Consider the following 121,896-nt stretch of genomic DNA (forward strand, 5'->3'; position numbering starts at 1 on the left):
CATGATGAAGCACTCCTCAGGGCTTGGAACGAGAAAGAAAACACCAAATATTAGAAGATGAAGAACTTCTCAGGGACAACAAGGTGAAAAGAATACCAAGAGTTGTAGGATGAAGCTGTCCTCAGGGAAAACATGCTGAGGAGGATCCCAAAGGTTGGACAATGCAGAATCCTCAGGGTCGCAGCGAAGAAAACAACAGAAGCTGCACGCTGAAGCAATCCTCAGGGCCTGCAAGGAGAAAAGAAACACCAAATGTTGGAAGATGAAGCACTTCTCAGGGGCAACAAGATGAAAACAATACCAATGATTCTGCGATGAAACTGTCCTCACAGAAATCATGGCGAGGAGAACCCCACAAGAAGGGGACGATGCAGAATCCTTAGGGTCGCAGCGAAGAAAACACCAAAATCTGCACGCTGAAGCAATCCTCAAAACCTGCAACGAGAAAAGAAACACGAAAAGTTAGAAGATGAAGCAATTCTCAGGGGCAACAAGATGAAAACAATACCAATGGTTCTACGATGAAGCTGTCCTCAGAGAAAACATGGTGAGGAGGATCCCAAAGTTTGGACAACGCAGAATCCTCAGGGTCGCAGCGAAGAAAACACCAGAAGCTGCACGCTGAAGCAATCCTCAGGGCCTTGAATGAGAAAGAAAACAACAAATATTGGAAGATGAAGCACTTCTCAGGGGCAACAAGATGAAAACAATACCAATGGTTCTGCGATGAAGCTGTCATCGCAGAAATCATGGTGAGGAGGATCCCAAAGGTTGGACAATGCAGAATCCTCAGGGTCGTAACGAAGAAAACACCAGAAGCTGCACACTGAAGCAATCTTCAGGGCCTGCAACGAGAACAAAAACACCAAATGTTAGAAGATGAAGCACTTCTCAGGGACAACAAGGTGAAAACAATACCAAGAGTTGTACAATGAAGCTCTCCTCAGGGAAAACATGGTGAGGAGGATCCCAAAGGTTGGACAACGCAGAATCCTCTAGAGGATGAAGCAGAGTGGCCCCTAAATGGAACTACTAATTATAACACCATATTACAGTCAATGTTGTTTTTGTGGAAAGAAGGAAAACAGGATGAAATGTTGTATATTGATGTTGTTTCAGCATCTTGGAGGGAAAAGGTACGGAATTAAGTTGGCCCCTGACTGAGCCTTTGATGTCGGCGGTAGAAAAGTAAAGGCTAGAGCAAGATAAAGGAAGTGTTAAAAGGTTTGTTGAAAGTGTTAAAGTTATTCGAGGTTGAATGAGCAGGGAAAGGTGATGTAGACGTTATCTAAGTCTAGAAGTTTTGGTATATTTGCATATTTGCTGTGGTGTTTGTTCAGGTTCCCAAGCATCGGGGAGGGGGGAACAGCCTGCTCCACCAGGGGCCTCTCCAGCGGCCGCAGGGGGGCTTCGGCTCCAGCGCCTGGAGCGCCTCCTCCCCCTCCTTCTGCACTGACTTTGGTGTCTGCGGGGGGGGTTCTCGCTCTCCCAACTGCTGTTGAGCAGCAGGTTTTTGTTTGTTTCTTTGTTTGTTTGTTTTCATAGATGTGCTCTCACAGAGGCACGGACTGTGGTGCTATGGCTTGGCTCTGGGCAGCAGAGGGCCCCTTCAGGGCCAGATGAAATTGTCCCTTATCTGCCACGGGGAGGTTTCTGTTGTTTTTTTTTCACGGGGGCTGCCACTGCAGTTTCCCACCCCCGCACCCCTCACACCCCCCGAACCTTGCCATCGAACCCAATACACTGGGGCAGCTAAGTCATTACTGACTTGTAAAGTATCAGGGATTAAATTAACTAATGAAACCCTAAATGTGATGGGGGTAGAAGGGACTGGGATAACAGTGCCACTTTGGGGGGATACCAAGCTGAGACTAGGGGATAAAATGATCACTGGGCAATTATTGTATGTATCCAAGGCAGAGACTAACTTGTTGGGAAGGGATGTGATGATTAAATTGGGCATTCAACTAGTAAATTGTTAGACTGGAATAACAGTGTTATTAATGGAGTGCTCTCAGGCCCTGAGAGCAAACATACATGTATATTCACCTCTGACTGCAAAGACCCTGAAATGGGGGCGGAAGCAACAATATAGGTGGACAATTTTACCTCAGGGGCTTACAGGACCACCTATCTATTTGGGTAAATTCTAAAAAAGATTTTGGAGCAATTACAACCTCCCAAGGAGGTATTAATGTTACAAATATGTGGATCATTTTAAGGAAAATCGATACTCCCTGATGAGAGAGAAATGCTGAACAAAGTGATAATGAGGCAAATATTAACTGTTTTACATCAGAAGAGTCATTGGGAGGTGCAAGCAATGTGTGATGTTGTTCTAAGAAAGCATGTCTGTGTAGCAATATATACTTTAGGGAAGCACACATGCAGAGGATGTACTACTATATGTCAAAGGGTAAATAAAAAGGTCTTCTGTAACCTATCTAGAGGGGGACGGGAGCCAGGGCTTTGACCTTTCCAAAGTATACAGGTAGACTTTACTGAGTTACTTGTTTGTCCTAATTGACCACGTGACTGAATGGGTGTAAAGCTTTACTGCAAGGATTAAAGCAGGCCTTAGAGATTGAGTGGGATTTTCATAGCCCCTGGCACCCCTCCTCTTCTGGAAAGGTAGAGCGAATGAATGGTGAAATTAAGAAACAACTAACAAAACTTGTGCTGGAAACTAAGGCTTTTTGGGTAAAATGCTTACCCCTTGCACTGTTAAACATATGGACGCAGCCCAGAACTGAGGGAGGAATTTCTCCTTTTGAAATGCTATATGGTATGCCCTATGACTTGGAATTGCCACTTGATCACCCTCAATTCTAATTAAGATTTGGAAAGAGACTTCTTTAACACCACGACGGGGAAGGCCCCTCTGTTGTTTTGCTTACCACAGAAACGGCTATTTGAACTGCGCAGAAAGGATGGACGCATGCCAGCCGTGTGAAAGGACCAATCCGGGAAGGTAAATGGGAGGCAGCTCCAGGCCCTGACGACTTGAAGCTGACACTAAGACGGACTCGAGAAGTCTGGTATATTATCTGTGTATCGTGGGAAGGGGAGGAGGCCCTGTTTTGAAGGCTCCCTAGTAGGTTCCCCTGAAGAACACTGCTGCTGCCAAGAAGAACCGATACCTTGTAGTTCGCTGCAACCGAACTGACAAGTGAGGCAGAGAAGTGAAAACGGTGGGGGACTGAGGGGCCGACAATTTAGATGGGCTCCAACCACCTCCTACGATACATGGGAGTCAGTAGCATTGTTTTGGTCAGCTATGGGTCTGCGCATCCCCACCAGCCTTTTAAACGGAGCTTGATCAGATGGAAGGATCAATTCGCCATCCAGCAAACAATGACACCGGGTGCTCCCAGTTTCCGCATCACATTATGTGACCTGGTGTCAGTGCAGCCATGCTTTAACCGATCAGGGTTTTATTTCTGCCCAAGTTCTAACCCGGGAAAGGGGTACTGTAATTACCCGAACGCGTATTATTGTGCATACTGGGGGTGTGAAACCATTGCTACGGACTGGACACTCGGGGCTGGTCGCAATAAATTCTTACAAGTGGGATATGGGCCGCAAGGTTGTAACTGACAAGTGGATCCCCGTTACAGGTGGCAAGGGCATGGTATAGGGTACACAGGAACCTTCCACGGAAATAAAGAAATTTGCAAGGTTCTATATATAAACATGACAAACTTGGACGATACTAGCTGGGTACTAGGAAAAATGTCAGATTTTACGAAAACGGAACAGATAGGGGAGGACTCATACTAATAAAAAGGAGGATGCTGATAGGCAGTAGGATCAAATGAGGTATTGTCAGAAAGTGTCCAGGGAATCCAGCCTGCGGAAAATACTACAGTGCCAACCCTCGGCAGCCCTACGAGCTCAGGTAAAGCTGAGAATGATAACATAGCTGAGAATAACATATGGGGGGGGGGTCATGAATGCCAGCTACCAATTATTAAACAAAACAAGCCCAAATGTAACAAAACACTGTTGATTATGCTTTAGTAGAAGGTCTTCATATTATGATGCTATCGGGAATCCTGGGGAGCCCACCCGCACAAACAAGAACAGCCCTCTACATTGCAGTTGGGGAAAAGACGTAAGGGTAACACTAACACAAGGCACTGGAGGTGGTAGGTGTGTGGGCACGGTTCCTAGTGGGAAGGGTCACCTATGTAATACCATGGAGAATGGAAAACAATCAGCCGAGTGGTTCATCCCAGCCAACAACGCTAGGTGGGTTTGTTCGTCAGTGGGCGAAACTCCTTGTCTATCACTAAAACTCTTTAATGCGTCTCGTGATTTTTGTACACAGGTGATAATTATACCAAGGATTCTATACCACCCTGAGGATTATATGTACACCCAGACACAGTGGCAAGTCATCATCTGGAAAGACGGGAACCATTCACGGCTCTAGCTTTGGCCACCCGAATAATCCTGGGAGGAGCTGGAGTGGGGACCAGGGTAGCCTCATTGGTTAAACAAAATCTCTATGAAAGTTAATTAAGGGGGCAACTTATAACACGGGGCAACAAGGTGAAAACCATACCGATAGTTGTACGATGAAGCTCTCCTCAGGGAAAACATGGCGACGAGAAGCCCAAAGGTTGGACGATGCACAACTCCTCAGGGCCGTGCTGAAGAAACCACGACTAGCTTCGTGACCAACAACTGCTCCTGGCAGAGTGAAGGGACCACCACCAGCTGCCCCCAGGAGCTCTCCTCATGCCCACAGGCAGCCCCCGCCGGCCGCGCCTCGCCTGCGTGCGGCCATGGCCGTTGGGCCGCTGCCCCAGAACCCCCAGCACCGCGGCACCCAGCCCGCCCTGTGACACAGCCGGGCGCCGCCCCATTGGCCGCCTGCCTCGGCGCCTCCGGGCGCAGCCAATGGCGAGGCCGCTGGCGCTTGTTGCTAGGCGGCATGGAGCTGGGGCACCCAATGGGCGCCGGGCGGCCTGGCGCAGCGCCTCGCAGTAGTAATAAGGCCAATCTCCTTCTTCCTCCCCAGTACTCCCCAGCGACACGCAGCTTCTGGCTTCTGCCTCAGCTTCTCGCCCCATGGCACCTCCAGGGGTTGTACAGCTCCGCAGAGCTTCCGCCCTGCAACCTGCGGTGTGCGGAGACTTGCGAAGGACCAAGGCCCCACCAGGCAGCTCACCCTTGGTTGGCGTCTTCAAACCCAGGGCTTCTGAACGATCCCAACCAGAGCCAGACAGGCTGCTTCTTCCCACTGGCAGCCTTGACGGTAACCCAAATGATAGAAGACCACGCAAGCATCCTACTGACAAAGGTCTTTCTCCAACAGGCTGTTAAATAGGCAATAAAGAAAACGTAGAGCTGGGAGGCCTTTTTCGGCTTTGTTTTGTTGTTGTTTCCTTGGGAAATTCAGGGCGCACTCCGTGACAGAAAAGTTTAGGGCAGCAGCATCCCACTGGGAAGACACAAAAGGCACTCCCAAAGTCTTTCCCCTTCTCCTTAACACTGGAGGTGCCTTAAGAGGAGAGCGGTCATGGCTGAGCCCCTCCAGCGAGAGCAAATTGTATGAAAGGTTACATGACATTGAAAATTAAGCGAATGACAGGATCATTCCCTCACTGTTTGAACTAAGCAGTTACGTCTCCATTCCTGCCAAAATTGGATTTAAAGAAAGAATCCAATAGGTTACGTGGAGTTGGGCAATCCCAGCTAAAACTGAAACACAGTGCAGATGGTGAGAAACAACCAGCAAAACCATTTCCTTCCATCCGGAGCAGGGGGTCTACTCTTACATTTTCCACTGGAACTATCTCTGAGGATTGTATTTCAAGGAACACACCCGCCAAGCAGAAAGCATCCAAAGAACCCAGGCAGTCTGATGCTGCGAAGGATCCTTCTTAGGATCACACTTTGAGAAAACAGGCTCTCTAAGGAAAGATTAACCGCTCGTTGGCTTAAGGGACCAACTCTTTATCACAGAACCATAGCATATCCCGAGTTGGAAGGGCCCCATAAGGATCATTGAGTCCAGCTCCTGGCACCGCACAGGTCTGCCCAAAAGTTTCGGCCATGTGGCTAAGTGCACAGTCCAATCCCTTCTTAAATTCAGGCAGGCTTGGTGCCGTGACTGCTTCCCTGGGGAGCCTGTTCCAGGGTGCAACCACCCTCTCGGGGAAGAGCCTCTTCCTGATGTCCAGCCGAAACTTCCCCTGCCTCAGCTTGACACCGTTCCCGCGGGTCCCATCACTGGCGATTACAGAGAACAGGTCACCTGCCTCTCCCTGCCCCTCGTGAGGAAGCTGTAGGCCGCGATGAGGTCCCCCCTCAGCCTCCTCTTCTCCAGGCTGAACAGGCCCAGTGCCCTCAGCCGCTCCTCACACGGCTTCCCCTCTGGGCCCTTCACCATCCTGGTCGCCCTCCTCTGGACACTCTTGTCGTGGTTCCGCTCGAGTGGGCAGCCGAGCTCCACCACAGCCGCTCTCTCACTCCCCCTCCTCAAAGAGGAATGGGCAGAAAATATGTGAAAAGGGGCTCAAGGGTTTAGATAAGGACGAGAAAATCACACAATAATTATTGTAACGGGCAAAACAGACTCGGCATAAGGAGATAGTAAGATTTATTGCCTATTACTAACAAGCGAGAGAAGTGAGAAAACAAAGGAAAAAGCAAACCAAAAGCACCTTCCCCCCCATCCACCCTCTTCCACCTCCTCCCCCCGAGCGGCGCAGGGGAACGGGGGAATGGGGGTTATGGTCAGTCTACAGCACTTCTTCTCTGCCGCTCCTTCTCGGTCACTCTCGTCCCCTGTGCTGTGGGGTCCCACCCACGGGATGCAGTCCTTGATGAACTGATCCGGCGTGGGCTTCCCACAGGCAGCAGCTCTTCCAGAACTGCTCCAGATATGGGTCCGTACCACGGGGTCCATCCCTCAGGAGAAAACTGCTCCAACCTGGCTCCCCTACGGGCAGCAGCTCCTGCCAGGTCACCTGCTCCTGCGTGGCCTCCTCTCCACGAGCTACAGGTCCGGCCCAGAATCTGCTCCGGCAGGGGTCTTCCACAGGCGGCAGCCTCCGTCGGTGCAGGGCCACCTGCTCCACCGTGGTCTCCTCCACGGGCTGCAGCGTGGAACCCTGCTCCACCGTGGTACTCCATGGGCTGCAGGGGGACATCCTGCTTCACCATGGTCCTCACCACAGGCCGCAGGGGACTTCTGCTCCGGCATCTGGAGCACCTCTCCCCCTCCCTCTACACTGACCTTGGCACCTGCAAGGCTGTTCTCTCACTCCCGGCTGCTGTGTGGCGCAGCGTTTTTTCCCTGTCTTAAATATGCTCTCACAGAGGCGCAAAACAACATCGCTTATTGGCTCAGATCTGGAAAACAATGGGGCCCTTCCCAAACATGGGGCAGCTTCTAGATCTTTCTCACAGAAACCACCCCTATGGCTCCCTGCTACCAAAACCTTGCCACGTAAACCCACTACAACTCTCCAGCAGGTTCACGTCCTTCTGGTACTGCGGTGCCCAGAGCTGCACACAGCACTCAAGGGGAGGCTGCACCAGCACAGAGCAGAGCAGGACAATCTCTTTGTCCCATTGGATCTACACACACACAGCAACCCCCATGATTTACAGTGCACGCTCCTCCCAGAGGTGATTTATTCCTCCCTGAGGTGAGTAATAAATCTAACACCATTCAGAGTGCAGTGCTCTTTCTGCAAACTCGTTGCCCCTTTTTGTGGTGCCTGTACTGCATCCAGTGTTATGTTCCAGATTTATAGGTATCTTTATAGATTTAGGACAAGGAAGAAGGGGCTCCAGGTGCAGCAAAGGGAATTTAGTCGAGGTGTTGGGGTGTGCTGGTATGACTCGGGTGGGCAGCCGAGTTCCACCACGGCCGCTCCCTCACTCCCCCTCCCCAAGGGAACGGGGGAGAAAATGCCATGCAGAGGGCTCAAGGGCTGAGATAAGGACGGGGAGATCATCCAGCAATTCTCCTGATGGGCAAAACAGACTCCGAGGAGGGAGAGAGAAAGATTTCCCCCCCATCCACCCTCTCCCACCTCCTCCCCCCCAGCGGCGCAGGGGGACCGGGCAATGGGGGCTGCGCTCACACTGGAGCACTTTGGCTCCGCCGCTGCTTCTCGGTCTCTCTCTGCCCCTGCTCCACCGTGCTCGGTGGAGCCAAGGGCCACAAGGTAAATAAAATACGAAATGCTCCACAAGGAATGTAAGAAATGACTTAGTTCTAAATAGGATTGCAATTAAAGTTACAATTTATTAAACAAATACAGGCAAGCAAAAAGCGCTGGGTGTGTTGGAAGTCCCCGCTCAAGGGAAGAGGGAAATGTGCTGAAGAGAACCCCAAAACCAACACAATGAACCAGTCCTCAGGGCCTGGAATGAGAAAGAAACACCAAATGTTGGAAGATGAAGCACTTCTCAGGGGCAACAAGATGAAAACAATACCAATCGTTCTGCGATGAAGCTGTCCTCAGAGAAAACATGGTGAGGAGAACGCCAAGAACTGGACGAAGCAATCCTCAGGGCCTGGAACGAGAAAAGAAACGCCGAATGTTAGAAGATGAAGAATGTCTCAGGGGCAACAAGGTGAAGACAATACCAAGAGTGGTACGATGAAGCTTTCCTCAGAGGAAACGTGGTGTGGAGAACCCCAAAAGTTGGACAATGCAGAAGCGCTCCTCAAGTCGCAGTGAAGAAAAAAGCAAAGCTGCTCAATAAATCACTAATCTGAGACTGCAGTGCAGCAACACCAAAAGCTGAACAAAGAGGGTGACCTCATGGGAAACGTGCTAAAGAAAACCCCAAAACAAGCACAATGAAGCAGTCCTCAGGGCCTAAAATGAGAAAGAAACACCAAATGTTGGAAGATGAAGCACTTCTCCGGGGCAACAGGATGAAAACAATACCAATGGTTCTGCGATGAAGCTGTCCTCAGGGAAAACATGGTGAGGAGAATCCCAAAGGTTGAACAATGTAGAATTTTCAGGGTCGCAGCGAAGAAAACAGCAGAAGCTGCACGCTGAAGCAATCCTCAGGGCCTGCAAAGAGAAAAGAAACACCAAATATTGGAAGATGAAGCACTTCTCAAGGGCAACAAGATGAAAACAGTAACAATAGTTCTACGAAGAAGCTGTCCTCAGAGAAAACATGGTGAGGAGAACCCCAAGAACCGGACGAAGCAATCCTCAGGGCCTGCAACGAGAACAAAAAAAAAATGTTGGAATATGAAGCACCTCTCAGGGGAAACACCATGAAACCTGTACCAATGGTTCTACGATGAAGCTGTCCTCGCAGAAATCATGGTGAGGAGAATCCCAAGAAGTGGCCAAAGCAATCCTCAGGGCCTGGAACGAGAAAAGAAACGCCAAATGTTAGAAGATGAAGAACGTCTCAGGGGCAAAAAGGTGAAGACATTACCAATGGTTCTACGATGAAGCTGTCCTCAGGGAAAACATGCTGAGGAGGATCTCAAAGATTGGACAATGCAGAATCCTTAGGGTCGCAGCGAAGAAAACACCACAAGCTGAACACTGTATCAATCCTGAGGGCCTGCAACAAGAAAAGAAACACCAAATGTTGGAAGATGAAGCACTTCTCCGGAGCAGGAAGATGAAAACAGTACCAATGGTTCTGCGATGAAGCTGTCCTCAGAGAAAACATGGTGATGAGAACCCCAAGAAGAGACCGAAGCAATCCTAAGGGCCTGGAAAGAGTAAGAAAACACCAAATGTTAGAAGATGAAGAACGTCTCAGGGGCAAAAAGGTGAAGACATTACCAATGCTTCTACGATGAAGCTGTCCTCAGAGAAAACATGGTGATGAGAACCCCAAGAAGTGGCCGAAGCAATCCTCAGGGCCTGGAACGAGAAAAGAAACGCCAAATGTTAGAAGATGAAGAACGTCTCAGGGGCAAAAAGGTGAAGACATTACCAATGGTTCTGCGATGAAGCTGTCCACAGAGACATCATGGGGAGGAGAACCCAAAGAAGTGGCCGAAGCAATCCTCAGGACCTGGAATGAGAAAGAAAACACCAAATGTTAGAAGATGAAGCACTTCTCAGGAGCAACAAGATGAAAATTGTACCAATGGTTCTATGTTGAAGCTGTCCTCGCAGGAATCATGCTGAGGAGAATCCCAAGATGTGGCCGAAGCAATCCTCAGGGCCTGGAACGAGAAAAGAAACGCCAAATGTTAGAAGATGAAGAACGTCTCAGGGGCAAAAAGGTGAAGACATTACCAATGGTTCTGCGATGAAGCTGTCCACAGAGACATCATGGTGAGGAGAACCCCAAGAACCGGACGAAGCAATCCTCAGGGCCTGCAACGAGAAAAGAAACACCAAATGTTGGAAGATGAAGCACGTCTCAGGGGCAACAAGGTGAAGACAATACCAAGAGTTGTACGATGAAGCTCTCCTCAGGTGAAACGTGGTGTGAAGTAACCCAAAATTTGGACAATGAAGAAGCGCTCCTCATGTCGCAGTGAAGAAAAAAACAAAGTTGCTCAATAAATCACTAATCTGAGACTGCAGTGCAGCAACACCAAAAGCTGAACAAAGAGGCTGACCTCATGGGAAACGTGCTGAAGAAAACCCCAAAACCTGCACAATGAAGCACTCCACAGGGCCTGGAATGAGAAAGAAACACCAAAAGTTGGAAGATGAAGCACTTCTCAGGGACAACAAGGTGAAAACAATACCAAGAGTTGTATGATGAAGCTCTCCTCAGTGAAAACATGGCGAGGAGGATCCCAAAGGTTGGACAATGCAGAATCCTCAGGGTCGCAGCGAAGAAAACAACAGAAGCTGCACGCTGAAGCAATCCTCAGGTCCTGAAAAGAGAAAAAAAACACCAGTAGTTAGAAGATGAAGCATTTCTCAGGGGCAAAAAGATGAAGACATTACCAATGGTTCTGCGATGAAGCTGTCCTCAGAGACATCATGGGGAGGAGAACCCAAAGAAGTGGCCGAAGCAATCCTCAGGGCCTGCAACAAGAACAAAAAAAAAATGTAGGAAGATGAAGCACCTCTCAGGGGAAACACCATGAAACCTGTACCAATGGTTCTGCGATGAGGCTGTCCTCAAAGAAATCATGGTGAGGAGAATCCCAAGATGTGGCCGAAGAAATCCTCAGGGCCTAGAATGAGAAAAGAAACGCCAAATGTTAAAAGATGAAGAACGTCTCAGGGGCAAAAAGGTGAAGACATTACCAATGGTTCTGCGATGAAGCTGTCCTCAGGGAAAACATGCTGAGGAGGATCCCAAAGATTGGACAATGCAGAATCCTCAGGGTCGCAGCGAAGAAAACACCAGAAGCTGAAAGCTGTATCAATCCTGAGGGCCTGCAACAAGAAAACAAACACCAAATGTTGGAAGATGAAGCACTTCTCAGGGGCAACAACATGAAAACTGTACCAATGGTTCTGCGATGAGGCTGTCCTCAGAGAAAACATGGTGAGGAGAACCCCAAGAAGTGGCCGAAGCAATCCTCAGGACCTGGAATGAGAAAGGAAACACCAAATGTTAGAAGATGAAGCACTTCTCAGGGGCAACAAGATGAAAACAATACCAATGGTTCTGCGATGAAGCTGTCCTTAGAGAAAACATGGTGAGGAGGATCCCAAAGGTTGGACAATGCAGAATCCTCATTGTCGCAGCGAAGAAAACACCAGAAGCTGCACGCTGAAGCAATCATCAGGGCCTGGAAAGAGAAAAAAACAGCAAATGTTAGAAGATGAAGCACTTCTCAGGAGCAACAAGATGAAAACAATACCAACTGTTCTGCGATGAAGCTGTCCTCAGGGAAAACGTGGTGTGGTGAACCTAAAAAGTTGGACAATGCAGAAGTGCTCCTCAAGTCGCAGTGAAGAAAAAAACAAAGCTGCTCAATAAATCACTAATCTGTGACTGCAGTGCAGCAACCCCAAAAGCTGAATAAAGAGACTCACCTCATGGGAAACGTGCTGAAGAAAACCCCAAAACCTGCACATTGAAGCACTCTTCAGGGCCTGGAATGAGAAAAACACCAAATATTTGAAGATGAAGCACTTCTCAGGGGCAACAAGATGAAAACAGTACCAATGGTTCTGCGAAGAAGCTGTCCTTGCAGAAATCATGGTGAGGAGAACCCAAAGAAGTGGCCGAAGCAATCCTCAGGGCCTGGAATGAGAAAGAAAACACCAAATGTTAGAAGATGAAGCACTTCTCAGGAGCAACAAGATGAAAACAATACCAATGCTTCTGCGATGAAGCTGTCCTCAGGGAAAACATGGTGAGGAGGATCCCAAGGATTGGACAATGCAGAATCCTCAGGGTCGCAGCGAAGAAAACACCAGAAGCTGAACGCTGTATCAATCCTAAGGGCCTGCAACGAGAAAAGAAACAGCAAATGTTGGAAGAAGAAGCACCTCTGAGGGGCAACAACATGAAAACTGTACCAATGGTTCTGCGATGAAGTTGTCCTCAGAGAAATCATGGTGAGGAGAACCCGAAGAAGTGGCCGAAGCAATCCTCAGGGCCTGGAATGAGAAAGAAAACACCAAATGTTAGAAGATGAAGCACTTCTCAGGAGCAACAAGATGAAAACAATACCAACAGTTCTGCGATGAAGCTGTCCTCAGGGAAAACGTGGCATGGTGAACCCAAAAATTTGGACAATGCAGAAGCGCTCCTCAAGTCGCAGTGAAGAAAAAAACAAAGCTGCTCAATAAATCACTAATCTGTGACTGCAGTGCAGCAACCCCAAAAGCTGAATAAAGAGACTCACCTCATGGGAAACGTGCTGAAGAAAACCCCGAAACCTGCACATTGAAGCACTCTTCAGGGCCTGGAATGAGAAAAAACACCAAATATTGGAAGATGAAGCACTTCTCAGGGGCAACAAGATGAAAACAGTACCAATGGTTCTGCGATGAAGCTGTCCTCAGAGAAATCATGGTGAGGAGAACCCCAAGAAGTGGCCGAAGCAATCCTCAGGGCCTGGAATGAGAAAGAAACACCAAATGTTAGAAGATGAAGAACGACTCAGGGGCAAAAAAATGAAGACATTACCAATGGTTCTGCGATGAAGCTGTCCTCAGAGACATCATGGTGAGGAGAACCCAAAGAAGTGGCTGAAGCAATCCTCAGGACCTGGAATGAGAAAGAAAACACCAAATGTTAGAAGATGAAGCACTTCTCAGGAGCAACAAGATGAAAACAATACCAACAGTTCTGCGATGAAGCTGTCCTCAGGGAAAACGTGGTGTGGTGAACCCCAAAAGTTGGACAATGCAGAAGCGCTCCTCAAGTCGCAGTGAAGAAAAAAACAAAGCTGCTCAATAAATCACTAATCTGAGACTGCAGTGCAGCAACACCAAAAGGTGAATAAAGAGGCTCACCTCATGGGAAACGTGCTGAAGAAAACCCCAAAACCCGCACAATGAAGCACTCCTCAGGGCCTGGAATGAGAAAAAACACCAAATATTGGAAGATGAAGCACTTCTCAGGGGCAACAAGATTAAAACAGTACCAATGCTTCTGCGATGAAGCTGTCCTCAGGGAAAACATGCTGAGGAGGATCCCAAAGATTGGACAATGCAGAATCCTCAGGGTCGCAGCGAAGAAAACACCAGAAGCTGAACGCTGTATCAATCCTGAGGGCCTGCAACGAGAAAAGAAACACCAAATGTTGGAAGATGAAGCACCTCTCAGGGGCAACAACATGAAAACTGTACCAATGGTTCTGCGATGAGGCTGTCCTCAGAGAAAACATGGTGAGGAGAACCCCAAGAAGTGGCCGAAGCAATCCTCAGGACCTGGAATGAGAAAGAAAACACCAAATGTTAGAAGATGAAGCACTTCTCAGGGGCAACAAGATGAAAACAATACCAATTGTTCTGCGATGAAGCTGTCCTCAGAGAAATCATGGTGAGGAAGATCCCAAAGGTTGGACAATGCAAAATCCTCAGGGTCGCAGCGAAGAAAACACCAGAAGCTGCACGCTGAAGCAATCCTCAGGGCCTGGAAAGAGAAAAAAACAGCAAATGTTAGAAGATGAAGCACTTCTCAGGAGCAACAAGATGAAAACAATACCAACAGTTCTGCGATGAAGCTGTCCTCAGGGAAAACGTGGTGTGGTGAACCCCAAAAGTTGGACAATGCAGAAGCGCTCCTCAAGTCGCAGTGAAGAAAAAAACAAAGCTGCTCAATAAATCACTAGTCTGAGACTGCAGTGCAGCAACACCAAAAGCTGAATAAAGAGGCTCACCTCATGGGAAACGTGCTGAAGAAAACCCCAAAACCGGCACATTGAAGCACTCTTCAGGGCCTGGAATGAGAAAAAACACCAAATATTGGAAGATGAAGCACTTCTAAGGGGCAACAAGATGAAAACAGTACCAATGGTTCTGCGATGAGGCTGTCCTCAAAGAAATCATGCTGAGGAGAACCCCAAGAATTGGCCGAAGCAATCCTCAGGGCCTGGAATGAGAAAGAAAACACAAAATGTTAGAAGATGAAGCATTCTCAGCGGAAACAAGATGAAAACAGTACCAATGGTTCTGCGATGAGGTTGTCCTCGCAGACATCATGGTGAGGAGAACCCCAAGAAGTGGCCAAAGCAATCCTCAGGGCCTGGAATGAGAAAGAAAACACCAAATGTTAGAAGATGAAGCACTTCTCAGGGGCAACAAGATGAAAACAATACCAATGCTTCTGCGATGAAGCTGTCCTCAGGGAAAACATGCTGAGGAGGATCCCAAAGGTTGGACAATGCAGAATCCTCAGGGTCGCAGCGAAGAAAACACCAGAAGCTGAACGCTGTATCAATCCTGAGGGCCTGCAACGAGAAAAGAAACACCAAATGTTGGAAGATGAAGCACCTCTCAGGTACAACAACATGAAAACTGTACCAATGGTTCTGCGATGAGGCTGTCCTCAGAGAAAACATGGTGAGGAGAACCCCAAGAAGTGGCCGAAGCAATCCTCAGGACCTGGAATGAGAAAAGAAACGCCAAATGTTAGAAGATGAAGCACTTCTCATGGGCAACAAGATGAAAACAATACCAATTGTTCTGCGATGAAGCTGTCCTCAGAGACATCATGGTTAGGAGAACCCAAAGAAGTGGCTGAAGCAATCCTCAGGACCTGGAATCAGAAAGAAAACACCAAATGTTAGAAGATGAAGCACTTCTCAGGAGCAACAAGATGAAAACAATACCAACAGTTCTGCGATGAAGCTGTCCTCAGGGAAAACGTGGTGTGGTGAACCCCAAAAGTTGGACAATGCAGAAGCGCTCCTCAAGTCGCAGTGAAGAAAAAAACAAAGCTGCTCAATAAATCACTAATCTGAGACTGCAGTGCAGCAACACCAAAAGCTGAACAAAGAGGCTCACCTCATGGGAAACGTGCTGAAGAAAACCCCAAAACCTGCACATTGAAGCACTCTTCAGGGCCTGGAATGAGAAAAAACACCAAATATTGGAAGATGAAGCACTTCTCAGGGGCAACAAGATTAAAACAGTACCAATGGTTCTGCGATGAAGCTGTCCTCAGAGAAATCATGGTGAGGAGAACCCCAAGAAGTGGCCGAAGCAATCCTCAGGGCCTGGAATGAGAAAGAAACACCAAATGTTAGAAGATGAAGCACTTCTCAGGGGCAACAAGATGAAAACAATACCAATATTCTGCGATGAAGCTGTCCTCAGGGAAAACATGCTGAGGAGGATCCCAAAGATTGGACAATGCAGAATCCTCAGGGTCGCAGCGAAGAAAACACCAGAAGCTGAACGCTGTATCAATCCTGAGGGCCTGCAACGAGAAAAGAAACACCAAATGTTGGAAGATGAAGCACCTCTCAGGTGCAACAACATGAAAACTGTACCAATGGTTCTGCGATGAGGCTGTCCTCAGAGAAAACATGGTGAGGAGAACCCCAAGAAGTGGCTGAAGCAATCCTCAGGACCTGGAATGAGAAAAGAAACGCCAAATGTTAGAAGATGAAGAACGACTCAGGGGCAAAAAAGTGAAGACATTACCAATGGTTCTGCGATGAAGCTGTCCTCAGAGACATCATGGTTAGGAGAACCCAAAGAAGTGGCTGAAGCAATCCTCAGGACCTGGAATGAAAAAGAAAACACCAAATGTTAGAAGATGAAGCACTTCTCAGGAGCAACAAGATGAAAACAATACCAACAGTTCTGCGATGAAGCTGTCCTCAGGGAAAACGTGGTGTGGTGAACCTAAAAAGTTGGACAATGCAGAAGCGCTCCTCAAGTCGCAGTGAAGAAAAAAACAAAGCTGCTCAATAAATCACTAATCTGAGACTGCAGTGCAGCAACACCAAAAGCTGAATAAAGAGGCTCACCTCATGGGAAACGTGCTGAAGAAAACCCCAAAACCTGCACAATGAAGCACTCCTCAGGGCCTGGAATGAGAAAAAACACCAAATATTGGAAGATGAAGTACTTCTCAGGGGCAACAAGATTAAAACAGTACCAATGGTTCTGCGATGAAGCTGTCCTCAGAGAAATCATGGTGAGGAGAACCCCAAGAAGTGGCCGAAGCAATCCTCAGGGCCTGGAATGAGAAAGAAACACCAAATGTTAGAAGATGAAGCACTTCTCAGGGGCAACAAGATGAAAACAATACCAATATTCTGCGATGAAGCTGTCCTCAGGGAAAACATGCTGAGGAGGATCCCAAAGATTGGACAATGCAGAATCCTCAGGGTCGCAGCGAAGAAAACACCAGAAGCTGAACGCTGTATCAATCCTGAGGCCCTGCATCGAGAAAAGAAACACCAAATGTTGGAAGATGAAGCACCTCTCAGGTGCAACAACATGAAAACTGTACCAATGGTTCTGCGATGAGGCTGTCCTCAGAGAAAACATGGTGAGGAGAACCCCAAGAAGTGGCTGAAGCAATCCTCAGGACCTGGAATGAGAAAAGAAACGCCGAATGTTAGAAGATGAAGAAGGTCTCAGGGGCAAAAAAGTGAAGACATTACCAATGGTTCTGCGATGAAGCTGTCCTCAGGGAAAACATGGTGAGGAGAACCCCAAGAAGTGGCCGAAGCAATCCTCAGGACCTGGAATGAGAAAGAAAACACCAAATGTTAGAAGATGAAGCACTTCTCAGGGGCAACAAGATGAAAACAATACCAATTGTTCTGCGATGAAGCTGTCCTCAGAGAAATCATGGTGAGGAAGATCCCAAAGGTTGGACAATGCAAAATCCTCAGGGTCGCAGCGAAGAAAACACCAGAAGCTGCATGCTGAAGCAATCCTCAGGGCCTGGAAAGAGAAAAAAACAGCAAATGTTAGAAGATGAAGCACTTCTCAGGAGCAACAAAATGAAAACAATACCAACAGTTCTGCGATGAAGCTGTCCTCAGGGAAAACGTGGTGTGGTGAACCCCAAAAGTTGGTCTATGCAGAAGCGCTCCTCAAGTCGCAGTGAAGAAAAAAACAAAGCTGCTCAATAAATCACTAATCTGAGACTGCAGTGCAGCAACACCAAAAGCTGAATAAAGAGGCTCACCTCATGGGAAACGTGCTGAAGAAAACCCCAAAACCGGCACATTGAAGCACTCTTCAGGGCCTGGAATGAGAAAAAACACCAAATATTGGAAGATGAAGCACTTCTAAGGGGCAACAAGATGAAAACAGTACCAATGGTTCTGCGATGAGGCTGTCCTCAAAGAAATCATGCTGAGGAGAACCCCAAGAATTGGCCGAAGCAATCCTCAGGGCCTGGAATGAGAAAGAAAACACAAAATGTTAGAAGATGAAGCATTCTCAGCGGAAACAAGATGAAAACAGTACCAACGGTTCTGCGATGAGGTTGTCCTCGCAGACATCATGGTGAGGAGAACCCCAAGAAGTGGCCAAAGCAATCCTCAGGGCCTGGAATGAGAAAGAAAACACCAAATGTTAGAAGATGAAGCACTTCTCAGGAGCAACAAGATGAAAATTGTACCAATGGTTCTATGTTGAAGCTGTCCTCGCAGGAATCATGCTGAGGAGAATCCCAAGATGTGGCTGAAGAAATCCTCAGTGCCTGGAACGAGAAAAGAAACGCCAAATCTTAGAAGATGAAGCACTTCTCAGCGGAAACAAGATGAAAACAGTACCAATGGTTCTGCGATGAGGCTGTCCTCAGAGAAATCATGGTGAGGAGAACCCCAAGAAGTGGCCGAAGCAATCCTCAGGCACTGGAATGAGAAAGAAAACACCAAATGTTAGAAGATGAAGCACTTCTCAAGGGCAACAAGATGAAAACAGTAACAATGGTTCTACGAAGAAGCTGTCCTCAGAGAAAACATGGTGAGGAGAACCCCAAGAACCGGACGAAGCAATCCTCAGGGCCTGCAACGAGAAAAGAAACACCAAATGTTGGAAGATGAAGCACGTCTCAGGGGCAACAAGGTGAAGACAATACCAAGAGTTGTACGATGAAGCTCTCCTCAGGTGAAACGTGGTGTGAAGTAACCCAAAATTTGGACAATGAAGAAGCGCTCCTCATGTCGCAGTGAAGAAAAAAACAAAGTTGCTCAATAAATCACTAATCTGAGACTGCAGTGCAGCAACACCAAAAGCTGAACAAAGAGGCTGACCTCATGGGAAACGTGCTGAAGAAAACCCCAAAACCTGCACAATGAAGCACTCCACAGGGCCTGGAATGAGAAAGAAACACCAAAAGTTGGAAGATGAAGCACTTCTCAGGGACAACAAGGTGAAAACAATACCAAGAGTTGTATGATGAAGCTCTCCTCAGTGAAAACATGGCGAGGAGGATCCCAAAGGTTGGACAATGCAGAATCCTCAGGGTCGCAGCGAAGAAAACAACAGAAGCTGCACGCTGAAGCAATCCTCAGGTCCTGAAAAGAGAAAAAAAACACCAGTAGTTAGAAGATGAAGCATTTCTCAGGGGCAAAAAGATGAAGACATTACCAATGGTTCTGCGATGAAGCTGTCCTCAGAGACATCATGGGGAGGAGAACCCAAAGAAGTGGCCGAAGCAATCCTCAGGGCCTGCAACAAGAACAAAAAAAAAATGTAGGAAGATGAAGCACCTCTCAGGGGAAACACCATGAAACCTGTACCAATGGTTCTGCGATGAGGCTGTCCTCAAAGAAATCATGGTGAGGAGAATCCCAAGATGTGGCCGAAGAAATCCTCAGGGCCTAGAATGAGAAAAGAAACGCCAAATGTTAAAAGATGAAGAACGTCTCAGGGGCAAAAAGGTGAAGACATTACCAATGGTTCTGCGATGAAGCTGTCCTCAGGGAAAACATGCTGAGGAGGATCCCAAAGATTGGACAATGCAGAATCCTCAGGGTCGCAGCGAAGAAAACACCAGAAGCTGAAAGCTGTATCAATCCTGAGGGCCTGCAACAAGAAAACAAACACCAAATGTTGGAAGATGAAGCACATCTCAGGGGCAACAACATGAAAACTGTACCAATGGTTCTGCGATGAGGCTGTCCTCAGAGAAAACATGGTGAGGAGAACCCCAAGAAGTGGCCGAAGCAATCCTCAGGACCTGGAATGAGAAAGGAAACACCAAATGTTAGAAGATGAAGCACTTCTCATGGGCAACAAGATGAAAACAATACCAATGGTTCTGCGATGAAGCTGTCCTTAGAGAAAACATGGTGAGGAGGATCCCAAAGGTTGGACAATGCAGAATCCTAATTGTCGCAGCGAAGAAAACACCAGAAGCTGCACGCTGAAGCAATCATCAGGGCCTGGAAAGAGAAAAAAACACCAAATGTTAGAAGATGAAGCACTTCTCAGGAGCAACAAGATGAAAACAATACCAACTGTTCTGCGATGAAGCTGTCCTCAGGGAAAACGTGGTGTGGTGAACCTAAAAAGTTGGACAATGCAGAAGTGCTCCTCAAGTCGCAGTGAAGAAAAAAACAAAGCTGCTCAATAAATCACTAATCTGTGACTGCAGTGCAGCAACCCCAAAAGCTGAATAAAGAGACTCACCTCATGGGAAACGTGCTGAAGAAAACCCCAAAACCTGCACATTGAAGCACTCTTCAGGGCCTGGAATGAGAAAAACACCAAATATTTGAAGATGAAGCACTTCTCAGGGGCAACAAGATGAAAACAGTACCAATGGTTCTGCGAAGAAGCTGTCCTTGCAGAAATCATGGTGAGGAGAACCCAAAGAAGTGGCCGAAGCAATCCTCAGGGCCTGGAATGAGAAAGAAAACACCAAATGTTAGAAGATGAAGCACTTCTCAGGAGCAACAAGATGAAAACAATACCAATGCTTCTGCGATGAAGCTGTCCTCAGGGAAAACATGGTGAAGAGGATCCCAAGGATTGGACAATGCAGAATCCTCAGGGTCGCAGCGAAGAAAACACCAGAAGCTGAACGCTGTATCAATCCTAAGGGCCTGCAACGAGAAAAGAAACACCAAATGTTGGAAGAAGAAGCACCTCTGAGGGGCAACAACATGAAAACTGTACCAATGGTTCTGCGATGAAGTTGTCCTCAGAGAAATCATGGTGAGGAGAACCCGAAGAAGTGGCCGAAGCAATCCTCAGGGCCTGGAATGAGAAAGAAAACACCAAATGTTAGAAGATGAAGCACTTCTCAGGAGCAACAAGATGAAAACAATACCAACAGTTCTGCGATGAAGCTGTCCTCAGGGAAAACGTGGCATGGTGAACCCAAAAATTTGGACAATGCAGAAGCGCTCCTCAAGTCGCAGTGAAGAAAAAAACAAAGCTGCTCAATAAATCACTAATCTGTGACTGCAGTGCAGCAACCCCAAAAGCTGAATAAAGAGACTCACCTCATGGGAAACGTGCTGAAGAAAACCCCAAAACCTGCACATTGAAGCACTCTTCAGGGCCTGGAATGAGAAAAAACACCAAATATTGGAAGATGAAGCACTTCTCAGGGGCAACAAGATGAAAACAGTACCAATGGTTCTGCGATGAAGCTGTCCTCAGAGAAATCATGGTGAGGAGAACCCCAAGAAGTGGCCGAAGCAATCCTCAGGGCCTGGAATGAGAAAGAAACACCAAATGTTAGAAGATGAAGAACGACTCAGGGGCAAAAAAATGAAGACATTACCAATGGTTCTGCGATGAAGCTGTCCTCAGAGACATCATGGTGAGGAGAACCCAAATAAGTGGCTGAAGCAATCCTCAGGACCTGGAATGAGAAAGAAAACACCAAATGTTAGAAGATGAAGCACTTCTCAGGAGCAACAAGATGAAAACAATACCAACAGTTCTGCGATGAAGCTGTCCTCAGGGAAAACGTGGTGTGGTGAACCCCAAAAGTTGGACAATGCAGAAGCGCTCCTCAAGTCGCAGTGAAGAAAAAAACAAAGCTGCTCAATAAATCACTAATCTGAGACTGCAGTGCAGCAACACCAAAAGGTGAATAAAGAGGCTCACCTCATGGGAAACGTGCTGAAGAAAACCCCAAAACCTGCACAATGAAGCACTCCTCAGGGCCTGGAATGAGAAAAAACACCAAATATTGGAAGATGAAGCACTTCTCAGGGGCAACAAGATTAAAACAGTACCAATGCTTCTGCGATGAAGCTGTCCTCAGGGAAAACATGCTGAGGAGGATCCCAAAGATTGGACAATGCAGAATCCTCAGGGTCGCAGCGAAGAAAACACCAGAAGCTGAACGCTGTATCAATCCTGAGGGCCTGCAACGAGAAAAGAAACACCAAATGTTGGAAGATGAAGCACCTCTCAGGGGCAACAACATGAAAACTGTACCAATGGTTCTGCGATGAGGCTGTCCTCAGAGAAAACATGGTGAGGAGAACCCCAAGAAGTGGCCGAAGCAATCCTCAGGACCTGGAATGAGAAAGAAAACACCAAATGTTAGAAGATGAAGCACTTCTCAGGGGCAACAAGATGAAAACAATACCAATTGTTCTGCGATGAAGCTGTCCTCAGAGAAATCATGGTGAGGAAGATCCCAAAGGTTGGACAATGCAAAATCCTCAGGGTCGCAGCGAAGAAAACACCAGAAGCTGCACGCTGAAGCAATCCTCAGGGCCTGGAAAGAGAAAAAAACAGCAAATGTTAGAAGATGAAGCACTTCTCAGGAGCAACAAGATGAAAACAATACCAACAGTTCTGCGATGAAGCTGTCCTCAGGGAAAACGTGGTGTGGTGAACCCCAAAAGTTGGACAATGCAGAAGCGCTCCTCAAGTCGCAGTGAAGAAAAAAACAAAGCTGCTCAATAAATCACTAATCTGAGACTGCAGTGCAGCAACACCAAAAGCTGAATAAAGAGGCTCACCTCATGGGAAACGTGCTGAAGAAAACCCCAAAACCGGCACATTGAAGCACTCTTCAGGGCCTGGAATGAGAAAAAACACCAAATATTGGAAGATGATGCACTTCTAAGGGGCAACAAGATGAAAACAGTACCAATGGTTCTGCGATGAGGCTGTCCTCAAAGAAATCATGCTGAGGAGAATCCCAAGAATTGGCCGAAGCAATCCTCAGGGCCTGGAATGAGAAAGAAAACACAAAATGTTAGAAGATGAAGCATTCTCAGCGGAAACAAGATGAAAACAGTACCAATGGTTCTGCGATGAGGTTGTCCTCGCAGACATCATGGTGAGGAGAACCCCAAGAAGTGGCCAAAGCAATCCTCAGGGCCTGGAATGAGAAAGAAAACACCAAATGTTAGAAGATGAAGCACTTCTCAGGGGCAACAAGATGAAAACAATACCAATGCTTCTGCGATGAAGCTGTCCTCAGGGAAAACATGCTGAGGAGGATCCCAAAGGTTGGACAATGCAGAATCCTCAGGGTCGCAGCGAAGAAAACACCAGAAGCTGAACGCTGTATCAATCCTGAGGGCCTGCAACGAGAAAAGAAACACCAAATGTTGGAAGATGAAGCACCTCTCAGGTACAACAACATGAAAACTGTACCAATGGTTCTGCGATGAGGCTGTCCTCAGAGAAAACATGGTGAGGAGAACCCCAAGAAGTGGCCGAAGCAATCCTCAGGACCTGGAATGAGAAAAGAAACGCCAAATGTTAGAAGATGAAGCACTTCTCATGGGCAACAAGATGAAAACAATACCAATTGTTCTGCGATGAAGCTGTCCTCAGAGACATCATGGTTAGGAGAACCCAAAGAAGTGGCTGAAGCAATCCTCAGGACCTGGAATCAGAAAGAAAACACCAAATGTTAGAAGATGAAGCACTTCTCAGGAGCAACAAGATGAAAACAATACCAACAGTTCTGCGATGAAGCTGTCCTCAGGGAAAACGTGGTGTGGTGAACCTAAAAAGTTGGACAATGCAGAAGCGCTCCTCAAGTCGCAGTGAAGAAAAAAACAAAGCTGCTCAATAAATCACTAATCTGAGACTGCAGTGCAGCAACACCAAAAGCTGAACAAAGAGGCTCACCTCATGGGAAACGTGCTGAAGAAAACCCCAAAACCTGCACATTGAAGCACTCTTCAGGGCCTGGAATGAGAAAAAACACCAAATATTGGAAGATGAAGCACTTCTCAGGGGCAACAAGATGAAAACAGTACCAATGGTTCTGCGATGAAGCTGTCCTCAGAGAAATCATGGTGAGGAGAACCCCAAGAAGTGGCCGAAGCAATCCTCAGGGCCTGGAATGAGAAAGAAAACACAAAATGTTAGAAGATGAAGCACTTCTCAGGGGCAACAAGATGAAAACAATACCAATGGTTCTGCGATGAAGCTGTCCTCAGGGAAAACATGGTGAGGAAGATCCTAAAGATTGGACAATGCAGAATCCTCAGGGTCGCAGCGAAGAAAACACCAGAAGCTGAACGCTGTATCAATCCTGAGGGCCTGCAACGAGAAAAGAAACACCAAATGTTGGAAGATGAAGCACTACTCAGGGGCAATAAGATGAAAACAGTACCAATGGTTCTGCGATGAAGCTGTCCTCAGAGAAATCATTGTGAGGAGGATCCCAAAGGTTGGACAATGCAGAATCCTCAGGGTCGCAGCGAAGAAAACACCAGAAGCTGAACGCTGTATCAATCCTGAGGGCCTGCAACGAGAAAAGAAACGCCAAATGTTAGAAGATGAAGAACGACTCAGGTGCAAAAATGTGAAGACATTACCAATGGTTCTGCGATGAAGCTGTCCTCAGAGACATCATGGTTAGGAGAACCCAAAGAAGTGGCTGAAGCAATCCTCAGGACCTGGAATCAGAAAGAAAACACCAAATGTTAGAAGATGAAGCACTTCTCAGGGGAAACAAGATGAAAACAATACCAATTGTTCTGCGATGAAGCTGTTCTCAGGGAAAACGTGGTGTGGTGAACCCCAAAAGTTGGACAATGCAGAAGCGCTCCTCAAGTCGCAGTGAAGAAAAAAACAAAGCTGCTCAATAAATCACTAATCTGAGACTGCAGTGCAGCAACACCAAAAGCCCAACAAAGAGGCTCACCTCATGGGAAACGTGCTGAAGAAAACCCCAAAACCTGCACATTAAAGCACTCTTCAGGGCCTGGAATGAGAAAGAAAACACCAAATGTTAGAAGATGAAGCACTTCTCAGGGGCAACAAGATGAAAACAATACCAATGGTTCTGCGATGAAGCTGTCCTCAGGGAAAACATGCTGAGGAGGATCCTAAAGATTGGACAATGCAGAATCCTCAGGGTCGCAGTGAAGAAAACACGAGAAGCTGCACGCTGAGGCAATCCTCAGGGCCTGCAACGAGAAAAGGAACACCAAATGTTGGAACATGAAGCACTTCTCAGGGGCAACAAGATGAAAACAGTACCAATGGTTCTACAATGTAGCTGTACTCGCAGAAATCATGGTGAGGAGAATCCCAAGATGTGGCCGACGAAATCCTCAGGGCCTGGAACGAGAAAAGAAACACCAAATGTTAGAAGATGAAGCACTTCTCAGGGGCAACAAGATGAAAACAATACCAACGGTTCTGCGATGAAGCTGTCCTCAGGGAAAACGTGGTGTGGTGAACCCCAAAAGTTGGACAATGCAGAAGCGCTCCTCAAGTCGCAGTGAAGAAAAAAACAAAGCTGCTCAATAAATCACTAGTCTGAGACTGCAGTGCAGCAACACCAAAAGCTGAACAAAGAGGCTCACCTCATGGGAAACGTGCTGAAGAAAACCCCAAAACCTGCACATTGAAGCACTCTTCAGGGCCTGGAATGATAAAAAACACCAAATATTGGAAGATGAAGCACTTCTCAGGGACAACAAGATGAAAACAGTACCAATGATTCTGCGATGAAGCTGTCCTCAGAGAAATCATGGTGAGGAGAACCCCAAAAAGTGGCCGAAGCAATCCTCAGGGCCTGGAATGAGAAAGAAAACACCAAATGGTAGAAGATGAAGCACTTCTCAGCGGAAACAAGATGAAAACAGTACCAATGGTTCTGCGATGAGGCTGTCCTCAGAGAAAACATGGTGAGGAGAACCCCAAGAAGTGGCCGAAGCAATCCTCAGGGCCTGGAATGAGAAAGAAAAGACCAAATGGTAGAAGATGAAGCACTTCTCAGGAGCAACAAGATGAAAACAATACCAACAGTTCTGCGATGAAGCTGTCCTCAGGGAAAACATGGTGAGGAGGATCCCAAAGGTTGGACAATGCAGAATCCTCAGGGTCGCAGTGAAGAAAACGCCAGAAGCTGCACGCTGTATTGATCCTGGGGGCCTTCAACGAGAAACGGAACACCAAATGTTAGAAGATGAAGCATGTCTCAGGAGCAACAAGATGAAAACAATACCAATGCTTCTGCGATGAAGCTGTCCTCAGGGAAAACATGCTGAGGAGGATCCCAAGGATTGGACAATGCAGAATCCTCAGGGTCGCAGCGAAGAAAACACCAGAAGCTGAACGCTGTATCAATCCTGAGGGCCTGCAACGAGAAAAGAAACACCAAATGTTGGAAGATGAAGCACCTCTCAGGGGAAACAACATGAAAACTGTACCAATGGTTCTGCGATGAGGCTGTCCTCAGAGAAAACATGGTGAGGAAAACCCCAAGAAGTGGCCGAAGAAATTCTCAGGACCTGGAATGAGAAAAGAAACGCCAAATGTTAGAAGATGAAGAACGTCTCAGGTGCAAAAATGTGAAGACATTACCAATGGTTCTGCGATGAAGCTGTCCTCAGAGACATCATGGTGAGGAGAACCCCAAGAAGTGGCCGAAGCAATACTCAGGACGTGGAATGAGAAAGAAAACACCAAATGTTAGAAGATGAAGCACTTCTCAGGGGCAACAAGATGAAACCAATACCAATGGTACTGCGATGAAGCTGTCCTCAGAGAAATCATGGTGAGGAAGATCCCAAAGGTTGGACAATGAAGAATCCTCAGGGTCGCAGCGAAGAAAACACCAGAAGCTGCACGCTGAAGCAATCCTCAAGGCCTGGAAAGAGAGAAAAACACCAAATGTTAGAAGATGAAGCACTTCTCAGGAGCAACAAGATGAAAACAATACCAAGAGTTCTGCGATGAAGCTGTCCTCGCAGAAATCATGGTGAGGAGAATCCCAAGATGTGGCCGAAGAAATCCTCAGGGCCTGGAACGAGAAAGAAAACACCAAATCTTAGAAGATGAAGCACTTCTCAGGGGAAACAAGATGAAAACAATACCAATGGTTCTGCGATTAAGCTGTATTCAGGGAAAACATGGTGAGGAGGATCCCAAAGGTTGGACAATGCAGAATCCTCAGGGTCGCAGTGAAGAAAACACCAGATGCTGCACCCTGAAGCAATCCTTAGGGCCTGGAATGAGAAAAAAACACCAAATGTTAGAAGATGAAGCATGTCTCAGGAGCAACAAGATGAAAACAATACCAATGCTTCTGCGATGAAGCTGTCCTCAGGGAAAACATGGTGAGGAGGATCCCAAAGGTTGGACAATGAAGAATCCTCAGGGACGCAGCGAAGAAAACACCAGAAGCTGCACGCTGTATTAATCCTGAGGGCCTGCAACGAGAAAAGAAACACCAAATCTTGGAAGATGAAGCACTTCTCAGGAGCAACAAGATGAAAACAGTACCAATGCTTCTACGATGAAGCTGTCCTTGCAGAAATCATGGTGAGGAGAATCCCAAGATGTTGCCGAAGAAATCCTCAGGGCCTGGAACAATATAAGAAACGCCAAATGTTAGAAGATGAAGAACGTCTCAGGGGCAAAAAACTGAAGACGTTACCAATGGTTCTGCAATAAAGCTGTCCTCAGAGACATCATGGGGAGCAGAACCCCAAGAAGTGGTCGAAGCAATCCTCAGGACCTGGAATGAGAAAGAAAACACCAAATGTTAGAAGATGAAGCACTTCTCAGGGGAAACAAGATGAAAACAATACCAATGGTTCTGCGATGAAGCTTTCCTCAGAGAAAACATGCTGAGGAGGATCCCAAAGGTTGGACAATGCAGAATCCTCAGGGTCGCAGCGAAGAAAACACCAGAAGCTGCACGCTGAAGCAATCCTCAAGGCCTGGAAAGAGAAAAAAACACCAAATGTAAGAAGATGAAGCACTTCTCAGGAGCAACAAGATGAAAACAATACCAACAGTTCTGCGATGAAGCTGTCCTCGCAGAAATCATGGTGAGGAGAATCCCAAGATGTGGCCGAAGAAATCCTCAGGGCCTGGAACGAGAAAAGAAACGCCAAATGTTAGAAGATGAAGAACGTCTCAGGGGCAAAAAGGTGAAGACATTACCAATGGTTCTGTGATGAAGCTGTCCTCAGAGACATCATGGTGAGGAGAACCCCAAGAAGTGGCCGAAGCAATCCTCAGGGCCTGGAATGAGAAAGAAAACACCAAATGTTAGAAGATGAAGCACTTCTCAGGAGCAACAAGATGAGAACTGTACCAATGGTTCTACGATGAAGCTGTCCTCGCAGAAATCATGGTGAGGAGAATCCCAAGATGTTGCCGAAGAAATCCTCAGGGCCTGGAATGAGAAAAGAAACGCCAAATGTTAGAAGATGAAGAACGTCTCAGGGGCAAAAAGGTGAAGACATTACCAATGGTTCTGCGATGAAGCTGTCCTCAGAGAAATCATGGGGAGGAGAATCCCAAGAAGTGGCCGAAGCAATCCTCAGGACCTGGAATGAGAAAAGAAACGCCAAATGTTAGAAGATGAAGCACTTCTCAGGGGCAACAAGATGAAAACAATACCAATGGTTCTGCGATGAAGCTGTCCTCAGAGAAATCATGGTGAGGAGGATCCCAAAGGTTGGAAAATGCAGAATCCTCAGGGTCGCAGCGAAGAAAACACCAGAAGCTGCACGCTGAAGCAATCCTCAGGGCCTGGAAAGAGAAAAAAACACCAAATGTAAGAAGATGAAGCACTTCTCAGGAGCAACAAGATGAAAACAATACCAACAGTTCTGCGATGAAGCTGTCCTCGCAGAAATCATGGTGAGGAGAATCCCAAGATGTGGCCGAAGAAATCCTCAGGGCCTGGAATGAGAAAAGAAACGCCAAATGTTAGAAGATGAAGAAAGTCTCGGGGGCAAAAAGGAGAAGACATTACCAATGGTTCTGCGATGAAGCTCTCCTCAGAGACATCATGGTGAGGAGAACCCCAAGAATTGGCCGAAGCAATTCTCAGGACCTGGAATGAGAAAGAAAACACCAAATGTTAGAAGATGAAGCACTTCTCAGGAGCAACAAGATGAAAACAGTACCAATGGTTCTGCGATGAGGCTGTCCTCAGAGAAAACATGGTAATGATAACCCCAAGAACTGGACGAAGCAACCCTCAACACCTGGAATGAGAAAAGAAACGCCAAATCTTGGAAGATGAAGCACTTCTCAGGAGCAACAAGATGAAAACAGTACCAATGGTTCCACGATGAAGCTGTCCTCGCAGAAATCATGGTGAGGAGAATCCCAAGATGTGGCCGACGAAATCCTCAGGGCCTGGAACGAGAAAAGAAACGCCAAATGTTAGAAGATGAAGAACGTCTCAGGGGCAAAAAGGTGAAAACAATACCAATGGTTCTGCGATGAAGCTGTCCTCAGAGAAATCATGGTGAGGAAGATCCCAAAGTTTGGACATGGCAGAATCCTCCGGGTCGCAGCGAAGAAAACACCAGAAGCTGGACGCTGAAGCAATCCTCAAGGCCTGGAAAGAGAAAAAAACACCAAATGTTAGAAGATGAAGCACTTCTCAGGAGCAACAAGATGAAAACAATACCAACAGTTCTGCGATGAAGCTGTCCTCAGGGAAAACGTGGTGTGGTGAACCCAAAAAGTTGGACAATGCAGAAGCGCTCCTCAAGTCGCAGTGAAGAAAAAAACAAAGCTGCTCAATAAATCACTAATCTGAGACTGTAGTTCAGCAACACCAAAAGCCGAACAAAGAGGCTCACCTCATGGGAAACGTGCTGAAGAAAACCCCAAAACCTGCACATAGAAGAACTCTTCAGGGCCTGGAACGAGAAAAGAAACGCCAAATGTTAGAAGATGAAGAATGTCTCAGTGGCAAAAAGGTGAAGACATTACCAATGGTTCTGCGATGAAGCTGTCCTCAGAGAAATCATGGTGAGGAGAACCCCAAGAAGTGGCCGAAGCAATCCTCAGGACCTGGAATGAGAAAGAAAACACCATATGTTAGAAGATGAAGCACTTCTCAGGGACAACAAGATGAAAACAGTACCAATGGTTCTGCGATGAGGCTGTTCTCAGAGAAATCATGGTGAGGAGAACCCCAAGATGTGGCCGAAGGTATCCTCAGGGCCTGGAATGAGAAAGAAAACACCAAATGGTAGAAGATGAAGCACTTCTCAGGGTCAACAAGATGAAAACAATGCCAATGGTTCTGCGATGAAGATGTCCTCAGGGAAAACATGGTGAGGAGGATACCAAAGATTGGACAATACCGAATCCTCAGGGTCGCAGAGAAGAAAACACCAGAAGCTGAACGCTGTATCAATCCTGAGGGCCTGAAACGAGAAAAGAAACACCAAATCATGGAAGATGAAACACCTCTCAGATGCAAACACATGAAAACTGTACCAATGGTTCTGCGATGAGGCTGTCCTCAGAGAAAACATGGTGAGGAGAACCCCAAGAAGTGGCCGAAGCAATCCTCAGGGCCTGGAATGAGAAAGAAAACACCAAATGTTAGAAGATGAAGCACTTCTCAGGGGCAACAAGATGAAAACAATACCAATGGTTCTGCGATGAAACTGTCCTCAGGGAAAACATGGTTAGGAGGATCCCAAAGGTTGGACAATGCAGAATCCTCAGGGTCGCAGCGAAGAAAACACCAGAAGCTGGACGCTGAAGCAATCCTCACGGCCTGGAAAGAGAAAAAAACACCAAATGATAGAAGATGAAGCACTTCTCAGGAGCAACAAGATGAAAACAATACCAACAGTTCTGCGATGAAGCTGTCCTCAGGGAAAACGTGGTGTGGTGAACCCAAAAATTTGGACAATGCAGAAGCGCTCCTCAAGTCGCAGTGAAGAAAAAAACAAAGCTGCTCAATAAATCACTAATCTGAGACTGCAGTGCAGCAACACCAAAAGCCGAACAAAGAGGCTCAGCTCATGGGAAACATGCTGAAGAAAACCCCAAAACCTGCACATAGAAGCACTCTTCAGGGCCTGGAATGAGAAAAAACACCAAATATTGGAAGATGAAGCACTTCTAAGGGGCAACAAGATGAAAACAGTACCAATGGTTCTGCGACGAAGCTGTCCTCGCAGGAATCATGGTGAGGAGAATCCCAAGAAGTGGCCGAAGCAATCCTCAGGGCCTGGAATGAGAAAGAAAACACCAAATGTTAGAAGATGAAGCACTTCTCAGGGGCAACAAGATGAAAACAATACCAATGGTTCTGCGATGAAGCTGTCCTCAGAGAAATCATGGTGAGGAGAATCCCAAGATGTGGCCGAAGAAATCCTCAGGGCCTGGAACGAGAAAAGAAACGCCAAATGTTAGAAGATGAAGAATGTCTCAGTGGCAAAAAGGTGAAGACATTACCAATGGTTCTGCGATGAAGCTGTCCTCAGAGACATCATGGGGAGGAGAACCCAAAGAAGTGCCCGAAGCAATCCTCAGGACCTGGAATGAGAAAGAAAACACCAAATGTTGGAAGATGAAGCACTTCTGAGCGACAACAAGATGAAAACGGTACCAATGGTTCTGCGATGAGGCTGTCCTCAGAGAAAACATGGTAATGATAACCCCAAGAACTGGACGAAGCAATCCTCAGGGCCTGGAATGAGAAAGAAAACACCAAATGTTGGAAGATGAAGCACTTCTCAGGGACAACAAGATGAAAACAGTACCAATGGTTCTGCGATGAAGCTGTCCTCAGAGAAATCATGGTGAGGAGGATCCCAAAGGTTGAACAATGAAGAATCCTCAGGGTCGCAGCGAAGAAAACACCAGAAGCTGCACGCTGTATTAATCCTGAGGGCCTGCAACGAGAAAAGAAACACCAAATCTTGGAAGATGAAGCACTTCTCAGGAGCAACAAGATGAAAACAGTACCAATGGTTCTACGATGAAGCTGTCCTCGCAGAAATCATGGTGAGGAGAATCCCAAGATGTGGCCGAAGAAATCCTCAGGGCCTGGAACGAGAAAAGAAACGCCAAATGTTAGAAGATGAAGAACGTCTCAGGGGCAAAAAGGTGAAGACATTACCAATGGTTCTGCGATGAAGCTGTCCTCAGAGACATCATGGGGAGGAGAACCCAAAGAAGTGGCCAAAGCAATCCTCAGGACCTGGAATGAGAAAGAAAACACCAAATGTTAGAAGATGAAGCACTTCTCAGGGGCAACAAGATGAAAACAATACCAATCGTTCTGCGATGAAGCTGTCCTCAGGGAAATCATGGTGAGGAAGATCCCAAAGGTTGGACAATGCAGAATCCTCAGGGTCGCAGCGAAGAAAACACCAGAAGCTGTACGCTGAAGCAATCCTCAGGGCCTGGAATGAGAAAAAAACACCAAATGTTAGAAGATGAAGCACTTCTCAGGAGCAACAAGATGAAAACAATACCAACAGTTCTGCGATGAAGCTGTCCTCAGGGAAAACGTGGTGTGGTGAACCCAAAAAGTTGGACAATGCAGAAGCGCTCCTCAAGTCGCAGTGAAGAAAAAAACAAAGCTGCTCAATAAATCACTAATCTGAGACTGCAGTGCAGCAACACCAAAAGCTAAACAAAGAGGCTCACCTCATGGGAAACGTGCTGAAGAAAACCCGAAAACCTGCACAATGAAGCACTCCTCAGGGCCTGGAATGAGAAAAAACACCAAATATTGGAAGATGAAGCACTTCTCAGGGGCAACAAGATGAAAACAGTACCAATGGTTCTGCGATGAAGCTGTCCTCGCAGAAATCATGGTGAGGAGAACCCAAAGAAGTAGTCGAAGCAATCCTCAGGGCCTTAAATGAGAAAGAAAACACCATATGTTAGAAGATGCAGCACTTCTCAGGGGCAACAAGATGAAAACAATACCAATGGTTCTGCGATGAAGCTGTCCTCAGGAAAAACATGGTGAGGAAGATTCCAAAGTTTGGACAGTGCAGAATCCTCAGGGTCGCAGCGAAGAAAACACCAGAATCTGCACGCTGTATTAATCCTGAGGGCCTGCAACGAGAAAAGGAACACCAAATGTTGGAAGATGAAGCACTTCTGAGGGACAAGAAGATGAAAACAGTACCAATGGTTCTGCGATGAGGCTGTCCTCAGAGAAAACACGGTAATGATAACCCCAAGAACTGGACGAAGCAATCCTCAGGACCTGGAATGAGAAAAGAAACGCCAAATGTTAGAAGATGAAGCACGTCTCAGGAGAAACAAGATGAAAACAATACCAATGGTTCTGCGATGAAGCTGTCCTCAGAGAAATCATGGTGAGGTGGATCCCAAAGGTTGGACAATGAAGAATACTCAGGGTCGCAGCGAAGAAAACACCAGAAGCTGCACGCTGTATTAATCCTGAGGGCCTGCAACGAGAAAGAAAACACCAAATCTTGGAAGATGAAGCACATCTCAGGAGCAACAAGATGAAAACAGTACCAATGGTTCTACGATGAAGCTGTCCTCGCAGAAATCATGGTGAGGAGAATCCCAAGATGTGGCCGAAGAAATGCTCAGGGCCTGGAACGAGAAAAGAAACACCAAATGTTAGAAGATGAAGAACGTCTCAGGGGAACAAAGGTGAAGACATTACCAATGGTTCTGCGATGAAGCTGTCCTCAGAGACATCATGGGGAGGAGAACCCAAAGAAGTGGCCGAAGCAATCCTCAGGGCCTGGAATCAGAAAGAAAACACCAAATGTTAGAAGATGAAGCACTTCTCAGGGGCAACAAGATGAAAACAATACCAATGCTTCTGCAATGCAGCTGTCCTCAGGGAAAACATGGTGAGGAGGATCCCAAAGGTTGGACAATGCAGAATCCTCAGGGTCGCAGCGAAGAAAACACCAGAAGCTGCACGCTGAAGCAATCCTCAGGGCCTGGAATGAGAAAAAAACACCAAATGGTAGAAGATGAAGCACTTCTCAGGAGCAACAAGATGAAAACAATACCAACAGTTCTGCGATGAAGCTGTCCTCAGGGAAAACGTGGTGTGGTGAACCCCAAAAGTTGGACAATGCAGAAGCGCTCCTCAAGTCGCAGTGAAGAAAAAAACAAAGCTGCTCAATAAATCACTAATCTGAGACTGCAGTGCAGCAACACCAAAAGCTGAATAAAGAGGCTCACCTCATGGGAAACATGCTGAAGAAAACCCCAAAACCTGCACATTGAAGCACTCTTCAGGGCCTGGAATGAGAAAAAACACCAAATATTGGAAGATGAAGCACTTCTCAGGGGCAACAAGATGAAAACAGTACCAATGGTTCTGCGATGAAGCTATCCTCGCAGAAATCATGGTGAGGAGAACCCCAAGAAGTGGCCGAAGCAATCCTCAGGGCCTGGAATGAGAAAGAAAACACCAAATGTTAGAAGATGAAGCACTTCTCAGGGGCAACAAGATGAAAACAGTACCAATGGTTCTGCTATGAGGCTGTCCTCAGAGAAATCATGGTGAGGAGAACCCCAAGAAGTGGCCGAAGAAATCCTCAGGACCTGGAATGAGAAAGAAAACACCAAATGTTAGAAGATGAAGCACTTCTCAGGGCCAAAAAGATGAAAACAATACCAATGGTTCTGCGATGAAGCTGTCATCGCAGAAATCATGGTGAGGAGGATCCCAAAGGTTGGACAATGCAGAATCCTCAGGGTCGCAGCGAAGAAAACACCAGAAGCTGCACACTGTATTAATCCTGAGGGCCTGCAACGAGAAAAGAAACACCAAATGTTGGAAGATGAAGCACCTCTCAGGGGCAACAACATGAAAACTGTACCAATGGTTCTGCGATGAGGCTGTCCTCAGAGACATCATGGGGAGGAGAACCCCAAGAAGTGGCCGAAGCAATCCTCAGGGCCTGGAATGAGAAAGAAAACACCAAATGTTAGAAGATGAAGCACTTCTCAGGGGCAACAAGATGAAAACAATACCAATGGTTCTGCGATGAAGCTGTCCTCAGAGAAATCATAGTGAGGAGGATCCCAAAGGTTGGACAATGCAGAATGCTCAGGGTCGCAGCAAAGAAAACACCAGAAGCTGCACGCTGAAGCAATCCTCAGGGCCCCCAGTGAGAAAAGAAACACCAGAAGTTAGATAATGAAGCACTTCTCAGGGGCAACAAGATGAAAACCATACCAATGTTTCTGTGATGAAGCTGTCCTCACTGAAAACATGGTGAGGAGAACCCCAAGAACTGGACGATGCAGAATTCCTCAGGGCCGCAGTGAAGAAAACACTAAAAATGCACGATGCAGAACTCCTCAGGTGTAACAAGGAGAAGAAACACACAAAAAGCTACACAATGAAGCTCTCCTCAGGGGAGTCCTGGTTAGCAGAACCCCAGTCCCTGGACGATGCCGAATTCCTCATGGGACACAGTGAATCGAGCCCCAAAACCTGCATGATGAAGCACTCCTCAGGGCTTGGAACGAGAAAGAAAACACCAAATATTAGAAGATGAAGAACTTCTCAGGGACAACAAGGTGAAAAGAATACCAAGAGTTGTAGGATGAAGCTGTCCTCAGGGAAAACATGCTGAGGAGGATCCCAAAGGTTGGACAATGCAGAATCCTCAGGGTCGCAGCGAAGAAAACAACAGAAGCTGCACGCTGAAGCAATCCTCAGGGCCTGCAAGGAGAAAAGAAACACCAAATGTTGGAAGATGAAGCACTTCTCAGGGGCAACAAGATGAAAACAATACCAATGATTCTGCGATGAAACTGTCCTCACAGAAATCATGGCGAGGAGAACCCCACAAGAAGGGGACGATGCAGAATCCTTAGGGTCGCAGCGAAGAAAACACCAAAATCTGCACGCTGAAGCAATCCTCAAAACCTGCAACGAGAAAAGAAACACGAAAAGTTAGAAGATGAAGCAATTCTCAGGGGCAACAAGATGAAAACAATACCAATGGTTCTACGATGAAGCTGTCCTCAGAGAAAACATGGTGAGGAGGATCCCAAAGTTTGGACAACGCAGAATCCTCAGGGTCGCAGCGAAGAAAACACCAGAAGCTGCACGCTGAAGCAATCCTCAGGGCCTTGAATGAGAAAGAAAACAACAAATATTGGAAGATGAAGCACTTCTCAGGGGCAACAAGATGAAAACAATACCAATGGTTCTGCGATGAAGCTGTCATCGCAGAAATCATGGTGAGGAGGATCCCAAAGGTTGGACAATGCAGAATCCTCAGGGTCGTAACGAAGAAAACACCAGAAGCTGCACACTGAAGCAATCTTCAGGGCCTGCAACGAGAACAAAAACACCAAATGTTAGAAGATGAAGCACTTCTCAGGGACAACAAGGTGAAAACAATACCAAGAGTTGTACAATGAAGCTCTCCTCAGGGAAAACATGGTGAGGAGGATCCCAAAGGTTGGACAACGCAGAATCCTCTAGAGGATGAAGCAGAGTGGCCCCTAAATGGAACTACTAATTATAACACCATATTACAGTCAATGTTGTTTTTGTGGAAAGAAGGAAAACAGGATGAAATGTTGTATATTGATGTTGTTTCAGCATCTTGGAGGGAAAAGGTACGGAATTAAGTTGGCCCCTGACTGAGCCTTTGATGTCGGCGGTAGAAAAGTAAAGGCTAGAGCAAGATAAAGGAAGTGTTAAAAGGTTTGTTGAAAGTGTTAAAGTTATTCGAGGTTGAATGAGCAGGGAAAGGTGATGTAGACGTTATCTAAGTCTAGAAGTTTTGGTATATTTGCATATTTGCTGTGGTGTTTGTTCAGGTTCCCAAGCATCGGGGAGGGGGGAACAGCCTGCTCCACCAGGGGCCTCTCCAGCGGCCGCAGGGGGGCTTCGGCTCCAGCGCCTGGAGCGCCTCCTCCCCCTCCTTCTGCACTGACTTTGGTGTCTGCGGGGGGGGTTCTCGCTCTCCCAACTGCTGTTGAGCAGCAGGTTTTTGTTTGTTTCTTTGTTTGTTTGTTTTCATAGATGTGCTCTCACAGAGGCACGGACTGTGGTGCTATGGCTTGGCTCTGGGCAGCAGAGGGCCCCTTCAGGGCCAGATGAAATTGTCCCTTATCTGCCACGGGGAGGTTTCTGTTGTTTTTTTTTCACGGGGGCTGCCACTGCAGTTTCCCACCCCCGCACCCCTCACACCCCCCGAACCTTGCCATCGAACCCAATACACTGGGGCAGCTAAGTCATTACTGACTTGTAAAGTATCAGGGATTAAATTAACTAATGAAACCCTAAATGTGATGGGGGTAGAAGGGACTGGGATAACAGTGCCACTTTGGGGGGATACCAAGCTGAGACTAGGGGATAAAATGATCACTGGGCAATTATTGTATGTATCCAAGGCAGAGACTAACTTGTTGGGAAGGGATGTGATGATTAAATTGGGCATTCAACTAGTAAATTGTTAGACTGGAATAACAGTGTTATTAATGGAGTGCTCTCAGGCCCTGAGAGCAAACATACATGTATATTCACCTCTGACTGCAAAGACCCTGAAATGGGGGCGGAAGCAACAATATAGGTGGACAATTTTACCTCAGGGGCTTACAGGACCACCTATCTATTTGGGTAAATTCTAAAAAAGATTTTGGAGCAATTACAACCTCCCAAGGAGGTATTAATGTTACAAATATGTGGATCATTTTAAGGAAAATCGATACTCCCTGATGAGAGAGAAATGCTGAACAAAGTGATAATGAGGCAAATATTAACTGTTTTACATCAGAAGAGTCATTGGGAGGTGCAAGCAATGTGTGATGTTGTTCTAAGAAAGCATGTCTGTGTAGCAATATATACTTTAGGGAAGCACACATGCAGAGGATGTACTACTATATGTCAAAGGGTAAATAAAAAGGTCTTCTGTAACCTATCTAGAGGGGGACGGGAGCCAGGGCTTTGACCTTTCCAAAGTATACAGGTAGACTTTACTGAGTTACTTGTTTGTCCTAATTGACCACGTGACTGAATGGGTGTAAAGCTTTACTGCAAGGATTAAAGCAGGCCTTAGAGATTGAGTGGGATTTTCATAGCCCCTGGCACCCCTCCTCTTCTGGAAAGGTAGAGCGAATGAATGGTGAAATTAAGAAACAACTAACAAAACTTGTGCTGGAAACTAAGGCTTTTTGGGTAAAATGCTTACCCCTTGCACTGTTAAACATATGGACGCAGCCCAGAACTGAGGGAGGAATTTCTCCTTTTGAAATGCTATATGGTATGCCCTATGACTTGGAATTGCCACTTGATCACCCTCAATTCTAATTAAGATTTGGAAAGAGACTTCTTTAACACCACGACGGGGAAGGCCCCTCTGTTGTTTTGCTTACCACAGAAACGGCTATTTGAACTGCGCAGAAAGGATGGACGCATGCCAGCCGTGTGAAAGGACCAATCCGGGAAGGTAAATGGGAGGCAGCTCCAGGCCCTGACGACTTGAAGCTGACACTAAGACGGACTCGAGAAGTCTGGTATATTATCTGTGTATCGTGGGAAGGGGAGGAGGCCCTGTTTTGAAGGCTCCCTAGTAGGTTCCCCTGAAGAACACTGCTGCTGCCAAGAAGAACCGATACCTTGTAGTTCGCTGCAACCGAACTGACAAGTGAGGCAGAGAAGTGAAAACGGTGGGGGACTGAGGGGCCGACAATTTAGATGGGCTCCAACCACCTCCTACGATACATGGGAGTCAGTAGCATTGTTTTGGTCAGCTATGGGTCTGCGCATCCCCACCAGCCTTTTAAACGGAGCTTGATCAGATGGAAGGATCAATTCGCCATCCAGCAAACAATGACACCGGGTGCTCCCAGTTTCCGCATCACATTATGTGACCTGGTGTCAGTGCAGCCATGCTTTAACCGATCAGGGTTTTATTTCTGCCCAAGTTCTAACCCGGGAAAGGGGTACTGTAATTACCCGAACGCGTATTATTGTGCATACTGGGGGTGTGAAACCATTGCTACGGACTGGACACTCGGGGCTGGTCGCAATAAATTCTTACAAGTGGGATATGGGCCGCAAGGTTGTAACTGACAAGTGGATCCCCGTTACAGGTGGCAAGGGCATGGTATAGGGTACACAGGAACCTTCCACGGAAATAAAGAAATTTGCAAGGTTCTATATATAAACATGACAAACTTGGACGATACTAGCTGGGTACTAGGAAAAATGTCAGATTTTACGAAAACGGAACAGATAGGGGAGGACTCATACTAATAAAAAGGAGGATGCTGATAGGCAGTAGGATCAAATGAGGTATTGTCAGAAAGTGTCCAGGGAATCCAGCCTGCGGAAAATACTACAGTGCCAACCCTCGGCAGCCCTACGAGCTCAGGTAAAGCTGAGAATGATAACATAGCTGAGAATAACATATGGGGGGGGGGGTCATGAATGCCAGCTACCAATTATTAAACAAAACAAGCCCAAATGTAACAAAACACTGTTGATTATGCTTTAGTAGAAGGTCTTCATATTATGATGCTATCGGGAATCCTGGGGAGCCCACCCGCACAAACAAGAACAGCCCTCTACATTGCAGTTGGGGAAAAGACGTAAGGGTAACACTAACACAAGGCACTGGAGGTGGTAGGTGTGTGGGCACGGTTCCTAGTGGGAAGGGTCACCTATGTAATACCATGGAGAATGGAAAACAATCAGCCGAGTGGTTCATCCCAGCCAACAACGCTAGGTGGGTTTGTTCGTCAGTGGGCGAAACTCCTTGTCTATCACTAAAACTCTTTAATGCGTCTCGTGATTTTTGTACACAGGTGATAATTATACCAAGGATTCTATACCACCCTGAGGATTATATGTACACCCAGACACAGTGGCAAGTCATCATCTGGAAAGACGGGAACCATTCACGGCTCTAGCTTTGGCCACCCGAATAATCCTGGGAGGAGCTGGAGTGGGGACCAGGGTAGCCTCATTGGTTAAACAAAATCTCTATGAAAGTTAATTAAGGGGGCAACTTATAACACGGGGCAACAAGGTGAAAACCATACCGATAGTTGTACGATGAAGCTCTCCTCAGGGAAAACATGGCGACGAGAAGCCCAAAGGTTGGACGATGCACAACTCCTCAGGGCCGTGCTGAAGAAACCACGACTAGCTTCGTGACCAACAACTGCTCCTGGCAGAGTGAAGGGACCACCACCAGCTGCCCCCAGGAGCTCTCCTCATGCCCACAGGCAGCCCCCGCCGGCCGCGCCTCGCCTGCGTGCGGCCATGGCCGTTGGGCCGCTGCCCCAGAACCCCCAGCACCGCGGCACCCAGCCCGCCCTGTGACACAGCCGGGCGCCGCCCCATTGGCCGCCTGCCTCGGCGCCTCCGGGCGCAGCCAATGGCGAGGCCGCTGGCGCTTGTTGCTAGGCGGCATGGAGCTGGGGCACCCAATGGGCGCCGGGCGGCCTGGCGCAGCGCCTCGCAGTAGTAATAAGGCCAATCTCCTTCTTCCTCCCCAGTACTCCCCAGCGACACGGAGCATCTGCCTCAGCTTCTCGCCCCATGGCACCTCCAGGGGTTGTACAGCTCCGCAGAGCTTCCGCCCTGCAACCTGCGGTGTGTGGAGACTTGCGAAGGACCAAGGCCCCACCAGGCAGCTCACCCTTGGTTGGCGTCTTCAAACCCAGGGCTTCTGAACGATCCCAACCAGAGCCAGACAGGCTGCTTCTTCCCACTGGCAGCCTTGACGGTAACCCAAATGATAGAAGACTACGCAAGCATCCTACTGACAAAGGTCTTTCTCCAACAGGCTGTTAAATAGACAATAAAGAAAACGTAGAGCTGGGGGGCCTTTTTCGGCTTTGATTTGTTGTTGTTTTAAGATTCAGGTTGCACTCCGTGAAAGAAAAGTTTTGAGCATGAGCATTGAATCACAGAACCATAAATTATCCCAAGTTGGACGGGACCCATAAGGATCATCGAGTCCAACTCCTGGCACCGCACAGGTCTGCCCAAAAGTTTACACCCTGTGGCTAAGTGCTTTGAATGATCTGGAGCAGCAGGACTGAAAAGGAGGAGAAGCAAGAATGACACTCAGCACCTACTAGTACAACACAGAGCGAGCTCTCCATCAAACGAGCGCTTGGCAGACAGCAAACAAACAGCAGAGTGTGCTGCTTCACAACTCATGCAGCTGAGCTGTCGCTCTGGATGCACACATCGCAGATGCCAAAAATTAACATGAAACCCAAAAAGTCATTAATTGAAATCAGAGCAAAAACCAACAACATCTATAACAAAGTGCATTGAATACATAAGTGTGTGTTCAGCCTGCACATTCCCTGAGTTGCTGGTAGCTGGAAGCAGAGAGAAAATATTTAATATCACTGCATCCTTACCCTTTGCTTTCACTTTTGTCTTGTTATCTGTTGTCTCAGACCCCCATTTTTGGTCTGCATTGCATAGTCCTTCCATGATTTTATCTGCTTTTCTGACTTGAGCATCAGTGGAAGGATGTTTTTCCTAGTTTATAGAAATTGGAGCAACATAAATCATCTAATAACAAGTAGGGGGAAGCTGAGTCATAGATCTTCCTGCTACTTTTCAAATAACCCGAAGGAAGATAAACGGGATTTTTGATGCTAACTTCTCCTGTTTTGCAAGATTTCAGGATTCCTCAAACAGATGACTTTTATGATCCTCTCTTGGAGTACTCTCACTCACATCATGCTTCAACTATGAGCCAACACAGGGAGAAACACAGATATCAAAAGCAGGGAAAAAACAATAAAGTATCAGAATACACTCGGTATTGATTTTAAGTCTGAAGGTACTTTTCTCTTTCCCCTTTGTCATTGCTGACAAACTGGTGCTATTATCTTGCTCCTAAAGAAACAAGTCAAAATACCTCTGAGTCAGGTGTTGTAGCCGCAGGATTGCAACAATGGAGATGTGGTAACCAACCAGGGGGCTTGTGCCAGACTTTGGGTGACAATGTGTTCAGTTCAAGTTTCAGGTGTCTGTTTGTATCACTTTGATACACTTTGATCACTTTGTATCACTTTGATACAAACAGATTGAAATTTGTTGCTGATGTTGAACAGCTGATGACCTTACCTTGCTACTTTCCCGGCCTTAGCTCCACAGGGGAGCCATATATTGCTACAAAGTGTAACTGAAGTTTTGGTTCAGCTCAATGCCAAACTGATACATATTTCCCAGCTACAAGGAATGGTAGCAATTTTACTCTACCCACCATTTTGCTGATTAGGACAGCTGGTTCCTGCTCCTGGTGGAATATGAGAAAAAGCTGCTTCTATCCAGGGTCAAATGTATTTCAAAGATTCCAACTCATTTCAATTCATTTTTTTCACGTAAACTGCCAGTGTGAATTTAAGGCTTATACTAGTGTAAGGCAATTACTTCACAATTGCTCTTCCTTCAGGTTTCACTTTCCCTTAGCGAGATGGTACAAAACATAACCCAATGCAAAAGAAGTATGAAGAGAAAATGTTGTTACCTGTTGGGCTCTGTCCACGGTACCTAGAATGAGAACTGTTGCCCTGTATGAAATATAGTATTTAGTATGCTGGCTTTTTCCTATTCTCCTCCTAAAGCATCACACCTTTACCTTAAAAAAGCATCTTGCACAGGCTTGCACAAGTGGGAAAGACTCCCAGCATCCACCCATCCAGTAGAGACTACGAAGTCTCAGGATTTTTTCTTATTTTTCTTGTCTTCTGATGGTTTTAGCGAAGATGACAGTATTAAGCCTTCACTTCATCTGAACAATGTTTTTGTAGGAGCATTTACTCAGCCTTTAAATTGGCAGAATAAAACCTTGATAAGCAAGATAATACCAGGATTACAATACTCCAAACTTAAAGGAGTTGATCAGTAACAGACGTTTTCTCATAGAATTATTAGGGAAACTGGCATCTTTGGAATTTTTAAGCAATTTTATCTCCATGTGCATTCATTTACATTTCAAAGAACAACAACAACAAAAAAAAAAAAGCTGGTAAATTCTTTATCCACTTGAACAACAACGAAGTATGATTAAATGCAATATTTTAAATGAAGTTAATAAGAAGCGCTTTTCTTCAGCTGTCACCTTAGCAAGTACCCATCTATTTTCATGACATATGGCTAAGATGTGTTGGACTGCTGCCACAGTTGTATGATAGCTTGCTTTAGGCATGGTTTGGCATGCAATCCGTAATCATTGTGTAAGAGTTACGCTGACAACGTGTGCACACTGCTACATACAATACTGAGTTCTGTAACATCTCCTTTTTATCTCCTGATGGCTTTCATTAGCATAGATTAACAGCACATACTGGTCTATTTGCTCTAAATCACACCTTCTCAAATTTGGAAAGGGTTTTTCCAAAAATCTAATGTGAAACAGATAAAACACCTCTGGGGATTTATTTTCAAGTTGCTTGTGCTTCTGAATTTGTCTAAAAGCTTTAGGAACCTTTTAAATTATCTACCAGCTGCACAAATTTTGAGCTCACAAATGCTATAGATCTATCAAATGTCCAAGAATATGACTGCTTTAGCTGTGAAGATGAAATGTGTTTCTATTTGTGTACACAGACGAAGTATTCAAAAGAAAGCGTAGGGCACATATTCATTTTATTCTTTGCTTGTTGGTTGTCTGCAAATGGTTTGGTTCAGTCTGTTCACTGCTCAGACACGATTTGTGAAATAAATGTATCGTTCATTCTCAGCCTGGCATTTGTTCTCTGTCAATTCATTGTGAAGATGATGGTCAAATGTTCAAGCTGCAGAGTGTATTTTCATCAGATGCAGATTTTTTGACAGAACAATCGTTCTCCAAAATGAGCTTTCAGTAACCACATGAAAAGCTACGTTGTGGCTAAAGTAGGAAATTAGATATATACAGCAAAATCACTCTCCCGTGTTTGGATAAGAGTCACAAATACACTGAGCGGTACTTGTGGCAGGAGGTGATCAGCATAGACTCTGCATTTCAGAGAGAAAAAGGTAATAAAAAATACAGAATTGTACACTTGAATTTGTCATACTTAGATGAATTGCTTGGAAAAAAAAAAAAAAAAAAAAAAGAAAAAAAAAAAAAGGTTTTGTCCCAGTACTTTTCATACTAGTGTCATGAGAAGTTTTAGGGACTGGAAACCTATTGCAACCATATTACATCTCAAAATTGCAAGATTCATCTTGAGTAGACATGTATAAGTACCAAAAAAAATCAGTAAGGAAAAAATAAGTAAGGCCTCACTTAATGAGCTCACTTAAATACATTAATTCATTAGAAGCAGTAATTCAAAGATCCTGAACAGATTGAGAGACCATGTTTCAATAAATGGTTCCTTCACCTGAAAAGACTGGATGGGATTTAAGTCAATATAAAACCATGATCTTTTTCCAACAGAAGAAGGCCAGATGCAAATCCAGGCCAGAATTTTTGCTCAGGAGCCCTGGTATGCAATTTAAAATTGGAGGTGTCACCAAAGGAGGCTGCTGAAAGAGTTGAAGCTTGAGTATCAAAAGTTGGTAGCACTTCCATTGCAGGAGAGAACAGCTGTGCTATCAGCAAGATTAGGAGTAAGAGATCAACTTGATCAGACCACATATGATCTCTGAAAAATGAAATACTTCAAAATTATACCTAAGAGTATTGAAACTGCTGCCTGATTAGAGTTGACATTTTAAAGCTACTACTGTTACAGCCAATTACAGGTTAACCTCATTCACTTTCCTAATGTGTGTAGGCCCATCTAAACATTCAAATTAATTTACAGTTTATTCACGTCCCTTCTTTGTATCATTTCAAGAAAATCAACCACTACTGCTTCCAAAGAAAATACGTCACTGATTGAATCAGATACAAAGAGCAATTGGCTTATGAAGTTCAGGCAATAACAGGATTCATCAATGAAAATTAATTCCATTCATTTCAGATTTCGGAATAGCTTCTCATCATGTCAGCTTACCATGTCAGGCTGCTGCTATCTCTACCTGCATTAACTGAAAAGGCCACATCTGTGTTCTTCAGCAAACTTAATACAAAACTTCAAGGGAAGCAGACAATTTTTAGAAGTTAAAAACCTTTTTCTTATTTCATATTATATATTCCCCCCTAAAGTAAAAAGACATACTTGAATTCCTAATTCTCTTTTCCTCTATACTTAAGAGTGTCTGGGGAAATATCCTGCCGTTAGTAATCAGATTTCACCGCAAGGATTTATGTTCCTTATCAAAGTTACATAGAATCATAGAATCATAGAATATCCTGAGTTGGAAGGGACCCTTAAGGATCATCAAGTCCAACTCTTGACACCGCACAGGTCTACCCAAAAGTTCAGACCATGTGACTAAGTGCACAGTCCAATCTCTTCTTAAATTCAGACAGGCCTGGTGCAGTGACCACTTCCCTGGGGAGCCTGTTCCAGTGTGCAACCACCCTCTCTGTGAAGAACCCCCTCCTGATGTCAAGCCTAAATTTCCCCTGCCTCAGCTTAACCCCGTTCCCGCGGGTCCTGTCACTGGTGTTAATGGAGAAAAGGTCTCCTGCCTCTCGACACCCCCTTACAAGGAAGTTGTAGACTGTGATGAGGTCCCCCCTCAGCCTCCTCTTCTCCAGGCTGAACAGGCCCAGTGACCTCAGCCGTTCTTCGTATGTCTTCCCCTCCAGGCCTTTCACCATCTTCGTAGCCCTCCTCTGGACACTCTCCAACAGTTTCATGTCCTTTTTATACTGTGGTGCCCAGAACTGCACACAGTACTCGAGGTGAGGCCGCACCAGCGCAGAGTAGAGCGGGACAATCACCTCCCTTGACCTACTAGCGATGCCGTGCTTGGTGCACCCCAGGACACGGTTGGCCCTCCTGGCTGCCAGGGCACACTGCTGGCTCATATTCAAGGATCTCCATCTAAGGGCAGATAACCAGCTATCTTATTGATTAGAAATGTATATTTATCAGAAATTTCAATTAAAATACTGTTAATATCACCCTACAACACTGCTTAATAAAATATTTCTATCCTGAGAGCTTCCTTTGCCTGAAAAAAAAACACAACCTGTATTGCACAATTGTAATGGATATGTGATAACTATGGGAAAACAACTGTTGTGATCAATAGGTGGAATCCACCCCTGACCCAGAGGAATCACAGAGCTTTCTTTCCATACTTACAAGTAGGTTTGTATCAACATCCCTCTACGTAAGCTACAATTCTCCAATAACAGTTCACTTTCTCAAACTTGCCCATTTTTTGAACTAATGAGCACAGGAACACACTGAAGAATTCACTATCATCTCACACCTCACAAAGACCAAATTGCTCATAGGTGTAAACCAACACAAGACTACAGGGTACAGCCTTGGTCCTGTTGTACACCCACAGCAAAATGGATCAGGTTAATGATTCAGATTAGAATGAACTATTTTTTACAAGATTTATTCCATCTCAAACACTTTGCAGCACATACAAGCAGTTGTGCCAGGAAGAGACCAAGGACAGCTCTTGGCAGCAGTATAAGGCTAAAATCTGAAACTATTCCAGTGGTACAGCCTGCAATTATTATTATTATTATTATATAATAATAATAGGCACCATACAGTTAGGGAGGATTCTTCTACTTTAGGAAGCATCATCCTAGCATAGAGCAAGAACACTGTAGAGGAAAGGACTGCAAAAGTCATAAGAGAGGGCCCATTTCATCCAGCTGCTTTAAATAAATGCAAAAACAATCCATACTTGGTGGAACTTAACAGCAGAACTCAAGACAGGAGGAGAGGGGCATTCTTAGAATACCTCTTCATAAATTCTAACAACACGTGTGCTGGAAGAAAGCAACAGAAAACTGGCCCTTAACGATTTGATCATCTTCAAATTTGTTTCACCTTCAGAATTAACAAGTGTTTTAATGGCTGAGTGTACTGAACATTGCAATATGCTTTCTGTGAAGGTGACAATTTCTGAGAACACAATATATGAACACAGAAGACACCCACAACCTATCACTAATGCAAGAATTCTTCCACTCCAGACTTTCCCAGTCTGTGACCACACAACACTCCCACATAGTGGAACTGCAGGCGAAGTGCAGGCTTGCACAGCTCTGTTGGTTTCAGTGGCCACACAAAGAACATAGAAAAAAACTTCTAACAGTTCAAAAAGAAGTCATTGAAAGTATATTAATATAGAAGTACTTAAGCAATAAAAAAAAAAAAAAAAAAAAAGAAAAAAGAGGGAAAAACACACACAGCTATTTCAATATTACTGTAAGGCATTTATAACAAGTCACATTTTCCTGTTACTGGGCTGCAGTAATTTTGTGCAGACTAAGACAGTCTAATCCAGTAAAAGATTTGGTTCTATACAGTAACTTTATGAATGGACGTATGTTTACTAATACCAGTCTAAAGGAAGAACCTGTATTATTTAAAGTACAACACTTGTAGAAGCATTGCTAATGGGCTTCTTGTTAAAGTTTGACTGTATCTTATTTCTCCTGCTTGTCTCTTCTGGGCTTCATTTTAACCATTTTACTTTTACTTTCTTGTAACTAGGTGCAGTGACTTTAGGTTTGGTTTCAGGTGGGTTGATGGGAAGGAAGAAAGTTTTGCATCTATTTTTTCCTGTTGCTTGTCCATCCATACTATTTTCTATCACAGTATGGTCCTTGACTAAGCAGTTTCATCCAGCTGAGAAGTAATGCAATTGTTCCCTAAAATAGTTTAGTTCATATCCAGGAAGGATTTAACTGTTCTACAGGAGAAGTTTGCTAGTTCTACAAATTGAGTGGCTTTTACTGACATGGATCGTTACTTTTCAATATCCAGTCAAAAGCTTTTTTGTACTGCACTAAGTTCTACCTCACTAAGTCTGGATAGAGCAAATTATTTGGATAGAGAGAATTATTTTTTAATTCAAATGAAGGCAGGAATACATGCAGGAAGAGAGTCACTGCATGTGTTACCTTTTGCATTCTTTGTTACTTCCAATATTCTTTCAGAAACAGGAACTTTTCTTTAAGGTAGGCTTCTGCTTCATTTCTTAGAAATTATCTTACATCTCAGACTAGCAAGCAAAGCCTCAGGATAACTTAGAGGTTTCAAAGGAACCATAACAGCGTTAATCTACAGCTTTAAACTTAATTTGTCACATTCTGTTTTAACTACCACAGGATAAATCATTTGATGACATAGCTTGTGTTTTGTGGTTTGTTTTGTTTTGTTTTTAATTCAAATCAGATTGAAATTCTTCCCAAAGCAGTACTAATATACATACAGAATAAACTATAGGCAGAGCGGCTCTAGACTCAGTCCACTGAATTGTAGTGCATACCTGACTGACTGAAAACACTGGATAACTTGATATATAAGTGTCTGGTAAGTGTCTGAGCAGTCTCATCTGTACCTCAAACAGTGATTTCGATCAATATTCAAATATCTTGGAGTTACCAGTTCATTGATCTAGAAGGATAAAAATATATACTGCTGTTAAGGAAAATACAAAAGCAGCAAATACTCTTAACTCCAGTTACCCTTATACAACAGCTTTCACCATGATTTTTTCAGTCCTCTGGAACAATGATAAATCTTTACCTACCATGCAACATCAAGAACTACTAGTAGTTCTAGGTTCTACCTACGTAGAACCAACTAGGCTGCAATAACAGCATAAAAGTATTTTAAAAACACTGCAATGCCACATTAAACAGGTAGGCCATTACTACAAACATCTGCTTCTTCTGAAGCCCTGGACCATGGCATTTTTCTTCATGCAGTGTTTCATGGGACATGAAAAACACTTTTAACTCAAGCTCAGCAAAGTTGTAAACACACTGAGGGCAAGATCTTCCAACATAGCCTTTAGAAATCAGAGACACAGTTACAAGCATTTCCCACAGTATAGTACAAGTTTAATTGTGCAAAAATACAGTCATTAAGATTTCAGCTTTGTTGTTAACTGACCACAGTTACAGTGATGTACATGTACTGAAACTGGTACTGTAATTGGAGCAAATACACCATAATTGGTGCTGAGACATGAGCAGAGGTTCAGTACATTTAGATACTGTTCTGAAATTATTTAGATAACCAGTATTTAACTACCGTACATAAAGACAATCAAAGAAAAGACATCTAAAGTGAAAGCTAGTAGCAGATTAATGAAATTTAAGGTTACACTAACTGTAAAGGACACATAATATGGCTTAGAGAGATTTCCCCAGTGATGGCCAAGAATCAGCCTGCAATATGGCAGGTATGAAGTGTAGCTCCTCTTCATTCCAGTATACGTTGTGTTTCAGCAAAACTAAAGACTTCCTACTGTCACTATTAGTTTCAAACACAGGAAGACAAAGCATTACAAAGCTTTAAAATTGTGTTTCAAACTGACAGTCTAATGGTGTTGGAAAAGAAATAACTAAGAAATTTCTATTTTTAGTAAGTCCTACTGCAGCTGACATACAATATAATCCACGAGCTCAATAATTTGGCTCCACCACTTCATAAAACAAAAATATCTCAAAATACACCCAAAAGGAATGGTATTGCTGAATCCCCTCAGCCCTGTTAAAATCTTCCTATAGCATCTACATCACTGAGAAAAAAGTAATTTTCAAAGCAATTCCTCTCCTTGTACATTTGAATTTTAACTTAACTGGATCAGACACTTAATTTTATTCAGTGCAGCTACTTTTTGGTCTTAACAAATCTATTTGCTTCTTTCACAAGTGTTTCGACATCTTCATTATCCTTGTCTTCTGAACTTGGTTCCCAATCAGAATCTTCATCAGTAGGTTCACACTCCTCTTCCTCATCATCTATGAAGCTGTCATTAAGATCGTATTCATTTGGTTCACCATCATTGTCACTGTCTTCCTCCAAAGCCCTTTTTCCTGTAGGGACAGAAAAGTAGTGATACATTCATGAATCACAAATGTAGAAATAAAAAGACCATCCAGAGACCATCTAGTTAACCTATCTCTAAAAGGGAAAGAATCAACTAAAGCACCTATTCTGACAATTTTTGGTTAGATTTTCAAAACTCTCATGAAACATTTTACCACCTCTCTCTGACACCTACTGCAGTGCTTATCTACCTAGAAAGCTTTCCCTAGTGGCTTAAATCCACGCTTCTATTCACAGTGAAGCCAGAAGTTTATTACTTGTCTCTTTGCAGTAAGTTTTATTTCACATTTCTCTCCTTCCCCCCCCCCCTTTTTCTGTCATGCTTCCTTTCTGATCTTTGATGTTCTTTTCTGGAATTAAAGTGCTTTTCACAATGTTACAGCCCAAACAGAGCTCCAGGTAAGGCACTGACCATTCTGGGCAGACACAAGGTACTATGTGCTTAACCTACAATCATCTGGTTAATTAAAAAAAAAAAAAAAATCAATGCTATGAACACTTCTCATAGCTACGTTTCACAAAATATTGAAAAAGAATATTAAGATACCGTGTATTACAGCCCATGGCCTGTTTCTGCAGAACTACTTAAAAGCTAAGAAATGATGTAGCTGATTACCCTGTATTGCACAAAATCCAGTATGTTACAAATTATATTTAAATTCTCTCTCCAATTTACAGTGATTCAACATCCCTACTCTGTCCCCTCCAGGACACAGACTGCAAGTCCTCCCATCCGCATACTGTGTCCAAGTATGACGTCCATCCTCTGCTCCCTGTGCCACATTATCAGACACAATACTCACCTGTTGTCTCTAACTGTAATTCTTTGAGAGCTGTCACAGAACCAGGCTGGTTTCATACAACTGTAAGCAGAGGCCACGTTTTATACTGCCACTTTGAAACCAGTATCAGGCCTCCTAACTCCCAAACCGGAGTTTAAGTTGATTAGCACAGAGCTTCCTGGCTTCTCTCTCTAGTCTCTATGATCACACCCATTATTCATGATTTTCAAGAGCCACGTATACCCTGAGATTGGATCCCAGGGTGTGCAAGTTTCTAAGTACTATTTAACTTCTGTTTATCTTGAAATAAAAACACCCTTTGTCACTGGTATTAATAGTATCAGATTTACCTTCTAAGCAAAAGACAACAAAAAAAGAATACACATTGCAGACTACTTCTATATACAACCAATACATCTTTCTTGACTGTGTCTGACTATTGCTAGATGGCTATTTTGCCCCTACATTATTCATTCATAAACAGAGAAGCTGTTTTATACTCTAAGTCTCTAAGAATCTTACATGGCTTTGATTTCCTGTTGTTTCCTGAGGCTCTTGTGACAGAAAATCTGCTAGACCACTCACCACTTAAATTCTCAGCTTGGATCTACACTGGATAGTTTGTGCTTCCTTACTGAACAAGGGTTAAGGAAATGCCAAACACTGAACAGTTCTTTTCCAAGCTGAATGCAGCCTGCCTGTTTCCCAGTTCACTTAGCATGTTTTCTGATACAGTCTTTTTACCTTCTATCTATCTTCAAAAGTTACCATTTTGTAGTGCAGTTGCCTTCAGCCTTCATACTATTTCACAATACTCTGTATTGGCAGGAATCTAAGACTAATAAACCTCTCTTTAAAAGGAATGGATGCTGCTCATGTCACATTCCCAAGCTTTTTTTGGGCAGCTTGCCTTGCAGTATTTCTTTAATTGTTCAAATATGTTGGCAAATTCACCCATTTAAACCAATTCTGCTATTTGGAGCACTGATTTGGCAGCAGCTTTGTACGGACACTACCATGGCAGTAGTGCATTCTCCTTTTATTTATCAGCAGCTGTGAACTTTCAACAAATTTATTCCCACTGCCTCCTGATTTTGATAGACATGCTTATTAACATGTTCTACAACCTTACACTATTTCCTTTTTCTTATGTGTGCACAACTTCTCATTAACCACACTGCAGTAATATGCCAATCATGTTATTCTGCCCTTAAGTCATATCCCTGAGTAAAACCATATTCATTCCTCCTCTCAGCCTCTGTATGTTTTCCTTTATCTTGTGTAGAGGTGACCTGTCAACAATCTCATGAAGATAATTTGTCTGTTGTCATTCTGTCAATTTTTGTCATTATCTGTCATATGAAGTTACAGATACATATTTTTCCTCAGCCGTAGACCCCAGTCCAGATCAATTTTTATATCAGCCATAAGTATTTCTTAGCAATCTGAGGTCAAAGCCTCAGGTCCTCAAGCTGTGTGCATGTGGTGATCAAAAGAGAACACCAGTATCTCGCGTAGTCAGATCCTATCCTCTATCAATTGCATTTTTCACTAGTGGGAACATGAGTATTCCAGAATTACGTTATCATCTGATTAACATTTTACGATCTCCAGCAATTCTCATCCAAGGATTCCTAAAGCATTTACAGCATTAGCCAAGTCTCTCAAAGATGCACTATTTTATGGGTAAATTGTGTTATAGAGACACTAAATGACCTCCTAGAATAACGTCAGGTCCAGGTGTGACAGCCACAGACAGAAGTCCAGAAATAATCCATGGCTAAAATTTACATTCTTTGAATGATTGACTGTGCATAACCTAGCAGAAAATGCTGAAAATGCCAACTGGCAATGTGAGCTGCAATCCACTATAATGCTTGCTGGTTTATTGTCTGTCAGTCTTCAGATGAAATTAATCACTTCCATGTTCACCCATGCCAGCAGAATTTCTTATAGGAATCCCAGCCTTACAGAATGAATCGTCTAAGAAGGGGGAAAAGATCATAACAAAGACGCTAAATATGGCAAGAACAAAATCCCTCTTTTCAGACTACACTTACAAAAATAAGCCCAAGACCTACTTCGCAAAGAAAACCATTCTTCATTTTCACAGCGCTGCAGGTGGTATTTTACAATGGAATTGGAAATAATGAATATTTTGCCACAATTCCTATCAAAATATGCTCCTACGTTTTTAGGAAAACAGCAAAATACATACCGTATTTTTCCTCCCTATATGTCAATGCTTTTAGATTTTTGTAGTGAATAATGCATTTCTTTCCACATCTTCACACTCCACCTCTTTCTGTTACAGTTTAATTCAGCCCTATAGCCCCCAAAGCAGCTCATGAAACACAATACTGCCTTTTCTCTGATACCACATTTATAAAGATGACCTTGAAACTTTCTCTTAAAGTTTGTCTCCATGGGGAGACAAGCTTAGTGATCACCCCTCAAAAAAAAAAAAAAAAAAGCTATAACTGGAAGTTATCTGCTTAGCTTGCTGGAAAAACTAGGAAAGAGTACAGGAGAATTCTGCACGATCCACAGCAATAGCATGTCATTCCTCTAGGTACTGTCAATTTAGTAGTAACGATTTAGTGACAGCACCAACTTTTTTTTTAGTATCTTCTCAATTTCTCCCTTCTTCCGTAGACTTGGATTATATCTCACAGCATAGATCTCATTCCCTACAAGCAATTTGCAATCCCTTTGGTAGCAATTAGCCTAAAGACATTAAAAACTAAACATGTCAAATGTCACATAGTCAGTATCCTTTCTTCATGTCTACTGGAATTTAAACATATTTGCATGGAAATTAATTCTGCTGTGCTCAACAGTGCAGTAGTGCCACACAGCATGGAATAAAGGTTAACGGAGCCCTGTCTGTCTGCGTGACCCTGCATGGCTTAATGTAGCTGCATCAGATAAGAGCTTACTGAGCCTAACCTTTTAAAAGCTTTGCCCTAAAGAGAACTAAGCAAACCAGTCAGTAAGACTGGGGAAAAAAAGTCAGCATTAAGAGCAGTATTTTAATTAGTAAATTCCCTTTTGCTTCCTGTGCAGAGAATATGACTTTTTCCTGGTTCTTATTTATTACCAAGAGTTGATTTTCACTTCCATGTTCAAGTTTCATGAGTTTATAAGATAACTCTTCTCTATATATAGCCATTCTTGACTGGCCACCTGCTGGGAGACGTGCACACGGTATCTACCATTCATGTAAAGAAAGTGAATAGTGAATATCATTAGACTTTCAGACTGCTCTTCAAAGCTCACTTTTACATTATTTTAGAAAGCTTCACACATGGAAGCTGAGACAAAAGAAGTCTGGAAACAGACCTGAAGGATTTAAAAACCTGGAGTCTGTACATCTGCAACACATGAATTACCATTGTTGACAGCAACAAAGCAAGCTAGGCGCACTGCTGGCAAACAGAAGGTATGTTTGGATAGAGTATTATAGTTTACATTATAAAGAGAGCCTGTGCTACTACATAATCCCCACTGAAGACTTGAAACTGAAGAAAGAAGGATACATATGTAGTCTACAGCAAAAGCGGCCCCCAACCCAAAGGCATTAACCTTCTTCTACACTTCAGCCCTAACAAGACAATATCTCACTTGAAACAGATACCACAGAGTACATGCAAGAAAAGCTCATTAGCACATGCACAGATATTATGTGGTAGTTAAAGGCCAGTGCAACAGAAGGAATATATAAAGGTTTGAAAAGCAATTGCTCTTTACAATATCTTATCTAACCGTATATGAAGTATCAGGTCCTTTTATCCTATTACAATCCTTATATGTATGGAAAGAGCATACAGTTTAGCCATGTCTTTTTCAAAGGTGAAACATCATTTTGATTTCCTGTCTGCTTCCAGAGAAGTACAGGTATGCTCATCGAGGTAGCTTAGCACAAACTGAATTTCAGCACTACCATTTATAAAAAAGCAAGCAGGGTTTTACTAAAGTGAAATAATAGTTTTTTCCTCAGGTAAGTATTATCATCTGCAGGACTTCTAAATGCCCCAAAAAACAAAGTATGGTAGACATGGATGCACCCATTCGCACAATTAGAACATACTAACCATTCTTTGAAGTTCGCTGTCGGGTTCGTCTTCCAGTTCCTAAAGAAATAAAAGTTACTAGTGAGGACAGAGTACAATCTAGTAGCAGTGTCATTCACGCAGACTGTTACAATAAGCAACTAATATATTAAAACTAACACTGCAATGAATATGCAGTGTTCACAAGAGCCCCCCCCCCAAAAAAAAACACAAACACAACTATTCTGTATTGAATGATTACTGATTCACCAAATTAACTTTTTCTTGCAATTATAAACCATTCCCTCCCCAGAACAATCTCATTAAGACTTGTATCGTTAAACAAAAAAATCAAGTGCTTCAAAGTATTTAAGCATTTTACACCATTGCTTCAATAAATGTAATTTCTCCTTACTAATGTCATAATTCCAATTGTTTAAGTAAACTATATTATCATTACATGTCTGTAACTGTTATGCCATGAATTCTTCTTTATTGCATTGGGATTTCACATGGAAAAAAACCTCCAAGTGCAATACTCAAAAAAAAAGTACAAAAAATCAAATTTCGATTTGAATTCTTTAAGAACACTCAAAATATAAACAGAATATATTTTTCAACAAGTATAATTACTGAAATAGGAAAGACTAGTACAGTTCAGAATAAGGAATCAAATGCAGTTTTAATTATATTAAAGGAAGGATGCATTCTTGCTATTTTTACTTTAGTAAAAATTTTTAGAAATTGTGTTACCCCAGAGGTTCCTATCAAAATAAAAATACAAAGCAAGAATGAAATCTCAAGATATAACACTCTTTGCAGCTGAAGTATTTCCATGTACATATTTTGCAACTGGGACAGGAGAACACAAGAGAAAAGCTGTGAAAATAGTTGATTGCACTATCCATTATAAATGTTGAACATTTCAATAGTACCTATGCATATTTCCAGTTTTCATTCTCATACTACAGATCTGAACAGAGGGGAGAGATCTGGTAATATCACAGTATACCATGTTTCATCTCCATTAAAACCCATTACATTTGTGAAAATATCCAGATGCCACATGGTGTTGGTTTTTCCCCCAATATCTAAGATACAAGACCATACAAACCATGTCAATTCTGACCTATCTTGTCTCATTTCAGTCAATAAACACTTGAAAAAGTGAGCGCAGGGCTGAAGTGGCCAAGCAGCCTTCCTTATCGCAGACAATGAGAAGACCTCAAGCTTACGAACAGCAAGAGTGCAATGTAACGTAGGGTACGTTGCAAATGGTGTTTCTCATTTACAGTATCTTGCAGTATTGTAATCCAAATTTTTTGTACCCATTGCTGGTTTGTTCCCCCACATACACGCACTTTGAATTCTATTGAACAAGGAGTGATATTACCTGGAGATGCAGTGTGCTTGTATTCCAGCTTATGCTGTGGATTCTTCCTGCAAATAAAACAGCAAAAGCATGATATGTCACTGGAGGCCCAGAGGTCCCTGGTATTTTATGCATATAGTCATAGATCAGAAAGCAATGAACACTGTGAAATGAGAAATTAACTCATCGGCAAATTAAACAGTTTGGGAAAATTGCAGCATTTGGAAAGAACTGATTGTCTTGAAGGACCACATGGGAAGGCCACAGGAAGAATTTCTCCTTTCTACAGTACGCTGCTGCAATCCAGTAAGTTCCATAGTAGCTTTGCATTGTCTTCTATAGAAACAATACCATCAGAGCAATGAAAGAAAATCCGAAGCCAACACGCTCTTGGACCTCCAAAACATGCTCCCCTCATTCAAACTGTGACTAACACAGGTAATCAACATGCACCAATTTAATTTGTCCCTCCCACACCTCTCACAAAACTTTTATCCAATGTTGGATAAAATAAATTTAGTTTAACTTGCATTGTGCTTACCTTGTTAGCATACTACAGGACTTTCTCAGGACTGCATGCTAAAATACTTTCAACTATTGCTCTGAAAATGTAGACATTTCTAACTTTTTAAGAAAACCAGTTCAGTTATGTTATTTTCTGCTTGTGAAAATAAATGGCAATTAAAGACCACTATTCCAAAATGACACTTCCTTTGGCACTCCCTGAAACTTGAAATGAATTTATAGAACTGCAGTGTGCATTTATTTTACAAAATACCTTTGCCACAAAGACTGCCTTGTAAAACCATTTGCTTGTGTTTTACTCTTTAGAAGAACAGAATAAAGTTACTCTTCAGTTTAAAAGAAAAGAAAAAAATCTTGGTTTTGTCACTGCTTGTGACAAATTCAGAAACTTCAACCAGATTTATAATTCTACAGGTACTGCCAACCTGAAGTGTATTATGTACACATTGATATTTATCTGAAAAATGGAAATATTGCTTCCTACAAAATAAATAGGCATTTTTTTCTGCACCATTTCAATGTTTTATTACCATCATCAGTATCAGACCATTCAATCCTAAATCAAGACATCATGTTTAGATCATTCTCTCAATTATGCTCACTTCAAATAGAAGCCAATAGATAAAGGCAACAAAAAATACATGAAAACTCTTCAAACTTCATCTGTTGGTAAGTTTAAAGAATCAGTACTGTTTCATGGATACCTCATATTCTTTACCTCAAAAGAATTAAATACAGATCAAGAAGTCATGAAGTTACTTAGAGCACAGAGGTTGCCTGTTCTGTGTTTTGTTTTTGGCTAAGTAACCACTGCACTGTTGAAAAGCACATTGGTAATTTCATTACTGGCATAAACTCAGATTTCTTATCCTACAACAAGAAAGAGAAACTTTTTTTTTTTTCCCTGGATTAGCTAAATATAGTATTGCTTTTAAAAAAACTACCCTCCTTCTGTTACTTTTCATAAAGGCACTCTCTAGTATTATCATGATCACGCTTTCTAGAAGAGATAGTAGAAAATATTCAGACATGATCTCTATTAAGAGCAGCTGTACATTTCAGTATGCTCTCCTAAACGTGCTATTTCCTCGGAATATAGGCTTTTTTCCCTTGTGTCAACTACACAGTAGCCATTAAGATTCAGACTGAATATTAAGAACAATTTCTTCACAAGGAGGGTGGTCAAACAGTGAATCAGGCTTCCTAGAGAGGTGGTTGGTGCCCCAAGCCTGTCAGTGTTCAAGAGACATTTGGATAATGCCCTGAATAACACGCTTTAACTTTTGGCTAGCCCTGAAGGGGTCAGGCAGTTGAACTCAATGATCTTTGCAGGTCCATTCCAACCTCATTGCTCTAAGATCTACTAAATAAAGGTGTAACATGTAGACAGTAAAGAAAAAAATATAGTAAAGCTATATTTTTCAGAAAATCAACAGTGCTTAGAAGAAAGTGCAACACAGCAAACCATAAACTGGATTTTATTGCTGCTACCTGAATTATGCCTTCTATCAAACACTTATTAAAATAAAATAGAGCTTTTGTATAGTCTCAACATGCTTTATCGAAATGTAAACTAAAAATTACAGATCATGAAAAGAATGTAGGAATAAATTGTTTTTGTAAAAGAATGGTTAGCTATACAACGAGAAGTGAAAAGAGTCAATTTCTATGCTACTGAATACTTTACAGAAGACAACAATTCCTGTTTGCTAGGTTGAAATCACTACCAAATATTTTGGAAATATTTTGCTGCTTTGAAAGTAGCAGTCTATCCACAGTAAACTTTGGAAAGCAGCAAGAATTTAAGAAGAGCCCTAATAATATACTATACTCTAGAGTTAACATCAAGAATTACTCGTTACTCTAGCATCACTAATTCCAGGGGAGAACAGTCTTACTCTATAAAGTAAGGAAAACCATTTACTTACTGCTTCTTACCTATAACAAGCGGTTCCATACGGACATTCAGGACGGTTATCATCATCACCTTCAGTTAAAGTATCTGTTTCATGATAATCATCATCGTTAGGGTGACTGAACTGCTGAAAGTGAATGGGATTCTTCCTGCAAAAGATGAATACGTTTATTGAGAACTACCTGTTCTGCTTAAACATGACAAGTGGAAATAAGAATGGCATTATTGAATAAGTGGCAACTCGTTTTTCTATCATTACATAAATAGGAACTTTTTATGTTAATAGGAACTGTTTAACTGTATGCAGATCCACTTTCAGGATAACAGAAGTTAATTTTTGTCTCAGCACATGCTCCACAAGAAGTTAAAATGGAAATTTTCCTATTTGCCTTCAATTTTTAACTTTCAGAACTCCAACACACGCACAGTCTACTGAAGTAATCACGCAGCATGAATCTTGCTCAGTGGCTGACTTGCGAAGTCATGACTCCCTGGGGAGCTACAGAAGCTTTATAAAAACCACTACTGAAGCCTCAACTTGATTCAGAAGGGCCAATGTATGGCAACTGCAGAAATGAAGAGACTGCACACTTGGGAGATTGTGTATAGCTTCAGTCAATCTGTCTCAACCACTACTTCTGTTGCATATGCAAGTTATTACTCACTTGAACACCACCACGCTACTCATGTCCACTGGACAGTACATTGACCATGTTGTCAAGACTGCCTTGGCAACGACAACTTTTTTTCGAGGTATCCAATTATAATCTGAGCAATAAGGACAGGAACTTGTATGGTTCAGACCTAAGGGCTCTGCACATAGACTGAGTCACAACAATGTAAGCAGCGAGAGCACATTCTTTTGTTCTACAACACTTCCATGGTTGAATCCACAAACAGCAAGCAGTGAATACACACAGATCACTGAAAGAACATTTTCACTGCTTCTAGTCAACAGATTTGTATGCACACCATACAAGACAAGGCAGCTATAAATGCCACTTAGAGAACAGTTAGCTCTGTAAGTTTTTTTTAAAGTGATGTTAAAAAGAACACAGAAAAACAAGTGACTTCAGGAGAAATTCATGTAACAGTCCAGAACACACCACAAAAAAATATGAAGTTAACATACTGTTACCACAAGAAAATCTACTTTTTCCCTATGTTTTATTTTATGAACACTTTTTCCAAGCATAACTTTTAAAAGCAGGGAACATGAGATTTTAATAAATGATTTTCCAAAAAGACTTCCACAAACACTTCAGTGACTTACCATACTAACTCCCCAAGTATATAGTCTTCAACATGTTTGTGCAAATGATAAAAGTGAACTGCTTGCCTCAGGCAAGATGAACAACAACTTTAAATTGCAGGATAATTACTGTTTTAATTTATATTTGTTACAGCTGCATTTATAGACAAAGCCAGGGAAAAACCTAGCTGCATCTAGAGCTTCCCAACTGTTCACAAGTATTCTTTTCTTTAAATTCACAAATACCTGCTACAAACTTCATATGGAACAGCTGATGTTCATTTCAGCATTTCAACTACCACCATAAGAAAAGAAAAAATTGTTTTGTTACAGCTTTTGCAAAGTGATTAGTTAAGCACTGTGAGCTTTACTAGCCATTCAGGCCTCCTTCTAGGCATTTGAATAAGATTAGAAATTTAGCATCAATACTTTTGGACCCCATTTGCCTGGTATCTTTCACTCAAGGAACACAAAAAGCAAACTAAACTCTTCAACAAAATAATTATGAAAAAATACAGCATCCCTTGGATATGTTCACATAGGTGACAGTTTTCTCATCTTTTCCTGTTAATTTCTGCAACCTACAGGGTAAGTAAATACTGTTTCACTAGAAATCATTGCAAGGTTGCATTTACTTGCCACTTATTCCAGCATGAGTTCTCAGGAAATGTCACTTCTTATACCAAATTCAGGCCTTACGGAGCTGGCTGCTCATTTTTTTTCCCATTTAAAAATAACTGAGATGAAACCAAATTGTTTTACTTGCTCTCATTTCTAAACGCACACAGCTAAATTAATAGCAAAATTTGCAGGAACTTGAAGTCATTTGAGACATAATTAATCTCCTCAAGGGAATATGGAAGCAACAAATGTTCTGTGAAATATTTTTTTTTTCCTAGAGTAAGATACACATTTTGTTGCATTCACTGAGAAAAGAAGGCCTAATAGCTACCACTTAGACAAACTATTGTATTTTAGGAGATGCATATTTCCTTTAAAATTTTTTCTTCAAAACCTGCTTGAGCAACAAAATTATTATTTTGCTCCTTATTAAAACCAATCCAAACAAACCCCAGAAGAATAAGGGAAGAGGGAGGAAGAAAAATGAAGGGGTTTGTATGTACATCCCACTTACTAAATCCTTAGGCTTACGATTCTTCGGGGCAGCGGATGATATTCCACAAATTTTGTGTTACCTGTGGAGCATCTTAAACATGCTGTACTTCAGATGCTCAGGATTAGTACAAACGTCATCTTTTATCTTACCTTTACCTGGATAACTTGTGCTTATTCCACTCCTATGTGTTGTCCAATGATATCTAGCAAAACAAATATAAGCAGAGATGTGCATAGCTTGTATAAAGTCAGTGTCCCATCTCGCAAAAATCTAGAGCTTACATGCACATCTCTTCCCTTTTATTAAGGGTTCCGCTTGTTTTGAATTTTTAGGCAGTAGATATTTAGCCTGTTGTAATACTCAAATATTACAATTAAATATGCTACAACTTGAGTTGCGCTCCTATAACTGCTCCCTCAACTTACGCTTCGATTTTGGATAACAGCTTAGAGAAAGGCCTGCTGTACACTGGGAGTGGTAGCACTATGTCAAAGCAAGAGCAGCAAGTAGGCAGGACACAACGGCCAGGAAAGGCTGAAGGCCACAAAGCTCTCATCACCCACAGCTCGCTGCCTCCTGCAGCCATCACCCTTGTCTACTGATTGTCTGGCAGCCTCTCTGGAATCCAGTAGCTTATGGAAACGGCAGAGAAAAACTTCCAAGCTGGAAGGTACAAATACGTCAGCCTAACCAGAAAGCTTTTGGAGTGAATCCAACAGCAGGCAGGTTGCTGAGGCATATATGCTGCCTAAAAGCATATTTTAAGAATAAAGTTATGACAGACTTGCATTCTCATAAACATAGTTATATTAACACAGCCCATAATTACTGCCATTTTGCTACGCTTCACAGGAGCTCTGAAGTTGCAATGCAGAAAACCATGCAAGTAGAGATGCCGAGAATCAATGAAATTGTCTCGAGCACAAGTGGAGTATTGCTCAGTGAAATATTTAGGACAGCTTTTTATCTGTGCAACTACCAAAAGTAACTTAAAAGTTCTTCTGAAAGTCAGAAGATGGGGTTTCTCACATCTCACTCTTCATAATCACAGAGGCACCATTCACATAGGACACACCTAAGGTTTATTTTCTCAGCTACTACAGAAACTGGTAGAAAAGATGTAATAGATTGCCAGCATTAGTTATAAAGCCATAGAATTCAAGCTTGAAGTTATGCCACAATGGTGCACATGTACTATTTTTCAGTTCCAAATTGCAAGTTCTATTAGAAAACAGGATTCAAAAAAGAGAAATACAAGTTTTCAGCTGCCGGATTTACAAGTTTAAGGTGAAAGGAAAAATAGCAAGTTCATAAACAAAGAGCAAAATATTTGAAACAATGCACATACAAACATGAAGGTTTATTGTGCCCTGCTCTGACAGCTATGGGAAAAATTTACACACATTTAGTCACAACACTGTAGTGCAAACAAGTAAATGAATAAAAATATGGAGAATTGTGGGTTATAGTTTCAGTGATGAAGGTCTACCACACACCTTCAAAGCAACCCTTCAAAAGGGGGGTTGGCTTTGGATCTTTTACTTGTTTGTTTTACATTCCTCCTTCTTCCAAGATCGGAAAAGCAAGCAACAGACAAGAAAACGAAGAAAAGTATTCAAAAAGCTAGCCACATGACCACAAATACGGTTTGGTACAATGTACACAGAGCACTTCGCCTCCTGGCGGTCATAGCAGTTTGTTGCAGCTTGGTAAAGCTTCAGGCTATCTTAGAAGCAGAAAATCCAATACTGAAATATAATGACAAAAACGATCTGCGGAATGGGACGTGGATAGCAAGCTCAATTCTTTCAAAAGCATTGTTTCCAAATCCATAAATTAGTAAACTGAGCCACAGGTTCAAAACTATTTCCAAGATGTTTGTATTTGTTAGAGAAATTAATAAAATTAATAGAGCTAACATTCAACCCCTTCAGATTGGGCTGTTTTACTATGCACTTACCAAAAGGTGCTCTTAACAGGAGTTTATAAAATAAAGACAAACTCTGAAGAGCACTTAATCTATGAATAAACAACATTTTACGAATAACAAACATATCTGACTGGAAATCCTCAGGCTTTGCAAATACTCTTGAGAGGGTTAGTGGTTTGTTGGTTTTTTTTGTTTGTTTGTTTTAAAATAGATTTACTTCAGCCAGAAAATACTTCAAGAAAATGCCACAATTACCAAAACAACACTCGTGTGCACGTGCAGATTCCTATTCCACACAACTTTAACGAAAATTTCCTTTCTTAAACGTTAGGAATCATTTAGGATATCCGAGCATTAAATCCGCTTAACCCCCATACATGGGAAATCTAGCCTGAGAGGAATTAAAAGTAGCTGGGGCAAACTAAATGATGCATTGGTATTATTGGATCAGCTTAATTGTCTACCATTTTCATTATATTCATTAAAGGCAAAAATGGAGGTACATGAAATAGATGCATGAAAACTGGAAATTTGACATGACTTAATGCCGCAGATTTAAGCTTTTGATTTACAGAGTTAGCTGCACATTGAGCATATACAACAATACATTTACTTATGCTAGTCACTGGTCTTCCTACTCTTCAAGCCCCCTGAAAATCACTGGGCCCACTGACTGTTTCCTGGATTAGCCTCATCTTTTGCACTTTTGATTTATGTGGTTTTATCTAGAGCTCAAAGTTGCCTTTTACAACAGTTCTCTGGCCGTTGGTCTGGCCTCTAAACCACCACTAGGTTTGACTTAGCAAAACATGGCACTCCAAATCTTTTCCAGGCAGAAGAAATTAGCAGGAGTGCATACACTAAGTGCTGATGGTTTGGAATTCCCCTGGAACATTTGTATCACACAGAAGATTTGTACGACGGGTCTTTCATCGTGAATTGCGTGTTAGACATGGAAGAAAAAGAGAGTTCCACTTGAAATACACCAAAGAAGCTGACCAGGTAGGGGTTGAGAAGAAGCATGCAAGTAAGCTTATTGTATTCCCAGGGAAGAAGTAGAAGCTGAACAAGAAAACCTGACTGGCACAGTTATAATAAAAATAATTTTTGATTACCTGGGGACGATAGACAGTATTTTAAACAGTCAAACCATAAAACATGCAATTACTTCAATAAATACAACTCTCTCCTGTAAAAGTTTCATCTGCTCATAAAATAAGTCTACAGGTCTATGTTGGCCACTGCAGCCATTTACATCTCTTTTCTCTTCTGGTACCTGTGCTTGGCTAGTATGTGCAGGTTTGTTGATTTATTTTCTTTTTAAAACGGACCTCTGTTTTTTGTTTTTTTGTGTTTTTTTTTTAATTTCCTATAACACTTTGTTTTGCAATTTACTTTAGTACTTCATACCTCCTTAGGGTTTTACTAGCAGTTAACAAGACCTCCTGTCTCCTCCTTTTATACTTCTAAAGCTGTATTTACACCATTTGTTTCTTATCAGTCCCATGCTTACCGAAAGATTTATTTTTTTTTCCAAATCAAACCTTGCAATGACTCTCTTGTTTTCTCTTCCACAGCTAATAAGTTACTTTTTAATAATATGCTAACTTAAGCTAGTTTTAATTTTGTTTTACCTGTAACAGCCTGTTCCATACATGCAAGGTGTCCTCTTACGCTTGATCTGTTTGGAGCTTTCTGAAGCATCTACACTTCTGGTTGTATCAGAAATTTCAGTCTCGTAATCCAGATCTGCATCAGGCTCATGAGTCCCTTCCTGGGCACCAAAATATTGGGAAGTCCTGCCCCAGAGAGCTTGTTGGCTTGTAGAACCAGTGATCTGTTCTTTGTTTTCTGATTCCTCAATTCTATTTGTTTTATTGGAGATCTGACCTGTTGTTTTAGACCATTTACTATGCAGCTGCCTATCATTTTTCGCCATAGTACTTCCAGTTTTTTTTGTTTCAGTCTTGCCATTTCCTTCCATGTTTCCCATGGTACTCTCAAGAGGAAATCCAGATGCATTCTGTGGAACAAGGTTACATTTTGAACGACCTGAAAATTTACACTATTCAGAATTAAAAGCATTAAGGTCAAACTCTATCCCATGTTGTCATTCCAGTTTGCAAAATCTTCTTCTCCACTTTTCATAGTCAAAAAAAAAAAAAAAAAAAAAAGCTGCTACACACAGCTGCCAAATGAAAGACTTAAGTTAAAAACAAACACAAAATACAGAAAAACTTATCCTAGAACTTCCATCCTCAGCTGTGGTTCCCTCACAACATACATAAGCACCACCCTTATCACCTCAATCTGTGAACAGTCTAAGCATTTTAGTTTAAATTAACTCTAGATTAAAAGTACTGCTCCTTAAAAATGAATGTGGGTTATAGACATGAGGATATAGTAATCTAGAACATTCCTGTACGAGAATCAATTTTATTGAAGTGCCAGAATATATTAGAGATATATATACAGATTAATGTTATTTTTTAATGTGTATGAGAGATATATGGGAATCAATACATACACACCTTGAGCTTAATCCTTCCCCTAACATATCTGAAACACTTCAGCTCATGACTTCAAAATAATAAAAACAAACTTGTCAGGCACAGATATCAGTTTTGACAAATACTGCATTCTAAATTAAAAATGTATATATAACACTGAAAGTAAAAGACACACTTACTTCAAATAAAAAATAGGAGGAGAAATATCCAAGACAAAAAACAATGCCCCAGTAACCAAGACATTATCTGGAAGCACACCTCTATTGAAGGCTGAGCTACTTTGATACACTACGGAACTATTCAAATATTGATCATCACTATAGTTCCTTCTCTGAAGTTCCAGCTCCAGTAAACATACTTCACTTACACTGATGTGTTTGGCAGGGACTGAAAGTCAGCTGGTAGTTTTTTGATCTTGACCCTTTCCATGCAAATCTGACAACATGTAAACCACAACTGAAGCCAATTATATATGAACAGCAACGTGTTTAAGAAAGGACAAATTCAGCATTAATATCAAATAGTCCTGACTGTTGTGTGTTTAGTGAGTCAACTCAGGGACAAAGATGACTTTTATGAGTCTCCCAAACCAAATGATCAAACAACTGCATTTCAGGAAATAAGCCTTCAGGTGCAAAACGACACTTTTTCTACCTTGCCGCACCCACTAGTGACTTCTCACTACTATATACTGTACTCTCCTTAGATATATAGAGGAAAATGAACCGACGCTATCAGAGTTCTTATGATGATTCATTAAAAACTGTCTGTAATCATGGAAAAAACAAACAGCATTACTTGCACTCGTTAGAACGTGTCTATGACTGCACTGCCATCTGGTGGATGGCTGGCACTGTGAGTGAGTTAGGATTTGTTTCACTTGCCCTGCAGCAAATTTCCCTCAATCAGCTGAGACAGCAGAAGAGTGATTTTGGTTTTGATAATGAAATGTAAATGTTTCAGTTTTCTATGACTTATTCGTGCAAGTAATGATTATTTTTCCTACAAAGCTCAGAAGGCAGTTTCTTACACTATGCTTCAGATAAAGATTATTTATAAAATTTTGTAGTTTGCAAGCCATACGTAATTTTCTCCTATTAAATAAAACAATTATATAGTCACTCACCTCATAATTTGACAAAGAAAACAGCACTGCAGCTAGTACAAATGTTCCTTGCCAACAGAGCTCACCATTCAGAAGACTTTTTCAGATTAAGAGATCCTGTTATATTAAAGCTACCTTGACAGGTAAGCTCAAACTCTCCACAAGTAGATCATTTCATTAACCTTAAGATTAAAATAACAACAACAACACACCACAGGTGTTTTTGTTGGTGTCAGAACTGATGAAGCATACAAATGAATAGCATTCTATCAGATCCTACAACAGATCCAGGCAATCCTAGAGCTAGAGGCTATGAACTCCAGGCTGTTCACTTAAAAACCAGTAAAACCCTTAGTTTGTTCTCACCAGAAGGTGTTTTGAGGATCATTATCAATGACAAACATCTTTTCATTGTTAGCAGTGTACTACCAGTAAGTATGTAACTGCCCATAAACGCAGGTTTACTTTGAAGACATACAGCCTCATTAACCAGTCTGTAGGACTGAAGCCTGTTTGCTCATGACCACAGACCATTCTGGATTTCAGATGACTTTCTTTCCTTTTTTTGATTCCTGTTGAAATAGCATAAAAACACTCTGCCACCTTTCTAAAAAATTTAACAGTTGATGAGGCTTGTATCATAATTTTCTGGCCATAAAACTTGACCAATTAGAATGGCACCACTTCGGGGAAAAAGTCCACAGCTGCGCTTCATCAGTGTCATACAATCACCTACCCCTGAAAAGGGTTCTCCACAAAAAGAAACCAAACTCCAAGCCACAATTACCATGGCTAGCAGACCAGTACTTTGGCCCATGCCCCTCAGGCCTCCTGCTGTAAAGCAGAAACTCTGGGATTTCCATGGAACATGCACAGCATCAATTCCAGGTCCCAAGAAGGAAGCGCAGAAACACACTTGTTACCAAGTCCCCGAAGGCATCCAGCATCCTTGCAACAGAGCTGTCCAATGAACTGGCATTTCAAAAACAACTGTTAAACACAACAAATCACAAGCAGAATACATAATTAACATTGTAAACCCAACATTACACTATGACATTGCCAACTAGGTTCTTATTTTTGAAATACAGGTTTTCCTGTGAGCAAAAAGTTACCTCAGATGAAGGAGAAGACAAACAGCTCCTTTCCTCTTCGTCATCTTCTTCATCTATCAAATTATCTGTAATTTCAGAAGCTAATCTTTTTCTCTGCAGCATGTTTACATCTGATTTTAGTGATTCCATATTGCTTTCTCTCCTTTCTTGGTGTTTTATCTTCCTAGTACCTAAAAAAAAAAAAAAAAAAAAAAAAAAGGTACTTTTGGAACACAACTTCTACAGTGAAATCCTGATTGCAATAAAAATCTAAACTTACATGTAAGTAGAACACCAGGCAAAAAGTACGAGGAATAGCAGCAGTTGCGTATGCACTGTTTCCACAATTTTTTCACTGTCTGTACTCCCGGTACTCCTTAATTCCGCTTACAGGAGTAAAAACTACTTCTTAGATTGAAAAAAAAAAATTCAGAGAAAATTTGTTGGAGAAAAAAGGGGGCAAAGGATATCCTGGACTATCAGTATGACTGACAACTTGATCAACTCCTGTTGCGTAAACGATAAACAAAACATCCTAGGACTTTCTACTACAGACCTTGCATATAAATATCACTTCAGGTTACCAGCTTACACAAGCAAATAGAATCAAGGTATGCCTACTTGCCTACAGAATCACATCATACTTTATTATTTCATCAACCAGTAACTGACAGAAAAAGTGAACGTTGTGCCTCTCTTTGGAATGCTTCATATCCTAGAAAACTATGAGGTCTCCGTGCTGAAGTATCTTCCATGTATACAGGCAGGAAAAAGCTAGGGCCATGGTCCCATTTTTGTTACGTTTCCATCTGCTGCATAACACATTCAGAAAGAAAGAACTGATATTAGGAGAACCTAAACTAGAAGGGAATAAATTGGTTACTTGAATGTGGAGAAGGCCAGGAATTAACAATACAGAAGCTATCTAGAATTTAAACCCTTTGGAAAACAGGAACATTTACAGAAAAGGACTCCACCAGAATACCACATTGTCAGCTGTCCAAAGAGAGTACTATTTGGCACAGACAAAAAAACAACCAACCACCACAACAAAAAACACTAATAATAATAAAAAAACACGCTACCATGAAAAAAAAAAAAAAAAAGCTATCAGAAAGAGCCCTGTTGCATCTCCTCTGTCATTAATCATATGGACAACAGAATTAAGTTTCTGAAGTCTCTGTCTCTTGCCAGGCATGGAACATGGAAAAATGAAGTAATGAATTAATATTTTCTACCACCACAATTATCATTTAAGAAAATGAGATCAAAGCACATCAACATGTAGTGGCATGCAAACCTACCTCCTTTCATTGCAGGCTTAGAAACCCTCTGAACCAGGAGGTCACTATCCAGCATCCAAGATGGAAGCACCCTCTTCCTCTGAATAGATTTTAACTGTTCATTTTCATCATCATCACAAGGAGGAACCTGAAACATTATTTACTGTTTAGCTCCTTTTACTAGGTACAAAAGAGGAGATAAAAACTAGAACACAAGTTTGTACATGATTATGTCCTTCACACGCAGCCTGGATTACTACAGTAAGGGCTGACATTTATTGGACTTGCTTATTACCTACCGTACAATGATGTTGCCCAATGTATCCCTTTTAGCACCATGATGATGGATATACAACAGAAGCTTTAAGAACAATACACTGTACAGAGCCAGTGGGATTATCAGACTTTCTGCAGGCCATTTTTACTCAATAACAATAAAAACAACAAACAATGCTAGCTTTGAAAACACTGTTTTGCTGGACGAAATGCTGACTGCCAGGGAAAAACATAAGGGCTGTTTACTTGTGCATTTGTTAGGATTTTGACACCACCACGCCACTGCAGATGTATGATTCAAATGAAACAGGCTACTAGTACACTTACAGCCCGTACAAGGCATCTGCAGTCTAACTATAGTATCTCCAGATATAAATTTCAGAGTCTTTTACCCTGGCTGGAAGAAGAGCCATTTGTTACCCTGGGCCTTCAAACATACTTACAGGCAGTTAGTGATACAGAGACCAGAATTTAAGACTGTTTTACAGTACTATGTTCAGCTCTAATATCATTATGCCAAAACGTTCATGTAGAAATAGCTACATGATTTTTGTTGCCATAATTATCAAAAACAATATAAATTTATTCACTTTTCAAGAAAAAAAAAAAGAATTTAGAAAACACCTTTGCTTCATTTTCAACACATGCTTGCAAATATTTAAAAAATTAAGGACCCACCAGAAGCGTAGAATTAGAGTCGTTTTGTCTTATTTTTGCAATTCCCTGCATCTCAGAGGTGGAACACGATGGCTGTACTAATGACAAACTACAAGACATCTCAACAGGATGAACACTTGCTGCTGCTTCTGCATCAACCTCTGGATTGTTTCTGACAAAACAAAGTAATTTTGTTGAACAAACTCATCATGAATATGAACACATACTTTTAACTTGAACAGAGGCTGATCTAACTTTTACCATTAATATACTTGTAAATAGAATCTAACATACTCTTGCATCAACTAACAAAGGAAATCAAGATAGCTTCTTGTTTAACTTCCATTGAAAGAACTTTGAACCAACAATTTTCCAATCATTGCTGATCCTTACTGTAGTGTTTCTGTTGACTGAGTATCTAATTTGTAATAGTCAATGCCATGATAAAACTTAGATGAAGTTGAAGTTACAGCTTAGAATTTGTTTTACTATAAATCAATTGCTTATATTAATAAATTAATTTATTAAAATTAATAAATCAATTGCTTATATTAGCTCCCCCCAAACATGAATTGCTATACGCTTCTTACAAAATAAGAAACATCACAGATTTTTTTTGTACAAATTACCTCTATTTATTTCACACTTTCATCTTTGAATTCAAAAAAGGTATTTGAGTTTACAGACGTAACAACACAAATTCTTTGACCAGTTTCATGCTGCATTTAAGACATTTGCCATTGGTCATATATTAGAAAAAAATGGTTTGCTGTGTGCTAAAGTTAAGCAACGTTTACATTACTGAAAACCATAATATTTCATTTCAAGAGAAATTTAACTCATCCTCAAATTTAATACTTCAAAGAATTTACTGAGTGGAGGAACACTAAAAACAAATCCGAAACCCCACATTTCTAGCACCGAGACTGTCTGTCAATTTACCTCCTAGACTTCATGGTTTCTGGGCGTAACCATTTAGACCTTAAGTGAGAAAGATATTACTTAATGGTAATGAAAAAGCTATTAGTGAGAACAGCGTCATTTTTTTAATGTATTGATACCTTACTGTGCTCTCCACAGGATGAGCAGAAATAACCTTGAAAATGTATTTGTCAATCAGTAGGGAAAAGCTATCACCAAATTTCAATGAGTGCCATTCATGTGCTTCCAACGGCAGAAGACGACCATTCTCAGCAGACTGATAAAAGCATGGATTTACATGAATCTGTGAGATAGAAAGAACAATCAGCATTTTTTAAGATTAAAAAAGCATGTACGTATGTTTAGCATATATACAAAAATACAAAAAGCACGTACAGTATGTTTAGATAACTCCCTCCCACAGTTCTGCCATGTACAACAAATCCCTTATGCCACTGTAATAGCTACAGCAATGCTGCAATGTTGAAACATTACAGACAAAAATAGGCAGATACACTAGTTACCACTAACTAGTTCAAATAGTTCTGCTTTTTGTTTTGTTTTTAGATACCTACAATTGATTCCTAAAGTTTCAATCCAAGATGATGAGCATACCACCACAAAAAAATAATAAAAAAAAAGTTTGTATGAACTGGTGTTTTGCCTAATACTTTTCAAGTTTACCTGCACCACAGGTAAGCAAGCTGCTGGCAGGTTTCCCCTAGAGGAGAGGGCCACAGATCAAGTTTGTAGGGCTACCACTATATAGATTAGAGAACAACAATATGAACTGCCATTTGCATGCAAATCCTACAAGAAAATCAGAGAAAAAACGCCATGGACTGAAGTGAGGCCCAGATCTGAGAACCACCAACCACAGCACAAATAACAGGCTTGTGGTACCAAAGCAGCTCCATTCAGCCCTCCCAGCACTGATGAGCAAAATAGTCACTCATCTGTACAAAACAGAAACGGCCGCAATCACATCTCATACCTCAGTATACTCTATGCACAACATCCAAATCAACTGCAGCTACATAAAGATTTGACAAGTCAATTATTGTACCAACATTTCAATTTTTAAAAAAGAAAAAGTCTTGATTAGGTTTATTACAACTGAGTTGATTTGCAAGAAGGACATGTTCTTTGATCAAGACACAGGAATCGTAAATTCAGAGAGATTTCTGAAGGACAGAGAGAGGCAGTCAGCATAGAGAATGGATCCCTGTCTCAGAACTGTAAACAGGACTACATAGTAATGATCAAATCTCTGCAGTGTTTTGTTTTCTTTTAATTCACCCAACAACTATTCTGCAAGAGAAAGTCAGTAACGTTACCTAGAGACAGAATGACACGGTAATGGGAAAACAAGGACTACGAAAAGAGAGCAAGGTGAACTGAATGCTGTTCTCAGATGAAGCTAAAATCATAGGAAAATCTAAAATTGTATAATTATAGGTTGGCTCTATACACATAGTAGGAGAGATTTAAGTTACCGGTTTGATGCGAACCTGGCCATCCACCACTTCCAATATGGCATGTTTTCGGGATACCCGCTTATCTGTAATCTGAAAAGGAGAGAACTGCTGTGAGAACCATGTACTTCAAAGTCTACATAGATTCCTTTTGCATCAACGTGAGCAAGTTCCCAGATCTAACTGAGCACAGTTTTAACAGGATTCACTTTTTATATGCTCCATTGCTCCAGACTGTTTTAAAACAGTGATGAAATCAGTGCAGCTTCCCAAAATTTGACTCTCTACTAAAAGCTGGATAACAACATTAAGATTCAATTTCTGGAATCAGAAGCCTACAGAATCCAGCACTTCTTAGCAAGTTCTCACCAAAGGCAACAAATGTGCAGCTCTGAAGTGAGACCATTTACTCACTCAGGTGCTTGAAGCAGCTTTTAAAAGCTTCAGTTCAGATGTACCAGATCTGAACTGCTTTTCAACAGAGAAAACACTGAAATTGCACTCTCTTTTTTTAGAATATTTCAGCTTTCCACTAGTCAATTCATTAACGGGGGGGGGGGGGGGGGGGGGGCGGCTAATTACTGTTCTATTCCACCACAGGACCACTTAAGAGTCATTGTTCTCCCTTTCACAGCGTTTTGCATTATACAGAAGGCACAAGCTGCCGAGCTGAACTTTTCATTTCAACATAAAGAGAAACACAAGAGGTCAAACTTGTCCCCAAACAGATCCTTTCAGGTGCCTCTCAAGAAATTTCAGTTCTGTTTGCTCCCTCCACCCTTTCCACAGGCAACGGAGCTGTCAGCGCACTTGAATAAAGCACCAGCGAGTGTAAACCTGTGGCACCAGTTTGTGCTCCTCTAAACTTACACTTTTGGCTGTCCAAACACGTTCTGTCTGGAAACTGTTTAAAACCAAAAAAGCAAAAGTCATTTCTAAGGAAATTATCAACTAATTTTGAGAAATAAGAGTCTATGGCACAAAGAAAAACTTTACAAGTTAGGAAAAAGGCAATCACTTTTCAGACTACAATCTCTAACAAGCATATTTAAACAATAGTCAAACAGCTATTCACGTAGATAAACACAATAAAAAGCATGTAAAATAAAGTCAACATCTCTGTGTTCTGTAACTTAATAGCCCTGAACATGATGATTACATACACAAATAGTTTTACCTATTAGACCATGCAGACCCATGTTGAACATCCTGTAGCTACATACATTTATGCCACATAAAAGTTCTGCCTGATCTTTAAATAACTTTCAAAGTATGCTTTAGAAGCATTAGCATTCAGTAACGGTTACCTCTTGGTTCTTCAAACGTGAGGAGTGAACCAGTAGCTTTTAACTGAAATTCTTGTTATTCTCCACTTCCAGAAAGTTTGCTGACTTAGAAAAGCCAGCTAAAACTACAGACCCAAAAACTATCGCAGTAATTTTACCACCAGGTCATTCAGAAAAATGTAATACTTGACCACATTTTGAATAAGGAAGAAAAGTTCCAAAGAGCAAACTGCCATTGCAAGAGATAATCATTTTGTTATGGATCTGACAGATGAGGCAGCACAAAAAACAGCTATATTGCAACTACCTATACATTTTATTCTCTTAGAGCCTTTGACCCAACATTTTTAACAATCCCTAGACGCACAAACTTTAGCTAGTCACAAGAACACACTGCGGGATGCCAGCATCAAAAAAAGGTAAGAAAAAGGTAAAAAAGGTCCAGGTAAGAAAAAGCACAAGACCTGAAGTCTTCATCTGAGATATCTGCTTACTCCACAGTCTTTCACTTTTGCCTCCAGGCAGAATATGGAGAAGATGTAGTAGATATTAAATCTGCAATGGCCACGTAATTCTGTTTGTCAGCACTAACACACAGAAGTATTACATCTCCATCATCCACACCATGGGGAGCTGCTGGTTTTGTGACTTGCCAGAGGCCAGGGCTGCTTATACAGCAGCAAGAGCGTCCACCACAGTCAGTCACACTCCTGCTCCAAAAACCACTGAATAGTACAGCGGTCTGGGGCTTCTGTTTAGAAAAGGCTACGAACTGCAACAGATTTAAGAAGGATTTTATGTAAATAATGTAAATTATTTAAATAACATGAAATGATTTGGTAGAGTTGAGATCCACTCAAACCGTAACTCCGTTGCCATGACAGAAACTACTGAAGAAAAGGCTGCGAGGACCTTTTCCTACCCTACTGTGCTAGAAATAAGCTGAGACACTTTTCTTCTTTTTCAGGTGCTTGTGAAAACTTGAGTCAAGTTTCTATATGTCAACTAACTCCACAGAAAACAAAGTGCAAGCACTTGAGAAGCAGCCCGGCTGAGCACAGACCCAGCATCCCATAGCGCGATGTTTTGATGTAATGGATACAACATTTCGGGCAGCGCACCCGGACCCAAGTGGCAATACCCAGCTTTACAGATTCACAAGGCACCTGCCCCTGAGAAGCCCCTGGGGCTGCAGAAGCGACCCTTTAACTCAGACACCCCGTTACACCCCACGGAGCCCCTGAGCAGTTACCCCAGCACCCCAGTCCCTTACCATTAAACCCCCCAACCGAGCCCTTCTCCCTGGCAGCCTCCCTCCCCCGTACAAACGAGGGCTCTACCCTGGGTTTTCCCTACCCCAGCCCGCAGCCGGGGGCCCCATTTCAGCCCCAGCTGTAACATCTCCCCTCAAGTACGAGCCCAGGGCGCTGCTACCAGCGCTCAGCGCCTCGGCCCCCCAGCAACAACCCCAAGCGGGGCAAGGCTGCACCCACCGGGAGCTGCTTCCCTCAGCTCCCCTCCGCCTCCCTCGCCCCCTCACTTACTCCCAGCAAGGGGCCGCGTCCCAGCAGCGTCTCCCCGGGCGGCAGCGGCACGGGGCAGCCCCCATCGGCCGGCGCCAGCCTCACGGCCGCCATGGCGGGCGCCGCTCCCTCAGGGCGCCGCGCCACGCCCCGCCCCGCGGCCGAGCGCCGCCATATTGGCGCCTCACCCCCCCCCCCCCCCCCATATACACACAGCGCCGCCCAGCGCCGGGCGGGGAGGGGGGAAGAACTACAACCCCCAGCATGCCTCGCGGGGTAAAGGGCCTGGCGCATGCGCACTGCGCTTAGGGAGCGCACCGGCGAGGGGCTGATGGCGGAGGTGTTTGAAAACAGCCGGGGAGCCGCGGCGCGCGGACCACAGGTGGGGAGGGGGGGGGATAACGGTCGGCAGCGGCCGTTAGCGGCCCCTCAGCGCCGCCAAGGGCGGGAAGGGCAAAAAAAGGGCTGCAAAAAACGGCAAAAACCGCGTGGTTCGCCCTCAGGGAGCCTCCCCGGCGCGACGCCGTCGCCAAAATGGGCCAAAACAGGCCGAAGCGGTCGGTTGGTGCCCTGCCCGCCCGAGGCTGCTGGAGGAGTGAGGGGGGGGGCTGGCGGCGTCTGTTGTGGCAGCAGGGCGATGTTGGCCCTTCCACGGTGGCTGCTCGGTAATTGTTATGCTTCCCTTATCAGGTGTGCCTGCTGGAGTTGGCGAGGGCTCAGAAGCATGCAGAAGACGCCCAAGAGGAACAAGCAGCCCTTGCCTTGCGGGGAGCCGGCCAGCCTTCCTCCTGACAAGAGGAAAAGGGAGAGCCCCGAGGACTTCGTAGCCCTTCTGCCCCCCGAGGTCAGCTTGCAGATCTTCGGTGAGCTCGATATCCGCAGCCTGTGCAATGCCGCGATGACATGCAGGAGCTGGAATCACGCCATTGACAATAATGACTGCTTGTGGAAAAATCACTGCTTGACTGTGCGAGCTGTCTGTCAGCGAGAGATCGATTGCGATCGAGGCAATGGATACTCGTGGAAGGTAAATTTAACATGAGTGACAGTGCTGGCAACTCAGAAGCCTCTGGGATTAATAATAGAAACAAACAAATCAGTATTTCTTATTTGTCCAAGATGCTTGGGGAACCCCTGTAACACCCATGTGGCTCAGTGGTGAAATCAAACAACTGGAAACCTGGTTAAACACAAATAAGTTTCCCATTTCCTACTTTTATGCTATTTGCTACCCAGAACCACCCTTGGCCCACTCAACCTATTCTGTGTATTCTTCAAGGCCCCAGAGCTGCCCATCCCAGCAGGATGATCCAGCTGGTGTGCATAACCTCAACACTGGGGTCTGTTCATCCCATCAGAAAGTCTGAGTAGCCCTAACATGGGAGAAAGCCCAAATCCTAATACACAGGGGCAGAGGGAGAGAAAAGCACATAGCCTGCGTGCCAGTATACGTTCTCTAGTTGTATTTCAGTGGAATAAGTCTGCTTGTGAAGAATGATTTCCTGTGGATACATTGCAGATTGCTCAAAATGTATTGAGGCAAAGCTATGTGCAACCGGGAAAAAGAATCTGGGGTAGGAAAATGGGAAAGAAGGAGCTTAGCAGGAGCTGGGTGAAGTTTGTTTGGAGCTCTCCCTCCCCCACACACACACTCCTAGTTACAGCTTCTCTGAAGCAAGAGGAGCTCAACATACTGGAAGGATCTGCCACTGTTGAGTCCAGCCTACAAACTGAAGTAGATCAGGGAAGCAATAGCTACTTCTCTGAGCTATCTAAAGGGTGATCCCCACCTCAATGTAGCTGGGGCATTTTCAAGTGGGGGAACAGGGGATCTGTGAGAAAGAGCAAAATAAAAAATAAAAAAAAAATCTGGACTCCCACACTCATTGCCTTGAGCAGGGAGTTGTTGCCCTCCAACTATCTTTCCTCTCTTGCACAACAGTTTCCAAAGGGCTCCCCTCTGGTTCTCTATTTTGCGTCTATTACAAATTCCCCTCCAACAAATACACTGAGCTAGCATTTTCTTGCACTAAAAGGCTGGCTGAGTAGAAGAACCAGTCCAACCTTCACTAATAGCAAAAGTAAGAGGTAAAAGTCATAAATCTAAACAGGAAGAGAAAGTGAAAGCCATTTCTTTTAAAGAGTAAGGAGGAAGATTAATTCCTGTTTAGGGTGTTCATTTCCCCATCATCTTCACCCTCTAAGAATTGAGGCAAGAAGTGACTCTCTACCCAACTTAGGATAGAAAGATGGAAGTAGACCAAAGTCTACTCGTTGGCAGCAGTACAGCTTTCTGGGCTTAGCATCCAGGTACCAGAGACATGTCCCAAATCGTTTTTCTGGCACTACTCTTCCAATGTAAAACTTACTCATATTGAATGCAGCTTGAATTGATTTACTTCCAAGATTTTTGCTGTCTGTTTTTCCATCAGATCACATTACTAAGAAACTACTGGAAAAGCAAAGTAAAGCAAGAATGGCTGAGTGGGAAATACAGTAACATTCACTCACAAAACAACTTGCCAGAGAAAAGCATGTATCCAATGGATGTTGACACGTGGGGAGAAATCCTGGAAGCAGAACTAGAGAGATGAGAAGCCAGTACAGCTTCTTGCAACTCAAGAACCTTACATCAACAACTCATGGACAGCCAAACTGTAAATATTTTGACATTTAAATTAGTTGTGTTTGCAAGCATGTGATGAAAGCTCTGAAGAAAGAGAGATACTTTTATTTGCACTTTATTAGACTGAGTGATATGAAAAGTAAATTCTAAATAAGACTAAGTATTCAGTCGTAATTTTATGTTTGTAAATTTTATATTCTGCTGTATTGTTGAAAATGTTGAATGTACTTTCAGTTTGCACTTCTTTTGGAAAAAAACGTTTTTTTAAAAAAAGTGTGTCACTCCATGTATCGTATCAGCAGCACAACATGGCATTCCACAAGGGAAGGCTGGGGGGAGGACAAATCCAGATATTGGAAAGGAATGGGCAGCCACCTCAGCATCAGCTGATCCATCCCCAGGGGCTGCATCAAGGGACAGAGCCTTCACAGAGCTTTTCTGAGCCTGCACACGTGGAGGCGCTGGTGCTCAGCAGCACTGCATTTCTATTGCCCAGCTGTAGGAGTTCTGAATTAGGACTCACAGATTGAAGCAACAGGTAGGACTGAGGCAGCCACTTAATGAACAGCCTTGCTGTCATTAGCTACGCATTTTTTTCACTTATATAACAATGTGATAGGGAATACAAAAACAGAATCACTTTAAACACAGTAAGACAACTTTACGATTGTAGCCAGGGTATCTCACACAGTTAAAACATTCAGAAACTTTTTTTCCTGCAGTAGGATCTCCCATCACACGAACTCTGCTTTACCAGCACTGATTTTTGCCACTGACATTAAAAATTGCTGCTAGGAAAAGATATGCCTATTACATTACTTAACAAAAAAAAAAAAAAAAAAAACCTACAAGAACAGTTTATTACAATTTGGTTTAAATGTCACATCATCTTTCCCTACCTACATTTTGCACTGAAGAGTAGAAAACAGTGGAAGAGTCCATATTGGTTTAGGTATTCCTATAAAATTCAGTGACCTATCTAGGTCCAATTTTATATAGAAAATTCTTACTTAGAATTAAACTAAGAATGCTTAGAATATTAACTAAGAAAAAACTTAGTTAATATGAAAAACAAGTTTACTACTGCAGACTTTTGCAAAAGATTTCCTGGCAACACACAAACAAGCATCCTGCTGAGAACTCGAGGTTCACTAGCTCTAGATCCAGCCTTTAAACTAGATGCAAGGGTTACTGAAGCAAGGTCCAACTCTTCCATTAGTAGGGCCCAGTAACACTAGATGGAGCAGTAGAGCAGTTCAGCTCGGGGAAAAATAAATGCCATCATCCTCTGGGTTAAGATCCAATACCATTTTTTAAATGGTGGTGGTACTTAGACAACACAACAGTGAGAAAATAAATACACGGAAATTGTAAATGGTTTTGAACTGTTATTTAACCACTGCAAACTATCCAGTGAAAAAGTGTTTTTATCCCCCTTTCTTGTAAGAGCCTAGGCTCACAGTCTGTCAGGTAGGTGCCCTTACCAAGGCAAAAGAAGAGCAGAACAGCCAAGTGAAGCTGGTAGTTTTAAAATGCTTCCAAGAGCAATATATTATTTGATTCCCTTTCTATTTTGGAGCATTCAGAGTTGACTAAAACTGTTCCACTTCCCTTAGCTTCCTGTATTTCCCCCATTAAAATAGCTTTTTCAATTCATAAGCAGTGACTTTTCTAAATCATCAGTTAAAAAAAAAAAAATTCTAACAGACACTGTTCTTGTCAACAACATTGCATGGCAGGTGATGACCGGATAATGTAAGGTAGCAGTGGACACTGCTGCTGTAAGGTTTATAAGATGCATAGCCTCTCTCTTTTCTGCCTAAAGAGGTGATGCTGTTCTTGTGGGATGACTGCAGCATTAACCGTAATGGGTGCAACACTCAAAGTTCACACTACCACCATGGCTAAAGTGTAATTTGGAGCTAAGTACGGTGGGTGTAGCGCAAAGTTCAATGAACTGTGAACACTGCTTCCTTTATTTTTAGCTATTCTGCTCTAAGACTACAGCTAGTTACCACAGTTTATTAAAAAAAATTCCACTGAAGATGCTGCCTTACTCCCTGCTCACCATGCCCCCAACTTCAAGAGAGACAGAAATGAAAAAGATGCATATAAATTATGAGTAACGCTAACAGTACATTCTCAAGTTATTAATTGTAATACAGAAGTGTACAATAGTCTCTCACCGTTCTCCTCATCTCCCAGCTAGTTATCAGCACCTCCTTCCTGCCCCTTCCCTACACACCAGCTATCAGTTCTGGTATCCTGAGACAAACATATGCATATGAACACGTTAGGCGTTAAGCACTCAGCTACACACTTAGACAAGGCCTAGATCTTAACATGGAGTAGCAGTAGTGTGAGCTTCTCACAAACATCTCCCACATGCTTTTCTTTCAGTAAGCATGAGTTCTCATGAAAATAAGCTTGCTTCCTCTCCCCTCTTAAGGGAGGTTTTAATTCCCTCCTGAGATTTTGTTTAATCTGTTTTGGTCTTCTTCAATCACTTTTGGTCTTCCCCTACTTGCCCTCATACCACCTACTCAGCTTTCAGCCCAACTAGCGGCTGAACACACCCTTTCCTTTAAACACACCCCAGCAGCATCCCTACCTCCAAGCAGCAGCACCTCCTACACCACCAGCTGTCATTCCTGCCTGCCTCTTCACCCTCCTAGCTCCAAACAAAAATGCCTAAACTAGTGCTAATGCTTAGGCATCCCTCCCCAGGGAGCATTCTCACCTGCTAAGCCTACTCCCGCACAAGCCACCTGGACACGCACCAGCTATCCTCACACCGAGGTGGCTGGTGAAGCCTTCCTTCTGCTTCAGTACCAAGCTCCCTTACCCATAGCTTCTGAGGAAGTGGAAAGTTGTATTTTAGCATACACCACCTACCTTCCCTGAAATACCCACACCACCCCGCTACTCTGAGATTTCAGCTGCAGAAGGATGCTGCAGGCACCCATCACCCAGGCATCCTCTTAGCCACACGGCCTTACTGCCTTTCATCGTCCTGCCCTCCAATCTCCCTCAGAAGAGGCTTTCTGAGAGAGTACGTGAAGTCTGTGTGCAGAGCAAATACCACACCCTCTCCCAGCACCAGTACCAACTCAAACCAGGCTGGTTTCTAGGATGAAAAGGCAGGTTCTCCACTGCACAAAATGTCTCCAGCTGCTGCACGCAGCTTAATGTCAAAATACCCAGCATCAAAGCTGAACCTGAGGTAAATATTTTATTTCTGTATTTCCAAAATGTCTGTGGTTTTAGAACCTCCTCTGCAACTACTCACTACTGCAGTGCTCCATTTCTAGAGGGAGGAGCCGTAAGTGTGGCTTTATTTCATCATGGTGCAGGATGTGGCTTAGGGCCACTGGCATTAACACTCAGACTAATTGAAAAAGAAAGCACTATTATGTTTAATTAACACAGACTTTTCTTCATTAGACCAGTAACGTTTCTAAGTGAATTTTGTCAGGAAAAATGTTTCTCCAAATGGGCAGGCAATAGCATTTCATATCTTTATCATGTTTGCCTCTGGGATGTTAGTCCCAAGTGAGTTATCCCATCTGAAGGCAGAGCAGTGAAGCTTAAATCCACCCATCAGCATGCCTTCATCACATTTTTCACAGACCTTATGCACTGAGGCAGCTGACCCTGTCCTGAGCCTTTCCATCCCCTACGTTAATTTGGATGGAGGCATTTCAGATTCTCAAGAGTGTCCTGACACTTTTCTGAACAAGCAGTACCATGAGAAACAACTGCAAAGTCTGCCACAAAAACCTTGGACAAAATCACCCACTGTACTTAAAGCTGAGACTCAGAGGCTTCGAAACATTAAAAAAAAAAAAATAAGAATTATTTGGTGGTGTGTTTTTTTTTTTCCCCTCTCTCTCAGGCCTCAGGGTAAGTGGCCAGTCCCACTTCTATTATTCTGGTAAGCCAAAAAAAAACACAAACTATAGCTGTGGGTAGAAGGGTGAGAAGGGGAGAGGTGAGGGACAGCAAAACAGAGGAACGTATCAAGATGAGAACTGGGAGGGCATCTCTATATACCAGTAGAGTTATTTGCAGTCCCCTCTAACTCCTAAGAATTGTCCTGTTCATTACTGCCACCGACTTTCAACAGCCATTCATTTACAAAGCTGGTTTACGTGTATAAAAACGAGCCTGCAGGGGTATGCAAATCAGGTGCAACATAAGCTTTTTTTGATCCACATTTAAAAAATACTGTTATGTGTGCTGAAAACCGTATGTGCTGGTTTTCATGTGTGTTTTTAAAAAAAAAAAAAAAAAAAGCAGCCAAAAGAACTGCTGTTTGCCACTACGAGCCACACAATCTCTTAGCCATGGTACTAAATGCTGTTTTTAAACATCTCAGCGACCTCAGAATACCAAATTCAGAAGACCAAAGGCTGTTATCAGCTACGTGTTGGAAGACTCAAGTGGAAGTCTGAATTGAAGGTATACATGGAACAACTTGGAAACAGAGGGAAAACAGCAAACAAACAAAAAACAAACAAAACAGCCACCTTAAGCTTTTAACCCTAAAAAAAAAGGGGGGAAAAAAGCTGAGAAAAGTAAAAACATATCAGCTACGTAAGATAATGCTAAAAAAAAAAAAAAAAAAAAGTGTGACAGTACTCCCACAGAAACTTTGTTCATCTGCTCGTTTGAGGAACTTTTTAAAATAGAAAAATAGTGGAAGCTGTGATAATGCTAAAGAAAAAAGAGCACTACACAAGTTAGCTAGGAAGATCCAATGACAACATTTCCTGAGATACTACATATAGCCATTTGTGGCATATTGCTGTTATCAGCTGTACTGTCAAGTTTCATATTGAGTTTTGACCAAACTAATCAGCTTCCATAATGCACCTTTATTCTTAAAGACCACCATTCTGTAGACATTACAGATGAGCAATTATACTGCTCATTAAAATTATAGTTAATGTGCAAATCTGCTATCAACACATGCACTTAAGAGATAGTCATGCCAGGACTTACTCAAATGCTTAAATAAGGGAGACTATGCCACTTGAGACCCATGAAGCAACCAAACATCTACGTAACGTAAGCAGATGTGAGGAGATAGAGGAAATTTCTGTTCTTCTAGAGGGGTGACTAAAGACCATGTGGTGATGTATTGTAGGACATCTAAAAATACCACTAGACATTTATGTTTAGGTATCTGAATTTTACTCTGTTTCATCGCCACAAACTCTTAGCCCCTTTTAGACTAGGAAGTTTAGTTCAAAATAACTAAGAAAGAGGAGAAAGGGGAAACAGTATATGTAACTGGAAAAAAAAATCCTTCCTTAAATGACAAGATTAATTTTGAAGAAAGGCATTACTTTATTTTACCACTGGTGTAACAGAAAAATGAAGTATTTCCTTCTATTCATCAGAAAGCTGCGTAAGTGTTAAATATCTGATAATGACAATGGTTCATATTATTCAAAAATTTCATACGTGTGTGTTATTGTACTTTTACAATCACATAAAATGCATCTAGAGAGATCCATCAGTTTAAGTAGTTGAGGGCAGAACACCTCCGTTAACACGTAGCAGAAGCACTGGAGGACAAAACTGATGATTTTCTTACCTTGCTGGGTGCTTAAAGAATTTTCAAGCTTCTCCTTGTTATGTAGAAGGAGGTATGAAAAAGCTGATTATGCACTGATATGTATAGTGGATTCTCTAGTAGTCTGTAATAGGTCATTCTTGTAGGCTTGATAAAGAGGCTAACAGTAATACTCTTAAGTTCTTTATGTTCTTTTAATATCTGGGTTTGGGGATAGGAAAAGACTGGGGCACCAAGTTTAGGATTTTTTTGTTATTATTAAACTATATGACCTCCAGTTCTTTCTCCCCTTCTCCTTTAATTCCAGTGTATTGAAGATTTTGGTGAAAAACACACAGAAGGCAAATAAAAAAAAAAAAAGTTCTCTCTCTTTCAACTGTTATCAAAAACTATCAGTTTCATCAGCATTTACCTTTGATTGTTTTCCCTCCCACATTCTCAGTCATCTTGTAATGGGATAAAAAACGAGTGGGAAATTGTGTTACCATCTTAGAGGCAGAGTATGTAGGGAAGGGGAAGAGTTTTACTAAACCCTACTTCACTTAAAATGGAAGCCAGCTGAAGCATGAGAAGTGTCTTTCTCCACTCAGCCTTCATACACTGTTACTCTCCCAAACAGAATGGAAAAAAAGTCAGAAGCCTACAAGAGCCAGATACACCGTGGGGAAAGCCACAGTTCCATTTCTAAACACAAAGCAGGAAGTTTTATGTTCCAATCCAGGAAAAATACTTATTCTAATGCCAAGTCAGAACTTCTACTTCAAGAAGTCCAACAATCAACAAGAAAAGAACCTTGTCTTCAGCCAAAGATTTTCAAGGTTGTTTTCTGTTTACTTGGCCTGCAGGTTACCAATCCACTATTTTAAAGCATAAAGCAGTTCCTAAAATAACATATAGCTCCAAAGGGTCATGAAGTAACCACATTCAAATTATCTTCACGCCTCAGATTCACACTTCACCATCCCATACAACAACAAAAAAGCCTGACAGATACAGATAGTTGTGTGTTGGCTCCCTTTCAAATTCTTTTTGCACATCAACCAGGAGTAAGCCTCATTCTCCTGCTGAAGGTATTTTCCTCTTCACCAGTGAATGTTTCCGAAGAGGTGGCAAGAGATGTTCTCTTTCAGGCACCAATCCACCAACTCCTGAGGCCAGGTGGGAGCATTACAAGGGCTCCACAACACAGAGAGGCTCTCCTTGAGCAGCTGAGCCACATGTGGCTGTAAGGCAAAGAAATCTGGGAAGGCACCAGCACATTAGCATTCAGAACACTGATCCTACCCCTATTGCTTGCTTTTTAAGTCATCTTTGTGCTCCACATCGTCACACTAGTAAAACCAGAAGGATAGCAGCAAGATACTCAGCAACCATGCTGCTGGGTAGTGGAGAAAGCAGCTTTATTCATTATCAACATCAGTCCACACGAAGCAGAACAGTTTCCCACTCCATTTCCTGCTGCTGAAGGGAGAAGATCTGGCACTTAATTAAGAAATGCTCAGCATACAGCTTAAGTGATATAAGTATGTAATTGATTACTTATATAATCTAGAAGCAGTCCTGCAAAACAGAAGCTTTTTATTTTATCATAGCTTTTGAAAAGAAACAGAGAAGAATATTGCAGCATATTGCTAACACGTAAGAGCACATACATATTCCTCTTTTGTTTAACGTAGGACAAATTCAACACAGCTTTCTCAGACTGCTAAAACTACCAAACCCCTAACTCCAAAAAGAGAGGCTGTTTGGTGAGAAGAAAAATCTACAGCACGTATCCCCTTCTCAGGCAGCAGGAAACCCAAATAGGAGAGGAAAATTAGAAGCCCAGCTTCAAGCTTTCTACTGCACACAGAAGTTCATACCGAGTACAATCAAACCTCTATAGAGCAACAAGACCACAACAGTTCACAAGCAAAATATCTACACTTTTTGAAATGCAAACTGAAGGCATTTACAGAAATACTGACTGCAAAAGCCAGCATAGGACTGTTATCTACTCCTTTTGTTTTTCATGCTTCACTCCTATTTTCTTTTACAGTTTAAAAGGAAGAAGAAGAACAACAACAAAACAATAGTACAAGTTTTTTGACCCTCGCTAAAAAGGACATCTAAGGAACTTTGTTATCATTCAAGCCTAAAACTCAGAAGAAATAGAGGCATGTTACAAAGGACAACAGTTACCCAGACCCCTGTACAGCAAGTTCCTTAAACTTAAAATAACCTCTATGACCTTCTAAAGCATTTGAGAACAAGTTAGTAAAAAACAAACAAACAAAAAAAAAACCTGTTATTTAGCATTTGTAATAAAACAAGATCTAAAACCAAAAACACAAACAGTATTACTGCACTAAAGCATTATTTGTACCATAACCACAAATACAAACCTCATCTAGAAGAAAAACTTGATAGTACGTGCTAAATTATACCTCAGAAGCCTTCACTGTTTTTTCCTCTTCCTTATGAACAAACTTACATTAAAGACTCATAAACAAACAACAATTACACATCTAGAAACACATTTTCATTCTTTCATGTAGAAGCAAAGACAATACACTGCAAAAAAACCACCACAAGATTAACGACATTTATCAACAAAATAATACTAATCTTACCCGTCAAGAGAAAGTCACAGAAAAAGTAAAAAGCTCTTGAAATCCACTGCTATATACACATGAAAACAGAACTACTTCCACCTGGGGTGGGAGGTTATCAGATTATGGGAAGAAGCAACACCTGTGGCTGAATGATTCTTAGGCTGTTGCAGTCCTTAGGGATATTATTTTTTCAGTGTATGCAAAAGTTTTCTATTAAACCACGGAATAAGGAGGTTTGTGTTTACATATGTTTTTTTGGATGCATAATTAATAAATATCCCTGAAAACCTGGCTGTAGTAACCACTTGTTCAGCATTCCAGGGGAGGGAAAACTATGGCAAGTCAAGCACTAGCAAAAGAGGATCTTTCTTGTAGATGATATCAGACATGTCTTATAGTAATTGAAGGCTATAAATATAGTCCTTCTCCACAATGTTTTTGTTTGTATGTTTGGTTGGTTCTTTTTTCTTGCTGTCCGTTAGTCTACAACACAAGAGTAATTCATGTCAAAAGTGAGAAAAGGAACTGGTGTTGAAAGAATATTTGCTGCATGTGTGGAAGTATGATTAAATAGAAGGTGAAAACAGATGGAGGAAGCATGGAACATGAAGGCCTACTCTTTTTTTTTTTTTCTCTTGCAGTTATTATTTCCTTGTGCTAGGCCTGCTCTCTCTTCTCTAGTGCAAGCATTCAGTACGTGCCTCTTTCCTTCCACATCTCCGGAGTGACTGGACTGGCCTCATAATCTATATACTTGTAGTTGCTTTTTAACATTTAATTCCCTTGGACAAGACCTATTTGGTATCTCTGGAAATCGTACCGGCATAAAACTGATCTTCCTTTTTCCTCACAGACATCTATTTGAGTAGCCTTTGTCACCTTGTTGCAACTCCAGTGGCTGTCTGCTGAATGACTTTATTCTGTTCAAGGGTTGTGACAATTCTAGTCGTATCACACACAATTCTTAAGGTCCAGCTACTGGTGGCATTGAGAGACCTCCTTTGATTTTCAAAAGCACTGCCATGAGTTTGAAAATGGAGCATCTTTGAAAACTAGCCCCATATTAACACCTGTCTCCAATTCATTCCTTGTGAAAAGCTTATCAGAGAGGTGCCTCAACCAAAAAAAGGCTGGGCCCTCCTGAAATGTACTTTTTTTTTCCTTGTTGTGACTGTTTTGAGGATGCACCAGAACACATTCATCCTGGAACATGAAGCTCATTATTCACATGAAGACTTGTGAGAACTTGATTTAAAGAAAGAACAGTCTGGAGTCATTTATAGTACCAGTGTCAGGCAAATAAAAGCATTTATGGAAAGGAAATGAGAGTAGGTTAGCATCAAACATAAATTTCCGATCTTTCTCCAAGAAAGAAAGCTTTAAATCCTCATGATGTATGTTAAGAAGAACCACCTGAGGGTCCATATTGAGAGAACTTACTGGCATAGACTGGTGCAAACACCAGAGCTCTTCCACAAATACACTGATTACCATTGCCTACCAGAGAAAACACCACTAGTAAGTGGGCAATTGTACCCTTAACTGGGTCCAGAGAAAAGTGACAAGGTAAAATACTAGTAAAACTTTTTTATTTTTTTTAAATAGACAGTTACACCCCTTGTTTGCTAAGTTGGGTGAGTTTCTATTTTTCATTTTCCTGTGCTGTAGGGTATTTTTGCGTTAGTGAGCTCTGAAGCAAAAATGAGCAGCAACCACAAAGCAATTATCAAGAAAGCAGGGCTGAGCAAACTGTATCTTTGCGCCATGAGGCTTCCTTCCTCAGAACGACAGACCAGGCTTCAGCGATCCTGTCAGCCTGCGTGAGACACAGGAAATGCCTGCTAGAAGCCCATTTCCTCTGATGTCCTAAATGGACGTGAGGATGCTGTCTGTGCCAGCCTGCTGCCTCAGTGGGACTGCATTTTCTTTATTATTTCTGAGGAGAAACTCAGCTTATTAAAGAACAGGATCTGATCATTTACCTGAGGTAATTCAAGGAAATGCACGGGGTGCTCTACCACGCTTACAGGAGACCTACCCAGATTCAACCCCAAGGACAAGAAGCTTCTTGAGCAAAATTCATGTTTCCTTTAGAATAATGGACAATTGCCAGTGTTCACTGTGCTCTACCACTGAGGTCATAGATATGCCAAGGCCTGCAAATCCTGAAATTCCAAGCACTTTGTGGTTAAAAAAATAAATAATAAAGGCCAAACTGTCTGTTGTCTCCATAAACAAAGAAATTGGGGTTCAAGTGAGGGAGAAACAGTACAAAGGGCACCTGAGCTATGAGCCTAATTTAAGACCCAAGACCTTTGGGGCTGGTGAAATCCTCTGAGGTCCAAATCTCATCACTCTGCACTAGCTGATACCTACAGAGTTTCAGAAGTGTCAGAGGAACTCTGTGCTGGGGTGCAGAAAAGAGGCACCTGTTCTTCCGCAGGTATGTGAGACCAATGTCCAACTACATCTCCATGACATGAATGTACCCACAGGGAGTTCCTCAGGCAAGAGGGAGAGGCAGTTGCATTAATATAATGTTTGAGGATAATAAGCAAAGGATCTTCAGACATACTAGTCTCACATCTCTTTAGACCTGCTCTGTATGAACTGTTTTTACTGCCTTTGTGAATTAGAAGATGATACATTCATATCCTTTCTCCTCCCAATTAAAAAAAAAAAAAAAAAAAGAAAATGCATTTATCCTGAATTACTTTTAAGTCCACATAGTGATCTGTCACTGTATTTATAGCTTTCCATTGTGTTAATAATTATATTGACCCAAATGCATGAAGTAGATCACCAAAATCATAGTTTCATGTTGAACCTAAGCTCCAGACCCCAACAGGCTTGTATCACCAGGCTGGTCCAGCAGACCAAGACACAGTCCAGCTACAGCAAAATATATTCATACTACATAACTAAAATAACCAAAAACATTGTGTAACACTACAGCTTCAACAAACCAGAGAGAGTTTCTTCTTGAACACCAATTAGAATACCCTAGGCTGAAATGACAGCAGCTCCTGGCTTCTTATTCCTTGCTTCTTATATGCATATACATGCATATAAGGGTATAATGAAACAGAATTGAAGATAAGCTTTAGTTCCACATTTATTTTTAAAGATATCTGAATAAGAACTCTTAAGGATAAGGTACCTTATTTAAAATTTTGAGGTTGTGAAGTTTACTTGCACACAGAACATCCTTCTGCAACAGGAACAGGCTACATGCAGAATCTGGTATTACTTTGACTTCCAGCTCTTGCTTAAAGACTTCGAAGTTTGATGCATACAGTAAGACAAAAAATAAAAAGATTGCTCAGGTAACCTGATACCATCAAATTATAACATTTATTTCAGTTACAAAAATAATAAGGTTTCTTTTACATAACTCAGGCACAGAGCCAAGCATTGAATATATTGCTCTAGGTTAAAAAAGAAAAACCCTAAACAGCACCGCCTCTGTTGGAAGTTCAGTTGGTAGTTCAAGTAATGCATAGATCCTTTCCCTTCTCCTGCAAGACTCTGAATTCAAATACAGGTCATATCAGCAATAGATGACGCCCTAGCAACTGTTTTGGAGACCTAGATGAAGAAAAACAATGGTCCTGGAGCAGGGTCTTATGGAGAAATTTAGCAAGGGTCAAAATCAAGTGGATATGGAAGACAGATTGCTTCATGTTTGAAATACCACAAGAGATTTGTAAGTGCTTTCCACATGGTGTTTCCATAATCGTCTGCATTCTCCCTTTCCTTAACACTAAAGGATTATAAAGGTTTGGTTCGGGTTTTCAAATTAGTAAATTTCTTTCCTCAAACCTATTTTATATTACTTGGATGGGAGAACATGGCAGTAGAAAAACTACTGGCTGGTAAAGAAGCAAGTGTAAAGTTTGTCTGAAGAAGCTTTTGAATTATTAGAAGATACTGAAACACAACACAGGCTGAATTATAGGTGACTAGTTGAGCTCCGTACAGTCAGCAACATGATTCTGTCCCCTGGTAATGGTGAAATTCTTGCTGTCTGCAGTGGCAGCAGGGAAAGGCATAAGGCATAACCTTCCCAAGGTAGACTAATTCTTACAAGAAGCACACACTAATGTGACATGTTCTATGCTGTAATTTAGTAGAGATATTACCATAACAGAAGTGGAAAGTGTTAGCTTGTTAGTGCCCACGATAGAACTGAAGCTTACTACCCATCCCTCCCTCCCGCCCCAACCCACAAGCCTTAGGAGGCCTTTCTGGATGATACAGCTTTCTCAGTGAAATGTTAAAATTCCTGCTTTGTTTGGAGTGATTCATTTCAGTTGTCTGTCTTCTGGCTGGTGGATCATCTTCATTTCCCAGTCCTAGAAACTGCCTGAATTGCTTTGATCCACTCTGTACGCTCTGTGGACGAAGCTGCTTGCAAGTAATAGTGGACATCATTTGCTGTGATGATTTCAAACAGGTTGTTTTCAACATCACACTTCTTGGCTACAGGGAAGAAATAAGGAAGTCAGCTATGAGAGAATAAACTCCTGTATGTAAAATGTTTCTTCCTTTGCATCCTGTAAAGAGACTCCCTTCCTTTCTGCAGCTGTGCCTGATCATGCCTTTGGAAACCATTTGCAAGATAGGATCCGTGAGATCTGTCACTGTCTTGGAGAGAAAAAATCTACGAGTTCTGCACATTTCACTTTCAGGAGTCCCTGTTCAACTGATACCCAACCATGGAAAAATCTGCAGCTCTGCAGAGAGCTTTCATTACCCAAGCCCTCCAGTGCTTTGCCAGGTACAAAAACAAGAGATTTAAGTCATGTCAGAAATCTCTGGCACTTTTCATAGATGGTAGCATAGCCTACACAGGCATTGAGATGACAACAGACTTTGTGGCTGTTGATGATAGCCTGCCTCTCCTGTGGGGCAGAGTGTGCATTGAACAAACACTTCTCGTTCCTTGCAGCAACGCTTAACCATTGCTGTTACCACAAGTTCTAGCTTTGGGAGGGAACAGAACATGTAGAGTAACAAGTCGTTGGCACAACCATTTGTAACGTAAAGCTTCCACATGAAATTCATGAATTAAAATGAGAACTCAGCTTATTTTGTCTAAGGCCAGTTATCCTAACATAGGGACACCATGTCATCATTTTGACAAGTCTGAACAGCTGACAAACAAGATTCCCACTTGCTATCTTTATCACAGTACCCTCCTCCAGTAATTAAGAGAGCCTAGTAATTAGAAGAATTACTGCATCATTGCAAATTGTTTTTGAATTAAAAAAAAAAAAAAAAAAAAAACACTTGTGGTTTCAGGCAGATTTAAAGAATGCACCAAAAACTTGTAACACAAAACCTATAACTCTTTCAGTAAGGTTCCTTACAGTCTGGCATATCTTCCACTGCTGTCACCACGCAGCCCCTCAAGTGAATTGCTCCGAGAGGATCTTCTCCCTGGGGAAGATAAGAAATCAAAATGAAATACAACTCTTCTGAAACTTTTCACATGTGAATATCTGACTAAAACTCCAGAATGAAAACAAAAACATTTGGTGACTTTGTATGTCAAATGAGAAAACCAGGGTATCCTCAGTCTGTCTGATATGGAAGGTAGGAGGTGTGCAAATCTGCAAATAAATAGGAAATGATTCAGAATTTGGAATTCAGGATCTGCAGATTATTTACCATGCTCTGAGCAAAGGTGTGGAAAAAAATAATAAACCTTTTGCCAGCGATAGGCTTTCCTTTGATGTTACAGTGAAAAGCAGGTTAGTTATAAAGAAGAGATCTTTATAAGATTTTGTTGTCATTGTTTGTTTATTAAAAAACAAGCAGCAGGAGCAGATATACATTTATTTACAGATTTGCCTTCTTCTACACTTCAGGAAGAAGTATTGCAATAGCTAAAGATTGGGTGAAGAAGCATTTTTGTTGACATAAGCCTGAAACCAGCAGTTCCTATGAGCTGACACACTTCAGCCTTGTGGGACAAGAAGCCAGGAGTGGGAAAGATGCTGGAAACAGAGGTCAAACTCAGCATTGATTCTCCAGTGCATCTAGGCAGCTTCTGCCAAGCAGGACAGGCACAGCCTAGAGAACCTGAACCCACAACAATAACTCTGCCCCTGCTACAGTGCTGGACAAAATAAATAAATATTGTGGGCTGAATCCATCTGGACACTAGCTTTTGTGGGTCAGGTTTTGTCTACGGTGATGCCCCTTCCTTTCTCAGAACTGGCCTTGACCCATAAGAATTACATGAGAAACAAAATGCCATGTTTCAGTCTGACACAGAAAACACCTTGATTACAAACTGCAAAATGATGGTATAGCCTTGATTTGCTCTTTTAACCTCATCCACTTTAATCAAATGGGACCACACATTAATTCTAATTAATCACAAAGAAGAGGTGAGAGCACAGTTCAGCGCTGCCTGTTCCCAGGTCTGAATGTCACATGCCAGCCCCAGAAACCATCCTTCCCTCTGCTTTTCCAGAAGGCAGCCAGATAGTGTGAGCGCAAGCAGCTCCACTATCCTGCTTGACCTTTTCCATCACACATCCCCAAGCAAATACTCCACTTATATTTCTAGAAGAATGCAGCTTTAAAAATAAAAAATAAAAAAAAAATAAAACAACCCAAAACAAAACCCACCAAATAAACAGGGAAATAAACCAAAGTTGAACAAATCTATCTTACTCCAGCAGGATCATAGTAGTGAAGATATGCAGGGTCCTCTCTTAAAACAAACTTCCTCACTTTCCAGTTTTTCCTTCGATGTCCCTAGAAAAATTAAAATAAATTCACATGAGATGTCAGAACAAGGTTTAAATGCCACAAAACATGGCTGCAATATATCCTGCAGGAAGGGTTCAGACCCTAACCTTTCTCCACAGTACCCCTCGCTGGCTGGCTTAGGAAGCTTCCCTGCCAGTTTGCTGCCTTCCAGCAATGCTGTTCTGAGGCACCCAGCCTTTGCAGGGCCTCTCACACAGGTGTAGACCAAGCAGAAAGACAGCAAATAGATTTAGCTCCAAGTGGTATAGGCATCCAAATCACATTAAGAAGTCAGCCTGGCTTATAGTCCACCAACTCCAATCAGTGTTGTTTAAGAGCTTTCAAGCTCTGGGAGATCTCATCCTGGGAGCTCTGGGAGAGCTCAGTCTGGGCCAGCCCACAGTCTCACAGACTCGTACTGGACACATGGACTCTAAGCTCTCATGGACTACATCCAGGTCATCTAGTCCTCCCCTTTCTTCCTAGAAGACAGGAAATTTCCCCTCCAATGCAAACAACCATCCTGCCATTCATAGCCTGAGCCTGATGAGAAATCATAGAAGTTGCAGGGAGAACAGCCTGGGAGACATCCCAGGAAATCAAACCCTGTGACCAGGGAAGATGAAACCTTCTTACTCATTTTACAGCGTTCACAAAGTAACTGGGGTAACAGCACTTCCCAGCAGATCTAGGTTTTCCCCATCTTTTGCTGCAGTCTTGAGAACACGCATTATCTGCAGAAATGGTGACACTCTCAAGCAGTGATCCATAGTTTACTGAAGGTGACCAAATCCAGATTAACTGCTGGAGACTGTTGTGAATCATTTCCTCTCAGTATTTCAAAATATTAGTTTCTCAATTAACTACTGCTGTTTGCAAGAAGTTCCTACTAACTAGACAGAGGTGGATGTGACAGGGTAAACGTTAGCAGAAAGACTCACATCCAGTTTCTTCCATTGCTTTTGAGTAATGTGGTTGAACAAGAGAAATACAAGTGAGTACCACCAGAAAGTACTTACGGTCCCAACAGATATTTTCTGGTTTCCTTCATGGCACCAAATGTCCAGTTTGTGTAATTTAAGCAGATATCCTTGCTAAAACACCTCCTGCTTGTCACATCTCTTGCTTTAGCACTCTCATATTTAATTAAAACACTAAGCTGTCTTGTTCTGTACTAAGAAAATAAACCATGCAACTCTGGACAAAAGCCCTGCTGCCATGCTACAAAATGGGTTAATTGAGTAAAAAGGAGGAAGGACAAAGATTAAACCTGTCAAATGCAGACATGGCATAAGCTAATTTTTCTCTCTTCTTTAAAACTTTTAGGTATAGAAGAGTAATTTTTTATTTATTGATCATCATCCCAGTGAGAAAACAGAAGGTGTGCAATACTGACCTGTTTCAGTAAACATCCTTGTTTGACTACTAAGCCTCTGAATTCTTCTTTCAGGACCACATCATCGTCACTAGAATTCCCCTCGCAGTAAAAACCACTGTCTGGCTGCATGACCACAAGAGAAAATTCAGAAGTTACACAAATGGTGCCTGTTTATATATATATATATATATGTGTACAAATCTGGCTTCTCTTTGGCATCCTTTCACCCTGTTTCTGTTACCAAAAAATTAAGATTTTTTTTTTTAAATCACCTTTTCTACTGGAAAACCATCCTGTAAAGCTGAGGACCTCACCAAGTCACCATTTCAGTATGAGATAGGACTACACCAGGTCTTAGGGCATCTGAAGGCAGCTGGAGGATCTACATCTACCTCAGTTCCTATGAAGCCGTATGAAGCAATGTTGGCACTGCCAATACCCCCAGGCTGTCCATTCCCCAACCCAATATAACCTTCCTTTCCCTACATCCATCACAACCACCTGAAGTTTGAGAAGAAGAGGAAACTCTCATCTAGGCCATCTTCTCCACACCAGATAAATTGTGATGCTGGTTACTGAAGCCTTACACTGCTCAAATGGTATGAATAAAGGTATGAATAACCACGCGTATTGCATGTAGTAAGCTTTTGTGTTTACTGTTTACCTGACACCAAATCAGACACTGACCTGCTACAACCTCCTCACACCACATTGATACTGAATCAAACTAAAAGCAAGCTGAAAGCAAGCAAATTACACATGAGGTATCAAAAGAAGTGTCCCTAGTAGCAAGGAACTGTGATGGCCACATGGCTGCCTTCACCAGCACTGTCTGTGCTTCCATTTCTGCACAGGTAAAGTCTTCCTACCACAGAGGTGTTCTAGGAAAACAAATGAAGTAATGGGAGATTCATTTTTTTCCATGGAGTGATTCGATATGGTAAGTATAAACAAAACTGTAATATTTAAGGCCATTCTACTTAACAGTAAGAAGACCCTTCGTTAGCATCATTTCATAAACCAAACATTTTTTAAAATGTTTGGCTGTGATTGTGGTATTACAAGTTCTACAAATCCATCCACAGAATATGAAAAAAATTTGAAAAGGTTGGGTAAGCTACCCAGGACAGGTGTTATCAGGTAGATTTTAAAAAAATAAAACATCTCTTTCTTTTTTGCTCACAGGCAAGCTCTGTGTGTGTGTGCATGCCTGTGCTGAGTCAGATCTGCCAGCTCAGTGCACAAAAATGTGTTTCCAGCTTGAGCCACTCTGAGAAGCCCCATGATGATGAATTACTCTCTTCCATTCCACTGAATCATCAGGGGAACTGGTGGCTAAGTCCTCGTCACTGCCGAAATTACTGGGAATAATGCCCAAGTTAAGAAAATCTCTGCACTCGGTTCAGAGTGCCAGAAGAACTGTCTTGGTTACAGATGTGAAAGTGAGACAGTGTATTCTGAGTGCCACATAAAGACAATTAACATAGATCTCTAGTTCTGTACACTCTTTCCCTCCAGGACTTAAGAATCCCAACTCAAACCTGAGAAGAACAGAGTATCTGCGAGTCTGGGACAAAGGAAAACCAGAATACAACACTCACAAAGTAGTAATAGGCATCGCTGAGATCTAAGAAGGGGGTGTCTGAGAGTCCCTCAGCTGCGGCCTTGGATGTATCTCCTGCAGGCTGTAGGTAGCCTTCACTCAAGAGGGAAGAGGCGAGCATGAGGCCTTCTTTGCGATTTCGGATGGAGTTGCTAGACACCAGCCAGTCAATCACAGAAGTGCCTGGTTACAAGGAAATAAACATTATCAGCCACAACCCAAGCCAGACAGGCAGAAACCTAAAAATACTTGCTGGCACTGGCTTAATTTCCTCCTCCTCTTGCTTAACTTGGCAATATCTGAACACTTTCTTAAGCTTCATCCTTTGAGCATCTCTCCTGTTGGTCAAGATGACCTCTGCCAGTTTTTTTCCTAAAACTTCTCTGTGCTCTACAGAGCTTAGAGCTGCTTTGATCTATCTTGAGACTCTTAGCTCTCTGCTCTTTTTATTAAGTGGAAAAGAGGAACAAGAGCTTCTTACCTGTAAAGCAGTGATTGAATACTTTCTTATCTTTTTCCAGTTTCAACTCCTTTATTCCCTTTTCAGGATCTTTCATTGAGAGGTACAAAGCACTGTGCATAAAAAGAACCACAGAAACTGTTAGCAAATAAAAAGCTTTAGCCAACTGGTACAGTAATACCATTCTCTTTCACAGGGTCTTCATATTTTATGAGCATAGCAATCTTTATAGACCTACAGTATGACTTAGTTTGGTCTCCTGAAAAGTTTACTGTGCAAAGCACAGAGACCTCACCACCTCGCTATCATAACTGTAGGAACAGAAGAGTAACTGCACAAAGGGCTCACCACACCTCTATTTTAAGACTGTACCAACTTGTGATGACTGCAGTGTGAACAGAGGAACACCCACTGCTGAGGCTCCTCTGCAGAGCTTCACAGCCCTGGTGCTTTGCTATGTTCTCCTAAAGGTCCTCAGCAGAGCAAAAACACTGTGACATCCCCAAAACGTGCATGCTCTCAGAGGCCCTGAGTAACTTCAGTGACTCCTGGTCTGACTTCCTTTTTCCCCCTTGCTTTTCACTTGCTCAAAACTAATTGCCCTTGGGGCTCTGAAATGACAAGAAGGACGAACACTAAATGTCACAAGCTAAATCCTTTGGTTCATTATTCAGTCAGGGTGATCCCACTGCTGAAGCCACTGAAGACAGATTTAGTTGGATCTTGGTCTTGCGCAGTGTTACACAGTGCTTTAAGAAGCACAATGGGCTCACTTATACCTTGGTATTTATTGTGCTAAGACAAAAGTCACAGTGTCCTTATTTTTTTATTTATTTTTTTAAAGTACTGACAAGCAGATGGCTTTCTGTATGTACTCTTTATCTCTTCTTCTCCCTTTGCCAGTTCCAAGACCTCTGGCAGGCACCACTCTCATCACCATCCAAAAACTATTGCTAACAATAGCATCTGCCTGCAGAGCAAACAAATGTATAAACTATTTCTAAAATAAATTCTATACTGTACAAAAATGCCTCTGCTGAAAGAATCACGCTTTGACTGGGGTCTCCTTTTGCGCTGCAGTGTGCTCAGAAGATTCCTCATAAGTAGAATCCTTTGACAAATACACGTGCTTTGATGAAAGTCAATGTATTAAAATGATCTAATGAGCTCTAACCACTAGCTCATTTCGACCATGCTGCATGCTTTAAAACGGTTACACAGAAAGGACTCCAAGGGAAGCTAGCTAGGTAGCAGAAATGGTTATAGCTCTTCCACACCAAGGTTGTGCATATGCCACACTGGGTGCTGATGGAAGTAAACATGGGTGCAGAGCTACAAGAACAAACCTCAGGTTGATTGTTTCAGGCAGTCTGATAGATTTTCTTGTGGATTTTCTGGCAAACCTTTGGCCTCCATCTATGCACTGAATTGCTTTCTTGATATCCCGTACCCAAGCATCTCTCTCTTCCAGGTAGGCAGCTTGAAAAAAGTGGTCCTGCTGCTTGGCTGCAGTGAGCTTGAAGACAAACTGAAAGGATAAACATAAAAAGGATAAAAATGTTTTTTTTTAATGTTACTTTGGTGTAGCTGGTTGGATATGACTAACTTGGTATCACCATGGCATACCGCCTACCTGTGCCTAAGGGCTACAGAAAGTGCTTTAGAGCCAGCTGAATAAAAATACTCTGAAGAAAAACATGGACACGCAGAACAGGTAACTAACTCCTTTTGTTACTTCCCAGTGAGCATTCCTGATTCAGCAAAAGTGAGTGGCACTGCTATAACTGGTGATTTGGGAAGTTCAAAACAGCTGAAAGACTGAAATGCCCAGTCCCTGCAGGCTTACAGTGGGCATAAACTTGTCTTAATATATTTAGAGATGTCCTCAGTTTGAGGAGAACAGCAACGTTAAAACAAACAGACTGCATCATGCTGCTCAGGTACTGATTCACGCAGGAAGAAAAGGACAGAGTCACACTGTAGAGTAACTGAACACATTTGCAGTCTTTTAAGGGCTTGGTAGATAGATGAAACATCTGACCCTAACATACACCTTATGATCACTGCTTTTCTAAATTGATCACAGTGGAAAGCCTGTATTCCCCAAGACCCCAAAAGTAAGAACAGATCTTTTATGGTAGGTCTAGGCAGAAAAAGACAGCACCAACCTGAAGAAGAAAAATAATTTAGACTGCTTGATCTCATTTTCATCCAGTGATCTTTTAGATGGAAAATACAGATCTAAGTACTCAGTCAAGACGGCTTCCATTTCCTCTAAAAATGTAGTTCCCCATAAGTGGAACCGTTATTTGTTCCACTGGTTGTGGAACAAACCAGGTTTCTGGTTGTACTAGAATATATAGACCCAGTGGGCATCTAACTAAAAAGGGCAGTTTAGCAGTGAATCTAAAATATTGACATCGAAACACCAAAGTCTACTGAAGCCTGCTTTTGTAAATGGCATGGTTCTGAACATCCCAAATATCTACCTACCAGGCTGGTAAATAGAAAATATCCTGATGCCCTGAAACCATGCAGAAGTCCCAGTGAGTTCTATGAAAGAGATTTTGAAATCACAAAGCACTGGATACTCAAAATCTCAGTGAAAAGTTAGAGTTTTTATTTCTAGTATGAGGAGAAAGGCCTTTCCGAGTCTTCTCTTAACTCCAGCTTTCAGATACCTAGGCCACTAGGCTAGACAACCAGGCTTCCTCTGAAGTTGTTGGAAAGGTTAAGTCTCCAATCCTAGAACTGACCTGTCTTCTTTCTGGAGATGTTTCTGTTTGTATTTTTGAGAAAATTAGAACATTAACTTGAACTAAACACCAACAATTTAGCTAAATTAAGAGAACACCGTCCCTGGGGGTGTTCAAGGAAAGGTTGGATGTGGTGCTTAGGGACACAGTTTAGTGGGTGACATTGGTAGTAGGGGGATGGTTGGACCAGGTGATCTTGGAGGTCTCTTCCAACCCTAACGATTCTATGATTCTATTGTATGAAATGAATCCTACTACGAGCAACCATACATGATAACACTATCCAGAGGAAAGCCAAGGGAAAAGCGAAAAAGAAGAAAGGCAGCAGAATTAACATCAGATTAAGTAGTGATGAAATAGATCAACAACAGTGAACAGTGGTGACTACATTTTACAATAAAATCTTCAAATATATCGTGCTCACAAGAGGCTGTGACTGTGTATCTCTTTAACAAATCCAAGGTTGCTTCCTTTTCCCTCAACATCTGCTTTTTGCAGTTGATTTAATACACCAAGTGTGCTGATGATGTGCCGTGAGGTTTCAGACAGGCCTCGAGGCAGAGACACTTTCCAATTCAACAAGCCAAAGTAAAATCAGATGAATACAAAAGTCTGCTCACAGCTTGATGGGTCCAATTTGGGGCAAGGACTAAGTGAGAAAGACTGGACTTAAAATTGACCTAATGAGAATTATCCCACTTCTTACCCTACAGAAGTCTTACTAGAAATGAAAGTTTAGTTTTAGGTTGATATGAATGTACACAAACCACTGCAAAACAGAATAATTCACACAAGAAGCAGAACCATACGTTTTAGCATGTAACCAACTAGAACATAGTATGCAATGCAGAGGCTTTGCATTCAGCTGTAAAATACAGCTGTAAGATTTAAGATACAACAATAAAAACTCTGTATTTTCAAGGAATACATGCAATAAATGAATCATTTTGGACAGTAACCGCTTTTTAGAACAATCCCAGCGACAGTATTGCTTGTACAGATAAGCATGTTGCAGTTTTGGCTGTCTGAACAGTACAAGGTTTCAAAGTGTCTCCAGGGCTGCTGGTCTCTGGGCTTGCAGAAACATCCCACTGACCCAAGGAGGATCCGCTCCAACACCTGCTGAAGTCGTTCGTATCACTTCTGCTGACTTCAGACTCTGCAGCAGATCTTCCTTATTAAAAGACATTTTGGGTGCCTTGCTCCCCAAGTCTGACACTGAACACTTCGGACTCTGCCCATTTTGTAGAGTGCACACACGCTGGTGAATTATCTTTTCATCACTGCTAAGTATGATACCGTTACTGACACTTCCAAGCAACCACTACAGAACTGCTTTGATCTTAGTGCCTTTGTGGGACCTAAAAACAAGCAAAACTGTCTGGAAAGCAATACTTTATGAGAAAAGCTTTACTTCTAGCATTATGTTGTAGGATTGTAATACTCTTGAACATAGTACCCTCCTTCCCATGAGTTACACCTCACACAAAGAGTAAGAAGAGCTGTACAGAGGATTGTTAATTAGATAATGTAGAAACACAGTTTCAAATTAGCTGAATCAGAGCTAAATGTGTGCAGATAAACTGAGTTCCTTTATTTGGTTATTTAATGTCCTGCCTCATGCTCTAGTCCTGCATATAGTTATACTTCATCCTTATTATTCACGGTTCGCAAAAGAGGTGGAGACAAGTGCAAAATGCAGAGCTCCTGCCTTGTGCTGGGGCAATCCACTGACACAAAGCCGTGCCTGCTGAAGCAGAAGGTCAGGTGCAAAGCTAAAGGAGTCAAACAGTAAGGATTGCCCAGCCATGCTGATGGGTGAGCTGTTGGGGAGACAAAAGAGTAAATGGGTTTGATCTCAACTGCTTCTGAATCAATTGGATGCTCTCCCTTGCCAGTTCAGGTAGTGCAATATCTATGACAGGTGTGGGATGGGTTAGGGATGCACGATCACGAAATTCTCTGTCCAGGCACAATAATGGTCTCCTTCCGTGGGCAACTCCCAGTGCCTACAGAGATCTAGGAAGAGCTGGCAGCTCTTGATGATCCTGCCCACAGTGGGATTTACACAGTAATGGTCCTCTAAAACCTTTTGTCCCCAGGAGAAGAAGCCATCCATCACTTTCCTGACTCAGCCCATGAGTAACAACAATCTTATTCTCTGTTAGTACTGGCTCAAGCAGAGCTTTTAAGTTAAGAGCCTCTAAACATGATCAAGTCTAAAAAGACTCTATAAAATCAACATATTTTTTTCACATAAATATTGGTCAGAGCACAGGAAGAAAGAAAGAAAAAAAAAAAAAAAGTAGTAAAAAAAAGGAGAAGAAAAAAGAAAGTAAGCAGGTCTAAACCCTGGCTCCACTCACCACAGAACTGAAGGACAGGTAATTCTCCTCAGTTTATACATATGAGAAAATCAAGTGCTCTCTGAAGTGCACTCTCTCACACTATTTCTACTTTTCTAACACTCCCTGAGATTCTTTTTGTTTGTTTGTTTGTTTTTCAGTCATCCTCCTGCAAGTTTCTTTGAATTGCAATTGGATAATCTCCCAGATTCTGGGGGAAACTCTCTGTGAGAGGAATTCCTGGGTCTATAGCACCTATTTAACAAACTGAAATTGAGAGTTGTTAAGTTATCAAAGGGCTAAATATATTATTCTTTGCTCATGGAAATCCTGTTTCACCAACAGGATCTTTTCTTTTCTGGAACCCTGTAACCACATACATATGCTTGCATTTTCCTGCATTTTATTTTCTTTCAAATAAGACTCGATTTATGAATATCACGATCTATGCGTCCCATTGAGAACTGAGAATCAAAAAATGTTTTGGGTTGGAAGGGACCTTAACAATCATCTAATTCCAACCCCCCTGCCATGGGCAGGGACACCTTCCTCTACACCAGGTTGCCCAAAGCCCCATCCAGCCTGGCCTTGAACGCTGTGAAGGATGGAGCATCCACAGCTTCTCTGAGCAACCTGTGCCAGTGCCTCACCACCGACACAGTAAAGCCTTTCTTCTGAATATCTAATCTTAATCTATCCTTTTTTAGGATAAGGAGTAATGGCTTTAAACTATCTCTATACTCCCTGATAAATACCTTTAGGTACTGGAAGGCCTCTGTAAGGTCTCCTCATAGGCTTCTCTTCTCCAGGCTGAACAACCCCAACTCCCTCAGCCTGTCTTCATAGGAGAGGTGCTCTCTGAGCATCTCTGAGCATCCTCATGGCCCTCCTCTGGACTTGTTCTAATACGTCCAGTTTAGACCTTATCCATGTGCTTGCTGTGCTCGGCCACAGACAGCCCAAATATGTACATCATTTGAACCCATTTCCCCCAATTATTTTCCTCTCTCTCTCCAAGTATACACGTGGCTAGCTCTTAGTCACACACAAAAGCTCTACACATAACCACACAGCGTGCAATTCATACACATCATGTGAATGTGAAATACGTGGGGTCAGGTAGTTACCAAAGGGTAATGAAACAGGAATCACAGCTTTTTGGAGGGGCATTTGTACCACAGCATTTATCTCCCTCCTGTCCAAATAAGCTAGTCATGGCTCTTTGCCATGATAATTAATTATTAGTCAGTAATTAATAATTATTTTTTTCTGTTGCTCATGAAATAGTTTTCCACAATTTTATTCTGTGGATCTTAGCAGCTAAATTTATATTTAATACATAAGTTGCCCCACTCAACTGCTAAGTGTCCCACGACAATATAATTTAGCTCTGCTCTGACAGATTTAGAAGAAAAAAAAAATCCACTGTCTGAATTGCTCCTCCTGAAATATCCTGAGTTTTAACTCAGTCACACCTTTCAAACTCTACGCAAGTCCAGCCTTGCTTCCAACCTTCTAAGACAAGGGAAGGTGACCACCAGGATAAATGTAAAGAATCTAACCAGCAGCCTTGTGCCCCTTTGCTGCCTCCAGGAGTTCAAGTATACTGTCAATCATTGTTATAAAAAAACTTACTTACCATTCTTTTACCAAAATCTTGGCATGGGCTGTTAATAGTGCTTCCTTTTAGTGGCACCATCCCTTTGGGGCTGTTGTCAGACTTCCGCTTATAGAATTCAATTCCATCTTCTAAGAGCACGACCCACATCGGCTTCCAGGTATTAAACATGCTGCCCTGCATCAATAAATCATGGTGTACATTATGTTTGATAAATCACTGATTATATGATATCCACCAAAGACCAGGGAACATCTGATTGACTCTAAAATAATTATAGGGTCTCAAGGGAAATAATGAGCCACAACCACACCCATCTCACCATGCTGTTAAAATATGTTGTTATTCTTCTGACAACCATTTATTTCCCTTTCTAGTCACCTCTGCTGTGAATTTTTCACAAATTGCATCATGACCCCAGATGATGTTTCTTTTCCATACGTTTGTGATTTCAAAATGACCCAGTGACAACACTAGGAACAATCCTCAAAAAATCCAGATGCGAACTGACCCGTTAGGGCTCTCTCATTAACTCTGGGCTTCCTGTGCTGTGTTTAGGACTTGGTGCCACAATACAGTCAGCTCTTGAGGCCTGGCTGTCAGATAAGAAAGCACATATCTCAGAGGACTTCTAGACTTAAGAAAGCAATAGTAAGCATAATGAGTAGTTCAAAGGCCTCGGGCTGTGGATCTCCAACTGCTGCGGTGAGAAACTGAGGTGCTTCGTTTCATCTTTTAAGGCTTTTACTTCCTGTTTCTGAATCACAGCAGTTAGACATGAGAAATTCAGAAATAAAGCCTGGGCCAGACCCTACGTATAGTGAAACATATGGCAAAATCCACAGGGCCTCAAAGAGGAACGACCTGTGCTCTCTCTGTGCTGAGCACAATTAAGTGCTAGAATTATTAAGACTGTCGTGTCCTAGCTAGCTTCCCTCTGGTCCTGCCTGCAGACAGCTTCAAAAACGGTCACAATCCCAGACACCCAAGTGACTCACTGCTCAGCCAAATGAGCATTTAGATGTGCTGAAAATCAACATTTCTGAGGAGTTACTGATCCACACTCGATATTTGTAGGCCTCAAATCAGAGGCTATCCTCCAAAGACATTTGATTTCCTTATCTTTCTGGCATAAAGAGAGACCTCAGTTTATGCTCCCTCACCTACCATGGTGGCTAAGCAGAGCTAAAGCTGCAGACAGAAATGAGGTGGCTACCATCACGCTGTGCAAGTGGCTTGTTTTGATTTTAAAATTGGCAGTTACTTCTATTTGCATTTCTGCAGAAGTGAACAGGATAGAAACACTGAGTCTTTCCCTCTTTCCCCTCCAGGATGAAACCTTTGACCATCACATCCTTTTTTTCCTGCCTTAGCTCTCAAGAAAGGCCTTTTGCACTCTGAATCAGACCTTACAGGATGGAGAGGAAAAACCGTGAAAGATCTGACTGAGCATGGGACTTGCTTCCAGCCTCTGCAGCACTCACTGCAAGCAGAAGGTAGCCCACAAGTGAATGCTGCCTTCCAAAGGTAAACTGCTGTGCTGGAGGCTCTCTGGAAACCCAGATGAGCAGAGAACTGAAAGAACGGTCCAGCCTTCATGTGGATACCACATAGGGATTGAATGTTGTTTTCTTTTGTTTGATTTTTTGTTTGAGCCATAAGAATTTATCATTTTTGGAGAACCCAAATTGACCCACAGGTTGATTTTCTGCTAAGGAATCAAGGGAGATGGGGAGCCAATACAAGAACCACTGCAATTTCCTTTTGCCAGTTTATTGCATCTTACGATACTTCTGCTCATGGAGAAACAAGTCCAGTACTTCCTGAAGACTCTGACATGCTCTGTCAGTGGAAGCCACTGCGGAGCAGGGTTAGACTGGCAGTCTCGGATCCACACCATCAGCAAGCCTGAACATAGCCATGTCGGTCTCGGCTAAAACAGCTCACAAAAGACAAATGCAGGACGCTGGATTTGATTTTCCCAGACTAAAAACCAAATCATCTCCCTTGCTCCAAAGGCTGCAGATAAAGATGGGTGTTCCCTGAACTGTTCTCTGAAATCATTAGCCACTTTAAAAGCTCACGCAACCTCCCTTTGGTAGAACTATTTATTTTTTAAAAAATATCGGTAGCACTAGATGGGTAGAAAATGAGCTGTTTTGCTTGCTCAGATGACCCAAGGTCCCCCACATATACAGTGGCTTAGGCTGACATAAGATCAACTCTTAAATCTGAATCCATATTCACTGAAGATCATGTTGTACCAGCCAAAACACTAACCCCAAGCACGTTCCTAGCCTAATGTACATAACAAGAAAATCAGTGAAAAATCACCTCCACCCTTTTAGAAGATGATTGTGGTTGCACAGGTGATTACTCTGGCAGGTCTGATCAGGAGTTTCACTTTACAGGCACAAAGAAGAGGAGAAGATTACTTAATTGGCAGATAAAGGTAACTGAGAACATGCCCATCCTAGCTGGAAGCTCTGGCTGTGGAGTTCACAGCAGCCTCACTGATGGATCCGTGTTAGCTCGTACCACTAAAATCTGCATCTTCTGCTTCTTTTGCCCGCCAGCCTCCCTCTAAGCACACTGCTGCTCCTCACCAGCAGCATAAGCTCACTTCTGCAAAGACAGAGCCACCTACGAGGCTGTTAGAGAACAGGAGCACAATTTCCACTTCCCCGTTGCCATTGCAATAGCACCCAGCTGCAACTTTCCATTAGCAACACCCACAGAGAAACTTCCTGGGGACCCAGAACTCAGAGGAACAGCAGGGACTCACACTTACACGTCTGTATGCATCTTTTCCCTGGCATACCCAGCCAGACACACTACTTGGGATCGTCCGCCCCAGTGTCTAAGTTCCCAGCCACTCCCCTGCCATGGAGAAATATGGATCGTGAGCCATCTGCTTTCAAATTGGGCCATGGGAACTAGACATCTGCAACCTGCTCTGCATGAATTTGGTCGTCTCCTTCCTCATGACGGCATTGGTGCAGCTTTGAGATTACTTTATGAACTTGCTTCCTCTCAGTGTCGGTAGAAATAAGACTGATGAGTGACCTTTTTGCAACAGTGGTCCCAGATTAGAGACCCCTCCAGCCAGCAGCTCTGATGAGTGAAATTCTAGTCTTGATGAGCACAGACACCGCAGCACAGAGCTCCAGAACTGACACAATTTAAACTGCTTTACCCCGCTACAGATTTACATAAAAATCTTGACCTTATCCTGTGGGCTCTACCACAAAAGACTCCAGAGCAGAGGTTGCAGTGGGGCAGTGACTACCTTCACAGAGGAGAGGTGTGTCCAAAGCCCCACAAACTCTCCCTAGGCCAGACTCTGACCCGTGATATCACTATGCACCCACAACGTTTAACTCTGATTAAGTGCAGTAAAGTAGGCTGTGGCCATTTCAAGCTGTTACCTCTTTTGCCAAGCTTCAAATAAAGGCATTCTTCAAGAAAATAAGAATTTTTGACCCAGAGGTACATCTAAGATAAATGCAAAGTACCTTATATAGTACACTAGCAAGATATAAGTGCTAGCAAGTACCTCTATAATCACTAATATCACATTGTTCTATTGCTTAAGGAATTATTTTCATTTGCCTTCTTTTTTAGAAAAATAGGGAAAAAAAAAAAAAAAAGACACGTCTTCTGTTTAAGTAACTGAAACCAAAGTACATTTACCCATAGTCCCACAACCCATTCAGTCAGCTCCCTCCCCCTCTGTCCAAAGCCACCCCTTACCTTCTTTACCAAGTAGCCCTCTCTTATGCGCATTGGTTCTCGCTCCATGGCTCGGGCGGTCCTGCTCTGAGGTCTATCGGAGACAGCAGTTAGGCTCCTCTGGCAGCAAGGTCTGTGGGGTAGAGTTTTTTACAGCCCAGCTGTGTCACTTTCACAAGTTCCTCTGCCTGCTAATCACATGAAAACAAGCCCATTTCCTCTTAGGGTAAGAGATAGGGAAACGCAGAAGCACGCGTGTATTTATAGGCTGCCTCTGACAGAGCAGGCAGTGGCATGACAGAACGCCCCACTGTATCAAACTCTGCCAGCCTTGGTGACAGAGCCCTGGGAAACTGAATAAGCATTTTAATGCCTAATCCCAAGGACTCAAGCCCACTCTGTGAGTACATGAGCTCTAGGAAAACAACAGGGGGTGGTGTACCATGTGGCTGCCTGACGCACACCAAGAGGATCCCAGAGACAGGTTTCTAACTCACCAGCTCTGTCAGTGTTACTTCATCCCATCTTTGAAGCCCGACTCCCAGGGCATGAGCAGGTAGGGTTGGCAGTAAACTGGAGAGCCTTCACTTGGTTAATGGTGCTGCGCCCTCTGCTGATACAAGAAAATTGTTTATCAGACCTGGTCAGGTTTTGGAGCTTGACGCTGAGGCTTCCCACCGAGGTTAGGTGTCGAACAGCACAAATGGGTGAGACCAGCACACTGTGTGAAGCGCCACTGAAGGTCACCTTCTGTGAGCATCTTTCGCTTGTTACACAGCCCATTTGGCTGTTTGGTAAAAGATAAGGTAAAAACATTTTCTGGCATGTGGTATAGAGCAGTCACACTCCCCCTTTCCCATACAGGAGGAGGGGTGGTGGGACACAGGAGGCAGTGGTGCATTGCCGAGTGCTCTCCCACATGCAAGACTCCGTATCACTTCACAGCTGAACCCAGTGTTACCTCATCTGTCACCCCTGCTACTTGCAGAGGTATTTCACCCTGACAGGCACAAGGCATGGAGCTTCCTCCCAACAGCAGCATTGTACAGGCGACAGCCACTGCGTCCTGAAGTGCTCCATTGCCAAATGCCCTCCCCAAACACGTGACTTTTTCCTCAGACAAATTCCTGTTCTCCATTTGGCTCCTGTCTTCTCCCAGCTTTTACTTAGAAGTGTATGCAAGTCCAACAAGGTCTACAACAGAGGATTAAAAAAGCTCAGAGACTTTCTCTAGCCATTCTCCAGCAATGCCTATCTATTGGTTTTCCAACAGATAAGCGTCCACTCCCTCCTTTGTAATGTTCACTACCCCAACTGCTCAGTGTTTCTCCTGGCTGTCCGAACTGACATTTTCCTGTAATGATTTCCACTCGCTATAACTTGTCCTTTCCACCACGGGCACGGAAACTGGATTACTCCCTTCTATGTGCCAGCTGTGATGCACAGTTTGCATGCTGTAAAGAAGTCTTCTTCTAGCTGGGATGCTCTGCTGAGCCCCAGGATCAGGTCAGCAATCTGTTTAGCTCTTTGTGAAGCTGCGACAAGCTCCACAAGCTACCAGACAAGCTCCACAGCCAAACTGCTTGCTCTAATTTTCTCAAACCTTTCTCTGCTAGCTGCTGTTTAAATTATCTCTCTAGGCCCATCATAATGCCTGATGTACTCAGAAGCTTGTGGACTCCTTGTGGACTTTAAAAAAAAAAAAAAAAAAGAAAAGAAAAAAAAGGCACCCATAAAGCTACGGAGCCTGGGGGTGAACATTAAAGACCACAAAGTATCTCACAGTTAGCTCTTACTTATTTCTCTACCTTGCTCCCCTTTAGTCCTGAGGAAAGAAAACCCCTTCCCCATCTGGAAGGGCTTATGAGAAGAAAGACTAAACTGCCAGTGTCTTTCTCTCTGCAGGCAGCTTTTGTACAGATTTCCCCCTTGGCATCCCTGCCCACCTGCTCCTGCCGGTTTGGTGTTTATGCTTAGTCAGGATTACAGTGATGAACTAATGATATGAAATGCCCAGGGACAGTCCTTTGATAGAGCATCTATATGACCTTATACTAGAAAGTGGTTTACTGTGAAGAGAAAAGGATGCTGACCACACCAGTAGGCAAAGGACACTCAATTTCTCATTTACCTGCATAAAAAGTCCTTGAAGATGTGTGAAATGAAATTAGAGATACAGTGGCACCAAGCCAATGACTCCAGAATTTACCATTAGGTACTTAAGCAACTCACTGTCAAGGCATAAAATTATCTTCCTTGAGTTTTAGCTGGATGCAGCTACTTTTATAACGTTTATTTTCTCTGCATTGTTTCTCTCATCTCCAAAGCTCAGCTATTCTTTTTGCCCTTCTGACTTTGTTTCATTTATCACCCATCATCACAGGGGAATCAACGCTTTGTCATCCCCGGGCAGAAATGTGCTGATCAACTAAATCACTCGCGCAAAGCAAGACGGTCCTTAACCATGCAGTGACTGTGGCCGATGTGAAGGACACGGTGCTGATGCACATCTTCTTTAACAAGCTGGTCATAAAGAGCAGCAGCAGGCCTAGGGAAGAGGAAGGCCTGCATTCTTCTGGCTTTCCATGGAAGAGCTGATTTCTGGCAGCAAAAGGATCATAACCTGAATTGTGGAAATCTGCTGTAAGTTACCCTGTTCTCCCCATTTCTGCCCAAAGTAAAGGTGCTTGATGGCAGATTACAAACATTTGCCACAACAACACAATCTGCAGCAGAGATCACAGATGAATATCTTAGCTCAGCTTATTGGCAACTAAACCGTTCCTGTAAGAGACATCTTGCTGCTGTACTTCCTCAGAAAATTATGTTTCTTTCTGCTACTTCAGGACTCACTCCTGCAAGCATTAAAAAAAAAAGCAATCACTTGAATTTATGTGAGCAAGGGATCTAGCTGCGAGACTGATGGGCATTTACACCCAGCCATCTCTCTGCAAGTAAATGTGTCGGCTGCAAGGAACACAGGCAGCTCTTCAGCTTGTTACATCAGCTTTGCTGCTCTTGGTGCTAGCCCTTGCATGGCTGGATTTCAGATCTGCCTGCTGCACTTTAAGTGCTGTAAGCCCACTCCATCTGTAACAGAATGGTTGAGTTCTCCAGAAACATGCATCTCTCCAGCAAATCAAGCCAGATTTCCCAGAGAAATTAAATCAGATGCGATACAATCAAAATGATTGTCTACATTCAAAAAAATAACATAAGGTTTGCAAAGGTCCAGCTGCAAGTAAAACCCTTTCTGACTTCTACTCAGAGGCAGCAATCTCAGAAGAATTACAGCATTAAACTGAGAGCTGGCAGATGCACGGCTCAGCACAATTCACTCCATGTGGCACCACACATGGCTATTTTTAGCAAATGAGCGACTGTGGCTTTACATCCACTTCTCGAAAAGAAACCCAAAACCAGAACATTCACAGTTAGAGTGGTATTAAGAAAGGAATTGAAGAGAAGAAAGCAGGAAAATATTACAGGAATTGTTCGTGTCACCTTGGAACCTAAATGCTGCGTGTCGTCTGTCATAAAGGAGCCATCTTATTCTGACCTCTAGGCACGTTTCATGTATTTAATTCTTGTAGAGCCATGCAGCAGGATTAACATATTAAATGGAAAATGGGGAGATCTACATAAACAGTGATACTGAAACGTTCATGCACCTGACACGTCACACACAGAATGACCATTTAGAGCAGATTCAAGACACCAGATGGACTAACCCTGCATGTCTTCTAGGCAAACTGGACCAGCACATAGCATACGCCATGGCTTGCATGCATATAAGCTCTGACTTTTCACTGAATACATCCAACCTCACCTGTGACCTACCTCTTCCATAGAGTATTTCTCCATCAGCAACACACGTAGGTGATGCAGGCGAAGCAGAGAAGGCCTAGGCACAACAGAGATGTCTAGAAAGGTGAAACTGCAGCATGCAACCCTCATAGCTCTCGGAAGAAAAAGAGATGAGGATGAATGAACACGTTGGTAGTTGCTCACCTGAGGAAGCTCACCGCCCTCTTCATGAGCACTAAGGGGCTCATCAGTGCACATGGGAACTTTGCAGTATCCCTGCCCCCAAAGGAAAGGGAATTAGCTTAGTGTATCCTACTGACTCCAGATAATAGCCTGTGAAGTCTCAGATGCCAGAGAAACAAAAAGCAGACTTGAAAGAATAAAAAATAATAATAATGAAGGGAAGGACACATAAGCCTATGTATTTGCTTCTAGAAATAAACTACTGTTGTGACTTAAGACATGGTGTAGGCCCTATAACAACATATTTAATTTTGACCCTTGTAGGGGTCACTGCATTTGCTCTGTGCTCAGAGCAATTTTTTATTTTTTTCAGCAAAATGCACACTGCCTCCTTATTCCTGCAGTTATCTTATTCCACATGGAAAAATCAAGCATGTAATATCAGGGAACTATGCAGACCAGCATCTCCCTAGGGCCTGGAATGCACAGAAAATCCCTGTGAGAACTGGCAGGGCATTGCCTGTAGCAAAACTTAAGACCGGCACATAGCTCAGGCAAAGACTGAAGGCTCAGGACTGACCTGAAATAGGGTCCATAGGTGGAGGTGTGGGGTGGAGAGTCCAGGTGAAGCTAGTCACAACTATTAAGGGCAGTTGTTATGCTGCAGCAAAAAAAATAACCTCCCAGAAAGACTTATGAAAGGTAGCCTCTCCCCTGTCATCTACAATGATAAAGAACATCTGGTAGGGGCAGATAAATGTAAGCACTAAAGGCATGTGAAGTTATCAGATCAATAAAAAGAAAGACAATGCTTACATTTAAAACTGCTTCTGCATAAATGCTCCACCCTCACCGCATTTCACTTTCACACAGTAAAACAGTTACTCAGCCTATGTATACGTGATCCATATTACGATGCTTATTAAGTTCTCCCTTGTGTTTGCTATTTTGCCGTAGTGGTCTGGAATACAATCACAGCCTGAGCTGTGCCCAGAGAAAGGTGATCATGCAGGCAGAAATAATAAGGGGAAAAAAAACTCGTTATAGATCTGACCTCTCGTGTACTTGGGAAGCTAATTGCAATCAATGCCTTTAGCCACACACAATTTACTACAACATGATATGTCTGGCCTGTGAGGGGAGTAAAACCGATCCCTGGCAATGGCCATTATTCTTCACACCGCTTTAAGTGATGCTATCAGATTCCCATGTGTAAGGCCTCTGTGGTTTCTTACTGAATTACATTTAAACTTACAGAAGTGGGAATTGCTGCAAGCAAAACTTTCAACAAGCCACAAAACCAGCAGAATTATATTCTCAGCAGAATATAATGAAAAAAAGGAAGTCTCTTGCAACAATCAAACACGATAAGGAGAAATGCACACCTGGTGTTTTCTGAGCCATAAAGTTATATTTGTCTAAATATCACAGGTGCTTCCTCATGTGAAAATCTGTACATACCACTTGATTGATGACTTCCAAGATATTTTCGAGACCATTCACTGCTGACTTAGACAATGGTTGGAGTGTTGGAGGGATTCATTTTACCCAATTTTTGATGTCTGTTCTTGAGGACCTTTAAAGTCAGCAATGATCTGGGCAGTAAATCGACAAAGTTCAGTGTATGACTTGTGATGAAACATAGTCTCCCCCTGTGGGATGAGTTGCTCCTGGAACTTACTACTTGATTAAATGCAACTACTTTTTGATTAGTTGTCCTGTGACAATACAAGAGTCTTAGGTGACTCACCGAGCCCGTAAGATTCTTGTCATGTATTAATGTTGATAATGCAGCTACCTCATCATACATAAAGAACTGGTTTGGTTTGGTTTGGTTTCGTTTCGTTTTATTTTGTTTTTAAATGGTATTTATTTCACTCTTGACTGTTCAGTGGGAAAAGTAATGACTGCATCATGTAACAACTTTCCTATAGGATAATCCCTGCTACCTATGACTGCTACCAAAGGTGGAATGTTATTTACAGAGCTTGCTATATACGCAGTTCTGAGATGTAGGAATCACACCCTGCTCTTATTTTTGTGAAAACCTTGCATGCATAAAAAATTATGAAGCCTATTCTTAGCTGGATAATTAATCAAAGCAAATATATTAAGATTTCTGTTGCAGAAGTCAAGCTTTCAGCAGTATGTGTTATTTGGCTTGTTACAAAAAAAATAAAGATAAAAATATTTGTAATTAACTTGCATACAGAATGAAAAGAAGCTGGGTAATGCCTGATCTTCCATATGACTTAACAATACTACATTTTACCACCCTGTGTACATCCCTGCTTTAGAAAAACAAAGAAAACATCAGGCCCAGCACAACATGTAGGTGAACGAGCTGTGCAATGCTCCTAATGAAATCATGAACTGTTGTATTGCTCAATCAACCAAAAAATACATTTATGGTCCAGATCCTGTGTCAGCTGTGAGAATGCTGCAGTTTTAACAGTAAATAGAACAGATATGGAAAAGGAAAAAAATATATATTCTTTGCAGAAGAATGGAAAGGGTGCCTGAGCCTCCTGATGCTCGACAAGCAATCTCTGAGCCTTAGGCTGGAACAGGAGCGGCGTAGAGCTGAATTAAGGTAGGACGGGCACAGATCCTTGAAGGGATGGTGGCAGCCATTGGTAAAGGGCTGAAGAATTGCCATGCCGGCCTGACACCGCCTTTGTGATGGGGTTTTCCCTGTGAAAATAAAGGAGAGGGACGGGGAGGGAGGGAAGGCGCCGGGGCTGCCCGGGCTCGGGGCCGCTGTCCGGGGCCGCGGTGCTGAACGGGGCGGGCCGGGGCGGCGGCCACCGGCCGGGAACGGGGCCAGGGGGGACAGGGAGGGACAGGGGGACAGGGAAGGACAGGAGGGACACGGAGGGACAGCGGGGAAGAGGAAACCCGGCGCCCAGACGCTGCGCCGTGATTAGAGGGGAAGGGCAAACTAAATCCATCGTGCGCTGCTTTGGGGAAGGGCTGTGCCGGCTGCGCTCCGGCAGCCCCTCCTCTTCCTCCTCCCTCCTCCTCTTCCTCTCCCTCGCCGCCTCGGTCTGCTCTGCCCTGCTGCGGAGGGGGGAGAGACGAGGACAGCCCCCCCCCCCCCTCTCGCCATGGGCGACATCCCCAGCCTGGTGAAGATCAGCGTGGCGCTGCGCATCCAGCCCAACGACGGCGCCGTGTACTTCAAGGTGGACGGGCAGCGCTTCGGCCAGAACCGCACCATCAAGCTGCTGACCGGGGCCAAGTACAAGATCGACATCGCCCTCCGGCCCGGCACCGTCCAGGCCACGTAAGTGCATCCAAAGCTTTTATTTTTAGAGGTTTAAGAGGGTTTCCTGGCAGGCTGACAGCGCGGGGTTGCCGTGATTTCTCCCTCTCCGCCCTCTCGCCGCCGCGTTTCTGGGTCTCTGGGCAGCCTTTCCCTTGCTGGCTCCGGAGGGAGGCTGCGTTTGGGAGTCGCTTCTTTCCCCTTTCCTCCCTCCGTAGCTTATTAGGGCCTGGCTCCTTTTCTCCCTCCTTCCCCGTGGTTTGCCCTGGGGGCAGAAGGATGGGCTCCTGCAGCGTGGGGATGCTCCCAGCCCAGCCCCGCTGCACCCTGCCAAAGCAGAGACCAGCACCGGGGAGGACACAGACAAGAAAATGTCCTCCAGCCACGGAGAAGGGATTCACCCAAGCCCTCCCCAGCTCCTAGGGATCCTCACATTCCTTTTTCAACTTCCCTGGGTGATTGCAGAGCCCTGATTTTATCATTTTTTGGGGGGGGAGCCCCGGTGAGTCAGCAGCACCTGCAGGTCTGCTGAAACCACTGCCACATCCCCGGCTCCGAGGGGCCTGCAGGGCTGCTGAAAGGCCGGATCCTGTCTCTTCGCAGGACGATGGGCATTGGGGGCGTCAATGTGCCACTAGAGGAGAAATCGAGGGATGCTCAGGTGGCCTCGTACACGGGGATCTACGACACAGAAGGGGTGCCCCACACCAAGAGCGGGGAGAGACAGCCCATCCAGGTCAACATGCAGGTACGTGGTCCTCCGCACACGGAGGGATGAGGGCGGGTGGCAGGGACGTGACGCCCACGGAGGAAAGCGTGGCAGAGAAATATTTCAGGGCAAATCCTGCTCACAGCTGCTGCCCTCTTTGCTTTCCATCAGTCTTCTCCCCGCCCCGATTACAGCTGTGAGGGATTCGTGGTGTTTGTCCTGCAGCTCCTGTACCACAGAGAGGAAACAGAGCAGGATGTCATCTTCGGCTGAAGCCCTCCTAAGGGTCTGCTCTAATTTCTATGAGTTTAGGACCCTACCAAGGTTTCCAAGCCTCCCAGATTTCAGCTTTTTCTCATATTTGCTTGCTGCACTCAAGATTTCTTCTTAACTTTATCTTGTGTGTTTTGTTTTTTATTCTGGAATGTTCTGCCATTTGGCACGGCAATACCCTTCTGGATAACTGTAACAGCTTAATTTAAAGTTTCTGACAATTACACAATGTGTAACTTTGGGGACCAACATCCCACTAACAGTTACCACTCCCTAATCTTAGGCTAATAAGGCTACCCTGCAGTATTTGTCCATGTTAATCCCTTCTCTATACATTTGCCTCCTAACACCCCCAAAAAATGAATGCCTAGGATGACTCTGAGCAGCAGACTCTCTCTAACAAATACAGAAACTATAGGCTGGTGATTTTCTTCTCAGGGGGAAGGAGAAGAGTGAGAATTTTTACAGCACCAACATTGAGCAGGGTTGTTGGAAACCACTTATTCAGCACAGCAGTTCTGTTTCCTAATGGCTTCACTCCAGGAGGTTAAAGGGCACTGACCCAAAAACACACGTGCTCTGATTGAGGCAGCTCTATTTTGATATCTATGTGGACTGTACCCTCCACATTACTGAGGTGAACTCTGAAAATATGGAAATTTAACTTCTGTGCAGAAAACTAAGACCGATAAAACACAAATGAAGGAATTCCAAGCAATGGAAGGAGGGTCTGGTTTTCAGCCACAAGCTCCTGGTTGTTTTCTTGCAACATAAGAATGAGCAGCCACAATATTTATCCAAACAGCAGCTTTACAAATCAGATCCTGATATTCTAAACCATGAAACTAATAGGATTTGCAAGTGTTTAGCAAGTCCTCAACCCCTTTTAGGGTTTGATCTTGACAGATCGGTTCTTCAGTACAGACTTAGAAGTCCACAACTGATACTTTTAAGTATCAAATATAGGCACCTCAACAGGGATTTACATGCCTAACTCATCATTTAGCTGCTTAGCTAGCCAGAGCTATGACAGATTTAGGGAACAAACCTCAGGCACCCCAGTTCAAAAACTGCTTCTAATAGCTACTTCCTGAATCTTCAAAACTAGGCTCACTGTACGCTGCTTTACATTTTCCTATTTCTTTCAATTATAAGGAACTTCTGCCTCCACTTCCTTTTCTGTAACTGGCAGAATCCTGACATATCCTAGGGAGAAAAGGACTATTTAAAGCTTAGAAGTCTGAACTCACATTAGGAATAGACTGAGAGGTCAGTCCCAATGTTGAGCTGGTCTGATACTGCCAATTTAATGCCCAGAAGACAGAGTATCCATGAAAGTGATAAATGTATTTCTTGTCTGCTCTGAAATTTTAAATGCATAACTTTTTTGTGCTCTTACTTTTATCTTACGTCTTACAGATAGAGTATATATATGTAAAACAACAATCCCATGTCTGGATTCCAGAAAATGAGGATGTGTTGCTGTTAGCTGACTGTTCACTTGCGCCCACTAACCAGAAAACTCTCAACTGTCTAACAGATGGTGTAAACCCAGTTAGATACCTCTCTTTGGTCTGATTTTATTCTTGGTCAGACCAGACCAAGACTTATTAAGAAGCAAGACCTCTCTTCCCATAACAAATAGCCACCAAGTCATCCTAGCACACAGATTCAGAGGGAACAATTAAATAATTACTCCTGCCTACAGCACCAAGCTGAGCCTGCCCAAGGGTAGGGATACCCTTCTTCCCTGGGGATGGCCACATGTTGGCTCAGTGGAGGAGCCAGGATTAAGTCTCAGGAGCCACGGGAATTCAGGGGAGCTCAGAGGATGCACAACATTCATTATGCCACAGAGCTGCTGCACGTGCTAAGAACTGGGCTTGTGGGGAGGCACAGAGTAGAAAAGCTCTGCAATTTAATTCTTTCCTTCTCCTGGAAATCCCCAGCAGTCAGACAAACTACTCTGAGTAGCTCAGCAAAGTGGGTCAGTGAAGGAAGACAACTTGTTTTCCTCCTTCATCTCTTCAGAAATTCAGATGTTTCTGTACATCAATGAAATGCAATACTGCTCTTGATCGTACCTCCTTTACAAATACTTTTGTAAAGAAACACTTTTTCTTCTGGATCAATCCATTTTCTTCCTCAGTTTTCGGGCAAGGGTGGTTGGTGCTCCTCTCTACTGAGGATTTCTCCATGTAGGTTGTGCCCAGTAATATTCAATGTGCTTCACTTTTACTATCTTGCATTACTGCTGGTTTCAGGATTACCATCAGAGGGGAATAATGAATCTTAATTAAGATTTTGATTGCTGGGAGGGGTAAAATAGCTTGTATGTCTGATTTTTGCCTCCTTCAATGGAAGCAACAGAAATATTTCAACTACACCTTTAAGGTAACACTTGCAACTAGAGTCAAGTAAAAACCTTCCACTTTCAGCATGCAGCAACTCCTGCCATCATCAGGCTAAATTTAAGATACCACAGTGGGCTGGGGGAGGTTTAAAGCAATGTCCATTAAGTAGCAGCAGCTTAAAAACCACATCTTGGATTAAAAACAAAAAAACAAGCAAAATAACTCCATGCCCTTCTGTGAAAACTGAGTACAAAAGGCTCTGATTGCAACTGAGTAAGAGTCACTACAAAATAGAGCTTTCATACTGACTTTGCGAGTGTGATTATCCTAGGTAGATGATCTAAGGTCAGCTTCCAGGCACATGATGAGAATGGAAAAGAGTCAAGTGAAGAGGCTGTCATTAGTGAGTGATGGAAATTCTTAAAAGAAAAAAAAAATGATAAAAAACAACTTAGAGGTCTTACTTTACAGAACTTACCATAGCTATAGTCTTACCCACTGAGTTGCAAGCAGACAACTTACAGTCAATGTCTCGCTATTCCTTCACTGTATTAGACTCTTAGCTACTAACGTGTGCTGATCATCTCCTTCCTGCCCTCTGGTACTTGTATCTAAGTTGGAAAAGCTGTGCCACCACAGTACAACTAGAAATTGCAGAAACGTAGAAACGGGAACTTTTGCTTAAGTTTCATGTAAAATGTGGAACAAAAACCCAGAGGAGGAGTAAGTGATCTGATAGCAGCAGGTCTCAGTCATGACACTGAGACAGAGGGCTACAAAGAAGGAATCTTCCCTATCCTAACTGCAGCCTCTAGGTATGGTATGTAGTTGAAGCAATAGCCTATTTCACTACAGATCACTGCTACACGATCTATGGTATATACAAGCCACTTCGAGGTCATCATGCCACTACTGCTGTGTCATCTTGAGGATTATAGCTTTGATTCTGGCTGTTAGTAACATTTACCAATATGGGAACTTGAACATTTTTACCCCTTTCATTATTAACACTGATGCTCCCTTTTCCTCACAGTTTAATGACATTGGCACTTTTGAAACGGTCTGGCAAGTCAAATTCTACAACTACCACAAACGGGATCACTGCCAGTGGGGAAACAGTTTTGGCAGCATTGAGTACGAATGCAAACCGAATGAGACACGCAGTCTTATGTGGATCAACAAAGAGACCTTCCACTGAAGAGAAGTGCAACCAACACTGCTGGACAAACTCCTTTAAAAAAAAATCTACCTTTTTAAACCAGCAAGAAGCCTTAACAAAGGCATACTGTAACGTCGCTTTGTTCCGTAAGGTTCCAATAACTCAGTTGTATGTACTGGTGGTGCCACTGAAATCTTTGCCTGTTACTGTATTTCAAGTTTACCTTGGCGTCTGCAACGCTCTTTACCTATACCCTGGGAATACTGTAGGCATCATGGTAAAGAGTAATTGATTCCTGGGTAGAAAGTCATCCTATCATAATAGTGTCATAACTATCTGGATTATGCCCACTAGATGTAACACCCTTTGTGAAGTGTTTTGCTTTATTGCTTAGAATTTGGATGCGATATCTATCATGTTGGAAATTTCCATATTTATATTTGTTTGCTCCTAAATCAGTGTGCTCCTTCAGGAATTTTGTTTACATGTCATCCCAGTGGACAGCAAAAAAAGTGCAAATTATGGATGTCTGTAGGTTTAGATAAATGGCAGCTACTGCACTGTTGGTATCAAGGGATGTCATAGCAAGGGATTTGGAAACTCTCCTTTTGTCAAGTGCTGTAAGTTACCCTGGTACAAATTTCCTATTTTGTGAGATTTGGTAAATTAGCATTCTTTGATGTTAACTTTCCCAGTCTCTGAAATAGCTTTAGAGAACACTATAAAACATGCTAACCTAAATGAAAGAAAAGCAATAAATCAGTTGTGGTATTAAAGACATCTAACAACATGGCTAGTGTCTATGTCAAGGTTATATAGTCTTGAAAGATACAGCAGCCATCCTTAATTTAGTTCTTACAGTAAGAGTTCTGATAGTAATCTCTGGTTTTCTTTGAATGAAATATTGCTCAAATCAGTGAAATCACATAAATCAACTTTTTTTTTAAGCCTGACTACTGTATTACACTAAAATCTACAGGATTTCCAGCCAACAAAAACTCCTCACTCATTGTGATCAAACTGCAGATTGCAATGCGTTGTGCTCTTTCACGTAAGGATAAGCATGTAAGCAATTGCACAGTTATGACTAAAGGTGCTACATAAACACTAGGTCAGTGTTTAACATATACAGGCAACAACAACAAAGAAAAGAAATACCTTTTCTTTCAGTAAATATACCAGGGAAACAACTATACTGTCCCATCCCCTTCTTGGGCTGAAGTAAGCTGTCAGTTCTTGCATATCTGTCACTCCCTTTGTGAATAATTTGTAAATGGTGTATGTAAATGGTAACCATGACTTTTGATCTTTGTAATAAAGGACTTAAAACATTTTTTCTCTAGTGTGACCATTTAAACGAGCAGAAAATATTATATCAAAAATGGCAGTGGTTCTAAAAAGTCAAACAGGAGAGACATAGTCAGTGCTTTCTGAGAATTCAGTCTGAGGCACTTCATGTTCAGTGCCCAAAGCTGCTCCTTCTAGGAAATACAAATCCAATGTGCTAGAATGCAGGATGTGAATGCGATAATGCCCAGTAGAAATTGAAAAAAAAATCAACAGCATTTTGCTGCGCTAATGGTATGGCAAATCAAGATTTAGGACAGAGGTGAAATAATAATTTTTTTTTCACCCATTTAATTCTTAATCAAAAAACTTGACTGTTTGAAATTTCTAGAGACAAAAAAGGCTGACCAGAGCACTGATGTAATATAGTACCAGAGCAGTAAGCTAGGCAGCTGCATCCCTGCTCTGAGGCAGTATTTCACAGGCACATTTCATTGCTATGAAATTCTAGGAAGTATTCTAAGCTAACTTCTTTCCTGGACTTTCCCTAGTCTACAGGCAAATGATGTGGACAAAGGCCCATCCAGATTGGAGGGGTCACCTAGAGCAAGTCAGCCTACCCCTGTATCACGACCACCTCCATCCCAAAAAACGAAGAATTTTGGTCACAGTCACCATGAAGTAGTCCAGTTTAAAATCTTTGATGATAGGAGGAAAACTGCCACTTTCAACCCTGGAGATAGGGAGAGGGGGGGTCCTGTGTGGAGCCGAGAGTTGATGATTCAGTCAATGATTCTCGTGGGTCCCTTCGAACTTGGGATATTTTATGATTCTACAGAAACATTTTTTCTCTGAAATAATAATTCAGAGACATAATTAATAATACCAAATGTTCAGCTGTCAATCAGTTCCATCTCTGCACTACTAAAGCATTATTTTCTTCTGCAACACTTGGTATATTTTGTTTTGTTTGTACACAGAAGCACATCAGCATGAAGTGTTTGATACATAAATTAGCAGTTGTTTTTGTCCTACTAAAATTAAGATGTGTAAGACAGGCCTGCAACTCTCAAGTTCAGCTTCTGTGAAATCCTCAGCCTACAGTATCTGAGCTCTCCAGCATTTATGAAATGTTACAGCAAATCCAGCCTATGCTGACATGGGAGGGATGTTATCATCAGCTAAAGAAAAGCACACCTTTCCCAAGGTAAATACTTACGTCTATATTAATTGCAAATAGGGCAGCTCTTTCTCATGTCTTAGCAAGCCCCTAGCACGTCGACTGCAATTCAGTGCAGAGGGTGGTCAAGAAGGAGGGCAGATGGAGCTGCTTTTAAAAGGAAGGAGAGAGCACTCAGACCAACCGTGTCCTGCAGACTCTGCACCCTGAAACTGAACATTGCTATCCAGGACTGAAGCCCCCCTTTTAGAGACAGTGGCAGTGATTAAAATAAAATAATTAAAAAAAAAAAAAAAAAAAAAGGGCGGGGGGAAGTGGGGGGAAGTAGCCTGCTTAACAGCTATATTAAAAAAGGTAAATAACTTTTATCAGCTGTTACTTCCTCCTCCCCTGCATGATTTTTAAGGGTGAAGGAATGTGGCTTGATAGCCTCGCATTATTCCTGCCTAATAAAAAGATTATTTGTGGGGTATTTGTTGTGTATTTATACTGCTAAGGACAACAGCACTGATACTCCCCACGTGTAAAGGAACACAGTCCCACAAACTTCCCTTTCCTCAACAAACACTTGCTCCTAGTAAAGGAGACCCATGTCTTTAAAAAGCATCTCCTTCCAAGTAATGTTCTGAAATATCTTACATTCAGGACAGCTCTGGTAAACGTTCATAAAGCTTGTGGGTAATCTCATAAAGCTTGTGGGTAATCAACTCAAGTAACTGTCACTGTGACAGTTTGATGCATTATTTAATCAGCAGCATTTAATCCCCAGACAAGTTTGTTCTTTACACACCTTTTTCTAATTAGTATTTCCATTTCTTGAGAGAACTCCAAAATTCAGAACAGGACACAATATACTAAGCTTAAAGATAGTTTTTATCATTATCCAACACACTGTCAGAAAATGCTGACAATGTGTCAATCCAGCTGAAACCACAAAGCACTGATACCTGAAGGTTTTCTACATGAAAGCCTTACAGATTTTTCTCTTTTGTCCCTTGTGTTCCCATGAAAGTTTCCAGCTTTCATTTTCATAAGAAAGATTGAAACGAATATATTGAACCTTCCAGAGTTACTTTTTCATCTATATTTAGGTAGCTGTTAGCACTTTCAGACAGCTGAGTAAAAGGATCCAAGAGCAAGTTATTAGTCATGATTATTATGGTTGTAGTCTGGCATAGGGCTTACATGAAATCAGAAGAGTCTGTGCATTGTTTTTTGTTTAGCACAATTACTACAGGCTTTGGATATCTCCTACCATCTTACTATAGCTGAAAAAAATAATACTGCCAAAGTCTCCAAGCATTACCGATCAAGCCAGTGAGGTCTCACTGGCTTCAGCTTCAGAAAGCCTCATTTGTTACATTCTTCCTACAGAAGATGTGAACAAAACCGCTGTACAATGAAGCTGTAAGTTTTTTAACGCAAGGTTTTCACGTGCCAGCAGAAACTGGTTTCCATTTCTTTAAGAGCAGCTGGCTGATTTGCTATGTAAAACTTTGAGGTATGTGCTATTTTGAACAGTTCCATTTTTCTGGAGCCTCCGCATAAGAATAAGAGCATGGCACTGTTGTCAATGCTAATCTTTTTCTGAGGCTTGAAATAAGTGCCGTGGCTTTCAGAATTCAAAACATTGCCCTATAAGTGTGCCAGCCCTGAAGCACAAAGCAGTAGTGTAATGAGTCCTAGAGCATTGATGCTTTCCCTTATTTCGACAAAACTCACAAGCAATAACTGGGAAGTTTGTGC

At 42.7% G+C, this 121,896-nt stretch overlaps 4 protein-coding genes across 6 annotated transcripts; 2 read left to right on the forward strand and 2 right to left on the reverse strand.

Annotated features, from left to right (window-relative positions):
- Nucleotides 1-48,394: 48,394 nt before the first annotated feature.
- APLF (aprataxin and PNKP like factor) lies at nt 48,395-74,628 on the reverse strand. 2 transcript variants are annotated; one of them, XM_084285292.1, is made up of 11 exons: nt 74,497-74,628; nt 71,703-71,759; nt 70,332-70,495; nt 69,292-69,442; nt 68,359-68,485; nt 67,076-67,245; nt 63,980-64,368; nt 58,070-58,195; nt 55,628-55,674; nt 54,277-54,315; nt 48,395-49,387 (listed from the first exon to the last, which is right to left on the reverse strand). In XM_084285292.1, exons 1-11 carry the CDS (start codon nt 74,587-74,589, stop codon nt 49,182-49,184), a joined length of 1,569 nt encoding a protein of 522 aa, XP_084141418.1. In that variant the 5' UTR covers nt 74,590-74,628; the 3' UTR covers nt 48,395-49,181. The 2 variants fall into 2 exon arrangements, with proteins under 2 accessions (XP_084141418.1, XP_084141417.1); XM_084285291.1 differs by having other exon boundaries at nt 71,688-71,759.
- Nucleotides 74,629-74,762: 134 nt separating this feature from the next.
- FBXO48 (F-box protein 48) lies at nt 74,763-84,809 on the forward strand. 2 transcript variants are annotated; one of them, XR_014618280.1, is made up of 4 exons: nt 74,763-74,857; nt 75,166-75,502; nt 76,908-77,132; nt 84,721-84,809. XR_014618280.1 is itself a non-coding variant. In XM_084283783.1 (3 exons), exons 2-3 carry the CDS (start codon nt 75,200-75,202, stop codon nt 77,067-77,069), a joined length of 465 nt encoding a protein of 154 aa, XP_084139909.1. In that variant the 5' UTR covers nt 74,763-74,857; nt 75,166-75,199; the 3' UTR covers nt 77,070-77,327. The 2 variants fall into 2 exon arrangements, 1 of the variants encoding a protein (XP_084139909.1); XM_084283783.1 differs by lacking the exon at nt 84,721-84,809 and having other exon boundaries at nt 76,908-77,327.
- Nucleotides 84,810-89,538: 4,729 nt separating this feature from the next.
- Nucleotides 89,539-106,050, reverse strand: PLEK (pleckstrin). The gene is made up of 9 exons (XM_084284353.1): nt 105,955-106,050; nt 102,223-102,378; nt 96,829-97,010; nt 95,504-95,595; nt 95,021-95,205; nt 93,438-93,542; nt 91,964-92,047; nt 90,649-90,718; nt 89,539-89,758 (listed from the first exon to the last, which is right to left on the reverse strand). The coding sequence occupies exons 1-9, from the start codon at nt 106,000-106,002 to the stop codon at nt 89,619-89,621; spliced, it is 1,062 nt and encodes a 353-aa protein (XP_084140479.1). The 5' UTR covers nt 106,003-106,050; the 3' UTR covers nt 89,539-89,618.
- Nucleotides 106,051-113,030: 6,980 nt separating this feature from the next.
- On the forward strand, nt 113,031-117,722 carry CNRIP1 (cannabinoid receptor interacting protein 1; the record flags this gene model as incomplete). Its single annotated transcript, XM_084284363.1, has 3 exons — nt 113,031-113,209; nt 113,792-113,936; nt 117,558-117,722. 3 exons carry the CDS (start codon nt 113,031-113,033, stop codon nt 117,720-117,722), a joined length of 489 nt encoding a protein of 162 aa, XP_084140489.1.
- Nucleotides 117,723-121,896: the final 4,174 nt, after the last annotated feature.

Source organism: Netta rufina (genome assembly GCF_964035555.1).
Source record: "Netta rufina genome assembly, chromosome: 3".
In the NCBI taxonomy this organism is placed as follows: domain Eukaryota; kingdom Metazoa; phylum Chordata; class Aves; order Anseriformes; family Anatidae; genus Netta; species Netta rufina.

Bases quoted from the DNA above. Each gene is read 5' to 3' on its own strand.
- APLF (XM_084285291.1), bottom strand. From the start codon at position 74,589: ATGGCGGCCGTGAGGCTGGCGCCGGCCGATGGGGGCTGCCCCGTGCCG. The intron at 71,760-74,496 runs GTAAGTGAGGGG...TCTCCTTTTCAG, and splicing joins GACGCGGCCCCTTGCTGGGA to ATTACAGATAAGCGGGTATC. The intron at 67,246-68,358 runs GTAGGTTTGCAT...TTTTTTTTTTAG, and splicing joins TAAGCCTGCAATGAAAGGAG to GTACTAGGAAGATAAAACAC.
- FBXO48 (XM_084283783.1), top strand. From the start codon at position 75,200: ATGCAGAAGACGCCCAAGAGGAACAAGCAGCCCTTGCCTTGCGGGGAG. The intron at 75,503-76,907 runs GTAAATTTAACA...TTTTTCCATCAG, and splicing joins GCAATGGATACTCGTGGAAG to ATCACATTACTAAGAAACTA.
- PLEK (XM_084284353.1), bottom strand. From the start codon at position 106,002: ATGGAGCGAGAACCAATGCGCATAAGAGAGGGCTACTTGGTAAAGAAG. The intron at 102,379-105,954 runs GTAAGGGGTGGC...TTATTGATGCAG, and splicing joins AGGGCTACTTGGTAAAGAAG to GGCAGCATGTTTAATACCTG. The intron at 93,543-95,020 runs GTGAGTGTTGTA...GTGGTCATGCAG, and splicing joins GCGATGCCTATTACTACTTT to CCAGACAGTGGTTTTTACTG.